Below are 144,179 nucleotides of genomic sequence, written 5' to 3'. Positions count from 1 at the left end.
CCCATGTAAACCAGCCCTCAGGGCAATGGAGTGAATAGTATTCAAAGAGTCTTATAAAGGTAAAACACACTGGACATCCTTTCTTCTCCTGTTGCCCCCCAAACCCCACAAAAATAAAAAAAAACCAAGTCCGGTAAATTGCTTCAGTTTCTATAAAATGCACAGATGTGCTGGAACTCAGCCGCCTCCGCAGGGAGCAATGAAGTGTTGCTCTGAAGTATCTAAAGACTGGAGCATCCCGGGCCTGGCACTGTGGCGGGACCCTAGGGAGGAGATAAAGCACAAATTGAAAAGCAGTATTACTTAGGAAATTGTATGGTAGTTTAACGCATGTGACAGGCAGTCTCTGTATGCTAAGATTTCTTCCTCATTGCTTTTAGAATACCTGGTGTCATGATACCAGGGGCATAGCTTTCCTTTTATGTTTGTTGAATCTCAACTCTTGTCCATGCTCAACCCTGGCCACTGTGTGTTGGTTAAAGACAAAGCAACACATGTTGGAGATTCCAAAGAAGAGAAAATCTCAGAAGCCCTCTGTCTTCCTGATTTTCCTTCTTAAGCCCTAAAGCCATGAATTTTTGCCATTACACTCCTTAAGCTTAATGAGTTGATTCTGCAATTGTCACTTGCAGAAATGGGGTTTATTTCTGTCTCACACACATCTGCAGAAACCACACAAGCCAAGAAAAATGTTGCAGATTGTGAAACGGAGATATGGATTTGTTAGCGATAAGCGGAAGGGCAGCCTGACCGCGTGTTCTGTCTCAGGAGGATGCAAAGTTGTTGGCGGAAGGTAGTAGAAAAATTGGAAGAGAGCACTTGTTACAAAGTTTCTCTATTTCAGATCTTTGTCTGTGATTAAGCCTTTGCAAAGACACAGGGAATTCAAAATAATTGGAACGATCATTTGTAATTGTTTAGTTGAATCTCTTTGTTTTCTGAGTAATAAGATTGAGTCAGAGAAAGATTCTGTGCGAACCCCAATTTCAGTGTAAGAAATAATCACAATCATGTACCAATAGCCAAAGCACTGGAACATTTTCAAATCATCGGGCCTGACTTTTTTTATGGATAACATTAGCCATAGTTTTTATATTTGTCATAGAAATTTTGAAAGACCTCTGGCAAAGACCTGTCAACTTACTTCTTCAGTTTCTGGTATTGATTCAACTTCTTTGCCAAATCTGAACACCAAGAGTCACGAACACCAAGGCTAGGCCACATCCATTTATGTTGCACTTTACAAAGATTTGCTTCATCCCACCTGTGCCCTGGCATTTTTTCAAAGGAGAAGGGAAAAATTGCCCTCCTCTACAGATGGACTTTTTCCCCATAAACTCCTCTCAGTCACTTTCATTCCCAAAATGTATTGACCCGTGAGATTCTTTGTCAGTGGCAAACTAAACCTGAGGCCTGGGTTTTTTGTCATAGAAGTGACCAAGAACTGGCCGATGCATAGTCTATTATCCAGGATTTACTGAGGTCTCACTGTGTGTTAGGTAATGACCCAAGAGGAGGCATAAAATCCTGGCTGATTCAGCGAAGCAATTTCTCTATTTCCCTGAAGCCAAAGGGGCTATGCTATGGGGCAAACAGAATCCCAAGCAATGCCATGTGGAGGTCAGTGGAGGGCGCAGTGCCCTGAATTTGGGAGTTCAGGGTAAGATGCACAGTCCTGATTTTGTCGACAATGTTCTGAAGAATATCAAAGTTTAAATCAGCAGAGTGGAGGAGAGGGCATGTCACGCGTGGGCGAGCCCGAAGGGACAAAGTGCAGGACGAGGCAAGTCAGAAAACTAGGTCAGTGAGAAGACAATTCTGGCCCGAATAGAGAGCTGTCTGGGAAGATGATAAAATATGAGGCAGAAAAACATTTTAGGATAAACTGTGGATCACCATCCCTGCCAAATGAGAAACCAAGATTTGTGTTGCTGTAGCGCTAATGTGTGAACAGAGAATGGGGTTTCGGAGCCTCATCCCAGAGCTGGAGACATTTGAGATTGACTTTTAAGATATACAACCGCCATTTGCAGAATTTGGGCAAGTCGCTTGATTTCTCTGGGCTTTCATTTCCTCGAATGCAAAATCTCCTAGGACTTTTATCCAAAGTAAAGTGATTCTGTATAATAAAGTAGCCATAGTGGGAACAAATTTTGGCTGTTGTTTTGCAGTATTAGTTTTATTTTTGATTTGTTTTGCCTAGCAGTATTGTAGATGTGTGACTGTTTTTCTTAGCTTCTTAGTAATTATCGAAGTCAGAAGATTCCTTAAAACAAAACATCTTTCTCTACTGACCCTAATCAGTCTGTTGGTTTTCAGAGCCAACATATTCCCCCTGATTATGGGCTCTTAAACTTTGAATTTCGATTTATCTCTTGTCAGCACTCTTTACATTTTGGGAATTACAGCCTTCTGTCATCATCAGACCTTGTGGCATTTTTAAAAATTAAAAGCCAAAGAACAGAACTTTATAATAAAAAATGAAAAGAAACATGTAAATAATTTCATTTTTATACTTAAAGAGAAAGGCAGATTTGATGATTAGATGAAATGGGTAACTTTAAAAGAGTTTTCCCCTTCAACAGAAGTATCCCCCTCATTGACCTCCCATGGTGCCTGAAATTCCACCATATGCTCCTCCCCTTAAGGAGCCATGGACCCAGCAGGAGCAGATTGATACAATGATCATTCTCATGGCATTATGCTCTCTGGGAGGGGTAACGCATTAACCAGCCAGCCCACCAAAAGGCTATGTATTATCTCCTCTCATGTTGGTCACACTCTCTGTTATTCTCCTTTAACAGAGGGATGCCTCTCAAAAGTGGCCAGTGCCAAAATAAGAGCAGTAGCAAGTTGTACATATAGTACTTGCTATATGCCAGGTAGGTAAAATTCTCATAGCAGTTTTTAGGGATGGGTACTATCACTACCCCCACTTTTCATTTGAAGGAACTGGAGGAGACAGAGATGTCTAAAGTCCAAAAAGTAAGTTACGGAGTTGGGATTTGAAATGAGACCCTTAGGCTCCAAATTTAATGCTTAACCGTTATACTACACTCTCTTGCCCTATATAGTGGTTGCTTATTTCCTGTTCCATGACCAGTGGTGAGATCTCCGGGGGAGATACGAGGGAAATCCAAATAGATTCAGTGACAGAGATGATTTTGACATCTATAGTGAAAGGTTTGGGTTGTGGACATGGGTGTCCCCTCCCCACCCAAGTGCAGGGATGGGAGTTGGGACCAGGGGCCTCCTCCCCTCTGCAGTCTTTGTAAGACTGTCAGGGCAGGAGCCCAATCAGGGGAAATTAAAGTTGGCTTCTTAGGCCTGGCCTAATTCCAAACTTTTAAACTGAATGGAAAGTTTTTACACTACACATCCAAGCTCTTCACAGCCCTCTATAGCCTGAAGCTTACCAGCAATAAAAGGTATGCATTCTGCTGAAGCAATTAAACAAGGGAGACCATTAGACTGATGTGGCTCTAATACCTTAGCAGGAAACATAAGCAAACCAAAAACTAAGCCAGACTCAATTCCTGTGAATGCCTCAAGGTTAATAAGTTAAGAACAACTAATCACAAACAGCCAACTAGACTGTCTCAAATAAAGCAACAGCGTAAGCTATAGCCAATCAAAGAACTTCCTTGCTTTGTGTCCACATCTGTTCTATAAAAGACATTCCCTCAGCTCCTGCTGGTGGAGCTGTTAACCATCTTTGGTTTGGCACTGTCTAACTTGAATAGAAGTTTGCTCAAATAAACTTATCAAAATGTTAATGCACTTCAGTTTATATTTTAGCAGCCAAAATACACCAAATCTCCTGGGATATAATTTTGTCAGTAAACACCTCAACAAGAGTAGCTATACACAAGAGGGAAGTCAAACATCCCATATCACTCACAATTCCCCAGCAGAGAGGGTGACCCTAAGGGAATCAAAATATAAGATAGGAGAGCTCTGATAGGAAAAGAGGCTGAAAGACTGATACTTGAGAGAACATAAGAGTCCAGAATGTTTATGGTGTAAAGTACTCAAAACAGAAAGCATTTCAAAAGACAGCTGGGTGCCTCTAATATACAGAGGATTTGGCTAGTCTGGGCACATGCATCTGGAAGCTCAGAGAACTATATTTTCCAAAGATGACCACAACAGTATTTCTGTTTGTCTCTTTGTTCTGCAGTACGACCTTGTTGTTCTTCCATCAGGAGATAGAGTCTGCTTCTCCATCCCGTTGAACCTGGGTGAGATGAGGCTAGTGACTATTGTCCAAAAGAATATGCTGGTAGTGACACGGGGAACCCAGGGACCATGCTGGAAAGCCCAGTGTGCATGAACAGCTAACAGACAGTGTCAAGTGGAACTATGTAAGTAATCTATCTGGGTTCTCTAGACCAGTCCTTCCTTCCAATGACTCCAGCCTCAGTTGTTGTCTGACTGCACCCATATGAGTTCCTGAGCAAGAATTGTCTAGTTGAGCTCACTCAACCCACAGAATAATAAAGATAATAACAAAGTATTTTTTAATGCTGAGTTTTGAGATGTTACACAGAACTAGATAACCAAAACAATAATGCAACTGGAGGGGGCAGAATATAATGCTACCCAGAGTTCTTAACATCTACAAGCTAAGCAGAGGGAATGCTGTGGCAGTATCACATATCAGCATGCATTTATGGAAACTGTGCTAGACATATTATACCTTCCCTTTGATTGAGGTCTGGTGGTCCTTCACTTAGCAAAATTCGCCATTCTCACCGATGTTCACACAAGAATTTTAACTTCTTCCAAAGGTCTTGGGCCCTGCTCCTCTGACTTTAAAGCAGAAGTATTGATGACTCAAGCTGGACATCTTCTATCTCTAGGTCCCAATATAGCTCCTGTGAGAAGTACTTCCTCCCACTTAGTAATGAAGACCTGTCAGGAGATGGGGAGTGATAGACAGGAGAGCAGATGGAACTCAACAAACAGGCTGAGAATTCCACTTCCATATTTCATTTTTCAAGGATCAGTGACCACTTTTTCACGAAGAAGATAAAAAAGTGAATACAACATGGACAAAAAGAATGCCTCCTGGCATTGATCCAGTGAACAATCTGGTAAATTCTCTATTTCCATCTTCATTTTAGTTTTTTTAAAACTTCTTCTGCAGGTGTGCCATAAAAATTCAGACTAGGAGTGAGACACAGTGGCCAGTTGCTCTTGCATGTGGGCTTCTAGTTGTTATCCATAAAGCTTCACTTCTTCCACTCCATTTCTATTGTCCTGCAGTTTTGATGTGGCTGATCACAGCTTGATGTGTTCTTATCTCCCAGTCACTTTCAGAGCACATCTGATCATTTCATTTGTTTAGTTCAATTTATATGTTTTTGATCTTGTCCTTCTTTGAGTAAATGTCAGCAATGGTTCAGTTGGTAGCACAAACACATTAGTGCTACCTGTAAGTCGAGGCCAAAACACAGGGTTTTTTTCAGCTTCTTAAACTTTCATATCTAAGCATTATTTTGGAGATTGCAGCATAGTTCTAACCGTGCCTTTCTTGTTAAAATTAAGGTAAAAAAGTGACATGTGAAAAGCACCAATAGATCCTTCCTGTGTTTATTTAAGGAATTCAGAGTGCCCCTGCTTACCAGCTCCCAAGATGACTAAATAAATGACATCACTTAGATAGCTTAGACACTTTAAAAGTTATCTGCTTGAGTATAGCCTGTTTTGACAAGTACTTTGGCCCCACGGGATAGAAATCCCTAAGAAGAGCCTTATTTAGCACAGTAATTCAAAGTAGACACGGGCAATGGCAATCAAAGACAAAGGGATGGCTACAGCGGTCGATGGGAACTAGAGCAAATCCAGGTCCAGAGTAAAGGCAGAGAGCTGGCTGGATGCCTTTCCAGCAGACAAGGCAGGCTTGGGGAGAGTGAGTGGAGTGGGCTGGGACAGGAGAAATTCAACAGTAGTACAATTGATAGTTCTTTGCTGTCTCCGAGCTTTGGCGAAGAAATGAACCTGTGTCCAGAGAGTATCTGTTCCATGTAGCTGAGGGGGCACATGGGGTTTTTGTGTCTTGGTGTAACTTGCCAGATTTAATTTTTTTTTAAAACATCTCTTCATGTGACTATTTTCTTTCTAAATAAGCTGCTCAAAAACCAAAATAAGACCCTGAAGAAAGATTATTTCATAAAATCCATACAGATCTTTTACCCCCAAAGCTAAATTAGAAAATCAGACTGCCTGTCAGTGAGTTGCTTTCCCCACTGCCTAACAGTGTTTGTTCTGTTTTCTTTGTTACATGCAGGGTGAAGGGGTAGATCATCAATTACTATTTTTTTATTTCACTCATCAATTTATTTATTCTTTTAATTTCTTTAACAAATGGTTATAAGGTAACTACTATATCCCATGCACTCTTTTATACACTGGGACACAAAACTGAAACACACAAGTCTCATCTGAACTCATCAGCGCCTCAGGCCTGTGAGGGAGCCTGGGCTGTGCATTGTGGGAGCACCACAGAGGGGTGCCTAACTCTTCCTCAAAGAGTCAGGAAGCCTCTGCCAGAGTGGCCACTGAAGAGAATATTAAGGAATTTCTCAGGTTAAGAGCCATATGCCAAAAACGTGGTATGTTTTGGAGAAACAAATGGAAAAATAAAGTACATAGTACATTTGGGGTTTAGTATGCAAGGGGCAAAGCCCCATGGTGAAGATTGCAGACTCCACGTAGACTTGATTCCTGGTCTACCGACTTGCTTGTTGTGGAAACTTAAATAAGCCTCTGAGCATCATTTTCCTCATCTAGAAGTAACATCTGGCAGTGATAATGGTATCAGCCTCCTAAGGTTGTTCAGCAGATTAAAGAAGATAGTTCATGTCAAGTGCTTTGAAAAGTGCATGACTCCATAAATGTTAGCTATTTTTATAACTGAAATTAAGAGTCTGATTGGGAAAGAGACAGGGAATTGAAAGTTAGGAAGGAGTAGAACATAAACTTTGAAGACTATGATACGAAGTTTGAATTTTATTTATATCCAATAGCCTGCCTTGGAAATGCTTTTAAATAGGATGTTGGCCTAATTAAACACCCATATAATCTGTAAAAATGTTTTTGATCATGATATCTAGGTAGAAAAACCAATTATGAGATTCACCCAGTAATGCACATTAAACTAGTACTTGAACTAGAGACAAGGGAAGTGAAGGAGGAAGAAAAATAGGTGGGAAATTCAGACTAAAAAGACAATCTACAGCACTGGGGGGCTACATTTTGGCTAATAAATTGCATAAAGTAATTGGTGTTCTTTGTCTGCATAACTAGGTAATGACATTTATAGAAATAGGAAATTCAGGGAAAGAGCAAGTTGAAAATAGTATGAAGAGTTGGGTTTTTGCACGTACTAATTATGGGACAAAAAGGGTGTGTGCTATAAGCAGATGTCAGGGGTTGAATATTTATTCAACATGCATCTTAAAATGTAAAATTAGATTTCCTGAGCTTAAGCATAGTTAAGCCATGGGAAGTGGGAAATAATACTAAACCTAGAATTTACTTTCTATAAGGTGCAACATAAATTAATTCCTTTGCCGGGATAATCTGACATATTATGCACAACCCTGAGACAGGTTCTACATGGTTCCTATTCCACACATAAGAGAACTTTCTTTCAAAATTTAACTTGCCAAAGGTCACACAGCTAATAAGTGGGGCATAGGAATTCATCGGTCACTATTAGATTCTTGTGAGTGACAGACCCCTCAGCATACTATTGGATTAAATAAAGATGATGTATTTCTTCTTCATCTCAAATAAATGTAGAGGAACCTACTTTCCTTCTAATTTATTTCTCTGCAATACTTAACATTTGCCTTCCTTCTCAAAATTCCATAATGTATGTATTCCAATCAGCAGAAGAAAATGAAAGAAGGAACTCGACTATGCCACCCTCATTGGTGGACTCGGCATGGAAGTGTCAGGCACAGTGCTTCTGCCTACGTTCCATTGGTAGTGCTTGGTCACAAGGCATGCCTCATTGAAAGGAAGGTGGGAAATTCTGTGGTTTCCTTCCACTGGGAGGCTATTGCCTTGACAAAAAATTGGAGGTTTTATTATTAAGTAGGAGTTGGAGGGTAGATACCGAGGCAATACTGGCAGAATCTGCTGTGGGGATCCACCAGGAAAAAACGCAGAGTTTAGAAAACTTAATTGAAGACATTTATTGGATTCCTGGAGAACTTCAGCATTGAATGAGGCAGTTGGACGAAATGAGTCAAGAGGGATATTGACTTGGATAGGTCATCATAAGAATCCATGAATTGCATAGATATCTAGGAATAGCAGTGGATAGAGCACATTGAAAAAATATTTCTGGTATTCACTTGGTGCCCATAAAACAGGCAGCTCTGTTGAAGAGAAGCATGGAGAAATATGGAGAAGAGTTAGAACTAGGTACAGTTCAAAGCATCAATTTAGGTGAACTCATACTTTAAGGATAGACTGCTTATTAGTTCCAGCAAAATGAAAAGGTGATTATTTCTTTATCAAAGGTTTGTTTAAACAATAATGTTTACCTTTCTATGAATAGAAACCCTGTGAACTGAAGTTCACTTCCCCAGTGGACTTAAAATAAAATTCAGCTTTAAGACATTAAATACACAGGCAATTGTTATAAATACATTTATGGGGTAAGGAATACCCATAAATCCTGGGCATAGAAAGAAATGGAATCAGTGCAAAGAGAACCACTGCAGGTAAATATTTAGATTTGAGGGGATGTAAAAAGTGTTCACTTGCTGAGGATGTTTCTTTAGAGAGATAGGTTTTCATATAAGGCACTTACCCTGAATAGTGTCTCTCAAGAATGCCTCACCAGAATCCTCACATAGAACTCTCCCAGATGCAATTGGTTCTTTGCTGAAACTACTTGCCAAGAGCCTCTATATAATTTTGAAAATAAGTTTAGAAATGATGAAGAAGGGTTATCAATTGCCTTACAGACCTGAGAAATATGTGAAAATAAAGGAGAATGTCCTACCATTTTACTATCTTAACCTATGCATTTCACAGTTTGTCAGATATATGTGTGTGTGTGTGTATGTGTATATATATACATATATATACACACATATATGTATACACATACATATATACCACTCACCCAGAAACATTTACAGATTCAATTGAATCAGGGATTCAATAACAGGCTTTGAATCCTTGAGATGCATATACCCACCCTTGCTTTACAAGTCAAACACACTCCAGCATCTTTCTAGTGTGTTTTGCTTCAAAGGTGACCTGGTCTGATCTTTGGTCTGATTCTGTGATTAGAATTTTGCTAAAATCTAGGCAAAATTGTTTACGACAGAAGATTCTTTCCTCCTCCAAACCCTATTCCTCATCTCTGATTTTTTTTTAATTTGGCAAAGCCTGAACTTTTTTCATTAGAAAATAATTACATTAGCTTAAGCTCAATATAACATTTTTAACTTTGTTGTACAAAGGTTGCTTTTAATAGAATACAGAAATCCTGTCCCCTATTAGTATCTCAAGTACCAAAGCAAGGACCAACACACCTGAAGCTGGTGGGTAAAGAATATAGAAATGCAAACTGTGAGTAAGTTCGACCTCCCTGTGTCCAGACTGCACCTGATATTCAAAGAACAAACCCCAAATTGTTTAATAGCCTCCTCAACAGAGCTTCCTCTGGGCAATGTCTGAGCAGGGAAATGAAATAGTTGTTTAAATAGCCGTGTCATTTTTTCCGCCCGAGTAATGATGAAAGTTGCAAACATTTGGCTTCCAACTATTCTCCTGTTTCTGAATAAGGCGGGTATTCCTTGGCCTCTTTGTCTTTGCTAATGCTGTTTCCTACCTGGGTGGCTCTCGATGTTTCCTTCGTTCTTTTCTGTGTTCGCTATGCTTTTATAGAAGTGAATGGAACATCAGGTCACCTGCAGACAGCTCCATGCATTTTCACTAAATGATCACACGTGTGTGACCACTTCCCAGGTAAAGCATAGATTGTTAAGTACTATAGAAATTCCTTGTGTGTTCTTGTAGGGAATGGAAAACAAAACAAAACAAAACCTTTTACCTTCGTAGGTTCTATGACCAGATGTACAAATTAAACTGACAGAAATCAGATTAACTGTTTGCCCTCCTGCCTGTTTTAAACAGTACCCAAGGCAACTGTCAAAAGAGTGTGGGGCCAACCACTAAGGTTCTCAGCCACGAAGGGCTTGGCAAATATATTAATTAGACTGGCCTTCTCCCTGAAAGTGAGGGGTCTAATATGCCTTGCTTTGTGTGGATACTACTACATCTGGCCTAACCCAAACTTTTTCCTGTCCCCATGCAAACCAGGCCTCAGCCATTCAGGGAACTAGAAGAACTCAGTGTCATGTACACATTACCTTCATCATACAGGCAGTGATTGGGGGTCATATTTTAAGGATCAAAATGTGCAAGGCGGGGCAAAAGCACATTGAATAGAAGTCCCATTTCTCCTATGACCTGCAGGGCTGGTAGAAAAAAAAAAAGAATGGAATTTTAAAGTAGGAGATTAAATTACTAGCAAGTAAAACCACTTTGGCCGGGAGGACTAAAGTACTCTTCCAGGTTTTAATATATTTAAATGACAACCCTCTATACAAGTTCCTACCCAATATCTGTCCTTTTGACCTTAAACTTCTGTTGCTCTTGTGGTATCTGGTTATGGGACAGCATCTGATGGAAACACCTTTCTCCAGAGGGACCACTTACTTTCCAGGCAAAGGTCTCTCATCCAAGTACTAACCAGGCCCAACCCTGCTTAGCTTCCGAGATCAGACAAGATCAGGCGCGTTCAGGGTGGTATGGCCATAGACAGGCAAAGGAATCAGTGTGACTCTGAGGTATGTGGGCAACGGCCCCTCCCTAGCTCTCAGATTGCCATGTGGGTATCACCACTCCGTGCAGGAGTTATAAAGTCCCAAGGGGCACATTTAAAAATCTAGGATTAGTGCTTTTTTCCTCTGAATTCTAGGCTTTTTTAAATTATTAAGCTTACTGGGGTGACATTGGTTAACAAAATTATATGTTTCAAGTGTCCAATTCTGTGATTCCTCATCTGTGTACTGCATTGGGTATTTACCACTCAAAGTCAAATTTTCTTCTGTTACCATATATTTGACCGCTTTTACTCTATGACCCCTCTTCTCTCTGGTAACCACTTCACTAACCATTAGGGAAATACGAATCAAAACTACAGTGGGATACCACCTCACACCTGTTAGAATGTCTGCTATCAATAAGACAAGTGATGAATGTTGGAGAGGTTGTGGAGATAAGGAGGCCTCATTTAATTTACTGCTGGTGGGGATGTAAACTGGTACAGCCACTATGGAAATCACTATAGAGGATTTTCAAAAAAGTGAGAATAGACTTGCCACGTGAACCAGGAACTTTTCTTCTGGGTATCTATCAGAAAATTTTTTTTTAATTGCAGATATATGTACCCCTATGTTCATTGCAGCATTATTCACTGTGGCCATAGCAAGGACTAGTACTTCTAATTCATTCATTCAGTACATTCATTCATCTATTATTACCAATAATATTAGGACTAGTACTTCTAATTCACTCATTCAGTACATTCATTCATCTATTATTACCAATAATGATCCAAAAACCTGGCCTGTGGCACATACTGTCAAATACAATGGACAGGGATATTCTTTTTTTTTTGCCAATCACACTACATAAAAAGCCTATCAAACTGCTGGCTGAAATGATCCTAAAAACACCCACCATCAGAGCTGTGGGTGGCTACACTTAGATTTGGGGTGGGTTTCTGTGGCTAACTCCAGATTATAGATATTTTACCACTCATGCACCACTATGATGGGAACAGAAAAGTCCCCCAGTCGAACCAGGGATAGGAGATGGATATCAGCAGAACTACGCAGTTATTCTGTCACACTAAGAATTAGTGACTGGTTTGGCCCTGGCTAGTCGAGCCACCTGGGTATGTATAGGCTACCAGGATGACCCTGCTCCTAATCTCAGCCCATCACTTCACCAGGACACTTGATCTTGTACCTTCTCTTACTTAGGGGTTTGCTCTCAAATTTATTCTTCTCCTGGATCATCAAATTTTTCTACTCTACTGGATTCTTTCCATCATGAAAAGAACATGCATTACCCTATATCTCCCTTCAGCTGGGATCTCAATGACAAAAAACCTAGTAGAGCACTATGTATAATAGCAGTCTCCTCCACACACCTTCCATTCTCCCCCCAACCAACTCCAGAAAGAGTCATCCTTCAGTTACGCTGGATCTTTTTTGTCAAAGGCAAGAAGTCCAGCTTTTTCGGGTGAGGGCGTACGAGAGACAGTGCAGGAAGTAAAGGCTCATCCTTTGGTTCCAAATTTTTCCTGTACAGCCTCCTAAACAAACTGAGGTAGCTAAAGCAATATTGAAGTTAATTTTAGTAAGAAGTATACTCTCTGAAATAGCATGATTAAAAAAAATTCACAAAAGCAAGCAAATAAAGTTACCACAATACTACAATCTAAGAGATCACACAGCTTCAAAAAAGTTTAAGCATAAATAATTTAATAAAATGTAGGAAATCTCTCTATGATTTGTTATAACATGAATTTTTTTATTTTCTGTCTCATGAAATAATCTCATTAATTGATACAACTATACAATAACATGTTGTTGAGGTTACTACATTCTTAGTTTCTCAATGTATCAATTTATTTAAATAATTATTTTTTACTGGTTTCCTAAATGACTATACTGTTTTATCTAGATTTTGATTTAAAAAAACAACAAAATATCTATTTTTTATATTTATTTATTTTTAGAGAAAGGGAGGGAGAAAGAGAGGGAGAGAAATATCAATGTGTGGTTGCTTCTCACGTGCCCCAAGCTGGGTACCTGGCAGCAACCCAGGCATGTGCCCTGACTGGGAATTGAACTGGTGACCCTTTGGTTCACAGGCCCATGCTCAATCCACTGAGCCACATCAGTCGGGGCTACAGTATATGTATTTTTAAAAAAACACACATCTATTTCAGGACCCATTCCATTCACTGGTTTGTTTCTTATTTGAAATAATGAAGGCCAATAGATTAATTAAATAAAAAATTATGCTGATTAACAAAAATATCTATTTATATGGTTACTTTTGTTACTTTTATGAGTGCCTTAAAAATCAATATTTTGAACAGCACGGCAAGCTGGCACAGTAGATGTTCTAGGTGCTTCTCCTTCCCTCAGTCACCATAGACTTCACCCAGCAGTGAACCAGTCTGATTTTGTGTGAGACTGTCACTAATGGGGTCTCTCTTTTAAAAACAATTGATTTATAATATCGTGTTTTCATACATATCTTTTATAACAAAGTAGCTAAATAGATTTCAAAGATAGCATAGAGCTATCTTTGAAAGCATAGGCTGGTAACCTACAGTGTGTGGGTAGTCTATAATTAAAGTATTTTGGAACACAGCTACAACCATTGGTTCTCAATGTCTTTGACTGCTTTCACACTACAATGGCAGAGGTCAGTAGTTTCCACCAAGACTATCTGGCCCACAAAGCCCGAAATATTTACTACCTAGCTCTTGCAAAATAAGTAACACACTGGTCTAGGGTAATGACTTGAGTCTCACAAAACCAGCTGAAAAAGTAATTTCAGTCAAGCAGTTTGCGTGTCTGCATCAATCAATAAATATGCATCTATTGAGTCCCTACTATGGTTTCAACATTCTTAAAGATAAAAATTGAGGTATCATATACATGATTTGTATTCATGAGAAATTTATAATAAAGTCAGGAATACAAAATATCCACACAAATAAAATGATATGGAGTATATAATTGAGTGCATAGTACAAAAGTGCATTAAAAAAAAGTCTTGTAATTAATATATGGCACTGCATCTTTTCCAAACCCCCTAAAAAACACCTCCTTAGAGCATGTAGTCTGACTGATTGAGGCCATCTACAAGCATTTTAGGGTGACTACTTCAGTCCCACTTAAAATGTCTTCTCATTACTGATTTGTGAAGAAGTTCATAAACTAGTTTCCTTAAACCAGGAAGTTTTTGATAAATGACACCCACTGAATCGTGTCAATAACGATGTTTCTGACAGAGCAAATGTTTCTACAGAGGATGTTTCTACAGAGCCATGAGCTCTGCTACCTCTGAACAATGGAGAAATGGCTCATCTAGCTTGTGTGAATGAACTGTGTGGTGTTATCTGCACATAATAATTTACTGGAGGAAATTGGATTTTGCTGGCCTATACTTCCTGCTTTGTTCACTTTGTGCTTCTTTCCTCTTTTATTCCGACTTGTGAGTCAATCTTACTTCAACATGAAGCTTTTAAAGTCTCGTACTTTCTGAGAAACTTTAAAAAATGATACTCATAAAATTAAAATGAACAACTTGCTGTTGAAAATATACTCAGAAGACTATTAAAATTAGGACAGATAAAATGTTAAGAAAATATTTTTAGAAATATTCCAGAATTCAGAAGAGTTACTCTCATATAATTGCACTTCTCATGGATATACTCTCATCTTAGAACACTCAGTAAAGTGAAATGCATGGGTGTGAACACTGAGAGCATTTGTATTTCAGGTAAACAAAGCCTCACTTGCCATGAAAGCCAGTACAAACATTTATGTTAACTTGCTGCCTGTTGTCATCCAAGATGTGAACAAAAGCGGCTCTTCCAATCAAAGTCTGACATTGAACTTAATGAAACAATCAATCAACTAACCAAGAAGTATGTGCTGAGCATCTACTTAATGCTCTGCATTGTTCTTGGCACCAAAATAATTCTGACTTTTAAGGAAATAACAATGCATTTTGGAAAACAAGATATATATATATATATATATATATATATATGTGGAAAAACAGTAAAATGTTTAAGGACATAATCTCCCAAGAGTTTATTCCACCAGTTAAAACATATGAAAAGTTAAATACATTACTTGTAAAAGAAGTTATTAGTAAATACAAATTTGTGACTCATAATCTCCCAGTGTAGCTAAACTAGAATTTGTTCATTGGGTTTTGAGACCCAATGAACAAACCCTAAATGAGAAATTTGGGGTTTAAAAAACCCTAAATGAGGTTATAGATTTTCAGCTTACCCTTTCAGAAGGGGAAGATGTCGATAAGCATAGTATTGAGGTAAACATTCCAGAAACTGAGAAAAACATGACCAAAGCCATAGAAATAGAAATGGACACAGCACATGAGAGTCAGGTGATCTGCCTATAAATCAGTAGAAAAATTGAGGCCAGATTTTTGTGGATACTTGAAAACCAAGAAAAAAATGAAATTAACATAATGAGTGACAATTAGTTTCTGTAGATTCTTAAAGATGTTGGCTCACTATGAAGTGAGTATATAATGAAAATGAAAACACACATTTAAAAAGATATATGCACCCCATGTTTTTGCAGCATTATTTATAATAACCAAGATATGAAAAACAACCTGAGTGCCCATCAGTAGATGAATGGATAAAGAAGATGTAAGATATATAATAGGTTACTATTCAGACATAAAAAATGGAATCTCGACATTTGTGACATGGACCTCAAGGACAGTATGTTAAGTGAAACAGTCAGAAAGAAATGACAATTACCATATGATCTCTCTTATATGTGAGGGATAATGGAGAGTTGTGCTATTTATAATCATGATATTTATTTCCAGCTAAATAGTTTTTAACATATCTTTTAATAAAATTTACAATTTACTAGTAGAGGAAGTGTGAATTCTGTATTAAATTTATTTCTGAAGTGTTGATCTTTTCTGATATTCTTATAAGTAGTAATTTCTCTTTAATCATGTTTTCTGTCTGGCTCTTTATTGCTGATGTTTAAACATGCACTTGGCTTTTGTGTGCTAAAAACAAAGCAGCTTTCTTGACAAACTCTTGTTATTTTTACCAATGTAACTATAAATTTGTGTTTTCTATTTTTTGTAAATATTGAGGGTTCTATGTCCTTCTTCCCAATTATCATGGCTAATTTCTTTTATTTTTTGTTTTATTACACAGGATAGCACATTTAATAGAATATGAAATAGAAGAAGTGGACATTCTTTACACATTTACAGTATGAAGGTAATATTTCTAGTGTTTCCTTGTTTACAATAATCTTTGCTCTAAAATTACAAATATTCTTTATCAGATTACAAAAGGTACCTTCTCTTCCTAATCTTCTAAAAGCTGTTATTATAAATGGTTGTTAAAATTTTTCAAGATCTTATGTATCAGTTAAGGTGGCCACTTATTTCCCTCTTAGTTTTCTGTCATTGTGATGAATTTTATTTATCAATTTTCTAATATTCAACAATCTTCTCATGTCTTAGTTCAATGTGTTTTTTTATCATGGTATATTATATTTTATACAGTATTAGATTTTTTTGGTAATGTTATGTTTAGGATTTTTCTTCATTCATGAGTGAAATGAACTTGCATTTTTTTGGTAAAGTTCTGGTGATGTGTTTGGTTCTAATTTTTTTCTTTTTCTATTGTTCAATTATAGTTGTCCCCATTTTTTCCCCATTATTCTCCGACGCCCTGCCCACCCCTCACCTCCCACATTCAGTCCTCCCTGTACTTTGCCATTGTCCATGGGTTTATCTGGTTTTAATATCAGAGTTTTGATAACTTCTAGAATAAGTTGGAAAGTATTTATTCTTTTTTCTATTTACTGAAAGAGTTTGTACAAAATTAGAATGGTATATATTTTAAAGTTCGGTCATGCTTTCTGTAAACAAAATTTCAGTGTCTTTGTTGGAGATATATATGTCTTTTATCTACCTGAAACTCATTCTTGTTAACTTACAGTTTTTGTAGAAATTCATTTGACTTACAGTATTTCCAAAACTGTTAGCATATATTTGTTAATTTTATTATAGCATTTTGTTTAATGTTTAGTTCACTTTGTATTCATATTCTCTCTTTTAGTTATACTATACTATTTTTTATTTTTATTATTTATTTATTTATTTTTAAAATTTTAATTCTTGTTCTAGTTTTCTGTCTTATATTTCCAGCCCTGCCCCCGCCCCATGCTCCCCACGTCCCTCCCATTTCCACCCCCCACCTTAGTTATTGTCCATGTGTCCTTTATACTTGTTCATGTGAGTCCTTCCCCTTTTCCCCTGTGATTCTCTCCCCTCTCCCCTCTGGACCCTGTCAGCCTGTTCCGTATTTGAGTATTATTGGTCATATTTTGCTTGCTTGTTTGTTTTGTTGTTTAGATTCCTGTTAACAGTGATATCATATGGTATTTATCTTTCACCGCCTGGCTTATTTTGCTCAGCATAATGCTTTCCAGTTCCATCCATGATGTTGCAAAGGGTAGGAGCTCCTTCTTCGTTTCTGCAGCATAGAATTCCATTGTGTAAATGTACCATAGCTTATACTATTATTTAGCTGTGACTTTGCTCTATTTTTGTCTTAATTGGTCTATGGAATAAATTTTATTAGCATTGTGCCTGGCTGCAGAGCCAGATTAGGAAGTAGCCACCGTGGTAGGATTCATCACAGTTTGCTGAAATAAATATCCATTCATTTACTGAATATTTTGTGAGCATATATTATGTGCAAAGCAAGGTGAGGTATATACTTTCTGACTACCAAAGTAGCTGAGGTTGACCTCATTTTAAACTATAAAGTATTATCTGGTATGTATCTTGAAAAAAAGGGGGACCATTTTTCTATTATTTAAGTCTATAAGGTTAATGCTGCTCAAATTTTATTGTGTATAACAATCACCTGGGAATCTCGTTAAGTGCAGATTTTGATTCAGTAGATGTAGGGGGTGAGAACATTCTGCATTTCCCAGGTAGTCCTTTTGTAACAGGTTCAAAAACGTGGTTAGTGGCAAGTCATTAGATGGCCTATATGCAGCCTGACTGACACAGAGATGTGGAAAGATAAGCAGCAGAGTGTAGAGAAATCCTCCGAGAGAGTAAGGCTAGATTGGGGCTTTTGGGGATCAATTTGCAGGATCCCAAACTGGGGAAGACATATTTTTAAAAACAAGACAACTGAGAACAAAAACGAATGAGAAATTTAACATTAAATTTTGTCCGGTTTCCATTTTTCTCTGTGTCAGGCCTGAAGTACTATTTTTAGACTGGTAAATAGTGACAGCTGCCCTGGGGCTACACCCGAGAGGCCTCTGTCCCCAGCCACGCCTCCTCCTTTAGGGTCAGGGTGACCTTGCCCTCCTGGAGCCCCTGCCGCCTTTCTTAGACCATGTGCATTCTTCTCTTCCCCAAATTCTGCCCACCTCCAGGACCGACATGAACATCATTCTCAGAATGCACTCTGCAGGGTAAATATGCCTCCAGGTGAAACAATCAAAGGTAAATTGTTTAGCTTTGGCGGGGAATTAATGAAGAGCAAGAAAGTGCTTCGTGCATCCTCCAGGCTGAAACTCCTTGCAGGGTGGGACAAAGGGGCCTTGGAGGGAAAAGAAGGGAAGTGGGCAATAGACCTTCACATGCACTCTTGCCTTGGCCCCACAAATGTTAAAGACAGGCCTGGGTTCATGTGGGAATTTCAGTGTTTCTGATTGCTTTAATCCGTTTAGTATCTGTGGGGTTGCTGTTGAAGCACCTGAAACCCAGACAGACTTTCATTTTCCTTTGTCCCTAAATGTGTCCTCTATTATGTCTGAAACAACTTAGTGTAAATCAGTATCTATACATTCAAGGGTGAGCATTAGAAACAGTTGTGGTGGAGAGGGTCAAGGTCTCTGAAAGTGGAGGACTACCCCACAAAGACTTTGTTTGGTGCACAGGAAGAATAAAGGCAATGGACTTGTTTGCTCTGAATGCTGAATGTCAAAGACAGAGTCTGAAAAACAGTTCACAGTCAGTCAACACTGCTGATCTTTTGAGGAATGAATGAACTGATGACAACAGAACTCCTAAACCACAGTTCACGGCTTTCCTCTCATCTGTCTACCCTCCCCATCCCAATTCAAACGACAGCTTGGCTTTGACTATACCAGGTGATGAGGAAGCCCTTCTGTTATGTGTTTTGGGCTGGGAAAGTAAGTGTAAGATCCCCTAGTCTGGTAATTAGAGTGAGAGAAAACACGTGTTTCGAAGACAATGGGACTAAAACAAGGTAATAGGTTCTAGCCCTGGCTCTGCTGCAAACTAGGTTTGATGGGCGACTCATTGGACTTCACTTTCTTTAGTTACGAAATAGGAGCCACAGTGATGGATCTCTGTGCTTAGATAAAATGACTAGAAAAAAAGTGCTTTAAGACAATACAATACCATAAAATACTTGATTTGATTTTAATTGTATTTGGTATGTATTTTAATTGTATTTAGTGTCTCTGTGCCTATATTTGAACAGAATATTTCAGATAAAAATTAATCCTGAAATAATGTTGTACATAGTGCCTCACAGACACAAGTAAGAGTTATAAATGCCTTTAAATTCTGTCTGATGTGATGTCTTTAATGGAGGGCCATACAAAAAAATGTGAACATGGCCTGCGCATTTCCTAACTTGTGGACCAGTTTGGGGGTGGACAGTAAGCTGGGAAAGCATCTCGGTGTGAATGAAGTTCAGTCTACCCAGCCCTAGGGGGTTGACCATCATAGAAGGACACTCAGTGTCTGATCCCTTATAAACTCAATATGAGTTTATAAATTTCATGATGTGCTTCTACTTTAGGATAGGTTGAGTTTCTACCAAATTGATCAAATCACACTATTGTGGTTTTCAAAGAAAACTGCTCAAAATATCAGGGACTGGAATGCAAATCCTGACTATTCCTTTTACCAGTTTCTCGATCTTAGCTAAAGCAAATTACTTTTTGTATTTTCATTTTTCCTTCAGCAATACAAAAATTATAATTAACCCTGCCATATTTTTCCCATAAGGCCATTGCAAGAAAAAAAGAGGAAAGAGAGAGGGATTTGGGGGGTGGGGTAGGGGTCGGAGACAGAGAAGCAGAGTGACAGAAAGAGATTACAAATATGCCTTTGAAAGTGCAAGTTCCTGCACAAAGCCTAGCCAACAGGATTATTAACTGTCTTCTAAGTCCAGGGGTAGTGACCATTTTGCTGTATATGCTTCTGTCCATCTTCTCTTAGGGCTAGTGGCCCAGAAGGACCAAATAGTTGGCTAAGGTTGGGAGTGGCCCTGGAAAAAAGTAAGGATGGCCTTCGTGTAGAGAGTTGATCCTATTATTATTATTACCTGGCTGTATTTACTGAATAGACTGGGGTTCCATGAGCCAGGTGAACTTGATCTTGGGAAATCAGCATGTCACTTTAACCCATGTGGATTCTTTCATAGCCTTGTCTTACCTAGAAAAGAGTGCCAGCTGAGACTGTGGTTTGCATAGTAATGGTAGCCAGATTTAAGCATTTCATCATTTTGAGTGAAACATTTCATAAATTTGATCAGCAACAGTACCATCTGAAACTAACAAATGCCAAAACTATGAATAGGTACAAACTTTTCACTGGAAAGCCTGCTATTGATTCTGCTTCTCTGATGCAACTACAAATATTTAATTATCTACAGTCTTGAACAGCATTTGGGATAGAAATGTGAATGTTTGTGTGATGTATTTCCAACAGTCATACCCAGAAATAAATATCTGAGTGAGCTAAATTAATGTCTTTTTGTGCATACACACACAGAGATAAACACATGGCTGGCTATAATTAGACAGCAAGCTCTCATATGTTTATGTTTAAATATTTACATATACCTTAGACAATTACATCTTCTCCTATCATTATAATTTTCTCCTTGAAAAGCCATCTTTCCAAAAAGATTTGGGTTTCTACAGTAACACAATTATAAAGAGTGACAGATTCTAAAATCTCTAACTTTTTGTTCGCTGCCCCCGGCCTGCCAGTATAGCCAGGGAACACAACCCACCCACAACAGTGACCCGAGATCCAAAGAAAGACCCCCTGGTTATTCTCTTTCCTTTGTATCTTGCACGCTAACTGTGCTCTTTTTCTGTGATTGGATGGATGCTTTGGGAGCTCAGATTTAGGGGTGAATATTATCATGACTGCATTAAGGCTAGGCTCTTACATTTCACTGTCTTTGTACTTTAATGGTCATTTAAAAGACATTTGTACAGTTTGACAATGCATTGACGACTCTCAATAAGAATGATGTGCACATTCTAGGGAGCCCAGCTTCCCGATAAATCTGAATGCAGGCTGTCTGCGTGTGTCTGAGTGCTTCCCCTGAATTTGCTGCAGAGCACTGCCATCAAGTGAGAAGCTGAAGAGTTGGTTTCTGGAGGGAGTTTCGATATATAGATGGCGGGCTACAGGAGTCTTATGAAAGCTGATCCCCAGAGTTGACTTTCAGTTTTGTGACAACTTCTCAGCACATGTCAAATGCCTTTTAAAACTTTTCAGAGACTCTCTCACCTACAGCTCCTTTAACCTTTACAGCAGAGGAGAAATATGCAACATTAATGGCAGGGAAGACTTGTGGGATAGGACTCTGGTGGGTTTTTTTTTTTCAGGCTTTGAAACAAGGAATGAATAGACATGAATGTCCACCTAGTGCCTTTGGGAAATGTCCCAAATTATTCTGCTCAGCTTTGTATCATGAAAACAAAGACAAAAACTTCTGCTTCCTGGTTTCTCAGCTAAACTTGAAATGATTAAAAAGTAAACAAGCAAACAAACTTCTCTGTTGTTTTTAAGTGAGTAATGCATGTATATAAATGAATTTGCATTATCTTCCAAAATGTGCTGAGTACACTACTGGGCACAGAATACTCACTAAATATTGAATGGAAGGTTAGGTAATAAAAATGATCCTGTCTTTCAAAATGCAGCAAGGTAACCCTTCCAACACAGCATCTTCACACCAGACATACCGCACTCTCCTCACAGAAGAAAGCTTGTACTTCAAACGATTTTGAAAGATTGACAATAACATCATGTTTTCTTATTTCTCTGAATTTAAAAAAAATGTCATTTCCTTTACCTACTATGTTCTATAGTTCTAAGGTTACCAGAAAATCTTCCTTAAAAATATGCATTAGAATTCTATTCATTTGCTCAAACCCAACAATCTTTTTATATTGAATCTAAGTTAATAATTTTTATCTCTGATCACCGCCAGCACTGAATCTGCATCTCACATCTGCAAGGAATTTCCATCCTTATAAATGTCAATGAATATATCTCCTACTAGTTCAAAAGCTATTTGAGGACACAGTTTATGTTTTATATTTTAATTGCTGAAGGCCCAACATCTCTCATCGCCTATCCAAGAAAAGCGATGCCTGCCTGTGCCTTAGGCATGGGCAGCCCTGTCCAATTCAGCCAGTACACTAGTCCTGGCTTTCAATTCCTTTCAAAACATTCAAATTCTACTAATCTCATTCTAAGTAGGGTATCCCAGAAACCTAGGGGTATCATGGTAATTTGGAAAGGATAGTATGACTGAAATCAGCATCAGACCTCTCTCTGAACCTTCTTATATTACTAGGGTAGAGGTTACATCATGTAACATATTTCAAAAGTATAGAGAGATTTTGAGCTCAGCGAAAAGAATTCTAAGCAATTGGCATGAGTCATACTGAGGCACTCCTTAATAGCTAACATACCGTATGACTAGTCTGTCTTACTGATTGCATGTGGTTCCAAAGTTGGAAGTTTGCACAGTTTAGCTGATTTCCAGTCTTGGATTTTAAGCAACTTTAATGAAAGGAATAAAAAGTTTTACCTCCATCTCCAACAGACAGAAGTATGATATCTGCTTGGATATTGGTGGCATGGAACCATGAATAGAAGCTCTATGCTAAGTACTTCATATGCATTATTTCCCTATTTTCCCACAGTGTGAAATGTAGGTAAAATCATTCATAGGTTATAGATGAGCAAACTGAGGGCCAAAAGTTTTAGCCACTTGCTCAAGTACTAAGTTAAATGTCATAATAGTCATGATTTGAACACAGGCCTATCTGATTCTGCTCCCTATGAGTTAAACATTCTACATAAAATATAATAACATAATATAGAAATCAATAAGGTGATTGAATATATGTTGAGTTGTTGGGTTTGCTGTGGGTCAGGGTAACCATTACTGAAAACTGGGTCTAGATTTGGGAGAAAAAGTTGCTAACAGTTTCTTAAATGTTTTCTTCTATTGATGTGAAATCCATATACACACATATGACTCTAGAAACCCGAATCTGTTTTTTCTTTGAAATATGGGTTAAATATTTCTTTCTACAAATTATCTTTACTAATCTCATATCATTCTCACTGTTCTGGTGCTTCATATTTCATCCAGGTTTAGATTATCAATTTATATTTACATTTCCACATGCATTGTAAAATGTTCCTTGGTTGGTTCTAGATGTCAGCCTAATTCCATTGCAGGTTCCTTGGGTGATGAAAAAGAGACTCATTGAAATTTCCACCCACTATTCATTCCTACCTAGAGTACAACACACTGATTCATAGAGTTATTATTGGAAAGATCCCTGTATTAACTAGTCTTTAAGTCTAGATTACTGAGAATGTCTAGTGAATGAAAGAATTTATCTCAAAGTTGTGATTTCTAAGATATATCTCTCCTAATAAACTACATATAAATAAATACCAGAATTTTCTTATATCAAAAAGGAGTTTTCCAAGTAAGGATTATAAGAAAAATTTCTATATAAATGCTGTTGATTTGAAAGATAAAAAACTGTCAAAAACTGAAATCAGTATCTAAACAATGAATGTTGACTTCAATATATTTGGGAAAACTTAGCAAGCAGTGTTTTGCCATAAAAAAACAGTGGTTTTGAGAGTAAGAATTTTTGGGTTGTGTCTTCTGTTTTGTTACTATCCAGGTGAAATACGGAGTATATTTTTAAATCTCTTGACCCAGGCCTCTTTACATGTAAAATAAAGATGTTACATATGCCCAACCCACTTCACGGATGATGAAGATCAAATGCAATAAAAGAGAAAGAGAATTATAAGTTTAGTACCAACATAAAGGATCAATAACATTGAAAAGCACACATTTGAGAGAAAGAATAGCAGGCTTTGTTCTCCTTCTGGGTTATGCATGCAGTCTTGTCACTCGGTGGTTGGTCTGGGCCGTGGCTTAGCTATTTTAAAGGAATCTCAGTGCACAGCACTGCCAATGCACTCTTCACTGATTAAGTGGCTCTCGAGCTCTGCGGGCTAAGAATTGCTGTTCCATTGTACTCCATCAGTTGTCTGGCAGGCATCTAAAAAAATGTTGGCAGCACAGATCTCCATAGATAAGCTAAGTGGAAAAGGATTGGAAAATGACAAGGCTCATTTGGGGGATGTCTTAGGTATGTCATTTTGCCCATTACAAGCGCTGCCATCATTCATTTTCAATGTAAATGTATGTGTGTTGTGTGTGCATTTCCTTAGCATAGTCTTTAGAAAAAAATTGTTGTTCAGGTCCAGTTGTCTCCATTTTTCCCCACTACTCCCCGCTGCCCCACCTCTCCCTACCTCCCACCCTCTATCCTACCCCATTTGGAGAGGCCCATGTGTCCTTTATATATGTTCCTTGAAGACCCTTCCCCTATTTTGCCCATTATCCCTCTTCCCTCTGCCCTCTGCTTACTGTCAGTTTGTTCTTTATTTCAATATCTCTGGTTATATTTTGCTTGCTTATTTGTTTTGTTGACTAGGTTCCACTTATAGCATGGCTAAAGAAAACATGAGCAGAATGAAAAGAGAACTAACTGTATGGAAAATACATTTGCAAGTGATACCTCGGACAAGCATAGTCTTTTACAATGTGCTCATAAAATTGAATTCTGCTGGTAGAACTAATACCTAAAATTGACATTTCTCCTATAGAATCCATATGATTTTGGAAATGAGATCTAAAACTTGATGGTAACGGTGCCTTTGACTAGCTGTAAGGCTATGTGAGCCATAAACTAAACAGCCTTTTTTTGCTTCTGGTCAAGATGGTGGAGTAGGTAAATGCAGTAGTGGCTTTTTCCCATGGCCATGTCGAGATTAAACTCCAGAAAAATGGTCATTGAGGACTGCCTGAAATCTAGCTGAACAGAAGTCCTACGACTAAGGTTATACAGAAGGAGCCATGTGGAGACTAGTGGGAGGGGAGGAGTCATGGAGGGAGCTGGCCCCACACCCACATGTGACTGTTAAAAATCAGTGGCTTTTCCATACAGATGGCCTGTCTTGGCTCATGCTGTAGATTTTCCTTAAACCTCTCAAGGTTTACAAACCCTAAACAAGCAGCATCTGGCCTCAGCATGCTCTGTACCCCTTGCTAAGTCGTCCCAGGCCCAGCATTAACAGCATTCAGGCTCAGTTCATAGTTTTGCCTCTCCTTGGCACCTCTGAGCCCAGTACAAGTAGCAGCTATCTGCAGGTAGCTTTGTATCTCATCCAGGTGGTCCTTGGTAGCAGATAGGTGTCAGCTGACCTTGGCCTTCATTTCTTGGGAGGCCCCAAAGCCAGAGTAAATGGTGACTAACTGGACACCACACCATTCCACCACCCAACCATCTCCACAAGTGAAACAATCAAGGAGAAGACACAGCAAGCACCAGGGCCCTGCTGAAACAAGTTCTGCTTCATGGGGTTGACCCCTGAATAGCAGCTTCTTTGACATAGTTGCAGCCAATTCTTGTACCCTGTCATTGTCAGTCCTTCTCATTGACATGCCAATACCAATTGATGCTCTACTACAACATGAGGGTGCACACAATTACACAGAAAGTATGGGGGTCACACTTGGATGAACAAAGTGTGGTCACTTGGATGAACACACTTGGTCACACTTTGAACACTCTGGGGTGAACAAAGAGGTTGTGCCACTGAGCCCTATAGGAACCCTACTACGTAAGGCCACTTTGCCAGGACTGGAAGACATAGAAGACTTCCCTAATGCATAGAGACAAACATAGTATCCAAAATGAGGAGACTAAGAAACATGTCCCAAATAAAAGAACAGGTGAAATCTCCAGAAAAAGAACTAAATGTAAAGGAGGCAAGCAAAGTACCAGGTAGAGTTCAGAACAGTGGTTATAAGGATGCTCAAGGAACTTAGTGAGAACTTCAACAGCATAAAAAAGAATGTAGAAGTCATAAGAAAGAACCAGTCATAAATGAAGAATATAACAACTGAAATGAAGACCACAGTAGACAAAATCAACAGCAGATTGGAGGAAGCAGAGAATCAAATCAGTGATTTGAAAGACAAGGTAGCAGAAAACACCCAATAGGATGGAAAAAACAAAAATGAACTGAAGAAAGCAATTAGTTAGCTACAAGGGAACACCCATAAGACTGTCAGCTGATTTCTCAACAGAAACTTTGCAGACAAAAAGGGATTGGCATGAAATATTCAAAGTGATGAAAATTAAGAAAATCAAAATTACTCTACCCAGCAAAAGTATCATTTGGAACTGAATGACAGACAAACAGCTTCCCAAACAAAAAAAAAGCTAAGTGAATTTATCTCCATCAAACCAATTTTATAAGAAATGTTAATGAATCTTCTTTAAGAAGAAAGAAAAAGATAAAAATATGAATAATAAAATGGCAATAACGTATCTATCAACAACTACTTTAAATGCAAGTGAATCGACTGCTCCAATGAAAAGAAATAGGGTGGCTGAATGGACACACATACAATGCCTTGGTTGCTGTGGCTCAGTGGATTGAGTGCTGGCGTGCAAACTGAAAGGCTGCTGGTTCAATTCTCAGTCAGGACACATGCCTGGGTTTTGGAACAGGTACCTGGTTGGGGGTGTCTGAGAGGCAACCAATTGACATATCTCTCGCACATCAGTATTTCTCTCCCTCTCTATCTCCCTCTCTTCCCCTCTCTCTAAATATAAATAAACAAAATCTTAAAAAGAAAACAAGACTTTATTATATATGCTATCTAAACAGACTCACTTCAGATTGAAATACACATACAGACTAGGGATTAAAAAAGGTATTTCATAAAAAGGAAACAAACAAACAAAAAAACCAACTTGGGTAACAATACTTATACCAGACACAGTATCTTTTAAAACAAAGGCTTTAACATGAGACAAAGAAGTAACTAGCAATTCCACTTCTGAGTATTTATCTGAAGAAACCCAAAGGATTAATTTGAAAAGACATATCCATCCATATGTTTATTGAAGCATTATTTACAATAGCCAAGATATGGAAGCAACTTAAGGGTCCATCAGTCGATAAGTGGATAACAAAGTGGTGCATTTGTACAATGGGATCTGACTCAGTCATTAAAAAGGATAAAATCTTGCCATCTGAAACCATATAGATGGACCTAGAAGATATTCTGCTGAGTGACATGAGTCAGAGAAAGACAAATGCCACATGATTATATATCTATGTATTGAATCTAAAAAACAAAATAAATAGACAAGCATAATAGAAACTGATAGATACAGAGAACATTTTGATAATTGCCAAGTGGAAGAGGGGCTAGGGGGATGGGAGGAAAATGTGAAGGGATTAAGAAGCACAACTTGGTAGTTACAGAAAAATCCTGGGGATGTAAAGTACAGCATAGGGAATATAGTCAATAATATTGTAACAACTATGCATGGTGTCAGATGAGTACTAGATTTACAGGGGTGAACACTTCATAAATTATATAAATGTCTAATCACTGGATTATACACCTAAAACTAATATAATATTGTATGTCAACTGTAATTGAATAATAAGGAATTATTTTTTAAAATTACTTCTTATAGCAAAGGAGCAAAGTCTCCAATAGCCCTTCCCCACCTGCTACTGCTCCTAATGCTGGCTGGAGATTTCCGTGACAATTCACAATGACTGAGCAACAGCACCAAGTGGCGATACTTCTCTGTGGCAAGTCTGCTCTCCTGGACGTACAAAAAACAGTGAGTGGAAACCAGATCTGGCAACAGATTAGGGTCCCAGTCAGTACTGACTCTGGTCAGTGGGTTATTTACTATCCAGTACCATTAGAATGATATCCTATGCATATTCTAATGGCATCCTATTTATATTTTAATGGCATCTGTAGCATTATTTCAATCCCCCAAATTCTCTTAGCAACCAACCATCCGTATCATTCACTTGAGACATCACAAATACTCCATTTTGAATTCATCTTTGTGGTACATATGCTATTACCTTTATATTATAGGTTCTAAAGTGAAACTTCTATGCTTCATAATTCTTTTAGTATCACCCTGTGTTTTCCAATGTCTTGTTTATTTTATGTGTAATAAGTATGTCGATGATGGTGATGATGAGCATTGCACTTTTCTCTTAAAACTTAAATTCCGGTTCTACCCTCAGTGCTTACTAACATTACCCTAGTTCTTGTTTTGTCTATCACTTCATTTCTTCCCTGAAAACCATGTGGCTTGAATTGCATAATCTTAGTGAAAACTCAAATGACTAACAACATTGAAAATAGAAATGATTAGCATTTAATTTGGTTGGGTAAGATATTTTGATCATCCGATTGCCCAAATCAGATTGGCCATGTGACTAATCTCATCTTGACAACATCAGCCTTTAAAATGACTCATCTTGGACCGCTGACTTCCACGGCCCTGAATAAACAATCAAGCTGCTGGACTTGGGAATGGTATGAGCTCAGACGTTCTTTCGACATTTAGGTCAGGTGTATGCTAACAAAACCAAATAGGAAATTCGAGATAATGCAATGATTCTGTTTGGTAGGCTGGAGGGAGAAAGAGAGAAAGAAAAAAAAGGGGGGGGGATAATAATTTTAATTCCTTTTCATCTTTTCAAAGTAGCTTTTAAAAATATTGCAGGCTGACAGCTGCTGGAGGGTAGGGTGGTGATGAAATGAAAGATGGTGACGGGATTAGCCAAAGGACATGTACGTATAACCCATGAACATGGGCAACTCTATGGGGACTGACAGAGAGAGGGGAGAGGGTGGGACTGGGTATAGGTGAAGAAAGGGAGGAAAGTCAGGGAAAACGGTAATAGCAGAAACAATAAAAAATAAATTACGATTACCACAATCTACATCAGACATATGGAAAAACTAAAGCTCAGAAAAGATAAAGGGGTTATTTTCATTAATGTAGCTAATAATTAGAATGGTTGAGCCTAGAATTCCTGGCCTAGATGATTCCAGTTGCACCGTGCCACCTCTGACATGTCGATCATTAGGCCACAAGAATTAAAATAATTCTCCATCATTGCCGTGGGATTCCTGCCTTTGTAACCCCACTGCTGGTTTATTCCTGGCCTCAGTCTTTCTGTGCAGGGGTGAGAAAGAGAGTTGGGCTCGTTTCCTCTCCTCCAAAACAATTTCTTAAAATCTTGACATCTGCCAAAAGTTTGGACTCAGAAGGGACCTTTAAAAGCCTTTAAACTTTAATTTCAAATATTTATTTGGAACTTAGCTGTGACATGATTTCTCAGGAGTCCTAGCCACCTGCCAAGTTTGAAGTGTTTTTGTTAGCTGTTTTTAACTTACTGCTGAGAAAGTTCTTAATTTTAATAAGATGGAAAATTGTACTTTTTCCATTGGCCTATAACTTCAAAACCACAAACTGGGTGTGTTACAGAAAAAAAGCTTTAAAAAAAGCAAATGCAAAACACAGCATGATTATTGTTTAACTGTTTTGATAGATATTGTGCATTAGGAAAAGTGTCAATGCTGATGTCAGGTAAAAGACAAAGACCACTGTCCCTTAATCAATCCCAAATTATTTACTGGGTCCCAAGAATATATATAACCCCACATTTGGTAGGAAGATATGGTCCATGTTTTAGGGGGAAACAATCAGTCTGATCATTAATATAGTTATATCTTTGAGTAAGAAGTTTTAGATAAAAATAAACAAAATATTCACATAGCTGTATCATTTAAAACATTATTTCATATATGGACATTATCTATGTGTATTATGAAGTAAGAAGGAAAGAAAATAGGCACAAATTCAATTTATTATTGTCTATTAAATGGCCTCAATCATTGGAACCATTATTTGTGAACCTACTTACCCCATCTGGCTGCTGAGAAGGACAATTTAATAAACAATTTTTCTCCTTATTCTCAGCTTTTTAAAATTTTCTGAGTGAATAGACAATTTCAGTTTTGCTGATTAGATTGACATTGTTAAGACAGCAAAATTATTTCACATAATCCTGTAGATATGGTCTTAGTGAAAACCACAGGCTATGAAGGTACTGAAGGTTGTCAAAATACCCAGAGAGAGCACGATTCTCGAGTAAGCATGTTGCATCCCTGTCCCATCCCTCAACACACTGGAGCCATTTGGTACATGAAGCTACTGACATAGTGTTAGACAATTGAGTAATGCTGCTTGATGCTTTTTGGAACATTCTCTTATCCTCCCCCCCCCAAAAAAAAATAAAAAATATAGTTTTCTGGAGTCATAAGTAACCTTTTTGCTGCTTATCCTCTGAAAATGTGTTCATGTCCCACCTCTGACTCAATGGAATAGAATGTTGTCACATGACTGACTGATTTGTACAGTATCACAAATAAGCTGCAAATCACAGACACTTCTCCAGAAAACGAGAGACATTTATTTTACAATAATGTGGTGATTTTTGTCTCTATTATGCAAGATGATTGATGTAGATATAATCATTCTGTCTCTTAGATATTGGTAAAATAAAGTGACAGTTGTTGGCTGTGCGAAATGGGGCCATCTGCACCACAGTGTTTGCAGAAATGGAAGGGTTGGCACTTTCGCAGCGTGAGATAAAGGATCCCAATTATTCGATTACTTTTTACAGGCTGTGTCTAAATCAGAAAATTTGGATCTAATATTTTATTTCAAATCTTGAATTACACAGATTGTTGCAAAAATGGAAAAAAAAAGTTCAATTTCGACAAAAAAAATTCAAGTGACATATTTGTGAGATTTCAAGGGTTTTCAGCTCCATGTGTACCTAGAATATCCAGACTAGAATTACCCAATGTCTCTGCCCTCAGGTCTTTGCATCTAATTGCTATGCCATGCTTTTAGGCCTGGGTTGAAGCCTACCTTCTCCAGAAATCCCTGATCTAGGATTGGAACAGCCTATAATACTCTTTCTGTCTTATCCCCTTATTCAACAAAGAAACATGTAATAGATACATATTTTATACCAAGGACTATGCTGTGTAATTAGAATCAAACATGAGGTAAAACGTGACCATGCTTTATAGAAAAGCATACTACTACTGGTGATGATGATGGTGGAGGTGTTAAATCCATGTGAAAGTGATTGTGGAGTGAACACTTTGTTTTTCCTTGACTTCTTCCCCGAGTTCAAACAATGGGAATTTTTACCAATACTCCTTCCCTCTCAGTAAATATTAGAGGAGGACACGCCTTCCTCTTATCCACTTCACTTCCTGCCCACAGGGAGAAGTCACTAATCTGGATGGGAAGCTTCCACGCTTAAATTCTTGATCAACGCCACTTGAGGTGTCAAATAATGCATCTCATGCTTGATCTGTGCTCTCTCTCTCTCTCTCTCTCTTTTCCTTTGCCTTCTGCTATTAAGCTTATTTCCATCTCTGCCATTTGATTTTGAAAGTTGATGACTTGATTTTTAAATTTACATTCTAACAATAGAAGGTTAAGATCAGACAACACTTTAGCTGGAGAGAGGCAATATTTTCCAGTGATAACATTTTACTTTCAAGAAAGTTGTAGTATTATTTAGAAAGTTATCTTTTGCATTTATTAAACTAATACAAAATAGCTCACCAGTTCCACGTACATTTGAGAAGCAGTATGAAGCAAACATCATTTAGCAGACATAAGATGTAAGGCTGGCCTGAAATAAGAGGTAGACTTTGAATAGGTAGAAAGATAAATTCAGGACAAGATTAATGAAGAACACAGTTATAAATTCAGGGGGAAAAGTAAATTGTATTCTTTATTAATGTGAATAGCTATACTGCCTTGGGGTAATTGTTTTTATCATTCTTATTTCACATTAATCATCATAACATATTTCCAATTTAAGAAAATGGTAGCATCAAGGGAAACTCCCTTCATTAGTTCATATTTTTGGCTCTCTCACAAAAGCAAGTTCTTGAATAGGGTCATATACTTGTCAGTCCTTCCTTCTGTGACCCTCCTTCGTTCGAAAGAGATATTCAGGTCATTGAAACCTCAGACCTGCAATTTGTTGTCTTCCCCTTACACTGAAGTCTGAAACCCCACCCTAAGAAAAAGATTAATTTGTTCACCTAAACAAAAGAACTTCCTCTTCTACTCACTTAAATTTTAGACATTTTCACATTTTGTGGCCCCTTTTAAATGTAATTTTAGAATGTGTCTTTTTAAAATGGAATTTAATAATAAAAAACCTTTTATCTTTTTTTAATATCCCTTTTCCCCTTTTCCTTGGTGTTAAGAACATTTTTAATGTGTTTAAAGCCAGGATCTGAGGGGTACCAGTTACTATCCTAACATTTAGAAATATCAGGGCAAGGTTTCCCTGGAAACCACATGCACATAAAAACCATGCAGAGCAAACTCAGTTTCATCTCTGGTTATATTTTCTATTGAAGAGAGAAATCACCCTAGCTTATATTTTGTTTTGGAGGTGAGATTCAGGGCAGAAATCTGTGGAGGTCATTTTACTGTGTTTTAACATTTAGCAAACGATCAAGGAGTTACAATTTGGGGATGAAAAATTAAAACTAAATATGGGTTAAAACCACATAAAAGCCTGAAGATAAATTAAAATCCCAGTCTTACCTTCTTGTGGGGAGAATGACAGGTGACATTCTGACACACATTTTTTCTTACCTTCTTGTGGGGAGAATGACAGCATGGAAGGTGTCCTGGGTGGCCTCCCTATCCATGGAGAAGGAGGAGGGAATAGTGAATTCCAAAGGGGAGAACAAAAGGTTAATTATCTGCAGTGCATACCAAGGTGGTTAGTTTGCAGTAAGGTGCTCTCCAAGCATCTTTTAATGCTGAGAGAATGAAAGAAGCACACTTTATATCATATTGATTTTCCATGAAGGTACTATAATAATCAGAAGATAATAATGTCTTTCCATTAATGTCTTTCCTCATGTATATTATAAGTATAGGCATATTGCCCTATAAGTTCTTAGATTTGCTATGTGATGACAAGTCTTTAAACAGGTTCATCTCGTCTTGTCTGAATTTCCCATCACAGTCTAGAATTCTGTATTATACGTTATACAGATATTTAGTACAGTTTGTCAGTTACCATGTGCTTTCACTTAAAAGTGAAACCAATTTTTCTCTTCCATGAATAAAAGTCTTGGACCTAATTCAAACGGATATTTTATAAAAATGAAGCTGGTCACATGGTAATGGATTAAATTATGAGGTGTATACAGTTGCTTTTCAAAACCTGAGAATTTATACCCCTTCCTCTAGAGTAAAACAATAATTTCAAAAAAGCAAGCAGAATATCTGTCTTTACCTCTAGGGAATCCCAAGTTCTTGGCAAAGGGAAAATGTACATTAAAAACCCCAGGGATAAGGGTCATCTTCAGTCTGAAAGTAGCCAGTATTCATGCTTTCCCCAAATTCCCGAAGCCTCACTCTGTAAAGGGACTGTGGGGAAGACAGAGAAGGGCCAAGTACTCTCATCTTCTGTAGACTAATTCACAGAGCAGATGCCAGCTCCCATTTCAAGTTCCTGCTTCTGCTGGCCCAAAATATGGCTGTTTACTTGCAATCTTGAAAGGAGAGATTAAAGGTCGGATGACAGATGAACCCTACTCAGGATGGCCCATCATTAGAGTTATTGTGCATTACAAGGATTAGGTTATCCTTGTTTCCACTCAGGCTAACTGATTTAATCTCATTATCTACTAAATAGTTTCTAGGTCTTTGGTTCAACCATCTGTTGACCACATACTTTTAATTTTTTTTTACCTCCCAAGCTATTTTTTACTTATGATACTAATCAAAATGAGACCATGGCAATTATTTATGAAGCCTTCTTAAAAGATATGGCGTTAAGTAGTGGAAGCTAGAAATGCCCTGCTTTTTTTCTACTTTTATAAATGGGGAGAGAGGCACTAGGGCTTTAAATAATTTACCCTAGAGTCCCATAGTCATTTAGGGGTGATCTGAGTCAAAGTAGGAAAGAAGTCTCCTGATTGTCATGAAAAAAATGAAAATAATGAGTAATGGAAATTTGAGATCTTAAATACTCTTATTTAATAGTAAGTTATTTATAGACAATGTATTGGGTAGTGGATCAGCCTGTCAGCCTTTATTGAAAGTGTGCTTACTTAACTGTCCAAACGTGGTTATTCATGCCTTCATGGCAAATCAGCCAAAGGTTAGAGATTTGAGTGAGAAGGAAACAGCATTATGATGTGGTAACTGAGGAAGTCAACACTGATTTTCTACTCATTTTTTCTTCTGCATGGCAGTTTGGGGGAAAAAATGAGAAAACCCCATATAATGTAAAATTGAACATCTATAGTGCAATTGTATTTTTCATATATCATTGGGGTTTATTTCTCAGAGTGACCTACAGTTTCTATAGAGGAAGCTAAAAAGCATAATGGGCTGCAAATATAGAACTATGAATCACTGAAACTTCCATTGTGGGAGATTCTATTGTATTAACATGAGGGAAGGCTATGCGGTTTTACAAAGGCATTTGAGGTGAGAAGACAACAGATAACAATGAGCTTCCTGATGGACATTTGTCTTGCTTTCTGCTTGTTTATCACTTCACAAGCACTCTCCAGATGTTTGGGAATTAAGTGGACATGCCGGACAAAAGAAGCCTTAAAACTCACTTGCCACCTTCCTTTAAAACTGCAGTGCACTATTTGGTCTCTGCTAATGGGATATCTCATGCAAGACCTTGCTTAGTGACTGAGTAATTAAAAAAAAAAAAACATACACCACAGATCCAAGGTGGTGGCAGAGTAAGTGGGTGTTACACTCCCTTCTCCCAGAATGAAACTACACCTGAAATTTAGAGCAAGCAGCCTGAATAACCAACTGGGGAGAAGTCCTACAACCAAGAATTTACAGAAGAAGCCATATTGGGGTGCATTGGTAGGGTGGAGATGGGACGAAGGCTGGGCCCTCTCCCATGGGTGGTGGCTGAGATTCGGGAGGGATATTTCAGCTGCAAAGATTCCTCCTGAGGAGCACAGGGTCTCAACCTCGAGCCAAGCTCCCCAGTCTAGAGCACCTGAGCCAGAAAAAGGTGACCACGTGACATCTGGCTGTGAAAATCAGTGTCAGGGAGAGACTGGAGTCTGCTAGAGACACAGGTGCCCTCCTAAAGGGCCAACACACAAAATTCCATGCATAGCCACTAACTCTGGGCCCCAGAAGAGGGAGAATAGAGCGGACTGGAGTCCTGTGAGGAGAAACTGGGGTTTGCGGCTCTGGGAAGAAAGCTGAGAGGACCGCTCCAGAACCCCTCCGCATCTCAAATGCCATCTTTCTTGAGTAGCACACTCTCCTTCACACAACATGAGCCTGGGAGACAGCAGTAGGCCCTTCCCCTGGACTCCCTGTTGCCCCACCCTGAGGAGCTAACACCCTGCTGAGGAGTTAGCTGTCTGGGCCGGGGTGAAGAGATCTAGGCAGACTCAGGAGGTGTCAGTAACTGAGTGGTGCAGCTTTAGGGTGTAAGTCACACCCCCCACTTTCCTATGAACATGCCTGGCGCCTCCCTCTCATGGGAGATTGTCTAGCCCCACCCTCAGGACTCCAGGTGGCCCTACCTTCTTGACTCCTGGAGATCTGGTCCTGCCAAGGTCTATGCAGAATCTGGGAGAGACTAAGTTTTGTGGCATTGAGGTGGAGGCCACTCCTCCCACCTTCTGCCAAGCCTGAGCTGTGCCTCCTCCAAATTGGAAGATTCACTAGCCTATTAACCAACACCATCCAAATAAACTCAATAAATTGAAAAATAACATGCACCAAGCAGAACCAGTTTTTTGGCTGGGGCAGGTGTAGAGACCTGGTGTTTTCCAGGCCAGCAGTAACAGGTGATCTGCTGGCACATTCACCATTGTTACCTTGGGGTCCTTTGAGGTCCGTGCCCACCAGCAATAATGGCAATATCTTTGCTTAGCCTGTAGTGAAGCTAAGTGCTCTTCCTAGCTGTGTGGATTCCAAGTGTGGCATTTTGACCTTTACAGGCTAACAAATATCCCTAATAATGTTTTCTCTGATTAAACCAAAGTGGGTTTTGTGATTTCTCAGTTAAGAACCCTGCCTGACTCAGCCCCTAACTACACACCAGGCATTTTGCCAGTTATTTCACACATTCAACCTGATTTTATTCATCACAAGCGTCCTGTTATGTAGAAATGTTACCCAACAAAGCTCAGAGGTTAAGCACTTTTTCCAAGATGGTTCAAAGATTAAGGAGCCGAGACTCGTTCCAGAAGTCTCTTTCTAACTTACAAAGTGGGAGGCTGAGTTTTCATTTAAAAAGGAAAAAATGGGTGATATACACTGGCATTCAAAATCCAAAAGTATTTATCAGCTCAAGAATTTGAACCCACGTGCCTCTTTAACTCATATCTCATTGCTGCCTAATATAAGTTGTTTATACTTACGAAGAGGTATTTTCCATTTCATATAGATTCCCACCTCTGTTTGAAAAAAAAGGTCTTCTCTCTTACTTTATACTTATTTAAATTCTTATAGTTCTTGTAGTTTGGACCTTTCCTGCATAGTTTCTGTTTCACTCCTCTCTTCCTTCCTTAACTCCTATGACACATATTACCTACACATGACAGTCAGCTGGCATATAGCTTGTGCTACCTTGTTCCCTGCTTTTGGATTCTACAGCTCAGGGGTCAAGAAACTTGTTTTGTAAAGGACCAAAGAATAACAACGTTATGCTTTGCAGGTCATACAGACTCTGTTGCCACTATTCAATTCTCCAGTTACATTGAAAGCAGTCACAGACAAGCAGCAAATGAACGAGTATGGCTGTGTTTCAATAAAACTTACTTACAAAAGCAGGCAGTCACTGGTATTAGTTTGAGGAACCCCACTATAGCCCAGTGATCCTCACAGGTTAGCATGCCCCAGAATCTCCCAAAAGCCTGTCAACTCACATCTCCCTGGATGCCACCCCAGAGGTGTGGTGGGGCTGGAGAATTGACATTTCTAACAAGTTCTCCTTCTCTCTGCAGTAAACATGTGTCCTGAGCCTATGTTGGGGAGTAGAGACAGTAGATAAATGTTTAATACTGTGTTCTTTAAGAAACGTTTTATCAGGCTTGTCAAAACATCTCACTGCAATGAGTAGACAGTTACCCTCAGTGTTAGCCAACTTGATCACACATTTTTGCATTGACTTTGCCTCTTTTCTGTTTTGTTCCCTCTGTCCACTTACTCCTGCTCCATCAAATTGCATCCAAAAATAGTATATTCATTCATAGGTCTTTGTTTCATACCTGTTTGGGGAAGAAACCAAACTAATAACATTAGTACCAAGAGTTGGGTTAGAGATTAATTTGTAGCACACACTATCAATTTTGCTGACTTACCTTTGCCTAATTATGATAATAGGCATGTGGGGCATTGGATTAAATAATATCTGGGGCACTTAGACAGCGTGAGGAAAACCTCAATTGTACAAATTATGCGTAAACTACCCAGGGATGCAGCTATCAGGAAGGCAGTTGCAAGGATAGAGAAGGGATCTCAGGTCGATCGCAGCATCTCCCATTGCCTAGTTGACCTTTGGAGGGCAGCTAGCACTGAGCTTTTCATAGATACCAGTAAGGACCACAAGTGTGCACTCTTTACCACCTAAATGAGAGGAGAGTCCTGGAACCCCACAATGCACAGTTGTATCTTATGGGACAGCTTTTGGATTATGGAGGAGAGGAGGTAGTGAATAAATGCTTCCTTCTTTGTTCCCCAGGAAGGAAAAAATCTCAGATGTTTTCTTAGGTTTTCTTTGTTGGTTTTTGATCCTGTGAGATGGGGCACCTGCCATTCATAGAGGTGGCTAACTCAACAATGCACCCTCACACTGTTTTTTCTTTCCCCTGCCCGACTCTACCATTTATAATTTCTGCTTTCTCAATATAAAATTGTATCTTTATACCTGCTCCAAGAGGAATTGAGGCTGTGCCATTTAGAAAGAGGAGTACTCACATTTTATCCTAGTATTACCATGAATGAATGAATGAATGATGGCTTAGCCTAACAATCATCAGATTTGGTGGAGACCAGGAAGCTCCAATCTTTTGAATTCTTTAAAACTCCGAAGATACCTTATTCAACAGAACTGCTTGCTATGAAAAAAAATTGCCACAGACTGAAACTACTAGAAAAGTCCTGTATTGTATTTCTATATCATACATAATGAGTCATACATTCAGATGTAGGTGTGATGGTCACACAAACTGGATATTCAATGATAGACTCAAAGAGAGGGTTTAGACATTTAAATTTGTTAAAGCAAAGCTGACTTTGCTTGAATACTTTGGTGCCTTTCCAATTAACAGCCAAATATAGAGCTTGATGGAATCATAATATCTCATATTAGTAACTCTAATTATTATTCTAAACATAGTTTGCTTTTTGTCAATTATAGCTCATTAGAGGGCAATCCAAACTGCTGTGTAAAGAAGGCTCAGAAGAACAGTACGATTTAAAGTAGTACTAGAGTGGCTATTACGTTGATTGAGTTTTTCATTTTAGATTTTTTTGAAACATAAACAATTTTGACAACATTAGCTCCCTTTTTAATTTTTCAAAATTAAAGTATATAGTATTCTAGGGACTCTCTGCAAATATATATATATAACTGACTTGATTACCAAGATTAACAAGTAATAAAATGGCTTAGAGTCAAAGAATATTAGGACTGAACTAGAATTTTGACCTAAATGTATCTTATATTGGCAGCTGAGTTGAGTACAGGAAAAATGAGTTAATTTGTCAGTCCTGAGACCAGGACCCTGGTCTCTTGAATGAAAGCCAGTCTCTTTCATCACTGAGGATTTGTTGGAAAATTGTGTTTATCTTCTTATTTTCTTAGCACTTCTGTTAGTTTTCTCTGCCTGTGCCTTGCAGTAGAAGCTACTGAAATAAATAAAATATCACAAAGTGGGGAGACGAAAGAGGACTGTCAGGATCCTCAGTGTGTTTCATGGGGGAATATATTCCAGATACCTTCCCATTGGCTGTTAATGACTCAGAGAAGCACCAGTTTCTGGCGGACATCCTCTGGAGGTAACCTTCCTCAGGAACACCCTAGATCTGCTCACGAAGGTGGGAGTGGCCACCCCACTGCCATTTCGCGTCTGTTTGACTTCTCCCACCTAAATGAGCCTATTTGACCTCATTCATTCAGCCCCCAATTCCTCTTCACATTCTTGCTTACCAGGTCCTGGTGAACAGATCTGAATGAGCAATTACAGTACATAGGGAAACGTGCTTCCAGATGAGCTTCAAGAATGCCTCGTTCTTCTTTAGCTTTGAAAAGAATTTGAACATGCAAGTTCAATATCAATCAAGATAGGGTAGTACATTGAGATAGCCAAAAACCCTGGAACCTGAAACAACGAAAGTTTATTTCTTCTCTGCGCTACCTGTCCAAGACAAGTTTTCAGATGGGGACAGAGGAAGGGAAGACACGCTCATGTTAGCCTTTCAAGCCGACAGGCTCCCAATCCGCATATGCTCTGTGATCAAAGAGGCCGTAAATGGGCACATGAACTGCATTCAGCCTGTTAAACTGTTTTCTAAGAAGTAATATTCTGCTTACTTTTAAGGGAGCATGAGGGGGAGGTAGAAATATTTTGTAAAGAGAGGAAGTTCCACCCCCTATGATTCCTCCACCACCACCACTCATAGGACACGCTGTGTAGACCTTTTTTATGTTCATGTTCCACCTTTTGCTCTTGTTCCACCTTTTATGACCGTTTATCCTGAACCTGCTGTCTCTTTTCTAACTTCTGTCTTCTCTCCGCCTTCTGTTCCTTCTGGAATAATTTTCACTAGCACCCATATATTTGGCATGTCTCAAGTATTCATTCAGTGTGCACTGGTTTGGTTGAATTTCCAGATGCTCCCTCTAGGAGGGCAGCTATATGCAGCTCACAGGCCAATACCACACCTCCCTTGAACTCACCCCAGAGCTCACCCAGAATTCCAGCTTAGGTTGTAGCATCCCAGGCTCAGGATTGTACCACTGGGTCATTCTGAGATAAACCGAGAAGATGAGTAAAATGAGACTGATCTGAAAAGAAGAAAAAAAAAGACTTGAAATATAGCAATGAAATGAAGGAAATGACTGACTGAACTGATATGGACTAGGTTAAAGTAGTTGGAGAGGAACCAGAGACACTAAGAAGAAACAAATATTTAAAGTTTAGATTTATTGTCTTCCTCCTTATGTGAGGAATAAATATGTATAAAATGTAGATATCAAGAAGGCCTTATTTGAAAAAAAGATTTCTGAAAGTTAATTAACTTACGTACATTTAAAAAAAAACATGTTATGCAATGGGTCATGGATTCATAGGAAGAGATTAAAGGGTAACATTATAATTGGAACAGTTAGGAATTTGTTGTAAAATACCAATCATAAGTAAATTCCTTCCAGGCCTCACTATATTGGTGGGTAGGAAAAACACTGAAACCTGAGAGTTTGGTTCCAGGCTCTGTTTCATGTCTAATTAGTGGGATAAACTTGGAAAAGTTAAGTTTTCCCTTCTGGGCCTCATATTCCTCATCGTGGAAGTGAGAACATTGGACCAAATGATCTGAACGTTCCCTTTCAGATCTAAATTAAAGAAGCCATATCTTCTCAAAAGTAAATCTGCTTAAATGGGCCTACGAAGAAATAACCCAGTAGAATTCTCCTCTAAGTATTTTATTAACATTTGGGGTATGGCTCCCCATCCTTCCTCCTAAGCAACAGACAGTTTTGCTCAGACATCCTAATTGTTTGCAAAAGAGCCTGCACTGTTTTTTTGTTTTGTTTTTGTTTTTGTTTTATTGGTGGTAGCATGTTCGTAGTTCACAACAGTGTAGACTGTTCTTTTTCCCACAGGAATTCCAAGGCCAGCTGCAACCTATTTGAGTCACCACACTGAACTCCACACAAAGAAATAGATATCCTGAAAAAATTGGCTTGTAAAAATATTTATTAGTTCATACCAATGAGGGACACTGATTCCCATGGTAGTCGTCTGTCAGGCTTTGGCCCAGCCCTACAGAGGTATTCTAAGGGTGATCAGCCAAGATTACACCTTGCAGTCTGTTACTCAAGGATTCTCAGGTGGCTTGGATATCTGTTTGAAAACCATCAGAGGACCACATTCTTGGGCCACACAGAGCTGTCCATTTACAGAGTGAGATGATTCTCTGATCTTGGTCTCCTAATCCAGCAAATGAAGGGGTTAGATCTTCAAACCAGTTTTTAAGCTATGGCACTCCCAATTTACAAACTGGGTGAAAATAAAATTTTATTACCATGATCCATGTATGGAACACTGGGATGGCTTTAAATAGACACCCCAAATTACTGTTAGTGTTTCCTTTGTCTCAAAAAACATAGATGTATTTCTAGGGCCATGTCTAAGTTAGAGTAATCTAGGCTCTTTATGTACAGTCTTATAAGTTCTCAGGTTTTAGAAAGGATTTCTCTGACTGCTCTAATGGAGAACATGCAAAGAAACAAGAATTTCAGCTGAGAGCAGTTTTGAGGTTCATATAGGAGCCAGGAGAGGATGACAATAGTGGCAGTACTAGATCCTGAAAATATGTTGAATTCAGTGACGACAATATTTTTTAATAGTTAGAAGGTCAGGAAAAAGAAAGAGAGCAGAGGAAAGGTTGCCTTCAAGTATTTTTGGCCTAAAAACTTGGAGGACAGAATTGACATTAACTTAGATGGGAAGACTGTGGGAAAGTGAATTATATATTTATATACTTTATATATTACACCACATGTTATTTTTAATAATATGGATTATATGCTTTTTACATAATTATTTGTATCTATCTATGTTTGTGTGTGTGTATATATATATATATAGAGAGAGAGAGAGAGAATTTACAAAAATGTATATTTAGATATTTTGAGATAACTTGTGTGTTCATGAATCTGCTAGTGTATTTTCTCATCCATATACAATATTATGAATACATTTGTAACCATACTTTACACAACATTTTATAACCTGCTTTTTCCTTTGAACCCAGATGAGTAGAGAAAATTTGTGTGACACTCTAAAGAACTGAGTCTCTACCTCACTTGTAAGAGGAATCTAATGAACAAAATTAAGTAATGAGCAGAACAGAACCAGAGACATGGAAACGTGGAGCAGACTGACAGCCGTCAGAGGAAACAGGGGAGAAGGGAATGGTGGAAAGAAGGGGCAGGGACTAGTCAAAGAGCACGTAGGAATGACCCACGGACATGGCCAAGGGTGTGGGGAGGGACTGTGGGAACAGAGGGTGGGCTGGATAGAGGAGGGCAAGCAGGGACAATTGGTACAACTGTAATAGAATAAACAAGCATTTTTAAGAAGAGGAAAAAAGAATGAGTTTCTGATGGTTCTTATATCGACTATATTCTCCAAGTTCTCTCAATGGAGGTAGGAGACTTGGCCTCTAATAAATAACCCAAGGTTATTCTTCATGCAACATACCTTAAGGAACCACACTTTTTATTTTTCTGAAGCAGGCAAGCAAACGTGGTATATCTGGACAGACCAGACCTTTCAGGCTAGGATGATGGCATATGCTGAGCTTTAGTGCAAGAATAGGAAAGTCTCTGATGATGTCACAGGGAAAATATATGGAGAGATTTTTCCACCAGTTGCCACATTCACTTGTATTTTACAAAGCCTAGCCTCAGAGAAAAATTTGGTCTCTTGATAGTTTCCTGAATTTTGTCACCACAAAATATGCCTGGTATTAACCCTTGGCCAATTGACCACAAGATTCTGAGGCAGAATGCTTTAGACCCATGATTCAATTTGAGAGTGGTTCTCTTCATTTCATTACGGAGTTTCCTAGTGAGAGCTCTGCCCCACTCTGCCTAGTGAGAGCTCTGCCCCATACACAGAGAGGTTTATGCTCTGCCAACACCAGGCTCCCTGCATATTAGAAGACATTGATTTCCCCTGGAGATAACACAGGACGGTTCTTTGTGGAAGAAATAATGTTTGCATTATTTGCAAAGTTATTTCTTTGTCTTTTAGGAACAATAGGCTAATTCCTGAACTTCCCTCCACTGCTTTCCCCACTGTGGTACAGATACTCTTGGCTTTTTTTCTGCCCACAGAAGACCTGCCTACAGTTTCAGCATAAACCCCTCCGAAATAGATACGTTTGCCCTTTGCAACCCAGACTTTGCAGTGTGAGGTCCTTTGCGTTCTATTCTCTTTCAAAGAGAGATAAGGGAAAGAATTACTAATTTGTCCCACTCATAGCGTGTGGTTAACAATCATTTATTATTCATATTTGTACCTTTGGATTCTAGGTACAAAGCATTGTAATAAATTAAGTGGAATTCGCATCATAGAGAAAAGCAGAAAGTGCAAAGTCCAGAATATTTGTGAGAGAATTTGGCACAAATGAAACTATGATAAAGAAAATGGATACCTTGGGGAAAAAGTAGCTCCACAACAAAAGACAAGTGTGCAAAGGCGAAAGTACGAGGTAACCAAAGAAAAGCTAAATGTCCAGGTTTGCCTCCAGCTGACTGCATGTCCAGCATAGCCAGCAAGTGTCCTTTGGAATACAGAAAAATCCTGCAATGACCAGAGTTGCAGGGTGTTCTGAACTTCAACCCAATACAAATCATCTTTCCACAGCTCCCAGTCTCCAGTTCTTGGGCCACAAGCAAAGTGATGTTTGATCCAGAAGCCTCACAGCTGTCAGTTCCAACAGGGGTCAGGGTGACTTTGTCCACTGGTATGAAATGTTCCGTGAAGTAACCAAAAGATACACACTCTAGACTCTAGCTGACCCCAAGTCTCACAGTGGACATCAGCAGAAGAGAAAATGTGCTTGCAAACAAGAATCTGCTTTTGAACAATGTTCTATGCTTGGGGGGCTTTCTATAAAGTAGCAGCTGCAGATGGGAAACCTGTCCAGAACAAGTAATTGAATTTTGTCCGTGTCCTGGAGAAAATGATCCACCTTCGCTGATTACCCACAGAAGTGATTCTAATAGTGTTCTTCCTGCACATAGCACATTACTATAAATATTTAATGCATTTGGCAATGAACAGTTTTTAGTTCATTCTCTCAAGTCATGTTCCTTGGTAGCTGTAGGTGGGATGATATAACTGGTCTTACATTTTTGAAATAATTTAATTATTCTTGGTAAAAGAATTAATGTGATATGAGTTGCTCTATCATAATCAGATGATCTCACTATGTTTTTCCTTTTAAATTTGAGCTCTTACTGAAGTAGAATTTTCTGACATAGGTCAGGTTCCTAAGATTCTAAGACTTGTGTGGGGGTGGCTTGTTGGGATATCCTTTTAGGGGTGGATCCTTTGGGATATATTCCCCGAGAATGAGCTAAATGGGATCTCTTAGTGGGAGAAGTTGAACTGTGATACAGTCGTCAGAGCGGGGCCAGTCAATCCCATGGGGTTGACACTAGAGATGACCTGAGGTGACCTATCCACCTATCCATCAACCAGTCACAGGGTATAAGCTGCCCCATTTGAAAGGGTACAAACTTAGGAAAAGTGAGCCCATTTGGCTGAAGACAATTTCCAGAGAGCAACACAGCTGTGAGTCTTAGCAGCAACCTCTCCGGAAGGTGAGGAGAAGTGACTCAGTCCGGAGAAAGGGCCTGGTCAGCCCTTGGTGACCCTCCACTGTGATGACTACAATATACCTCTTACATTCTAATCCACTTTTTGGATGGTGCACATTTATCTTTCTTGGAAACAACTGTAGTAGGCTTCTGGCTGGTTTGGTCCCTGAGATAATTTACCAAAAAAGGGTCACCAGTTCCTGTCACTGTATCTGGGTCTTGAGGCTCTGATGGGTACTTCTCTCCTTCCTCTGCTAGGCATTGTAGATTTCTCTCCTCCTGTCTAGTGTCTCTTCTGGTCTGGGTGGCTTATTGAGTAGGATGGTTCAGACCCTATTTACTGAGGCACCCAAGTGACTGGGCACATGAGCCTTCAAACAAAACCATACAAGATTTGGGGGATGAAACTATAGCAGTAAGAAAGAGAAAAATTCAGAGCTTTACGTGTTTGCAATTAGACAAGAAGAAAGATATAAAATAAATGCTCTAAGATTCCACTGTAATGAAACATTAAAAAAGAAGAAACCAAATCCCAAATAATTAGAGATAATAAAATAATAGAAATGGAACTTACTGAAATAAATATAGATATAAAATAGAGAAAATCAGTGTAAGCAAAGATGGTTGTTTGGAAAGATGAACAGATATACTTCTGTTGCTAAGATAATCAAACAATAGAATTATATAGATATAAGTATTCTTTTCCAAGATAAGTTAAGTTGCATCTTTAAGAAAGCAAATCAAAATACCTCAAAATCATTAAAAACTCTTCTTGGAACTATTCTTGAAACTTAGGAAAACTAGAATGCTAACATCACATTTTTATAGCCCAAACCATTGGTTTTTCTGCCTCTTCAAATGACCTTTTACATGTGGGAGGTGTTTGGAATTTTGGGTTGCTCTTTCCAAAACTATTTTATTATTAGGACTTCCTGTTAGAATTAGACATGTAGGCAGAACCACTTTTTTAACACCTTTCCTTTTTCATTTAATGTCTTGTTCACTCTAGTTTTAAGTGCCATTCTCAAAGTTGTGACTTTTACTTCAAAATAATGTGGGAATATATAGATTTAGTTTAGATTAACAATGAAAATAACGAGTTTGGAAGAAGTGCCAAAAAAACCTCAATTGACATTTTCCCAAAACTTCAACAGTCTTTGAAATTCTATCATATATAATTCTCTTTTTTTCTTAAGCTTCTACATACAGGATGGGGCAAATTTACAGGTGCTTGTACGGAAAAAGATATAATAATAATAATAATATAAACACAGACTTTGCATTTTGTGTACTCACAACTGTGAACCTGCTTTTGCCCCATGCTGTACACATAAAATGTCTCCAATGCCATTTTTAAATGATTAAACTAAGACATAATTAATGTTTTTTAAGTCCCGACCTATAGGAAGGTTTTAAAAAGTAAGCTTTACATTTTAGAACAGTTGTAGGTTTCCAGAAAAATTGAGCAGATGGTGCACAATTGCCCTGCCCTAGCCTGCACGCTATTTCTCCTATTAGTGACAGCTTATCTTGGTATGGTACACTTCTTACAACTCATAAACCAATATCCATTCATTTTTCTGGACTAAGGTCCATACTTCACTCAGATTTCTTCTGTTGTAATGTAATGTCCTTTTTCTGTTCCCGGATACCATATTACGCACGTTTAGGTACCAGACCTTTTCAGAGTCTTGCTGACTGACAGTTTCTTGGGTTTTATTGTTTTGGTGACATTGACAGTTTTGAGACATTTGGACCAGGTGCACTTTAGGGTGTCCCTTTACTGGAGTTTTATAATGGTTTTATCTTTATTAGACTGGGGTATGGTTGGGGAGGAAGATCATGGAGGTGAAATGACATGCCCAGCACATTACATGATGTTGACCTTGATCACCGGGTGGAAGTAGTGCTTGTCAGGTTTCCCCGCTGTGGAGTGACGCTCTCTCCTTTCTATACTGTGCTCTTTAGAAGGAGCTCACTCTGCTCAGCTCACATCTAACCAGTGGGGAGTTACGTTACCACCTCTTTAGGGCAGAATATATACAAACATTACTTGGAAGTTTTCTGCATGGGCAATTTGGCTCTTCTCCCCTATTTATTGACATATTCAATCATTTGCTTTATTAGTGTAAAGTTATACCTATTTATTTTAGACTTTAGATTATAATCCAATATTATTTTATTCTGTGGCTCAAACTGTTCCAGCTTTGGACATTGGGAGCTTTCACATTTGGCTCTCTTGTCATTTTTGCATGACCTCACCATTGTTCATTGTTGTTGTAGTTGTTGGAACACTTCCTTACTTTCGGGCACTCTAATTGCTCCAGACTCATCTCGTATATTTCTTCTTCCAAGGCAGAGTATGTGACTAATAAACCGCTGCCAGTCTCATCTTGGGTGTCATGTGTTCAGCTATCTTCCCTATTTTGGGTGGAAGATCCCTCTTTTGCCAATGAGGTGAATCCTGGGCAATCAGAACATGCAGTTTCTAAAAGGAAAGAGAAAGAAGCAGAAACAGAAAAGGGATATTAAAGGAGAACTATAGACAGGCTACATTAAAAAATACCTACTCTTTTTAACTACGATAGAATTAATTTTACAACTTTTTTTTTTAAATTAAAGAACTGACCCGGCTGAAAAAGACTCTTTTCTCTAAATTGCATGCCTTCATTATAAACCTAGCCTACAAAGAAGTTTGTTGATAATGTTAATAAGACTCTTGTCTTTAAATGAAATAATGTAAAAAATGGAAGAAATGAACATATGCTGATTTGGATAGGGACAAGATGGATTTTCCAAAGATGTTTGTTTTTTGGGATTAACCCTTTTATCATGACACAGTGAATCAGAACCCTGAGCAGTTGTCCTAAGGTTCTGTTGAATTCCCCTTAAGCCAGCTATCACTAAGGTATGCCAAAGTGAATAGAAGTACTTCTCTCGTTAAATAAAACCAATGGCCGGGGTGGGGGGTGGGGGGTGGGGGTTGATCCAAGGCATGATTGGATGTGTAAGTGGGCTAACCCTGCTGAGAAGCCTTTCAGAGGCACCCTGTTAGGATTTCTTTTTATTTATTTATTTTTGTTTTGTTTTTGTTTTTCTTTTCAGAAAACAGTGCCTCTAAAGTCCAGGCTTGTGATAATCATTCTGTCCCTCCCAAAATCACAGTTGCTTTACCCAGAGGCACTGTCTTTGTAGAACTGAAAAATCTTTGGATTGATCCACTTAGTGTAAATTCCTTCCTCTGATCAAAAAATGAAAGAAATGATATTAAAATTCCTCCTTTTAGTTGACAAAAAATAAAAGGAAATGACACCAATGAAAAGATTCCACAGTCTATTCTTTTTCATAAAGCTCACCCTCTTTTAACATAAGATTTTGGCAAATAGCTTTCTTCTTTTTCTCTTTAATAAAAGAAGAGGAAAAATAATGGTGAGACATCTAAGCGATAACGGTACGCTTAAGGAAATGAGAGCTAAACAACTCTTCCAAAACCCTCTTCTACCCATCCCCACTCTTCAGAAGTAACCCGTTCTTTTGTCCTCCTGTGACGTTTTATGTACATCTCCCCTGAAAAGATATATTCAACAAACTGAGTGAGTTATTCATTTGTCAGCTCTTTTGACTTTATGCTTACTCATCTGGGATGGTGGCAGGCTCTAGGAAGACATTCAAAAATATTTATCTGATTGAATTTAGTGTTCTACTTGCATTGTTAGTTACTTACTGCCAGTGAGGTTCAGGGACTCATGTGGTCCTCAATCTCCAAGAGTTACAGTGATCTGAATCTTCAGCTACAGCATCACTCAGAGATTGTAGGACCAAAAGGGATAGTACCTGAGAAAAAAACTTCAAGGTCATTGGGCTTCAAAGGAAGCCATTTCACCTCTAATCCAAAGTAGAGAGAGCAAAAGGGCCTTTGTTCCTGCAAATTACTATGATGCTCACTGCTTCATGCCTCAGGCCCCTCTTCCATTTAGAACATTCTCTCAACTTGGCCCTTGACTTGTACATGGCTTTTAGAACATCTGGATACAAACTGAGGTTATTGTCAGCAGTGAAGTGTCATCAGGTGTTAGACCAGTGGCAGCAGAAGCGACCTCAGTTCAGCAGCCTCTCTACCTGAGCTCTGGCTAAGCAGGAATTCAGAGTCGAGACTCAAACAAGCAACCAGAACATAACCAGAGATACTGAAATTAAAAACAAACTGACAGTAACCAGAAGGAAGGTGGGAGGGGATAATGTGGGGGAAAGAGGGAAGGGTTTTCAGGAACATGTTTAAAGGACACATGGAAAAAATCAAAGGGTATCCTATCCGGATTAAGGGTGGGAAGTGGGGATGGCTTGAGTGGGGTGGGAGTGGTGGGGAGAAAGTGGAGACAACTGTACTTACACTGCAATTTTTTTATTGAACAACAGTACAAAAAAGTTAGACAAAGACTCAAACTATAAGAAAGTTTATTTAGAAAGTCACAGAGGTAGAAGGCCTGAGCAGCAGAAGAAATGGGCTTAGGAAACAAGTTACAGAGGCAGAAAAAAAAATGGCCCTTGGAGTTTAGGAGAGAGAAGGTAAAAGTAAGCACTGGGAGAGAAGAAGAGGCAGAGGGGAAGGCGCAGGCTTGCTCTGGAGAGGGAGAGTATGCCTGGGTCCTCTGCCCTCGGGGCTTTAAAGGATGCGTATTAGGGGAGGTCCCAGGAGAGGATCTCAATGGAATATTCATCAGTTTTCTGGGTGGACCCTTTCTGCGCTGTAGTCTCCACTCTTTGGTCAGCAGGGCAGGGGGTCATTAGTCAATGAGCTCGTCCTGGTGTCAGCCATGGTTTTGCTTGCCTAGTTCTGCTGCTTTTCTGGGCCTGGCGCTGAAACACCACTGAGGTCTAGACGTCATCACTAGGGGTTAATACTTAAGGGAGCGGTCATGCAAGGATCCGTGCGGGAGTTGCATGAGGCCACTCTTCTCCTGAAATGGGATCTACCAGGAAACTAGAGGAGGAAAGGTCAGGGGAGGGTCTGAACCACATGATCAGCAGCATGCAAGGTCAGGGGGTCTAAACTGCGAGCCAGCCATATAGCAGAGGAGGGAAGGTTACCATGGCGGTGAATGTCTTATTTTCCCAGTTTTGCCCTTTGCTAGGCAACTGGGGCTTTCTGCCCTGGTGGCCTTCTGTACCTGGCTCAGCACCCTTGCACTCCTCATGTCTGTCTAACTGCCTACCGCATTATCACCTGCCCTTCTTTGTGTCCCACTCGCCGTGTGAGTCCAGTTGGATAAGTTTCTCCTTGCTAAGTCACTCTCTGGGCTGTAGCTGGGGATTTCAAATCAATTGAAGTAGAATTGGTTGGTTGAATTCAGTCATTTTTGCGAAATCCCACAGCTAAGTAACTTCCCAGAAGTTTCCCTTTTCAATTTCCTTCCTCCTGCTTCTTTGAACTATATCAGTAGACAGTAATGTTGTGGTGAGTCCTAGTACCGTTTTGCTTTATTTTCCAGTTTCTCCCCCCTAATCGTGCCTAGACACGCTTTGCATCCAATTACTCTTTAGTTCCTTCAGTTCTTGAGACCTTATAACCAGAGAGTTTTTTCAATCTGTAAACTTGCCTTGAGGGGACTGCGATGGTTGAACTCACTTACTCCATTCAAATTTCAAATGAGCCTCTTAGGAACAGAGAAGGGAGGGAGCCCGACTTGGAGGAAAAGCTAACATATAAATGCTAGTGGGATTTCAGATACAGGTACCACAAACCAGTCCCACCTAATGGTTCCCATCTGAAACCCTTCATTAAAGCTCCATTCCTCAACCTTACAAAGCTTTTTCACTTGTGGAAACACTGTTTGCACCAGTTGTGATCAGTTACACCTCAATGTGAATGTCTTTAGTACACCATTTCCCCAAAGCACGTTTTAGTAGTGAAGAGGGACGATTTCTTACAGGTAGCTGTGTACCTGAGGCATTTGGGGAAGGTTCCCAAGAGATGAGATAAGTAGAGCAGAAAGGAGTAGCTGGAAAGTCTGAAAAATAAAACCCCAGGTTTTCAGGAAGAAGGGCCATGTGTCTTCATGTTGTTTAACTTCTCTATCCTGACCTCCACAGGGACAACAACAATGCATAAGATGAAATTAAGATTAAGGTGAAATTAAGATTAAGATTAAATTAAGATGCATAAGATTAATTCTCACTTAGTCCATCATATTTAAGGGTGAACCTGCCTTTTTGCAAATTATCTTGGAATTCAGAACTCTAGAATTTTCTCCTGAAAACAACTCACGTGAGGAAGCATATTCTAGGCATTTTGAATTTCAAGCAACGAATGCTTTCCAAAAGGCACGGAATGTCTCTTAGTTGTATAGAGCACTGTACAGACAACTCGCTTAGTCCGCTTTCTCTTTTCCTCCTTGCAATCACTTTACGCAGTGGCTGCCCTTTAGCAAGGTCAGTCTTTCTCAGTCTATCCAAATGTTGTAATTCTTTACTTGAGAGATTAGCAATTATTTGATTTACTAAACCTTTATACAGATTTTTGACCCAAATCTATTAACCCTAGAAAAACAAGCATTTATGTTTTTTAATCCAATTTAAAAAGTCCCCTAAATCAATATCTAAATGACTCAAAGATTGGTTGCCATCATTAGTCACTGACGTTTTTTGTGTTTCCCCTTATAAGATTTAACTGATTCATATTCTTTGACATTTTCGAAGCAAGAACAGCCCTTTTGAATTCATTAGTAGGGTCCTTAGCTGGATACTTTCCTCCTGTGAATTCTGACCCTTCACGGTTCAACTTTCTCTAGCACATAATTGCAAGCTCTACATGGCTCCCCTCTGATTGTGACTTTAAAAAATTGCCTCTGTTCATTTTCCTGCCTTTTTTCAATAAGACCCTGTGAGAGTCCTCTAATTTTTGAAGCTTTGTTGGATTTCACTCTACCATCAGGATAAGCAGAAAATGAGAAAATTTTTGTCCCCAGCCATGAGGAAATAACTTAGAGCAACCTTTTTCCAAATGTCCTTTTACTTCTCATTTCTCACCTCCACCTGAACACTTAGGCACCAGTAGATCCAGGGCTCTACGCAGGAGCAACTGACAAGGTTCAGCTTATCCTCAGCACTTCTCCCAGCCTCTGCAGCCTGCAGGGCACGTGGAGAGCACGGAAGAGGTTGCCAAACTCGAAGAACCTCTCCCCTGTGAGTAAAACATTTAATGCATTTTATTTGAAAATAGTTCACTGGTTATAATCCAGGTTTGCCTAGTATGCTGAATCACTCTCCTTTTCACCGTCTAAGAAATAACACCTGATTGGGACTTTATCTGTAAACCCCTTTGGGAGGGAATATATTTTAGGCCCCAGCTGAGTAAGGGTGAATTCCTTAGAGATAAATTTGGGGAATTGTAAAAGTTCAGTCTTATTTTTGATAAAAGAACATTTTAATGACATAATTAGTCTTGTTTATTTATTCAAAAACTGTGTTTGAGCACCAATTATTCACAGATGCATTTGCCAAGCAGGGTCCTCTAGTTAGTGCAGATTACCATCTACAAAGGGGAACTAAGGGATTGAGAATGGGATGCCATAACTCCTTCTGAGACATTCATAGCAGCAGCCTCCAAACTAAAAGGAAGTGTGTATCACTGGCAACTGGCAGCTAGAAGATGAGCTCTAGGCTGGCACGTTCCCCACTGAACACAGACAAAACAAACACAACAAAAACTTTCACAGACTATAAACAAGACTTAGATGAAGCCATGTGTAACCCTGGAGGAACATGACAGTGACAGAGACACTCAGTGATGAAACTCAATGGAAAGGACACTATTCACCACAAAAAATAACTAACCATCCAGAATGACAATGGTGACCAGAATTTCTTCACCAGGAACAACTCTGATTACACACTAATTCTCCCACTTACCACTCAAAGCTGCCAAGATACCCAATCACAGAATTGCCCCTGCTGCCACCCAATCCAAACCTGACCACTGCATCTTGTAAATTGTCCCACAATCAAATTGCATGTATTCAAGTCTAATAACAAGCCCCTCCTACTCCTTTTTATGAGGATGCTCTTTGAATCCTATGTGCACTTCTGCTTGCTGCTGTAAAGCCAAATAAACCTCCCTTTGAGTAAGAGTCTGTTCCTAGTGGTTACTGACTGGTATGCTTTAATGTATATTACTTTTCATGAATGATTAACTTAAGAGAATTTGTCTAAAGAGTCTTACAATGAATGCATTTTAAAACAGCATTCATTGACACTTTTCTGACAAGGGAAGTCAGGCATGGCTGTTGTAGGAAATTCAGAAAACACATAAACACACAACTTTATAGAGCACCGTTCATGACTACGCTACCACCAACTGTACTACTACTGTTACCGCTAGAATGCCACCAGCAGCACTTACGATTTATAGAGCGTCAGGGACATCAAGAAACAATTTACATACAGCATTGTAGGGAGATGAGGTTTGGAAACTCAATTAAAAATTAGAAATTGGAAACAGAGAAGGCTCATAAACCTAGTAAGTGGCAGAACTGGCACTGAAGCCAATTTGTCTTTTAACAAATCCATTTGTGTTTGCGTTACCACGCTATAGAATCATTAACTATTCATTTTCTAGGGCTGTCCTAAGAAAGAACCACAGCCCGGGTGGCATAGAAACAGAAATTTATTTCCTAACAATTTTAGAAGCTAAATTTCCAGATCAGGGTGTCCGTAGGGTAGCAGTTAGAGGCCTCTCTCCTGGCTTTGTAGGTGGCCATCATTTTCCTGTATCTTTGTGGTCTTCTCTCTGGGTGTCTCTGGTCTAATCTTCTCTTATAAGGACAGCAGTCATATTTGATTAGGGCATTCCTAAAAGACCGAAATTTACATTAAGTACCTCTTTAAAGATGCTATTTTCAAATATAGCCACATTCTGAGGTACGGGCTTTAGGACTTCAACATGTGGATTCAAGATAAACATAATTTAGCTCTTCACATTAAAGTATGATTACATTTTCTTCTTCTCTTTTATTCAAAATTTATTTCCGTTTTTAATAGTCACCATGTTGTATATTACATCCCCATCAGTTATTTTTTTATGACTAGAAGTTTGTACCTTTTGAAAACTGTCACCATTTCCGCCATCATTGTGTCTGGCAACCAGCAATCTGTTCTCTGTTTCTGTGAGTTTGGTTCTTTCAGATTCCAAATATAGCTGAGATCACACAGTGTTTGTCTGTCTCTGTCTGACTCATTTCACACTTAACATATTGCCTTCAAGGTCTATCCATGTTGTTGCAAGTGCCAGGGTTTCCTTCTTCTTATGACTGAATAATATACCACTCTATATTGTATATTTTATATATGTGTATGTGTGTGTATCTCACATTTTCTTTATTCAGTCATATGTTCATGGATATTAGGTTGTATCCATGTCTTGGCTATTGTAAATAATGCTGCAACAAACATGGGGGTACAGGTATAGTGAAAACATTTATAGGCTAATATCTTAGTTTGCTGCTGCCTGATGCAATAGATATTTAATAAGAAAAAAAAGCTTGAGAGGAAAGGCTGATATAGTTCAGATTTTGGAAAGAGCCAGCAAATACCTGAGAGTCTAGAAGGCCACACATACATTCAGAGTTTTAGGCATACTCAGGGAAGAAAAGAGAAGGCCCTAAGATCTCACTTTCTACGGACCTTGAGGCTCCGTGGAAACAGGAAGTGAAAACTGAGGCAGAGTCATCTTCAGTGAGGTCCTCCTCGTTGAAGACATTTTGCAACATAAACATACAGCTTATTGGCAAAGACTGGAAGATTTTTTGGTTCTGGTCATTTAAAGAAATCTCTGTCCAATTGTTAGCTTACCACCAAGGAAACAGAACAGAAAACTTCAGGGGCCACATAAAACAACGGGCACAGAATTTATAGAATGCTGTCAGGGGCTTCACCAAACGAACAACAACTATAATAAGCAGAAACAATAAATCATAGGAAGGAGAAAAACTCTAATTTCCAATGTTTTGATATTATAATAATCAAAATGTCCCATTTTTAACAAAAAAATTACAAGTCTTGCTAAGAAATCAAAAGTATGGTCATATAAATAAAACAACATAAATAAAAAGAAGCTGTATCTCAGAAAGTTAGACTCATTGACCTAGGATCTCTGGAACTGACATTCAAGAGCCAATATTCTTAATAACTTTCACAGATGATTCTGAGTTATTTGAAAACAATGGCAATTTGATTTACATTCTTCTAACTTTTACTGATTTTCTTGTTATATTACATTGGCTACAAAATTACATACTTAATACAATCAATAATGATGCTGATAGGCATATTTTAATATGTCTAATTTGAAAGAAAATACTTTTAATGGCCTATCAGGAATACAATTTTATCTTGTTTTTTGACAATGTTTAAAACTTTAAGTTCTTTGTATTCCTAATGGCAGCTGTTTTTCACATGAAGTCCACACCCATAAGTTTAACTTAAAATATATTACTAAAAATATCTATGATTAATATATATTCCTTAAAGTATCTATTACTAATATATTCAAGAACACACATGCATAATTAATAATAAGTAAATCAACACAGTATATACATGTGTGAACTAAAAGTCCTAAAGGAAATCTATCTTTTGAATGTTATCAATATGAAAACAGAAAAATTACAAGATTTATTCATTGTTTACAACTGGTCAAGCATTTTGATAAGAAATTTTGATTCCCAGTTACTTAGTTGAGAATAACTAAATGCTTAGTCAGTATGTGCCAGGCATTGCTCTAAGCATTCTAACCAGTTAAGAATAGGTCACTAGAATAGAGGCAATGGCAGAAGCTCCTTGTGAAGGTGACGTATTAGTTGTTGCAGTGAAGAACAGCGAGTAATGCAGTTTTACTGATAACAAAGGTAGAGTGGGAAATATATTTTACAGATATGTTTTATCTAATTTTTAAGATCTTGATTTTAACTAGAAAAGCTTGTTTTATTTCTGAATTGACGTATTAGAAGGAAGTATCCTTACATTATTTTGGGATAGAATTAAGGAACTAAAGAGTGGTGATAAAAAACAAGCAAAGAGCGCATGCACGTGAAAGTGAAGTGCACTGATTCTGGTAACTACAGTCTGGGCACTACACATTTGTACGCTACTCATACTGTGCACCATCCAAATCCGTGTCCAGCCCAGAGATTTCTCACATAATAAAGATCTTTATTTTTAATTATTCATTATATAGTCATACAGGCACTTCAATTTTAATAAGCCCCAAACTACACTGATAATTTTCCTATTCAAATCTCTGTTTCCAGTTGTATCCCTAGTCTTGTGAATGACCTCACAAGCTATTCAGTTGGTTGAACAGAAATTTGAAACTCGTTGTAGATTCCTTTTCCTCCCTCTAGCTCAGCATATAATCAATCACTTATAAAGGCCTACAGGTTTCAGCTCATGTCTTTTTAATATGTTCTTTTTTCTTCATCTCCCTGTGACTGTCCTTTCGAACTTTCACTTGAATTAGTTAAGAAATATGCTTGCCTCCCATTTTACCTGTCCTCAATCCATATTCCTAATTGCTATCAAAGCTCTATTATAAAAGTTAATGTTGGGACTTCCCTGCTTAAATTGCCATGCTGGCTTTTCATTTCTTCCAGGAAGAATGTCAAACTTCTTTATGTGACATTTCCAGCTCATTCTTGATAATAATAATGATATCCAGTTCCAATGATGATGACGAAGATGGTGATATTGAAAGTAACTACCATGGCCATAACGAAATGCCTAGTCAGGATGTGCCAGGCACTGTTCTGAGCATCCTACTCAGAATAATTTCTTTTATTCCTCCCCAGAGTCCTTTAATAGGTGAAGTTGTTACCATCTAATGTTATAGATGAGGAAAGTAAAGCAAAGAGCGTTGAAGTAGCATGCCCAAGATATTGAAGCAAGAAAGTGGTGGAGCTGAAATTAAGACCCAGATAATGGATTTCTTCCCATTATGTCCTTAGAAGCTTTTTCTAAGTTCACATCCCTCCAGCCACTTTCCCACTTGGCTCCAACTACTCAGCAATGCCAACAGTTCGTAAAGCATAGCGTGATGTGGTGTAATTGTCTCTCTCCTCCTGGCATATATATATATATATATTTTTTTTACCAGATTGTGAGCCCCTTGAAGGCAGAGACTATATTTTATGTTCCCTTTATCCTCTAAGCTCAGCAGGCTGCCTAAACACATTAGGGATGCTTGATCTGCCACAGTTGCGTTGAGGTATGCTGAGGTACAGTCCGTTCTACTATAACACTTGTTTTAAAAACAAATGTGTTCTCACATGATTGATATATCAAGGAGCAAATTAAGCATAACAAAACTTTCATGCTTGCTTCTGTGCAATTTTGTCTTTGAGAACCTCTAGGCAAACATAGAAAAGTACACCTAAAAGAAGGAAGTGGCTTTGGAATACACAAACTGCACGCAGCTGACACGTCTCCCAGCTGCTTTGATTCTCTGCGTTGTGTCCCATATGACTCTGCATCTGATGTTACTATTCCCCATGTAACTGCAGATCACTACGCCTCCATCGCTTCAGAGCAACTCACAAGCTGCGACCCTTCCAATGCCCGTTTCCACAAACACCTCTGGGTGTTTTTCAAAGTGAAGTATTTATTGAAGTATTTATGTGTATCCTAAATATTTAAAATGTGTAAAACTGTCCTACCATTTTTATTAGATTCCTATCTCTTTTTTATTAGTGTGTTACTGATAAAGATTTTGAGTGTTACCATGAAGGGAAGCAGAATACATGTTCAGTGCCTAATAACTGAGAGAGAAAGAAAATAACTACCGTGATACAACCTTAGTAATTATATACAGATAAGGATTATGACCGTAATATTAAAAACATTTAACATTTATTGACAAGTTACTTTGTGCAGAGTGCTTACCTTCCTGAATAGTAAAGCATTTAAATTTTTTAAGAGTCAAAAACCCTAAGAGGTAGGAGTCATCATTCTATTTTACCAACAAGAAAGGTGAGGGCTAATTAACTTGCCCTAGGGACCATCGCTGTGCCAATTAGGATGCAAAATCTGCCTGTGCTGATTTTTTTTCTGTGTTTACTGTTGCTATTTGAAAACTCTCTAGACTATCTTTTACTTGATCTTTCTTCAGTCCTCGAAACTCTTTTCTTTTCTATTCACTTTCTGTTTTCTCATTTCATCCGACCACTGTTTCCTACTCTGCCACTCCAGCTCACCGTCATTGCCGTCCACAAATACCTGTGAGCTTTACTTACTGTCCCACCCATTTCCCAGCTTTCATGCTCTGTTTTGTCCCTTCTTGGTCAATTTGTAAATTCCTTATAGTTATACATTCTAGCTGCTTTTTAAAAAACCCTTTGTACCTGCTAATAAAAATTGCACTTAAGAACACATTTTTGCATTGATGGATTCTAGAATAATTTAGCACTGTTAACACAATGAGATAATCTACTACGTGCCAGATACCATGTTGTATAGTGAATTTTTCTTATGTCTTTTCCCAAACCCCTATAGATAGTTATTACATTGTGTGTGTGTATTTGTATATAATGGATTATAATATAAAATATATTTTCCTTGTGAGTCATGGTCAAGAAGTTTGACATATTACTGGGGATAATTACAAACCTACATTATATACTTTTATTCAAAAGCAAACATTTCAAAACATTTCAAATTTCTCAAGTCCTATTATTTTGCCAATTTTGGGGGTCACATAGATGTATCTTTTTTTCAAAGCAGCATTGCTTGAATTACCTTGATAACGCAAACAAAATGTCAGTTGGGCTACGTTCATTTTCTCTCACCTGGCTCAGCTCCAGCAGTTCATTGATTTTTGTAATTAAATGAGTTGGAGGTAAATCCCAGACCTTCGCTTCCCGTTAGTCATTGGTACTGATGCCGGAATCTTAATAAGCTGTTGAGTGTGATCTTGGGCCGGAGAGGCAAGGTGTTAACAGTCTTCCTGACGCTCCCAGGCCATGTGGCAATCTGAGGTTGTAATTGCCTCATCCAGGACAAAAGAGGGAGAAGGCGAAATAGCATTAGATTCAAAGGAAACGGCACACTTCACAAAGTGGTTACACGAATGAATACGAAATTTGTCTTTTTATTTTTTTAAATAAATTTGACTTCGTGCATGCAATTTTCTTTAGCTTTTCTAATGGAACGCAGCAGCACAGGCTCTCAGTTTGGTTAGGGGAGTAGTCAGCATTTAAATGAAGAGAAGCCGACCTTAAGCATTTTAATTAATTTTCAAAGGTGACGAAGTCCATGCTAAGTCAACAAATGCCAAGGTCATTTTTGTTTGATTTCCTTGAGGCAGGTCTGAAAATTACACAGTTTCCAAATTCATTTAAAGAAGCAAAATGGGGACACACTAGACTCCCGGGAATATATGTGAGCTAGGATATAATCTAATTCAGTTTTGAAAAGAAATTAGTTCCAATTTTATTCAATCAATAAAAAATGACAAATGTGGAAAATTCAAAAATGTTCTTTGGAAGGAACAGAGCTCAACATCTAAATATATTTTAGGAAGAACTTGATTAAGAATGAGATTAATTCTGAATTTTTACATGTGAGTGGTAAAATCCTACATCTCTAGAATTTTCTAACTGCTGATAAGAATGAAAGTGAATTTAAAATTCTGTTGATGCTTTACCAATACTCTTATCATTTAACCTGGAAATTTGAAGTTAGTTAGTTATAATTCTTTTAGAATTATATTCTAAAAGAATAATAATAATATTCTTCAAAAGAGAATATATATAAAATTGAGGTTTATTATAACTTTCATGAGACTAAAGAAAATTAGAACTTAAAATCTAACAACTGATCTATTACGTACTTACAATATATCTATAAAATAAAATACCATGCAAACATTAAAAATGAAAATACATTGTTACTAACATATAAATATTTTAATATACATCATGGAATAAAAACATATTAGATGAATATTATATGAGTAATAATTTTAGATACACACATATGTATGTTTTATTTGTATATTTATGCATATGATCATGTCTGGAAAATACTTGGGAATTTATATCATAAAATATTGACACTAGTTATCTTTAGTAGTGGGATTTTAGATGGTTTTCTTTTGCTTGGCTCCATTTTTCAATTTCTTCAAAATCGGTAATTGCATCCTGTGTTATTAAAAACAGCTTAAATAATGCCATTTAATAGAAAACTGAATATAGTGATTTCTTCACCAAAAAGGATGGATAGCAAATCAAACAGAATTTTTAAAATACTGTATGATTATAACATATTTTCTGATAATGATTCAAGTATGTTAAAATATACTAAATTATTACATTCCCTCTATAAATAGAACTTTGTAATAGAAAATAATGAGTATACATACTATATTATATATACTACATATTATGATATATACTATATACCATATATATAGTAACAAGTATATCATATATGTGTGTGTATGTGTATATGATACATGCTCCTGACCTCAAAGAGCTGTCACTCAGATTGAGCAAATTTAGGGGATGCACTGATATTGGGCTAAAAGGAGTGGAAAGTGGTTGCCTTTGTTTATAATACCTATACTGGAAAGGCTGCATAAATGGGGATCGAACTTAGGGTTTGCCCACTTACCCCTGCCCTCACTCTTAGATTGTTTTTTAGAGTAGTTCCTAGGGTATTCATTTTAGAAAAAACATATCCACCACTTTTTTTGTTTCTATTATCCTGTTAAAAAGTAGGCCGTTGGTGTCAAGTTATTTCTCACTGAAGTCTTCAAGATCCTCTCTGTAACTTTATTGTTCTGTTCTGGTGGGTTTAAATCTCTCATATTTTCCAGCTCCCAGTGTTGTGCTGTGGGTGATTTTCTAATATATCTTGCAAACCCTAAATGTTTATTTACCTCTGTTCGATTTCCTGCTTAGCTACAACTGAGTTTTTAATTTTAGAAACTGCATTGATCATTTCTAAAAATTCTCCGTGATGTTCATTCAAATCCAGCTGTTTTTGTTGTTGGTTACAGTTGTTAGTACAATATGTTGTTTTGTGCCTTCATTTTCTTCTCTGATAATTTAAGCATATATAAGTTAATGTTGGTAGCTGATAATTGTACCATCTTGAATGCTCTAGTAAGGGTTTCCAACCTGTGGCCCCTGGGCCATATTCATCCCGGGATGGCTGTGAATGTGGCCCGACACAAAAGTGTAAATCTACTCAAAACATTATGAGATTTTTGTGATTACATGTCCCAGTGTATTTAATGTGTGGCCTAAGACAACTCTTCTTCTTCCTGTGTGGCCCAGAGATGCCAAAAGATTATACATTCCTGGTAGGGCCTGATTTTGCTATTTATTTAGTCTGTACATCCTCGGATATGGTAGATTATTTTCTAGCATGTTTTATAATTTAATATTTTAGGTTTAGCTTCACTGGTGTGTAACTGTCCCAGTTGTGATTTTTGCATTCATTTATCAGTTAAGTAGACATGTAAGAACTATAAAATTGGGCCTTCAACCTACAGGACAGCAAGCTTATGAATTGTCAGGGTAGGGTTTTAGGGTTTTTTTTTCTTTCTCATCTAGATCCTAGTTTGAAGCACACAATTTTTTTGTCATTTCTTTCTGCATGGGTTTTTTCCTATTTATTCATTCTCTTAATGTTTACATCTTTGACATTTCAGCTTTATTCATGGACAACACCAATTTCACCTTGCTCAGCTGAGTATGTACACAATCTTTTTAAAACAAACCTCTTGGTTTTCACATCCTGCCACCTCTTCCCTCTTATTCCTCTCTCTTCCCATTCAGTCAAGGCAGTAAAATCATCAGTACCAACTCATCTCTCTCATGTTCAATTCCCTCTCTCTGTCTCACACACACGTGTGTATGTATATACACATACGTATATACACACACATAATTTATACATATGTAAAACTGAATACTTAAATACAAAGTTTTACATTGTATCTAATCTATACCTCAATAAAGTATGTGAAAAACAGGAGACATTAACTCTACTCATCCTTTTATAATAGAAGCCTGGAAATAAATATGACAGTATATGAATAGTTTTAACCAAAAAGAAAAGGCTGTATAACCTCTTAACCATATTTGTCTCTTTCTTCCTCTTTTCCCCTCTCACCATATAGTTATACTTCATATATAGATATGCACACATATATTTACTATGTGTGTACTGCTTATTGCAAAATAATGGAAATTAAAGAACAAAATTGTTTAGAAATACATTAATAGTTTATGGTAATTTGGTTAAACTTCACAATAAATCCAGTTGTACTATGCTATAAACTAAGTATAATGTCCTATATAATTTAAGAAAAATAATATTGAAGAAAATATTAATTGAACATAAAACAAGCACAAGTTTGAATTTTAAGTACAAGCATTGACTAAAGATTTCAATCAGCAAAATTCATATGTAAAGGTTAATCCAAAAATTCATTAGAACCTGCCTAGGAATAAATTAATTTACTTGAAATGTATCACTAAAATTATTTTTCGATCTAATGGAGTGATAATTGAATTCTTCGTTTCTGATCCGAGGCTGGGGAGATACCAGCGCCGCAGCATAATTACTTATCCAGTTAAATACATCGTCCTTTTCTTGTGGAAATAATTTGCTTTTAAATTCATGCTGAGAAGCAACCAGCTTCTCTTTATCATAATATAATTTAACAAAATGTAGCATTCCTTCTCCATCAAATTAAAGCAATTTAGAAAATTGAAGAGTCTTTGGGTCTTGGCTCTTCAATCATCTCTCATTGTTGCTCTCTGCTGAAAAAAATAACTGTAAAAAATATCTAATGGCTTAATTTTCCTTCATATAACTAAGCCAAGGGAAATGATGCCCCTGACGATGGTAATGACCCAGAGGTTCACACCAGCGATATTCCTCACATCACCTTTGCTGGGTCAGACGCGACCCTTTCAGGCTCTCACTGAGCAGATCACTGAGCGCAGCTAGAGATGATAATAGCAAATAAAACATTTCAACAGAATAGAATTTATACATCTGTAATATTAACCAAGATATCTCTCTTATTAATTCCTCTCTTTCTTTCTTTTTCTCTCTCTTGCTCCTGTTCAACTGCCCTCTCTTTATCTCTCCCTACCCCTCATACTCATAAGCACAGGCCACCAGTCAGTGGCATCATTGGATAAGAACAGACTCACTTCCTTATTTGACCTTAACCCAGTGAGGAGGCAGGTGCTCCGCTGTTCCAGGATGAACAATAGTGTCTATTCTTCTTAAGTCCCTGGTTTTAAGTGCATAAAAATGTATTTGATAAGGTGTACATCCATTTGAAACATTAAAACAATCCGCATGCTCTATGATAGCAGTTAAGAGGGCATTTGGAAAAGGAAGTTATAAAGATATTAGAGGAAACAAAATAAACTGATTTGGGTTATAAAAATAATTTCAACATATTTTTCCTGAAGTATTTTGGGACTATCATTGTTGGATGATTATGGAAGCATGAAAACTCTCATGTTATTTATATTTTAATGTAAAAATAACAAAATCACAAAAATTTTGAAGACACACACCAAAAATGATTTCTTGTATGGTATGACTGTGGAGGTACCACTATTGTGAGAGGTCGGGTCTTTTCCTTTCCTTGGTATATGCTTATGGCTCTTCATAGTTGTAGGAAAATGTTCACAATATATTATATTCAATTTTCACTTATAATGTAGTCTGGATAATCATTTTACAAAGTCATATGTCATTAAGTATAAACTATCTTAACTCATAATTTCAGTGCTCTGAATCTTTGTAGTACAATCATTTTTCTGTATCATAAATTTTATGTAACATTATGTTCTATAAAACTGTTCACCTTTTTATCTTTTTACTTATAAAAAATTTTCAAACACAAATAAAATTTGAGAAAATAAGCTCCAATATAGCTGATACCCATTTATAGTATTTATCACTTTGCTTTATCTCTGCTTCTAACCAATTCCCATCACAGTACAGATTATTTTGAAGTAAATATTATATCATTTCTCAACATTATATAATTTCATGTCTAATTATTTTTTTCATGATCTCTAAAAGATAATGACTCAAACATAACCACAATACCTGCAATATTTATCCCTGTACTTAAGTGTATTTGTATTGATACATACAGATACATTGATTTAACTACTTAAAGTACTGCTAAAAACCAACACACCGTAACTTTTTAATAAATTTCTAATAATAGTTTTCCTTAATGTTTACACCAGTACAAACAAAGCTTTAGTGATGAGTAGAAATCTTCGTATTTCAGTAGGCATTTCCAAATTATGGCTCCAAACACCTTCCTGGTCCATGTGCTTACGAGTAGTGAATGAAAGAACCCATTAGTCCTGATGTTTTCTAGTACTGAGGGTGATAGATGTTTTCATTCCTGGAAACTGAAGGGATCTAAAATGGCATTATAGCTTTTATTTGCATTTGCATTCTTGCTATTGAAATAAATCACATTTCCCAATCGGTCATTTTGGTTTTCTAATCATTGAATTGCCTATTCATATTTCTTATTTTTGTCCTACTATGGCATTTGTCTCTATCATTTTATTTATGATGTATCCTAGTTAAAACAACTGCAATAATTTTTCCAGTTTGTAGTTTGTCTTTTCACTATGTTTGTTGTTATGTGTTGAATAACAAGCACAACATATATTACCTTCAAGTCTTTCAAAGTTGCCTATCTTTTCATTTATGGTTAGATTTTTTTTCTTATAACCTGTGTTTATGTATAAAGTTTTTAACCTACCACAGTGACATAGAACTTTTCTAAATAACTGTTTTGTAATTATTTCTTCTTTCAAATTTATTTTTATTTATTTTTAGAAATTTTGCATTTTAATTTTTTGTATATTTTTGAAATGAGTCCAGTATTTTCCTATATAGATGGCCAAAAACTCCAGCACCATCTTTTGTTCAATTCCTTCTTTTGTTCTGTTATATTAGTGTATAATTTACCACATTGTCACTGTGCATGGGACTGTCAGAAGTTTGGTCTGGTCCATTGGTTCGTGTACTGTGTCTTTTCTTAAGTACCACAGTAGTTAATGGTGTGTGTGAAGTCTTGACTCTTGTAAGGCAAATCTTTCTATATCTTCTTCGTTCTTTTCAATCAAAACTTTTGCTATTTAGTGTCCATTACATTAACATATACATTTTAATATCAGTTTTTTAACTTCTAGGAAAAACTTTTTCTTATGCTTCCATATTTGTTTTTTGTTCTTTTTTAAAATTTATTTTATTGAGTATGCTATTACAGTTGCCCTATTATTTTCTCCTTTTTATTCCCCTCTGCACTGTAGCCCCCTCCCACCAGTATTTCCCCACCTTAGGTTATGTCCTTAGGTCATACATATAAGTTCTTTGGCTTCTTCATTTCCCATACTGTTCTTAACCTCCCCTGTCTATTTTGTACCTACCATTTATGCTTTTTATTCCCTATACTTTTCCTTCCATTCTCCCCACTCCTCCTCCCCAATAATAACCCTCCAGGTGGTCTCTGTTTCTGTGAATCTTTTCCTGTTCTTGTTGTTGCTTAGTTCGTTTTTGTTATTTTTTTAGGTTTGGTGGTCGATAGTTGTAGGTCTGTTGTCATTATACTTTCATATTTTTGATCATCTTCTTCTTAGATAAGTCCCTTCAACATTTCACATAATAAGGGCTTGGTGATGATGAATTCCTTTAACTTGACCTTATCTGGGAAGCACTTTATCTGCCTTACCATTCTAAATGATAGCTTTGCTGGATAGAATAATCTTGGATATAGGCCCTTGCCCTTCATGAATTTGAATATTTCTTTCCAACCCCTTTTTGTCTGCAAGGATTCTTTTGAGAAATCAGCTGACAGTCTGATGGGAACTCCTTAATTTTTGGTAATGTAATTATGATGTGCCTTGGTGTGTGCTTCCTTGGGTCCAACCTCTTTGGGATCTCTGAGCTTCCTGGACTTCTTGGAAGACTTTTCCTTTGTCAGACTAGGGAAGTTCTTCTTCACTGTTTGTTCAAATAAGTTTTCAATTTCTTGCTCTGCTTCTCCTTCTGGCACCCCTATGATTCAGATGTTGGAACATTTAAAGTTGTCCTGGAGGTTCCTAGCCTCTCCTCATTTTTTGGAATTCTTGTTTCTTCATTCTGTTCTAGTTGAATGCTTATTTCTTCCTTCTGCTTCAAACCATAGATTTGAGTCCCAGTTTTCTTCCTTTCACTTTTGGTTCTCTGTATATTTTCCTTTATTTCACTTGTCATAGCCTTCACTTTTTCCTCTATTTCTTGACCACACTCAACCATTTCTGTGACCATCCTAATTACCAGTGTTTTGAACTCTGCATCTGATAGGTTGGCTATCTCTTCATTGCTTAGATGTATTTTTTTCTGAAGCTTTGATCTGTTCTTTCATTTGGGCCATATTTTTTGTCTTAGCATGTCTTTTATGTACTTTTATGTACTAAGGGGTGGAGCCTTAGGTGTTCACCAGGGCAGGGCAATACAGGTCACTGCTGTATAGTGCTGTAAGTGTGGGAAAGGTCAGAGAGGGAACAATGCCACTTGCTCAGCTCTTTGTCAGCTTTTAGCCACTCCCCCAGCCACCCAAGAAAATTGGTCCCTTCTGGGGCTGATTCTCGGGTGGGTGAGTTTGTGTACTTTGTAGGGCCCACTGGGTCTCTCCAAGGAACTCTCCTGTGAGACTGGGAGTTTCTTCTGCTGCCCTAACCCCCACAGGTTTTTTCAATGAGAGGCTTTGAGGTTTTATTTTCCTGAGTTGGAGCCCTGGGTTGCACATGTGTCTTGCTTCCCAGTTGTTCTTCCTGGTTTATCTGCAGGCAAATGTGGGACTGACTGGTCCACCAACCACTGCCTCCCCTGGTCCACCAGCTGCAGCCTTATTGTGAGTCCTCTCTTTCTGGCTGTCAGTCTCCACCCCTCCTACCCGTCTGGATAAATGTTTCTTCTTTCTTCCATACAGTTAGATTTTCTGGCAGTTCTGCTAATTTTTTTTTATTTTAAATTTGTTGTTTTTCTTTTCTTAGTTCTGAGAGGAGACAAAGTATATCTACCTATGCCTCCTCTTGGCCAGAAGTCCGTATTTATTTTTAAAACCTTCTTTACTGACTCCTACATTCTAGCAATATTCTAGATGCCTAGTGTTTACCAAATTAAGCTGTATAATATTTGAAACAACAATAGGAGGCAAAGAGATAATAATAGTAATAATCCACATCCTCAAGATGGTAAATGTAGTACATAAATCCACATACACAAATGGTAAATGTGGTACAAGAAAAGTTGAATCATAAATCCAATGAGAATAGAATAAAGACAGATTGTAACACACATCCTTGTATTTATGGATTTTAAAGAAAATACTTCTAACCATGTTTCATTGTCCAGTATATTTGGTATGTATTTTGATAGATAACACTTACCATATTGGTTTGTTGAAATACTTTGTTTAATATCAGCAACTCATTTTTTCAACTCTACTGAATTTATACCATATTATCTTTTTATTTGTTCATACTATAATGAAGAAATTCCCTATTTTCAAACTTCCTTTATATGCACATTATAAACATTACATGTCCAAGGTTTTTATTTAATTTTTTCATTGTTTTCAGTTATAGTTGTCCTATTTTTCTCCATTACTGTTAGATTGCTTAGTGTCTATATGCACATACATGTAAGCATTTTATATTTTTTGCATATACATTCTCAGGTGAAGTTTGTAATACTTTTTTTCCTTACAGTGTCATTGTCTGGTGTTACTACCATAGTTCTAGCATCATAGAAATACTCAGGGTAAGACATGCCTTGAAATTCTCCTGAATTTCTTTTGAATACCAATTCAATTTTATTTAAATATCATGATTCTCTTCTTTTTTAAAAAATATGTTAGTGACCAGAGGGAAGAGGGGAGGGAATTTCAGGGGAAATAGGGGAGGGATTTAGAGGAACATATATAAAGGATACATGGACAACAACTGAGAAGGGTGGAAATGGGAGGGGGGGAGCACGGGGGTGGGATGGGATGGGAGTAATAGATAGAAAACTGTACTTGAAAAATCATTAAATAAATTTAAAAAAGAAAACAAAACATATATTAGTTAAAAAATTTTTAGAACACATTCCTTTCATCTGAGTTCTCAAAGATGTTGACATAAATTGTGTATATATTTTTGTTTTTGTAAAAAGCACCCCTTTTTTTCATTATGTCCCTATTCCTCCTTCTCATTTCTAATATTGTTAGTGTGTACCTTTTTCTGTCAACTGTGTTAGAATTTAGTATATTTCACTGTACTTTTGCAAGAACTAACATTACATTCTTTTGATCTTCCCAGTCTGTGTACATTTTATTTTATAAAAAATAATATTTATACTATTATTCACCTTACCTGCTCACTTAAAATCTACTGAAGATCTCTAAATGTCAATTATTATTAACCATATCATTATAATTCTAATTGAAGATGCACAGTATGTTATTTAATAAGTGTACTAGAAACAACACTCTTACTGTTTACAAATGTTATTACATTATATCTTCACATTCATAGTCTCGAAGCTTCTTCATTTCAATTATTATACTGCTTAATTATTTTTCTATCTAGTTATATTCTTTAACCTTCTACAAAATAGCCCCAAATGGGAGTAGTATTGGATATCATAGAATTGTTTCTTTCATGGCTATCCTTCTAGCTTTTCCCCATGCAGAGAGATCTTGGCATTAGGAATGTGACAACCTGATTTCTGCATAAGAATCATCTGAATAAGAACAGAAGCATATCTGGAGGCTATTGCAGTGATCCCTACCACAGGCAGCGGTGACTCAGACAAGGACACTGGGAGTGAGAATCATGAGAGGTGCTCAGTACAATTTGCTTCAAGTACCTCAAAGAACGGAATCATCATTAATTGAGATGGCATATGCCATAGAAAGTACATGAAGAATGATAGGTCAGAAATATCAGGAACAGGGTTCTTGACATGCATTACAGAAATAACAATATACATTGTTATGTGGAGAGGAATCTACCATATTAGTAGGTCAAAGGAAAATATTATTAGCTTTGATCTGATGTAGAAACTTTTTAATAGAACTCAGTATCTTTCTTACAAAAGACCTTAGCAAACAATAAATAAAACTGTAATTAGTTTTATAATGGTAAAAATACATAATATTAAGTATGCCATCTTAAACATTTTTAAGTGGATAGTTCAGCAGTGTTAAGTATATTTACGTTATTGAGAAACAGATTTCTAGAACTTTCTCACCTGTAACATTGAAATTCTATACCCATTAAACACTAATTTTTCCTTCTTCCTTTTCCCCAGTGCTTGTCAATCACCTTTTTACTTTCTCTTTATCATATAGACTAATTTAGGTGCTTCACGTGCGTGGAATCACAGAGTATTTTTGACCTTTTATAAGTGGCTTATTTCTCTTATCATAATGTCCTCAAGGTTTATCCATGTTATAGCATGTGACAGTATTTCCCTCGTTTTGAATGCTGTGGTTTTTTTATGTGTATACACCACTGTTTAAAATCAGTTTATATGTTGATGAATATTTGGATAGCTTCTACTTCTTGAACAGTGTGAATAATGCTTCAGTGAACGTGGGGGCTGCAAATGTCTTCATGATTCTGCTCTGAATTCTCTCAAATGTATACCCAGAAGTAGGGTTGCTGGATCTTTATTTATTTTTTTTTAATCTACTTTAAAGATTTTATTTATTTATTTTTAGAGAGGGGAAGGGAGAAAGAGAGAAAGCAAAACACCAATGTGTGGTTGCTTCTTGCATGTCTCCTACTGGGAACCTGGCCCACAAACTCAGGCATGTGCCCTAGACTGGGAATTGAATGAGTGACCCTTTGATTTGCCGGCCAGCACCCAATCCACTGAACCACACCAGCCAGGGTGGATCTTAAATTTTTAAGAAACCTCTGTAATATTTTCTATCACAACCATGCTACTTTATCTTCCCACCAGCACAGCCTGCTGACAACCTCCAGTAAGGGCATAATTAAATACCCCAATATATAATAGCTTTTCCACTCCTTTGTCTGACTTTGAGTCTATTCCAAATGCAAGCAATGATAGCTAATTGCCTTGCTATAGCAAGCTCTAAATAAGTTGTCATTGTTTTCATGCTGAACCCAAAATTTGAAAAAAAAATGTTCCTTTACAAAAATATTAATTTGGTGTAATCTAGCTCATAAGCTCATTATTTTTTTCTTTGTAACATGATTAAGTTACTTTAATTTTATCTAAACATGAAAGATAAGCAGAAACATTATGAAGAAAAGATAATATAAAAGGTAGACATTGGGGAGTTTGGGGTGGAGATATTGAGCACGAAAGAAAAAGGGCTTATGGACACAGACGTGTGGAGATTGTTGGGGTGGGTAGAGGTGGAAAACGGTATAAGGGGAATAAATTGGAATGAAAAAATGAGAGAAAATTAAAATAAAAAGATAAAATAAAAATTGAAAACACTTTTAAAAGGTTGACATGACTTACCAAATACAAAAATATATATTAAAGGTATAGTATCCCAAGTGGCAGGACACTGATCTACAGTAGGCAGTAAAATCAACAGAATTAGAAATGAGAGCCACTGAACTGTTAGTAGTGTACATGAGATGCACAGGGCAAAAAATATTTCAAATAATTGCTGAACTGAGATTTTTTTCAATTATTTGGACTATATATGTATATACATATCCTCATAGGACAATAGATTTGAGTTTAAAAGGTTAACTACTTATATAAAAATAAGGTATATACATAATATAGCTATGTATTAATATAAGTATAGTACATGTATCAAAATAATGATATATATCATTGAAGTTTCATGTAACAGATTATTGCATCAAACCTGTAAAGCACTAACTTCTTGAAAGAAATGAAAACTTTGACAGAAAAGGCTAGGAGGGGCAGGTGAATGTATTTGTCTCAGATTCAAAAAGGTCCAAGCAGATAAACAGTAGTAGAAACAGAGAGGAAATAAATAATATAAAGAATAGTATTAGTTAATCAGCAAGGAAAAAATTTACCCTCTTCTCAAATGTCCATAACATACTTAAAATGTACAAATAAAAACAAGAACAATTAAACCACAAGGAAAAAGTGAAATGAATTCCAAACCATAGAGGTAGCTTAATCTCTGGGTCCAAAGCGTAAACCTATTAACTAAATGCAAACGTAGATGACAATAACAATGACAAACATCTCTGAAATATTTGAAAATTTTATACCACACTTCTAAATGTTTTTGATGAAAAAAAATAGTTAAGACCGACTTCAATTAAATGAAAGGACTATATGTCATAACAAATGGTTGTAGATCCAAATGGTACTGGAAAGAAAATTTAGTTTTGAGTACTTTCACAGTCATTGTAAGAAAATAAATGACTTAAGGATCTAGCTTAATATGTTACATAAACAGCAGTATATCACAGTGTAAGGACAGCAAACTTATGGGACTCCCAGCGATGTAATACTGGTCTCCTTTTTTTTTTTTGCTGCTTCTTATTTTGCATTTCACTCTGCACACAATCCTCTCAATTTTTCTGCCGCATCTGATGGAATTACCTAAAGTGTCCTCCACTCTCTTTCCATTTCTTCCTTCCTGTCATCCTTCAAAGTCCAACTAAATCTGCCTTCTTTTGTGAATTCTTCTTCAACAACAATCAGGTTATAGTAAAAAATAGTACAGAATTTACAGCATGGACTAATCCCAAAGTATATTTAAAAATCAATACTTCATTATGTGCACTGTTATATGTATGGCATCTCTAACTGGGTTAGTAGCTCTTCCACAGTCTATCCTGGTTGCTTGTTCCTACACGGGTTATAAAGTGATCGGCATAGTCCTTTTAGAGAAGCACCAATACACTTGTGACACATCAATGATAATATTTTTCCAGATATGAAAGAAGAGGAGGGGAAATATACCAAAGGTCAGAGATAAAGCCATGTTATTGTCCAAAGTCCAGAGAATTTATGATATTTCCAGATAAGGAATAGAGTTTTGGTTCCATTACTTGAACTGATTTTGTTGTCATTTGGTGTTTCTTTGGGCCCTTCTTTTATCACACTGGCTGTGACCCACTGTATTTATTTTGCCACGTTATCGGATTTCATCTGTCAATTTCATCTGTCAATGATTTCATCTGATCTTGTGCTAAAGGATTTTTAGTTATGCTTTAAAACAAGGGCTAGAATAGCCACCATTTGCAATTGTAAACTTTCCTCTCCCTCCTCTGCAATGCCTCCTCAGTTCTTCCTGCCGTTTCCCTCTCTCCTAATGATTAATAAAGCATTCCAAATCCACAGCAAATTCTAAAATATATTTTCCAAAACAGATTTTGGGGAGAGCTGCATCCCCTACCTACACAAAAGATGCTCTGGAGAGCAAAGCAAACACGCATTCAGGAAAAATCAAGAGGAAAGTTCATGTGACAGAGAAGCACTTGCATTTAACAGTGCTGCTTGCCTGAACTGGTGGGAAGTCACAGTCAGATAGCACATGTGATAGACTGCCTACTTGTCAAATCAAAAGCTCTTAGTTTTATAATCAAGATAAGGGAACAATGCAGATTTTCCCTGTGATAGAGTCAAATTAAGCCACCACATGGATTGTTAAACAGCAAAGTGTCAAATAAAAAAAACAAATGTGGATTTAGGTAGGAAGGAACAATACAAGTAGGTTATGGCAAGGAAAGGGGTTTGCAATTGTAAGAGATGGTCTATTTCAATAGGCAGGGTTCTTTGACGGTAAGACCCACCATCATCTCAAAGGTTCAGCAGAGGGAGAGCAGGGACAAGTGAAGGAATCTATAAAGAGTGGGATGTGGGAAAGTGGGATGAAAGGAATGATCCATAGTTGTTCAAAAATGCTTTTCTGTGAAGTTGGTTTATGCTGGACGGGATGCTGGGTTAGAGTCAGGATGAAAGAATTTCAGGTGTATGGAAACAAAATAAGCTGAACTGAAGTTTGGTCAAATCAAGGTAGCAGGTATTTTGTCTGGGTTGGTCACAATTCAACTTACTGCTTATGAAGCAAAAAAAAAAGGTGGGGGGACTGGGAGAGTCTTTGGCTTTCTCATGGGCAAATAAAGGTGGCCTCAATATGTCTTATGTGAGACATATGGAAAATATCATTCCTTGCTTTAAATTGTTTCTAGAATACAAAGAGGTGGGGGAGTTCTTTTAAGCCTTCATTGTACTTTAGGATGGTAGGTCTTGGGCAAAGTTCAATATTGTCAATTGCTTTGATCTGGGAATTACTTGACAATTCTAAGAGACTGAATATAGAAATGACCAGTCCATTAATGACAATGTAACTGGCTGGTGATCGCTATAGCAACCAGGCAGGAAGATAGACCACAGAGTGTAACAAGTGGCCCAGAATGATAAACGTTTGGTCAGTGACTGCCAGTTCTCTTATCATTTGCTCCTGGTCTCAACTCAGGACCTACCAGAGAAAGCCAGTCAATTCCCCAAACCAATTACCTAGGATACTATATGTCCAGCTTCTCCAAAGCAACAATCTTTAATTAGAGCATTCCTGAACACTTTGTATTTACTGTAAATTTTTCTCACTCTCCTGCCCACCTTTGAAATACCTGTGAGAAACTGATGCCCTTGGTATCTCAAACTCTGGGTAAATTGCCAGATCATTCTTATCTGGGTCATCTTTGCTCATTTCCACAGTTTTGGAGGAGGCCCCACTGAGACACGACCTACACTGCCTGTCACGCAGACTCTAGCCTTCTCTGCTGGACTGGGCTTCTCTGCTCACACCTTCCAGGGTCTACACGGTGTGGTAAGTCAATGCCAACTCTGAACTCAGTGCTGCTTTGAGTTTCTCTGCTATTTAGTCTCAGCTTGCTTCCCCAGTTTTGTTGTTGGTTCCCACTGGTTGTTATCTTTGGTAGAAACGGACATTCCTTTTGATCCCTAGTTGTTTTCTTGTGTGTTTCTGTTCTGTGTTGAGCTGGCTCCGCCTGCTGATTGCCACAGGAGAATCACAGGATAGAACACAGGCATAGGCACTCTAAGCCTGTGGTTCAAGCTGGCCTCAGAGAGCGGATGGTTTAAAAGAGGTTGTTTGTTAGCTGTTCACTTTTCTTTCAGAATTTTCAAGTTTAAAAGGAACAATTCTGAATAATTAGACACGAAGATAAATGATTAGGTATGTGTTTATAACACAGTTTCATAGGTTATAAAATTCTTCAAAATAAGTAGAATTGAAACAAAAGAATCTCCCCGAATTGTTTTTATTCTTTCTTACAGACATAGAGGGGTGTTTATTTTAAATCTTTCATGTCATCTCCACAAAAAAGTCTTGAAGATTACGTGGGCAATTCCTTATTTAATTTGAGGCAAGAAACTGTCAGCAGCCTTATGATCTGCTAAATGCCCTTTAGAATAGCCCAGTCTGCTCTTCTGTCTTATGTCGTAGAACTTGACCCCACACACCACAACAGCCTTGATTTCCACCTTTACTGCTTCATTTCTCTCAGTGCAACTGAGGTTTTGGCTATGTCCCAGTTAAAATGGAACTACTACCTCTAGAAGGAATCAGACATAGTTAGGGTTAAAGCACAGGAAGAAGCTTAAGTCTTGGTAGATTTAACCACATTATTTGTTATCTTCCCTTAATGGGAAGAAGTGGTCAAATTACACAACGGACTACTACTCAGCCATAAGAAAGAGGCAAATCTTACCCTTTGTGGCAGCATGGATGGACCTGGATATTATTATGTTGAGTGAAATAAGCCAGTCAGAGAAAGACAAATACCATATGATTTCACTTATGTGTGAAAGGTAATGAGCAAAGTAAACTAATAAAACACAACAGAAACAGACCCATAGATACAGAGAACAGACTGACAGCTGTCAAAGGGAAGTGAAGTGGAGGGATAGGTGAAAAAGGTAGAGATTAAGCAAAAAAAAAAAAACCTTACAGATGCAGACAACAGCGTGGAGAGAGGAAGCAGGTGAAAGCGGTAAAAACAGGTAAAGGAAAGATAAATGGTAGAAAGTAAAAAGATAAAAAGACAGAAGGAGACTTGACTCGGCATGAGGAACACACAATATAATGCACAAATAAGATCATATAAAATTCTGTACTTGAAACCTATATAATTTTATTAACCAATGTCACCCCAATAAATTCAATATGAATAACACTATTTTTTAATAGCAAAATAAAACAGTGGGGCTGGGATGACTTTTCTTACACTTTCAGGGTTGAGTGAAATTGCTAAAGTTATCTTCCCACTACCAAGTTCCTCTGGGTCAGGGGCCACCCAAGGTTTACCACTCAGTGGCATTTTCTCTGTGCCTCTGGACTCCTGTGCATTGTGGGTTTTGTTGTTGCCGTTGTGCTGTTGTTGTTGTTGTCATATTATTTCATTTCAGCTTGTCTCTCACTATCCTTATCCAGATGCCTGGAATTCTTTCTCAGTCATAACCCATTAGGTTCTGGTATCCTTCAAGGTCCCATTTAAGTTGGCAAACAGACAATGACGCTTTCATCATTAACACATAAAACATGCTGGTGCTTGGAAGAGGGGCCAGTAACAAATGAGTGTTTGATGCTTGAGAAATTTGAGCAGGAACAGTTCATTTACACTAATAAATGACAGCCTCCCAAGTTCTAATTCAGCACAACCAGGGCTAAGGCAATCAGAAAAGGAAGGAGAGAAGTAGCTTGGGGGAGAGTAATGAGAAAGGCTTCATTCAGTGGGAAGTTAAGCGGGGCCTGAATTAGTAATGTTAAACACACTGGATAATTATGCATTAAAGGTAAATCAATAAAGTGGCAGAAAGCAAATAACATGGTGAGCGCTGGCGGGATAATAGTTATTTTTCTGGACCATTTACGTGCAGTGCAGGTTGAGGGAGGGGATCTTTGCGAACTGAAAAGAGTTTTTGGTTTTGGGATTATTTTTAAGAAAGTCTTTTTGTCTTCTCAAAACTAAGTGATAAGTTCCATTTCACAAGTGAAATTGGGTGAAATCATGAGGAGTTAGTTGGTTCCTATACAAACCTAAGACCTTCCTCTCATTCAAGGAGAGTGTGAAAATCCTTTCTCCAACATAAAAACTCACCTTCACTCTATACATTTTTATGTGTAAACTATATATCTAGAGAGTCATAAAAGTGACTGATAAAAGAATGAATTATATCCTATGCTCAGAGACTCACCTCTTACTTAAAACAATCTAGGGAAGTAGGTATTACTTTTATCCTTATTTTAGAGATGTGAAGCTTAAGGCATACAAAGACTAAGTATTATCCACAGTCTCAAAAAACTGTAAGAGGTTGAGTCAGAATTGACCACCTGTTCATTCTGTTCTCAATAAATACTTCTTGAGAGAATTAAGGCTCACTGGCCGGATATGAACTGGGCACTGGGAGGTGATGGTGGGGTGAAGGGTTGATTCCAGTCTGCTAACTCTATCTGAGCGCACGTTCGTCTCTCCATGCTGACAGAGAGAATAGATGTTGAGAGTATGAAGTCTGGAGCTAGACTGGTTATAAGAAATATTCAGCTCTTTGCACACTAGCTCTGTAAGTCAGGGGAAGTTTGCTTGATCTCTCGGTATCTCAGTTTTCTGACCTGTAAAATGAGATAATTTTGGTGACCAACTCATAGAGTTGTTCTGAAGATTAAATTTGTTAGTTTATAAGGTCTGTCTGAAAAAGTCCAGCCATTGTTAATATAAGGAGAGTGGTTTGCACAATATCAGTGTGACCTGGCAGGCAAGGAAAGAGGACTGAAATACACATGTATGAACAATGACAACTTCACTATAATAGTCAGTGGGGGTGGTACACACCTTTGAGTGAGTGTGGCTGCTGTGTGGCCATCACATTCTAAACGAGGGAGCAGAGCAACAAATTTGCATCAGATTTTGTGTTAAGCTTGAACGCTCTTTCGTGGAAACTATTTGGGTGATTCAGAAGGCCACATCCATGGAAAACTGGAGATTGGCAGCTTCATTATACATATGTGCCTTGTCATGCATCGTGTCTCATGGGGTGTTTTTCGGCAAATCATCAAATCACCCAGGTGACTCAGCCCTGCTACAGCCCAGATTTGGTGCCCTGTGTCTTCTGGCTTTTCAGAAAACTAAAATCACCTTTGAGAGGGAAGAGATTTCAGACCATTAATGAGGAAAATACAATGGGACAGCTCACGACACTTGGGAGAACATAGGACAACAGTGCCTACTTTGAAGGAGACAGAGGCACCATTGTCCTATGCACAATGTATCTTGTATCTCGCATCTTTCTCAACAAATGTCTCTATTTTTCATACTGCACAGCTGGATACTCCTGGACAGACCTTGTATAGATATAATTATAAACAAATATCTATATGCATCTGTTATTATTATTCCTTTTTCATAGACAGCTACTAATAGAAAACACATTTGCAACCGATCACCCATATTCTGCCATGTATGATGCACATCTTTTTGACCAAATTTTTGAGGGAAAAGTAAGAATACGTATTATACATGGGTATAATGATTACATACCACGGATATAGGAATGAGTATAGTAATCCATATACAATGCTCATAAAACATGGGTGCACATTATATATGGGGAAATATGGCAGATACTTTACTGTGTATCTTAATTAAATTAATATTTATATTACTTTTATGCACACAAGCCTTGTATAATATCGAAGACCTTTAAGGGCTGTAAGAAACAGGTTGAGTCTTCTATTTCTCAGTTTTCAAAAATATGACCATGGAGAAGTTGGTAGGCACCATTAAAATATAACTGGCTATGTGCACTCTCTATTTATAAACACTAATAACTGATGTGTTTTATGGCATGTGTACCAAACAGAAAAGAGTTTGGCATGAAGAGATTAAGACGAAGTGACGGGCAGCATGATCCAAACTATCTGCATTGGACTTTTACTGTGATACATGTATCAGTTTTACTTTTAGTTTTCATGTTTGCCTTATGCTTTAAGAGTGTGAAATTAATAGGGCGATTGTAAATGTTGAATGAATTTTGTACATAGGCAGTGATCTCAATAAATAGTAGCTATTATTTTTGCTGTGGCTTTGTCCTCTCTTAAATTTCCACAGATTAGACAGTGGCATGGTTGACAGGAGTAAAAAAAAAAATTCCCTCTGCCTTTCTGAGTTCTTAGCTGAGACTCCTGTAACAAAAGACTGATTAACAGGAGGAAAACACACAGAAGCTGTACCTCATGTATCCGTGCAGGATACCCAGGGCAGAATGAGTAACAAACTGAAGTGGCTTAGCATTCAGGCTTTAATACTATCTTAATTGGGAAAAGGGTGGAGGGATGTAGATTCCGTAAGGGAGAGTAAATAATTACTAGGAAAAATGAATGGGCCCTAAGAAATTGGATGGGCAATGTGATTGTTTCTGAGAAGGTCTGTCTGGGTATCATATCACAGCTTCTACACTCCTCTCTTATGACGAGTCAATCTTCCATGGCTGACACACCTAGGTTCCAGCGGGGGGATTTATGACAATTGATTTTCTGCTGGAGGCCTATGTTTAAGCAGACAAGGGGAGTTCAGAGACATCCCCTCTCTGCCTTTGCTCTTTTTCAAGTGCCTGCAGCTCAACACACCAAAGCTGCATCATTTGTGGTGGCATGTTCTGCTACCCTTCAACTACGTAAGCCCTTTTTCTAGTTTTCTTGAAATTCATGTCACTTACATCCTTTGTGAATTCCATTTGAACATGTTTATGCTCCTAGGGGAAACCACTAAGAGTAAGTACTCATGTACAGCAATACACCCTCAAGCATGACTTTTTCTAGGTCATGTTAGGAGTCAATGACCCATGCACTTTGCATGTCTATAGCTTTATATTGAATTAAACTGATCTTTTTCATTTTGTTCACTTTAGCTATCTCTCTTTCCTAGAGGGAAATTGTTTCTGTAACAGTGAACAATAAGATGATACCTGAAGGATAAGTCACAGACAACTAGTTAAAATTACAATGAAAAAATACTCAAGGTAGAGAAATCAAAAGCCTTTGGTTTAAGACAAAATTATAAGAGGACCTGAAAGTTGATCAAGGGGGCTGAAAAAAAATAAATGACACAATGGCTCAAGGTGAGACTGCTTGGATGACATCAAAGTTTTGAATTTTGTATGATACAGTGATACAAAATGGTAAAATGAATAAGAAACAAAAACCTAAAAGTATTTTCAACCATTATGAAAGATGAAGTGTTATTTTTTTTTTTACTATTGACCGAGCTCTTCCAAGAACACATTATATTTTTTCATTAATTCTATTTTTTAATTATTTTATGCCTTTTAAAAAGGCCTTATATTTTATTCATCTGGGTTCTGTATCTCTTCTTTATAATATACTATTAAGGATGTTATAACTTTTGTAGCTACTTCTAACTAACATTTTTTTTCTTTTCTGGAGCTGTGATTTCCAAGTGGTTAATTTGTACTAGAATAGCAATAAAATATTAATATTTGTGCATTCATATTATATTTAATCTCATTAGCCTGAGAAATTCTAATATTTTTAAATTATCAGTCTTTACAGGTATATAATTTTAAACTCAAAGTAGTATTTATGAACATATATGTGCTAATATTTGTATCATTTATTTCTTTTTCTTATCTTATTGCACTTACTCTTTGAATACTACCTAAATAATAAATGCTAACAAAAGCCAAATAATAGCCAAGCTATATATATTATAAATAAGAATTCCAAGGGCAGTTTTATTATGCTGGGTATTAGTAGAGGCACTATAGTGAAGTCAATTTAGCATTGGTTAGGAATATAACAATGCCATAATAAGTAATATAGAATGTATAGATTTCACATTTCTGGTAGTAAATGAGGTCATTAAACCAAAACTTCCATTAATATTAAGTAAAATATATATTCAACATGTTAAATATATATCACTGAAATTATTAAGTAAAGATGATGCAATGACGGATAGAAATCAACGTCCAGAAGGCAACGCAGAGAAGATAGTCTGGCATTTGAGACCAGTTTTCCTCCAGAAGCCTTCTACTACACAGTAAAGATTAGGGTAAAAGGCTGAGATGATTCAGAACTTTAAGAAATTTCTTAGAGTTAAGGTGACAAAAGGGAATTCATGGCCCGTTGAGGAAGACAGCAGTCAGTTAAAACAAAATATTTTGTGTTCACTCCTTAAAGAGTTCAACTTACCGAAACATGTAAACCAGAGAGCACTGCCAGGCAAGGCCTGAAGACTCGATCGGAATCATTTTGAAATCCGTAAAATTGAATTACAGTACATTTGGCTTCTTGTCCAAAACAAACATATTTTCTGGAGTTAGGTTGCATCTTAATATTTTCCTATATTTCTATATTTTTATTCCTATGTTGTTTTCATATACGCTGTTTACTACATGAGAAAATAACCAGACTCATTAACAAAAAACACAATTTAAAAGCAAGAGCAACAGATAGATATTTAGGGGATCTTGAAAATGTAGTTATCAGATACATGTCTAATGTCTTTAGTTAGATAAAAGACAAGAAGGATTTTGGTAGAAAACTCAAAAATATAAGAACTAGATCGAAATTACTTCACTGAAAAACATAGAAACTAAAGTTACAAACTAATTGGATGTATCTAATAACTCATCTAACTCCAGTTGGTTAGGTATTCTGCCATTCTTCCATAACTCCCTGCAATTTTTCTGATATTGGGCTAGGTATTTTGACTTCTCTGAGTATTACTTCTTCTTTTCAGAAAGAGTCTTCCTGGAATTTTATTTTAGAGCTCAGTAAGGCATTCACTCTCTTTATTCCTTCTTCCTTCCACCCCCAAACAATATATGTACTACTGTCACATCTAGTTTAGGTGACTTTAAATTCTAGATCAACTTCTTGTGCCTTTACATATGAAGGTGATATTGCTGTGAGCTCACCAAACACTTCAGTACAGCAAGATTGGACCCAGTACTAATAAAATTATCATATATGTATTTATTCCTAATTCTAGGAAATTACTGTAGCATCATCTCTTCTATTGCTTGATCTTCCTATCTGACACAAGGAAGCAGTGATGACAAGGAGGAATTGGGGAGTTATGTCTGGATTTGGACCACCTATGACGACTGTTAGAAATACTATTCAAGAATATACTAGATTAACATATTACCCTAATACTCTTCTGAATTTCTACCACTAATAACATGTTCACATTGTGGTCATTTTTCTACATTATCCACAGTGATTCCCATTTATCATAAAATTACTAAAGGCAGAGTGACTATCTCACTATTAACATTAGTCATAGACTGTTTCTAATATATATATATTTTCTGCCAGAAATGAATAATCTACACACTCTTTATTTACTAAATTAATTAAGCTGAAAATTTCAGTTTCATCAGAAGGATACTTGCTCCCGTGTTAATTGACTTACTAAATTTCAGTTGTTAATGACCCAGGGAAAATTTCTTTGATGTATTGAAATTTCTGCATAATTAAATAGCAAATAGATTTTTTAAATGCCATATGAGACGTAGCATTTTAAATAATCCTGAGTAGTAAAATTAAGACTGTAGTGTAGCTTCATAAATGGAAACATGATTATGTGTGCACACATTGCTTGTCCATGTTTGTATTGATTTCTGTGTCTATGTGTGTATTCCCTTCTTTGGAACAGAGGGTAAAATTGTGAACAGAGCACATTTTACCTTCTCCCAAGTCCGGGCTCTTCTCCCAAGACTTTTTCAGAGACTTATGTTCTTCTGTGTTCTCTGGAGAAATTCTGATAACCATCAGAGAGACAATCATTCACAGGTTCTTTTCTCTGGGGAATTTTTACTTTCATTCTTAATCCCTGTTGGTTAAATGAAAATTAGTATCTCTCCCCAGCTGAAGAAGACTAAAGCAGATGCCTAAATCATCATAGTCAGAGTGGTAGATAACACATATCAGTTACATCCGGACTAATCCAAGAAATAGGTAAAAATGACCACAAAATGATCCCGGAACCCATTACACACTCATTTTAATACATCTGCATACTAAATGACACACCTGGCAATCTAATGGGTATTTTGTTGAGATCCTCCCCTAAAAATCCTGCCTATTGATAACAGAGAAGAGCCCTCAGGTCCAAGACACCAGTGTGTGCTTTCTCTGAGCATGCCCATACCCCTTTCCTCCGTGACGTGCTATTGCTTTCTTTATCCTAAATTCGAAGGGCTTAGAGGAGAGCTGCAACCAGGGGAGCAGTGGGCAGTGGCAGCTCTGCCCAGGTTACCCTCTGAGCCTATCTCAGGGGCCCTTTGTAGCCTCATTGTCCTAAGCTTTAATAAACCTACTTTCACTTAATAAAAAGAAAAGAAAGAAAATTACTCTTGTTGAGTGGTGTTTTAGAGATGAGAAGAAGGGTAAAAGAGGAGTGGTGTGGGGGGGGCATGGGAGGAGGAGGAAAGAGGTGGAAAGGAATGAGCAATGAAAGGAGGCTGTCTCATGGAGTATAATGGGGGAGACCTGGAAAGAAAGAAATAAGAAGGTATCTGAGAAACACCTGGCAGCTTGATCAAGGAAGCAAATTTGTGGTAAAGGCAGTGACCAGTTGCTATACAAACATAAATTTCCTCTTTCTTTCTTCACCAATAAATAAACAGACAATAAATAAATATATAGATAAACAAAATGAAGGCAAAGAAAGGCACAAAATGAATATCTTTGAAAGAATAAATGCTTTACAAATGATTGTAAAGATTTATTCAATTAACTAAGATTCTGAAAAATGAATCCTTAAGCAGAATATTATGTCATCTTATGTTTATTCTTCATTGCAAAAATCATTCAGCTTTACCTCACACATTTTAAATTGTTTCACTCAACAGCAAATAAATGTGATAGTTATGCTTTATTAAATACATTTTATAAAGGAGAATTTATTTTTTTAATGTTAATACACTTTATTTTTGGAGCAATGTTATTTTTACTGAAAAGTTGAGCATAATCAACAGCGTTCTCCATTTCTCTTATTAACATATTTCATGGGAGTGGTACATTTGTTACCATTAGTGGGCCAATATTAATATATTATTATTATTAATAGCTAAAGTCCATTGTTTGCATCAGGGTTTATTCTTTTTGTTGTACATTCCATGGTTTTGACATACATAATGACATGTACCGACTGTATGGTATCATATTACAATAGTTCCACTACCTGTCTCCTCCATCCTTTTGAATCCCTGACAAGCTCTAATCTTTCTGTCTCTTTAGTTTTGCCTTTTTTGCTGATGTTATATACAGTAAATACATACCATGCAGTATGCAGCTTTTTCTTTACTTAGCAATATTTATTTCATATTAATCCATGTCTTTTCACTGCTTGGTAACTCCTCTCTTTTTGCCATCAATTCACATTGTATACTTCATTTTATGAATGTACAACACTTCGCTCTTCTCCCTATTGAGAGACACTGTATTAGTTCATTAGGGCTGCGGTAACAAAATATTACAGGCTGAGGGACTCAAGCCGCAGAAACTTATTTTCTTCCAGTTCTGGAGGTTAGAAGTCCAAGATCTAGGTGTTGGCAGGTTTAGTTTCTCCTTGTAAATGTCTACCTTCTCACTGTATCCTCACTTGGTCTTTCTCTGTGCATGCACATCCCTGTTGTCTCTCTGTGAATCCAAAGTTTATCTTTTTATAAGGACATCATTCAGATTAGATTAGGGCACGCCCTAACAACCTCTTTTTAATTATCACCTACTTAAAGGTCCTACATCCAAATATGGTCACTTTCTGAGGTTCTGCAAGTTATGGCTTCCACATATCAGTTTTGGGGAAACACAATTTGCCCTGTGATAGGCATCTTACTTACTTCAAAGTTTTGGCATTTATGAGTTAAGTTGCTATAAATATTTTTGTACAAATAAATATATATGTTAAACTAATTCGGGTAAATCACTAGGAACACAACTGTTGATCATATGACAAGGGTATGTTTAGTTTTAGAGAAAATTGCCAAAAAAATGCCAGTTTTTGCACAAATGTATATATACAAACCCCACAGTTAGGCATCTATTGATAGCGTGGGCCTCCAACTGTATGCTTGTCTTTTAAACAACGGGCTCACTCCAAGCTCTACAGTGAAGTCTGAGATATACATTAGAACACATCCCCCTTGTCAAATTCACTAATTTCTACACTTATCTTTGTTTTCTTCTTTCCACTTATCTTGGGTTTCTTTTTTTCTTTTTTCCATTTTCTTAAGGTGAGACAGTGATTATTTAATCAGGACTACTAGTTTTAAGTTTTCCTTTTATGTCTCTGTTACATCTTGGATTCTATTTCTATTTCTAATTCCAATTTCACAGTGGTGAAAGAACGTGCTCTGTATATTTCAATTCTTTTAATGTTCTGGGGTTTGTTTTGTGGCCCTGGATGTGGTCTACATAAGTCAAATTCTGTGGCACTTGAAAGTAATGGGTATTGTGGACTGGTTAGGTGAAGTGTTCTGTAAATGTAGATTCTTTTCTTGGTCATATTGTTGACTTATTCTATATTCTTGATTATCTTCTGTCTAGTCATTCCCTCAATTATTGAGAAGATGTTTAAATTTTCAGTTTATTTGTGGATTTTTGTAGTTTTCTTTTCAGGCACCTCAGTTTTTGCTTCATGTAATACATAGTTCTGCTATTTGGTCCAAACACACTGAGGATTGCTTTGCGTTCTTTTTTGATTAAACCTTCCATCATTAATGTAATAGCGATTATGCAATAGCAATCATTATGTAATGATCACATCATTAATGTGATCATTAAATACATTATGATCACATCATTAATTCTGTTAATCTTCTTTCTTTCAACTCTGCATCCTTCGACATTATTGTAGCCAACTCCTGCTTTCTTTTAATTCATATTTTGTAAGGTACATTCTTCCTGTTCTTCATATATGTACACACACACACACACATATCTATATCTATATCCATATCTATATCTATATCTATCTCTCTCTATATATATATATATGTATGTATATACACACATACACATAGTCTTTATTATGCCTGTCCAAAAGGTATCCAGTCATGCAATATGAAAAAGAGACATTTATTGAAGAAGATACAAGACACAACAAACATTGTACATAAGATAATGATACCTCAGTCCTCTTCAAAGTAGGTACCTTGGGGCCTCACACAGTTCTCCCAGCATCATTAGCAACTGCAACACTATGTTCCTTCTGCTCTGGTAGCAGAAGCCGCAGAATGAATTTTGCCATGACGTGTTTCATGTCAAGAACTGGCCTCAAAACCTCAGACACCGTAGTTTTTGGAATCCCTGAATCAGCATCTAGTTCTTGCACTGTCAGTCACTGATCTTGGTTGTTTGCAGCCTGGACACGTTCAACACTCTCAGGTGTTCTGCTTGTTGCAGGCCTTCCAGATCGTGGATCGCTTTCAACAGATTCTCAACCATCTTTGAAGTGTTTGGGCCACACTTTTATTTGCATTGCGCTCATTGCTTGTTTCTGAAAGCCTTCTGAATCATCCACATAGTTTCTGTGAAGGAATGTTCAAGCTCAACACAAAATTTGATGTAGATTCATTGCTCTACTCAGTCATTTTGAATGTGATGGCCACACAGTGCACATGCTCACTCAATGGTATCTACTGCCCCCACCGACTAGTACAGTGAAATCATCGTTGTTCACACATGCACATTCTAGTCCACTCTCCTTGACTTCCAGGTTACATCAATGATGCACCTACCATTCTCATTATATTACCAATGGTTGGGCTTTTTCCCATATAGAATATATATATTAGAACTTCAAATGAATATATATATTCATATAGAAATCATATAGAAATATATTCATATAGAAATCCTAGTCACAGTTTGAATGCCCAAGAACCAGGAATGCCAATATCTGAGGGCTGAAGAAGATGGATGTCCTATTCAAGTAATGTAACTATAACATCCAATATGTTAAGACCCCAAATAGTTCATATATATTTCTATTTCCATATAGAATATATATATTAGAACTTCAAATGAAACGATTCAGCTACCCTGCTTCTCTAGCTTGCAGATGGCAGGTGGTGGGACTTCTTAGCCTCCATAATTGTCTTAGCCAACTCCTATAATAATTCTCCTGTTACATATTTCTTTCTATATATTCTGTTGGTTTTGTTTCTCTGGACAATTCTGACCAATATGGAGAATGAGGGTGATGATCAGAATCATTTAATATGCAGATATATTTGGAAACCACTATTTGATCAGGATGTTACTGGGAACAAACAGAAGAGCAGTCCACTAAGGTTCTCTTTGATGTTTAGGTTTCTAACTTATTTTTCAAACCTGAATCAGTTCACAATTTCTGAGCTCCTGGAGGGAAATGAGTCCCATACTTAAAAAAAAAAAGTAACACCACATAAATTCAAACTCAAACGTTTTCCCACCCTTTAACAAAGTGTCTAGTCTAAAAAGAATATGAGACAAATTAAATTATATAAAACTTCAGCACTTTGGTGTTCTGGCTCTGAGAACACTTGTTCCTGTGTATATACTACAATTAGTAGGCTTACTAAACTGAGTTGTTGACTTCATGGAGTGAGTGCTTGTAGAAATGGATAAACAGACACCACTGTAAATCCATTCCAACCAAAACAGTAAATCCTAAGCACGCTGAGGTGTCCCAGAAGTGAATGTAACTGTTAGGACTTATAAGATCTAGGGGAGATGATTCCCACACATTCTCATTACCTCTTTATGTGGCCAAATACAAAAGACACATGTGGCGTTGAGAAATAGCATCAGATTACATGATAAACACCAATAACAAAAGTAGATTTGTTACAAGAGCAAAATTGCATTGCCCCTAGCATCTGGTGACAAATGTTTTGCCATTAGTCTGATAAATAGAAAACAAAAGAAGCAGTTAACTTGCACCTGGCAAGGATAATATTTCACTCTTACCAACACAGTCTACTGTTCCTCAAACAACCAGGCAAAAAGATTGAAAAAGAAGGGCATTGTGTCAATTGGGGTGATTGATTTTGACTGTGGAGAAAAAGATGGGTTTCTGCAAAACGGCATTGCTGGGGAGAAGTTGCAGTGGAACTTGGGGGATCTGCAGCAGTGGCACAAGTTAATGGAGGACTAAGAAGCAAAGCTAATCTACACTGTTACTTGGTAGGTGTGAGGGCATGTTCGAAGGTAGTAAGGACTAGCAGGCAACTCAAAGAAGACTTCTGGCAAGTAAGAGTCTGATTCTCAACCTCAGTGTTGGTTCACAGGTTTGATTAGTTTGCAAAAAGCTATTGAAATGCACATTAATGCACATTTCCCCTGTGCATTGTACTTCAATAAAAAGGTTGTATTTAAGTAAATAGAGAAGTCAGCAACTGAATAGAGGCAACACCCTGTCACCCAGGAGTAAGTGTTTTTGTCTCATTCTTGGTTAACTGGTCCTGATCAGCAGAGGTGCTGAAGGAAGAGTCATTAAATAGGAGTGAAGGGCAAATGCCAAGTGACGCCATTGCTATAGAGTTGTAGAAACACTGCAGTGTCCTTTGCAGCCCCCTTTTGTCCTTGTGTTCATTCATTCATTCATTCATTCATTCATTCATTCATAGTGATTTTGCTTTGCTCTCCTATCATTTTGGTCACTATATTTTTATAAAGTGTTGTGTTATTGGTTACATAGATTCTTTAATTTATGTTTTACAAAATACCAAGAGAGAATTAAGATGGATGACTGTCCTTACCCCCAAAACCTGGATTTAAGAGTTGATGGGGTATCATGTCCTTTGAATTAATCCCTTTGAGGAGGTGTTTAGTATGGCTTTGGACAGAAGAGGGATAGTGAACAGAAGGAGGGAGTGATCTTGTGTACAAAAGGGAAGAGTACCTGTGGGTGGCAGGCAGGCAAATTGATTATAATAGCTGTTTGCTATTTCTCTTTCACTAGACTTTAATCTCTTCCTTTTTGGGGGGAAAAGTCCTCATTATTTGTGCTATTGGTTGGAAAAAAAAGTCCAGCCAACTACTAGCCAACTGTAGAAAATAATTATTTCTCCTATTCTGAGAAAAATGGTGAGAAAAGATGATTAGGTCCTCAAATTTTTGATATTCCTACCCAAGATGTTGAATCTGGGGTTAGTAACAGAAAACCTAAAGAAAGACTAACCTTCATACCAAGTAAATGACCAGGTAGAGGAGTGCTAGGTGTATTGTCCACAGTGTGGGTATTCCAGTCCCACAGTTTCTAGTGGTTTTTATGCTTTTTCCTTCTTGCCCTTCCAACATTTGCCTTAATATGGTTTTCAAAGTCTGCTAATACAGGTATTAGGCCCAGGCTGGTGTGGCTCAGTGGTTGAGTGCCAGCTTGTGAATCAAAGCATCACTGGTTCAATTCCTAGTCTAGGGCACATGCCTGGATTACAGGCCAGGTCCCCAGTAAGGGGCACACGAGAGGCAACTGTATATCGATGTTTCTCTCCCTCTCTTCCTCTCTCCCCTACCCTCTCTAAAAGATAAATAAAATATTTAAAAAATACAGGTGTTAGTTATTGCTATGAGTATCTTATATTTTTCCAATCTGTTCATTGTATCACTTACACCTACAGTCAGTTTCTGAGGCTTATAACCAAAAACCTTCATCAATCCTTGAGCCTTATCTAAACTAATGAAAATCAGTGATTATAATAAATTTGGGAGGAAATATTGCTAACCAAAATTTACAGATAGGGAAATCAAGTATTGGAGGTTTTAATAGACTCAATATTATATTTCTTGTAAGAGGCAGACAAGGAATTTTAGCCTTTATCTTTCTAACTTCAGTTTCCCATTTTAACCATTTTTGTTAGACTGTCTTAAGAGTAGGAAATCCTGTCTAGTGTTTTTTCCAAGAAAATCAAAAAGCTGGGAGGAATTCAAGTGACCCTCCTTTCTAAGTGTCTGGAATATAATATGCAACTTCAAGTTGCAATACGATATCACCATCCGTGTTTTCTGCCAAGGCCTGCGGTAGAAACTCGAATGCTAAATTAAAACAGTTTCCTTCTCCCTCTGGATGCTGCCTCTCCTCTATTCTCATTCAAGAGTAATTTACACATACTGAGAAGGGGCTGAACTAGGATAGGGCTCTCAAGCAAAATAAGCTGCCAACATGATCAAATCAAGCAAAAATAGCCAGTTCTTCAGTCCCTGCTTTGTGCCCTACAGCTGTCCAGTATAGCTGTTCTGACTTTGCTGCATAAATTCTTGATCCTCTAGTGATACCATTTAACTAATATGCACCAAACTGTGTGTTTAGTCTTGGAAAAATAAAAGCAAATATTACATTCTGCCCATTTTTAAGAGCTGAAGAAGTATTAAGAAGAGGTGCCTAGGAACATATTATTTTTTGTAATAGTCTAAGTCAGGGGTCACAAAAGTATGCAATGAGAATACAAAGGAACAACACTTAGGCAAGCAGTGGAAGAGGACGGGATCCAGGAAGGGTTTTCTAGAGGAGTTGCTTCCGAAGGCAATTTTGAAGAATGACGAAGTCACTACACAGGCGAAGGAGATAAAACTGGGGAGTATGTTCCGAGCAGTACAATCCTGAAGAAGTACAACAGGGTGGATCAATACTGGATCACTATGCCAGTCTGAAATCACAATGTAAAGTATGAGAAGTGAGGGTAAGCAATATTACTGGAAAGCAGAAAGGGCCTTATAGAACATGTGTTGTGGACTGAATGTTTTTCTCTCTAAAATTCATGCGTTGCAACCCTGCTCTCCAGTGGGATAGTTTTTTGAGGTGCAGCCTTTGAGAGGCAATGGAGTTTAGATGAGGTCATGAGGGTGGGGGCCCTATGTTGATATTAACATTGTTACAAGAAAGGAAAGAGAGAGGCCAGAGCTGTCTCTTACTTTCTCATGTGAGAACACAGTGAGAAGGCTGCAAGCCAGGAATAGAGAGTCCTTACCGGGAATTAAGTTGGCCAGAAACTTGATCTTGGTCTTCTCAGCCTCCAGAACTATGACAAGTGACTATCTGTTTTTAAACAACACAGTCTATGGTATTTTGTTATAACAGCTTGAACTGGCTAAGACACCGTACTGAAAAGTTAGACAGAAATTCCAAAATGGTAATTGAACATAAATCTAAGGAAAAAATTGGATCATGAAATTAGTGGGATTTGTTAATAGGTTGGCTACAACAGTAAGGCTGGAGGAAAGGTGTAAGCTGATCTTTGGGGTTTTTTCCTTAATTAGTTTAGAGAATATAGAAAGAGAAGAGTTATGATTGAGTTGCGATTGAGACCAGGTATTAATGTCTTTAGTTTTAGACATGCTGATATTCACAGAACATTTATATGTGAATGAATATCTAAAGCTCAGGGGAGGAAACTGCATTAGAGATGGCTAAAATTACAGATTTGAATATATATCCAAGCCATGTGACATGCTATACACATGTGAAATATTATTAATAACTCAAGGTTCTGAACATCAACAAAGTATTTCCAGACTTCAAAGACATCACTAAATCTTGCCTTTGGCACCATGCTACTTCACTTGAATTCTTGAAATTCCAGTGGTCTACAGGGACTTATGTGGCTTTCAATGCATTGGAATTGTCATATGATCAATCCCTTGTTTCCCCACATGTATTAAGCACCTCAACATTGGAGTTGGCTGTCTGTTTTTTTTTCTTAGTGAAGAGCAAGGAGATCCTTTCTGGTATTTTTGCTAGGAAAACTTAGAATGCCAACTATAATTTTCATTAACATCCTGAGAGCATAACACTGGTGGTTTCAAAATCAAATCAAATTGGGGTTTTTTTTGCTATGTAAATTGAAAATTGTTTTCCTGGTCTATTTTTCTAGCTCTATTCCTGAAGGACGTCTAGTGGCCAAATCAGAACTCCAAATGGGTTCTCCTGGATTCCAGGGCTTTGTGCATCTAATAAAACATGCTACCTCTGTACTTAAAAAATTTAGACTAAAATCCAGTTCTTTGTGGTCAGAATTGTCTCCCTTTTTTCTCTTTCCTTGTCCAAGGTAATCTACCCTTCAAGGTTCACTCTGAGTCCCATGTATGTGAAGTTACTCCCATGACCCAGCTCCCCATGGTCCTTCCACTTCTGTAGAAACCACTCAGTTTTAGGATTTAATTACGATCTAGTTTGCAGCATGCATGTGCATACATCTCCCACAGAAGGATGCAGACCCTTTGATCAGAGAGATGATATCCTTCCATGCCGCTGTAAAGTCTGCAACATGTGGCGTGGGGTAAACCTAGAATGATTTCTGTATGAAAACTTGCTAATAGAAAGAAGCATATGCATATTAAGGCCATCCATATTTAGAACTAACACATGTGTATCCAAGAAAATATATGATGAAATTAAAAAACATATGTCGTCCACACAATATACATATGATGAGATGACGTATTTATAGAAGAGAATTTTTTGAGAGTTAATTTATGTGTACTATATTTTAAGCCACTCGTTTCTTAGAAGGTTTTCCCCTCTCCTTCCCCAATAGATATCTCATTAGTATGCTTTAAATTTAGAAAGCCTGAATTAATTGCTGAAGCTATGCCTTTGGAGAATTAGTACTAAAAAAAAGTCTGCCTGAAACAATAAAGTTTGTAGATGAGTTGTGAAGATGCTCAGCAAGCCCCTTTGCTCATTGTCCTTACAAATAGAACGTTGTACATTATTTTGTTATTGATTCCCTTTTAGTAAAGGATTTTAAAAATAATAATGTGAAGAAACAAAAGCTGGGAAATACAGCAACTCCTATGGCATTTTTCCCTTCTGTGCCTCAGGGGCCTCACCCACTCTGAAAGATGCCCCCTGACGGCTTGCCGCTTCTGAGAACCAAATGGCTTTTTTCCTGGTGCCTCGTATCTAAGCCGCTTCCTTATACTCTGGTAAAGCAGAAGTGTTGCCACAGTCTTCTCTATGTCCATAGGCACCACTGTAGTCTAGTAATATCTGAATTTTGTATCAAAAATATAATGTAAACATCGTTTCATGTGCCTTCATTAATTTTTGAATTCTTCCATTATTCATCCATTTACTCATTATTCATCAAATAACTCAGTGCCTCTTGAGGGCACTTTAGGTATTGGGAATACTGTAGTAAATACAACATTCCTCATGGGGATCTTATCTCATGGGGATCATGGGGGAGACAGACATTAAACAGATAATCACATAGATAAACATATGTAGTGGGACAGTGGGATTTCCTCATCTACCACATGAATGTGAAAAGACAATGTAATTTCTTGATTTTATCTATAACCATTATGATTTTTTCACCTACATCCCCACACCCACAGTCTTGGGGTGAAATTAAATGTTCATCTTTATCTGAAGCTTATTATGATTCACTAAAATAATATCTTCTGTTGGGTCAAATTTTCCATTTCTCAGATAATCTCCACCCGGTGGTCTTTCTAAGGTGTAGTCTATAGGAATGAGGGGGGAAATGTTTAGTTCAGGCACCTCATCTCCTTTGAAGTGGAGTTAAAGAGATTCTTGGGTATGTGTTGGTTCTTGGGGTGCCTCTTACCCACCTGGATGTTGTGCACCCATCTGGGTTCCAAGTCTATGACTGGTGAACCATGGTCCATTCTTGTGCCCACATCTGTGCTCTAGGAAAGCATCACCATCTGCTCCCTTGCTAATTCTGCCTGTCCTCACTCCTCACTGACTAGGGCCCCTGAGCCTTGGGTTCCTTCTATCATCTAGTTGTCTGTCCTCAACTGAGTAGGCACTTGGCCCTAACATACCAGGCACCATAAGAGGGCAACTGTCTTTCAATTGTACATTTGTGCCACAGAGGAAATAAAATAAGCTGTGGTAATAAATGTCAAGCCCTCTCTCTGCCTGGTTATGACAGGTTGTCAGGTTCACTTGGATGTGGCATCTCTCCAGATCTCGATGTGATCGCCTCCTCCCAGAGCCACACCCTAGTACTGGGACCAGTCCCCAGCACATTCCTGACTTTGCTATCCATTTCCAAATCCCCAAAGCTTAGAAAGAGTAGGCTACCTTCACTTCTCCTATGAGATACTCTCCAGATACATATCGATGGTCCAGCTACCTGAGCCTCCAGTACAGGGGGTTCTGCTCTCCAGAGTGAGCTGAACTCCAAGCCTGTCCCTTTATATGAAAAATGCAGGAAATTAAAGACCCCACGACAGTTCCCTTTCAAGTGACACTCTCCTGCTTTACTATTTGTTATGTGAGAAGCTGGATATTACCTTCAAGAGACCAAGCTATTGAGTTGATATTATTATAATTTCCATTTCTTCAGGAGTAAAACTGTTACAAAATGAACCCATCATGGGGGATGATATACTATTGCTGAATGGACCCCCTTCTCCTAGGGCCCCCTGTACTGTGTTCGCCTTGCCCACCACCAGAGAATTACAGCTCTCAATGTCATAGACTGGTGAAAAGGAGAGAAATTATTTATTCAAAAGTTATACAGACTTAAAAGTGATGACTTAATGTCTTCAATAAATTCCCCAAATTCCTTAAAACACCCACAAACACACACAGTCCTTCCTTCCCCCTTTTGCCCAGTCCAAGATACCGTATCTCTGGAGAAGAGATAGAAGTCTGTGGCTCAGGTGCCCCAGACTTTAGTTCCTTCTTTGTTTAATGAATTATTCCTGGTGAAATCTACTTTTTCTCTTTCCTGCATTATTTGTCAAACCTGAATATATATCATTGATTATAGTTAATGTTATGTAATTTTTGTTTGTCCTGTGATTACTATAATCTTCTAAGAAAGGTCCTGTGTCTTATGGTGTTCTCAGTAACAAATGTTCAGATTATTAACACATTGTATATTTAAAAATATCTCTGCCATCATAAATCATTATATATACATTAATCAAATACTAGATCAAAAACTAACACATAAAAGCTTGCTTTTAATCATAGAAGATATTACGAAATAAGAACGTTGAAAGGCAATTTTATTCTTTGAATAAATCCGTTGTTCTGAAACAAGAAGACCTGTGGATACACTAATGTGTCTCCATTGAGTTGTCTTCTGCTCAGGTTCACTAAAACCTGGATGGCATAACTCTCTGCATGCTGAAATGGTAACAAGAATTGAAAAGACTGGCAGGCTTAATAGAATCTAGATTAATGAGTCTGAAATTTCTGGCATTATTCAGTAGCATTTAACGTTTTAACCTGGGATAATGCAATTCATTATAAATGGAACACTGGGTTTCACCAGTATGTAAAAAGTAGGAAAGCTAAACTAGGTAATGCAAATATAAATTCATTAAAAAATGAATTACCTTCAGACAGTAGATTTGATTCAAGAAGACAGAATGACAAAATATCTGGTATATTTTGAAAATGTTTGAGATAAATAGAAAATAAATCTCATAATCCTAGAGTTGAAGTATATCATGAATAGTAACTGTGAGTCCGACTGTATAAGTTGAATTGTGACTTTCAATGATTTATATGTTAAATTTCTAATTGCCACTACCAAAGACTGTGACTGTGCAGTTAGGACAAGTAAGAGTTCATTAAATTAGATAGGACAGAGTGGACCCTCATCCAACCCGATTGTTATTCTTATAAAAAGAGACAGTTTGGACGCACATAGAGGCACTGGAAATGTGTGCGTGCACAGGAAGGCCATGTGAGAACTTCACAGAAAGGCAACCATGTACCAGGCAGGGCAGAGGCTTCAGAAGGACCCGAACCTGCCAACACTTTGACAGTGGACTTACAACCTCCCAAACTATGGAACAATAATTTTTGTTGTTTAAGCCACCCTATTTGCGGTATTCTGTATGGCAGCCCCAAAAGACACCTGCTTTTTATGAAATTCAAGTAACTTTGTTGAAATGTCAAATGCTGGCCAGGTATTTGTTCCACTTTCCCTCTGTTTCCAGGACATCCTTGTGCCTGCAAAGGTAAGTTGTCTGTCCCAAGGCCTGACTTACTGTCCATCAGTCACACACACACACACACACTTCCTTCCATATCTCCAAAGCATCCTGAGTGAGTAAGAATAAGGTTCCTGGAAGCCAAGGGTCATTTACTTCAGAAAGCTCAAATTTCAAAGTTGACAATTCACTATTACAGAAAATTTACTCACTGTACTGACTGTGGTTCAAAGCTCATAACTTTTTAAAGATCTGTGCTTGTGTTCTTATTGCTTTAACCAGCAGCTAGGCAAACTGGGAGATAATTAATCAGCGGGTTATAGCATAAGTGTTGCCAAATCACTGCCCTTTATTTATAATCTACTTTCAATTGATGCTAAAGGATCATAGTAAATATAGTACAGTAAGGATAGTAAGCTGTTCTTACATATGCCATTCATTTATTCATTTGACAAACAAATGCTCACTGAGAGCTACTAGGTCCAGGCACTGTTCTTGGCAGAGAAACAACAGTGAGGAACTTAGCAATGTTCCTGGAGAAGTTGGAGGAGACCGAGGAAAATAACTGATTTTAACAACTGTACAACCAAGGAGTACCCAGTTATATTCACACGCACTGTATGACAAGTCTAATATGCATCTAATCTCTCTGATGTAAGAATAATGTTTTACAATAAAGGATCTCTTAAATTTGATGTACTTAAGAGTTTGAAGAGAAAGAAACTAAAGCAAAGTAAGAAACAGGGTTGGCGGCAGGCTATTATTTTGAATAGGAAGCCCAGGGAAGGCCCCACCAATGAGGTAAGAATTAGAAAAATCTAAGAAGACTTTGCATGTGAAATGCGTACCTTGTAGAATCCTTGTGCTATAGACATAGGAAAAGAGAGAGATAGAACTGAGAAAAATTCATCCATCATGCAATTCACCCATTTGAAGTGTACATTCAATTTAGTGTTTTCAGAGCTGTGCAATCTCACACAATCAATTTAGAAATAGTACTGCCCCCTCAAAGAAACCTCATACACATTAGCAGTCATTGCCTATGTTTTTTCAGATCAGCTATCCCTAGACAACCACTAATCTACCTTCTGTCTCTCTAGATTTGCCTACTCTAGACAGTTCATATATAAACAGGATCATAGAACATGTAGTCTTCGTTTCTTTATCTTAGCATAATGTCCTTAGGGTTTAGTCATGTTACAGCATGTATGAGTACTTCATTCCTTTTTATTCTTTACTATTATTCCATTGTGTAGATAAACCAAATTCTGTTTATCTTTTTATTAGTTGATGGACATTTGAGTTGCTTCTAACTTTTGGCTCTTGTGAATACTTCTTCTATAAACATTCATGTACAAGTTTTTATGTACATGTGTTTTGAATTCTCTTGGGTATATACCTACGAATGTAATTGCTGGACCATATGCTAAGTCCACTTTTAACCTTTTGACCTGCCAGACTGTTTTCCAAAGTGACCTCAACTTTTTACATTCCCACCAGCTGTGTATGAGTTCCAATTTTTCCATATCTTCACCAGCACCTGTTGTAGTCTATCTTTTTAATTGTTATAGATAGAATCCCAGTGGGTAAGAAGTGGTATCTCATTGTGGTTTGGATTTGCATTTCCCCCATAGCTAATTATATTGAGCATCTTTTATGTGCTTATTGACCATTTGTCTATCCTCTTTACAGAAATGTGTATTCAAATTATTTGCCTATTTTGAGTTGGGTTATTAGATTTTTTTATTATCAAATAGTACGAATTCTCTATATATTCTAGGTAAAAGTTCTTTATGTGTGATTTGAAAATGTATTTTCTAAGAATTGAGTTGATACATGACTTGTGAGGCTATAGATAGGATGTAAAAGATTTCCCATTTTCCAAATTTAGGTGTAACATGTCAGTGATTTTCTTTTTCGCTAAGCATGCCATTTTAGGGTTTGAACAGTTTTTTTTAAATATCCAGTTGCAATCACTCTAAAAGAATTGCTCAAATTAACAGTTATAACTAGAATTTCTCTTGGCTTTTCTTTACTTTTAGGGGCAAATGCTTGAGTTTTTGTCTCACTGTGGGAAGTGTCTGCATATTTCCAAAAGCAGAGCTCAAGTTCGGCTCAGCTCACCTGAGTTCAGAATCGATCCTGTGGATCTTGGCTAGTCCTTAAAATAAACTCAAACCTCGGGGGTCATTGTTCAGCTGGGTCAGCAGCAGGAGGCTCTCTTAAGGAGGGCCTGATGATTAGTGAAGGGGTCAGTGCGTTTGCCTCGGTGAAAACATAAATCCAGTCTTGAATAATTAATTCAATTATTTATAATGCATGGTAAAAGGGTGAAGCTCCAGGAAGGTACAGGGGTTTCCAGGCAGCAATCCCCAGCCAGTGCTGATGTCAGTAAGATGAGGACGAAATGCCAGCACTCATGAGCTCATGTAAACAAAACAAAAATCCTTAACAAAACAGCGCTGTCTACTTAGGATCAGTGTGCTTGTAACAATCAGTCTGTTCTTAGAATGTCGTATTTGGGATGTCATAGTTCTAAAGTGGAAAATCAGTAGTAAAATATATATGCCTTGTTGAAAAATAAAAGAGTGTCTTTTAAAAGTGTTATAACTTTAGTAAAATACCAAAATATGATTAAAAGAAGAAGAGTGATCACAGTAATGAATGGACAGAGGCCTTTGGCCTCGTTTCTCCTTTTTCGGGAGAAATAAGGAGTATGGTGTTCTGTGTCTCTCTATCTCTCTCCCAAACCCTTATCATTAGTTTTAAAATATGTCAGTCTTGGTTGAATACCCAGTATGGGAATTTATACATTGTGTGTTATTTTTCAGACAAGAGATGGACAGAAAAAAGAAAATAGATATTGATATTTGGATGAAAATAATAATAAAACACTGTAGGAGTCTATATTTGTTCCCTCTTTGTTAACTGACATAAAATTCTTAGAAAAAGTCAAAAGAGGAAATGAATAAAACCTGGGAGGGAAGGAGATAGTGTTGAGAGGAAGAAAAGGGAGTGAAAATCAGTAAGGAAGACGATTTTGAAAAGAGTCAATGAGGGAGAAACCAATAATACTGAGAAATGATATTTGCAGAAATGATATCTCTTTGAAGCTCTACAACCATTTTGTTTTGTTTAATCTTACTGACACATTTTAGAGAAAGCTCAAGTTTAGAGGGGTTAAGTAACTTATTCAAGTTCATGATTAATAAGTACCTGGATCTCAAGGTCCCATGAGGGATACTCAGGATAGATTAACTGTAAAGACCAATCCAGGTGGAATGCAGCAAGCATTGATTTTTCTAAGTGCTACATGCCCAGTGGCCTTTAGTACTTGCTGAGGTTTCACATTGAGACAATCAGAAATTCACCCCCAAGGACCTCTTCTGTATAGTAAACATGTTTTATCTGTTCTTTTCAATATATATATTTTAAGCCATACTGATTTCCATATTCCCCTGTCCCAGAAGATATAATCTGTAATTTCAAACTATCTGATGGAACATTTGAGTGTGATACATTAGAGTGTATGAATATATGTTAATCTCTTCTTACGTACACACCCTCACACACTTTGTATATGTGTGTATGGGTGTTGCTGATATAGGGAAATCCCTTCAGTATCAACATTACTGGTTGTTCTGCCAAATTTTCCAGAAGAAACAAAGCACAGATGTTAAGAGTGTGGACTCCATAGTGACCGCCAGTGTGTGAACCTGTCCTCTCCCACTCATTGATGATGAGATCTGGAAAGTTACTTAAACTTTCTCAGTATTTAGCTTGCTCATTTGTAAAATGCAGGAATATGAATGCATACAAGTAAATCTCTTAGAATAATTCCTGACAAAAAAACAAGTACTGTATATTATTCCCTAGTTCTTTTGCTTGCTCAGTTGCAATGGGTCACTGATTTATCTATTCAACTCCAATCTGGCCTTCTAAAATCTCTTGTCCACCTCACAGCCAACAAAAACCCCCCTTAAGGTAACATCATTATTCAGGTTTAAGTACAAATCCCTTTAAATGGTTTCTAAAGCTCCGCATTGTCATGGTGAGGATCAAGATACATCTTTGGCTCATTTTAAACCTCATCTTTCATTCATCCTATCTTAGCCCCTATGTCTTTTTTTAGTTATTTAGTGGTGATTTATACATGCTCTTTGTTCTGCCCAGAAAGTCCTCTCTCCCTTTACTGAGCTGTAATGTTCTACAGGTCTTTGAGAGCTCAGCAGTTCAAGAGTCCCTTCCCTGAGAAAGCCTGCACTGACTTTTTAACTACATGGAATTTCTCCCTCCTGGTTTTCATAGAACGTTATATTTATTCTATAAGGAATTTTTCACAGTGGAACTTTTTTACTCAACTTTTTGCATAATGGCTATACCCTCTCATTAAAGTAAATGCTCTATGAAGGCAAGGGCTACATTTGTTTTTGCTCATTAATGTATCCTGGATGCCTAATGATATACTTTTAGTAAGTTGTTTGTTTGCCCCTGGAATTATGTTGAAACCTAACCTCCAATGCAATTGTGTTTGCAAGTGGAGCCTTTGGGAAGTGATTAGGTCATTAGAACAGAACCCTCATGAATGAGACTAATGCACTTATTAAAGAGGCCCCAGGGAGATTCCTCTCTCCTTCCTCCAAAACAGTAATTGGTGATTAAATGGGTGAATGAATGAATAAATGAATGAATGAAGTTGAGGTATGTCTGGTAAGAGAAATTTGACTTTGTAGTTGAGACATTCACAGTTCCTTGCAGGACTGAATAAGGAACTTCACGTACGGCAGATATGGTTGCCATTCAGAATACAGCATAAGAGTATCAGGTACTGGGGCTTCAGGAGGAGAGGAAAGCTGAGTAAGGAGAAGTCAGGGTGAGAGTAGAGAGTCCAAAAATAAAATTCTCTGACCTCAGAGTTTGAGCTGATTAGGCCTGTCCAGAAAGTATCCATCCATGTACTATTAACAACAGACATTTACTGAAGAAGATAGGAGTACAAGAAACATTGTACATAGGACAATGATGCCTCAGTCCCTTTCAAAGTAGGTACTTTAGGACCTCACACAGATCTCCCAGAGTCTCTTCCACTGTTCAGGACACTCTGCAAAATCCTTTGTTGGAATCTCCATCAGCTGCCCCATTGTATTTTCCTGAATCTCATCAATGGTTTGAAATCTCTTCCCTTTCAAAGGTGATTTTAGTTTGGGGAAAAGCCAGAAGTCACAGGGTGCCAAATCTGGGCTATAGTGGGGCCGAGTCACCTGAGTGATTTGATATTTTGCCAAAAAACTCTGCACACGACATGATACGTGAGTGGCACATTGTTGTGATGAACAATAATGAAAAATATTAAAGTAGTACTCCTTATTAATTTTTTGATTTGGAGGGGCATACTTGTGATAGACAACACCTCCCCAATCAAAAAGCACAGTTAAGTAGTCTTGATCTTGCTGCAACTTTGTTGTGTCTTCTTTGGGCATGGAGAACCACACAACTTCCATTGGGAGGACTGGGCCTTCACTTTTGGATCATGACTGTAGACCCATGATTCATATCCAATCATGACCTCCTTGAGGAAGTCTGGTACATTAGTAGCAGTTTGAATGCAGTCATTAGCAACTGCAGAACAATGTTCCTTCTGCTCTGGTAGCAAAAGCTGTGGAACAAATTTTGCCACAACACATTTCATGCCAAGATTCTGCATCAAAATGTTGGACACAGTAGTTTGTGGAATCCACAGATCAGCTTCTACAAGTGGTTCTTCCGCGGTCCGTTGCCGATCTTTGTTGATTGCCACCTATATACCTTCCATGTTCTCAGGTGCTCTGCTCATTGCAGGCCTTCCAGAACATGAATCACTTTCAACAGATTCCTGACCATCTTTGAAGCATTTGGGCCACACTCTCATTTGTGCTGTATGCGTTGCATCATCCTTGAAAGCCTTCAGAATCATCCAAATAGTTTCCATAGAGGAATATTCAAGCTTAATACAAGATTTGATGCAGATTTCTTGCTCTACTCACTCAGTCATTTTGAATGAGAGGGCCACACAGTACACATGCTCATTCAATGGCATCTACTATCCCCCCACTAGTACAGTGAAGTCGTCATTGTTCACGCATGCACATTCCAATCCACTCCTCTCAGCTGCCAAGTTACTTCAATGTCGTGCAAACCATTCTTGTCATAATAACAATGGTTGGACTTTTTCCAGACAGACCTTGTATGGTTGGATTTTTTCATCTAATCCGCTACTCCATGCCATTTTTCATGAATTCAGTGTATTACATTTAAGGTAATTATTGATGTATGAGGATCTTCTATTGTCTTTTTATATTTTTGTTTTCTAGTAGCTCTCTGCCTCCAGTGAGTCTTTTTCATTGTGTTGCTGCCTGTTTTATTTTGAGGGGGGGTGGTATTCCATACTTCTTTTCTGTTTCCTCTTTTTTGTTATGTTTTATGGTTTTAGGCTTTTATTGTGTGGTTACCGTTCAGTTTATAAAAAAGAAAGTTTCTTACATACAAAATAGTCCTTTTTTCTTTTGAATGCATCTAATCTCCATCTTCCTTTGCAAATTCAGACCTTTACCCCCTCCTCTTTTATGTTTTTGTTGTCACAAATTATCCCTGTTTATGCTGGTTGTTGGTGCTCTTACTCATACATTTGTAACCCTTTATTCTTTGTTTCAGGTGAAATGGCCCCCTCAAGTATTTTGTGTGATGGAAGTCTTCTGTTGATAAATTCCCTCAGCTTCTTTATGTCTAGAAAAATATTTCTCCTTCGTAACTAAATAATAACTTTGCTGGATATATTATTCTTGGCTGGTAACTTCTCTTTTTCAATAGTTTCAGTATTTGGTTTCACTCTCTTTTAGCCTGTAGTGTTTCTGCTGAGAAGCCCAATGGTAACCTAATGGGCTTTCCTTTATAGGTCACGCTCTTCTTTTCCCTGACTGCCTTGAGAATTCTTTCTTTGTCATTAATTTTTGACAGTTTTAATACAATGTGACTAGAGAAGGCCTTTTTGGATTGAGATAATTCGGTGTTATGTTTGCTTCTAGAATTCAAGGATCTAGCTCTTTCCATAGGTTTAGGAAGTTCTCAACAACTATTTGTTTGAATAGGCTCTCTATTCCCTTCTCCCTCTCTTCTTCTCCTGATGTGCCTATCATCCTTATATTGCTTTTTCTGGTGGAGTCAGATAGTTTTCATAGAGCTCTTCCGTTTTTTTGTATGCTCAAGTCTCTCTCTTCTACCCTCCCTCTCATTTCTAGATTTCTATCTTTGATATTACCAATTCTTCCCTCCATCTGTCAGCGGTATTTCCTCCATCTTTCAGATCTAGTTCTAGATTGCAGCTTCTATTTCTATGCTCACTAGTTCCTTCTTGATCTCTTTATGAGTTCTTCATCTCCGGAATTTCTATTTGGTTTCTCTCTTAAAATTTCAGTCTCTTTGGTAGCATACTCATTGTGCTCAATAATTTGGTTTCCGAGTTAATTAAACTGCTTATTTGCGTTTTCTTGCATCTCATTGAGTTTTTCCAGAACTGCAGTCTTGAGTTCTATGCCATTGAAGTTATATATTAACATGTCTTTAAGTTTATTTTTTGGACCTTTTTCATTTTCTTTCTGAACCGCCACATTACCTTGGTTATTTATGCTATTTGATGAGTTCCTTCTCTGTCTAGGCCTCTATGTTAATAGNTTTTTGTATGCTCAAGTCTCTCTCTTCTACCCTCCCTCTCATTTCTAGATTTCTATCTTTGATATTACCAATTCTTCCCTCCCTCTGTCAGCGGTATTTCCTCCATCTTTCAGATCTAGTTCTAGATTGCAGCTTCTATTTCTATGCTCACTAGTTCCTTCTTGATCTCTTTATGAGTTCTTCATCTCCGGAATTTCTATTTGGTTTCTCTCTTAAAATTTCAGTCTCTTTGGTAGCATACTCATTGTGCTCAATAATTTGGTTTCTGAGTTAATTAAACTGCTTATTTGTGTTTTCTTGCATCTCATTGAGTTTTTCCAGAACTGCAATCTTGAGTTCTATGCCATTGAAGTTATATATTAACATGTCTTTAAGTTTATTTTTTGAACCTTTTTCATTTTCTTTCTGAACTGCCACATTACCTTGGTTATTTATGCTATTTGATGAGTTCCTTCTTTGTCTAGGCCTCTATGTTGATAGTAAGAAACTGTTCTATTGTTTGCTAGTAGGTGACACTGAATCACAAGTTTTTTTCTTTCTTTTTTTTTTTTTAGCTATCTACATTTCTGTGGTTTTTCAGATCTCTAGGTAGAATGGCAGAAAATGGCCTGTGTTCCCTGGGAAAGTGGCAGCTTCCCCTGTGACCCTGTCTTTCCAGTCCTAGGGGACCAGCCCTGCAGGGGAACTTGGTAGGCAATGGGGCTCCTAACCCATGAAATCCCAGTGCTGCCCCCCACACCCAGATGCCACTGGCAGTGCATCCTCGATGTGTAGGGTGGGGTGAGCTGGGGGAACCCAGATGCCTCCTTTGTGGTTTTGCCCTCCTAGTAATGGAAACCAGAAGACCTCATCACATCTCCCTTGTGCCTCCACCCAACACTGGGGAAAGTTTCACAGTGCACCTTTTGCTGAGGGAAAAAAGAGTGTTTTTGTAGTACCAGTTCTCAGGTTTGCAGGTAATGTGCTCTGCAACCCAACATGAAGGGTAAGAAGAGGTGAGCTCTGCTAGGCTAAGGGAAGGTGACCAGGTTTCATGGTTTTGTTTCTCTGTCTGGAATGCCAATTGCCAGACAACTATGGCTGCCCTTCTTTGCTTCATCCCTGCCCAGGTAACTAACTGGGCTCAGTTTCAGCTCTTACTGCTTACTCCAGCAGGAATGCTCACTAAATCTCATTATTTCTTCCACTCCCAACTAAATGAAGTGCCAACCTCATCCTGATTCCTCCCCAGTCCACACTGAACTCTAGGCTGCAGAGCTGAGTCCATGGATCCTTTGAGCTCCTCTCCCTTCTCACCCCACTAGTTTGCCCCCAGTTGCCCACCTTTAGATGTTTCAATGCATGGATCTCTCAGATGTATTTGCTCATTGAGCAAGGGATCCTTTGTTGGATTATAGCTCTTCAAAGTGTTGAAAATTTAAGGGGAGAGACCAAGGGGATCTCTCACACCACCATTCCTCTGATGTCACTCCAAGATTTTTAAAATTCATATGAGAAAAACAGACAAATATTACAACCAATTTAAATAAAATTAAGGAATAGACATATTTATATATCAAGAATATTGAAATAAATGTGCAAATGGAAAAAAAAAAAACAAGTTTTCCACAGGAGGGAAGGAGGGTTGTCCCACCACTGTACAAAATTTAGTTGCATGTCTACACAAACAAATTATTTTTGCTTTGCTCTCAGCTACCTATAACCTACCGAGTTGTAAAACAGTTCCCATAGAATCCAGGATCAGAAATATGTGCTATAGACAGTACCTTGGTTTCCACACGCAGGTGGAGGACTAGAGGCCCTGTTTGTTGTCCCCTGCCTTAGATGAACTGAAGGGAAGTCAATAAAGACAACATCGTTTCTCACCTAAAAATCTGCAAGGGAAGCAAGGAGTACAGATCTACCAGTTGACATCATAGGAGGTCAAACATAATCGAAATCTTTGGAGTGACTAGATGGAGGATTCAGTCATGGACATCTGTGATGACTGCTGCGACCTTCCTACACTGCGTCACTTCAAAGTCTGGAATCCCAGCCTTTCCATGCATGGGACAGGAAAAGCAAAAACGAGCTTTTCTAATCCACTCAAGTTTCCTGGGGATTCAACAAGATAGTGGATATGAAAATCTTGGAATTAAATAAAGCACCAGAATAAGTATACAAAGGAACCATGCACAAAAAAACTCTGATTTACATTGCTGGGCTGATGACTGGTGCTTCAAGCTTCTTATTGTAGCTTCAGTTCAATTTGTTCCTCCTCAGTGCTTGCTACCTAGGTAATTCGGGAGCAGATGGCAAGAGGAGCGGAGCATGTTCCATTTAGAGCTGCCACCTACCTTCCTCTCACTCTAGGCCATCAGAGCCTCCCTGTGTGCTGTCTAATCCCTCATCACTGGCCCAGCAAAGTGATCTTTATTGCTCATGATATAGTCCTTATTGCCTAATTAGAGGCACTGGGAAGAAGTGGAAGATGACTTCACTTGAGTTCATTAGGAAATAATATATCAGGTCTTGTTTAATTACAACTGAATTACTACACCTATTATGGAGCAGAACCTTGCTGGAATGACAGAGGGTGGCAGAAGTCTGCCTTCCATTATTCCAAGACCTGCATCAGCTCGGTGGAGAAAGGGAGGATAACTCATCTGGGCTGGAGTTGCAACACACGCACTGGCAAAAAGTTTTATTTAATTGTGACCCCTTATCACCAGATAATATAATCAGTGTCACATGCCATTCAGTGAGTCACTCTTTGCAGCTGCTGAGGGCTCCAGTGGAAGGAAAATGCTAATTTCTATTGGCAATTGCTTCTGAAAGGCACAGAAAAACATCTCACTTATTGCCTCTAACTGCTTAATTGCTGGACATAATGTCTTGCACTAAAAGGGAGGACAGAATGGATTAAATAAGAACATAATGTCTTTTTAAATATCGGGCAAAAGGAGGAGACTCCCTTCTGTAGTCCTTTTCCTATTGAGTAGAACAACGTGTTTGCTGTTGTTATATTCTCAGATTGGAGACTTATTTGTTGCATACATGCTACATAGTCAGCTCCATGTTAAACTTTGCACGGGGTCACAGAGTTGAATGAGACCCAGTCCCTGTGCACCAGGAGCTTACACTCCAAAAAAAAAAAAAGAAAAAAAGGAGATAGTACCTTATATGCACATATTACAATATGATGCTTAGAGAAATATTTCAGATGAAGAAAGTTTTCATCAAAAAGGTGGAATTTAGGGTAAACATTAAAGAATGAATAGAAGTTAGACATAAAATCACTGAGGAAAGTGCATTGCAAATAAAATGGATATTACGGGCAAAAATATACAGATCTGATCATAAGGATCATGTACCAGAAATGATTTGGGTGCAGTTTAGAAATACTGAAAGTGTATCTTATCATCTATAAGATAGAAGGCTATGTAAAGTATGAATATTTTAATAGACTTTGGTTTTTATTTTTGGTTCTCCAGTATCTCTTAACCTGTTCCAACCACATACTATTTTCCTTTGGAGAATTACCCACTGTACATAAGTTACTGGGGCTTTATGCAAACAATGGGGCATTATGCCCTCACCAAGGTATTACTATTTAATCCAGGTTGGTTAAAAATTTTTTATAAGATCTTTAAATCTTGAGCAGACTGATAAAGGATTCAAGTGGTGCCCACATATGATGGTTTATAGGCCCTGGTTCCTAATTCATTTATCCTCTTTCTAAAGTTGGATTTCCTGGGGACTACTTATTCTTTGACCAGCCTTTATCTTGATTTACTAAATTATCTTTTAAAATAAATTATCCATACATCACTTATAACCAATCTATGGACTATTATAATCATGGAGATCCTGAAAGCTATACTATGGAAGATAGATATTATTCTACTTTCAAACTATCAAAGACTGTTATGATTTGCTCTTCTTAGATGTATGCAAAGTATCAATTTGAGGAGATTATGATGATGTTAGAGACATACTCCCTGGACTTGAGTAATCAGAATTAGATACAAGCGGGTAATGGTGGCTGAGTTTGAAAAAAAAAGTTCAAAGACTAAAGCCTGGATGACTTGGAGATGGGTGATACAGCAGGAAAAAAAAAAAAAACCCTAGTAAATGTTATTTCTAAGGGAAAATTTCCATTTCCTTTTGATTTTAGTAATTGTTGAGATGTTGCAAAATGAATCATTCTGACTTGCTATAGGACAATTTTTAATGAGGTAAAATTATGACTTTCAGAGGAAATATATAATGACAGATGTCAAAGTTTTGATTTAACTCATTAATTAAAAGTGAGAAACAGAAAAAAAAGGTTTCAACCAATTTAAAGAATAATCCAACAAAGAATCCATTATAGGTCGGGAACACAGAAGTACATTTTCATACTTGTACAACTGGCTCCTTCCACTGTGGGTAGGGGATCGTACTGAACCCCACCTACACAAATTTCACCTCCTTTCTGTATCTCTTGTCTCTACATGACTGGCTGCTATTTCTCATTTTCTGTCCTTAGATGAACAAAAAGTTTTGTTGTAATTTATCTTCTCACGATAGTTTCTCTCCTGATTCTTTCACATATGTCCTGATGCCACATGCCTTCAATTATTCTTTTATGTATTGATTACTCTCAAATTTAAACCTCTAGTCCAGCAATTCTCCTTGTATTTCTAGATGCATTTTGCAAACGGCCTTCTAGGAATTGCCACTAGGATGGTTATTTGAGCCTGTGAATATTCTGGGTCATGATTTTTTTTTCCTAACAACCTGGTCTGCATCTATGTCTTCCTGTATCAGCCAGTAGTGCCATCATTCCAATGAACTTCACGTGTTTTCTTTGTATGCAATGGGTTTAAACCATATTTATTTTAAAATCCCAAATATTTTAATGTCTACATTTCTCTACATTGCACTGAAGTAGAGCAAGTCGTCAGAATTCTCCGTGTAATCATCAGGATGACATCTTCCCTCGCCACCCAATCTTTACATAGCTACAATGCCTCATGCTAAGTTCCTACCAAAGACACGGAACTCATGGCTTCTAGATTGAAACCCAAAGTTTCAGATGTGGATTTTCAGTTATTGATGAAGCATGCATCAGTGATTAACAGGGTCGGATTTCGACATATCCTTCCTGAGTTCAGTCTCTGAGCAAGTGTCTTCCCAATCTGGGCCCTTCCTTTCCTTGCTTCCAAGAGAAAAATTTCTCTACCTAAGTAAAAAGTCTACAGTCTTGATGTGATAGATTGCTAGAAAAAAGGAAGGAGTGTATTACAGACCAAAGAATTTTTAAGAAATCTGATTCTATGTTTGAGAATCAGTGAGAGAGGAAAAACTAACCTGATCTCAGCCTGCCGGGAGTGACTGATTAAAAAAAAAAAGCGGCTTCACTGGTGGCTCTGAGACATCAACAAAGAACATGGTTAGGTGTTGGTTAGTACTGTCACTTGTACACTCCTTTTTCTAAAATCAGGCTAGTGCTATCGGCTTTAGTAGCTCCCTCAGGAAGTCCATAAATTTGGTTAGCTGCCAGTGATGGCCCTCAATACACATTCCCAACTCCTTCTCTTCTCTAAGTTTTTTCTTTTCTTCTGTAATGCTTCCCTATCCTTGCAATTTAAATGTTTTGAACAATTGTATTAAGGTATAATTATAATTTGCATATTATAAAGCCAGCCATTAGGATTTTACAAAGTAAATTTACCAAGTTGTGCAACTATCACCACGATCAATTTTAGAACATTTTAATCATCCCAATAAGATTGCCCATTTCCATTAGCAGTTGATCCTCACTCCCATCCGAGCCCCATATAACCACTAATCTACCTTTTGTCTCTATTGGTTTGTTGATTTTGTACATTTTAGATAAATGAAACTGTATAGTGTGTGGTTTTGTGCCTGAGGTCTTTCACTTGACACAATGTTTTTGAGGTTTGTCTTGGTAGTAGCATGTATCAATAGTTCATACTTTTTTATGCTGAGTAGCATCCCACCATATGCAGGAGGCATCACACGTTCTGTAATCATTCCCTGCATTTTAGCAATTCTGAACAATGATACCATGAACATTAACATGCAGGTTTTTCATGTGAACTTACGTTTTTATTTGGGTAAATATTGAGGGGTGGAATTGCTGGGTTGCATGGTAGATTTGCATTAAACTTTCTAAGTAATGACAAAACCCTCTTCCAAAGTGGTTGAAATATTTTATACCAGTTGAATTTTATCCTAAAAACAAACAAACAAGCAAATAACAACAAAACAAAGCCTCTTTTCTCCAAGGCATTAATGGAGGGAGAGAGAACATCCATTTTTCCTTTTTATTCTATTCTTCATTAAATGCATTGGGGTAACACTGGTTGGTAGGGTCATGTAAGTTTCAAGTATACATTTCTGTGAGTGTTCTATTCAATGTACGTGGCCTGTATATTGCATCGTGTGCCCACCACTCAAAGTCAAATCATCTCCTGTCACTGTATATTTAGCCCCCTTTGTTAATCTACCAGCCTCCACCACTTTCCCTCTGGTAACCACCATAATGTGGCTTGTTCATGTCTCTTGAGTTTCAGTTTTACATCTCACATATGGCTGAAGTCATATGGTTCTTAGCTTTTCCTGACGGACTTACTTTGCTTAGTGTAATATTCTCAAGGTCCATTCATGTTGTTGCAAATGGCAGTATTTCGTCTTTTCTTCTTCATTAGTTTTGTAACATAAGCTCTGATATTAATAAAGGTTTGGATAAATGAAGGTGGAATGATATAGTGGGGGGAGATTGGAAAAGCACTGCATAAATCAATTTAATGTTATTACTCAATTTCAGAAACTGGAATTTTTGAAAAATTAACATTTCTTTAAATTAAGAATGAGTTATAAGCCTTATCATATTGTCTCCATCTGCCAGTGGCTCCTGCTGCCTGCTTTTCTGTGTTGAGAGGGATTCTTCATCTAGATCTTTGTGCAGGCTCAGAGGGAAAAAGGGCATGATTGACTGACGAAAGCTCTCCGATCCGGTGAGAGATGGGCGTCTTATCCTTTAGGCCATTCACTTCTTCCTATATTTGGGATTACTGTGTTTCCCCTCAGAGGAAAAAGATGCATCAAACAAAAAAACGATTCCCCCCAAAATAATCTTTAACAAATAATACCTTGATTCACGGGAATGAATTGCTTGGGGTCTGATTTCAGATAGAGTCCTAGTGATGTTGGGGGCAGAGGCTCCTTTAAAAAGACGCTTTCCATCAAATCCTGTAAGGCAGCGTTTCTCTAATTTTAGGTATTAGTCTTGACCAATGTAGTCTGTTACGCTTGGTCCAGAAATAGGTTCCTGCTTGCTTTCCACTTGGATTTGCAGCATCCCCTGCCTGCTCATTTCTGCTTAACCTCTTTATAGCAACAGTGAGTGAAGAAGGGTGGATGGGGGCACAATGCGCATATGAATTTCTCTGTGGTGGGGAGTCAGCCCAAACCACAAATTCCCAGCCTTGCACAATAGGAGATTTGCAATTTGCCCACCCCTCCCCACCCACACTGGGGTGAGTGCTCTTTTTTTCACAGCCATCAGCATTCTCAAGGCAGCTGAATATGAGTCTGTAATTACAACGGCAACACTGGCTGCAGGGCAGGAAATGTGCATGAAACATAATACAGATGAGAGCCGCATTATGCCCAAAGTGCTCTAATGGTCTCAGGACCTCGCCAGGTGGTGAGCCATCTCCCTCGATGTTCATTTCCACCCACCATTTGCCAGTTAACCTTTGCCGGGTCACTTACCTTCCCAGGGTGCTGTCCTCAAAATGGATGATACGATTGGTCCTCTGCTGGCCTGGCAGGCAGATGTCCCAGCTGGATGAGGTCGTGGAGACAAAGCTCACGGAAAGTGGTATTTCAGTATGTGGGCAGACCCAGCACTGGAGTGGGAGAAAGGTGGTGTATAAAATCCAGGACCACATGGAGGGAGAGGCGATGATTAGACCTGTGGTCGTTCTCGGTCACGTAGCAGGCAGGTCTAGAACAGTGATTTTTAACCTTTTTGATCTCATGGCACACATAAACTAATTACCAAAGTTCTATGGCACACCAAAATATTTTTTACCAATTTGACAAAAAAACATAATTTTGTTTTATTTACACTGGATGGCTATTTCTGTGTGGGCTGCTGTCATTTTTAAAAAAATTAGACAATCTAAGAAAAAAAGGTCAGTGCCCCTGATGAAACAGCCAGGTATGGCACATGGTAAACATTCTTGTGGCACGTGGCTGGGTGTCCCTTGCAGCGCGCTGGTTGAAAACCAGTGTTCTAGAATGATCTGAAGATGGCTCCCATCTCTGATGTTCTATGATCCTCTAATGGATTTAAATATGCCAGACCTAGATGATGTAGTGTCTGGATGTTTATTCGTCCTCCTTTCTGACTCCAGGAAGTCCCATATCTTGGTGAAAGAGAAAAAAAATGCTTAGGGCAAGGCCAACACTTTTTAGAAACCTACACTGCTTGATTATGAGTTATTTCTTTCCTATATTTCCAAAAAAGGTGTGGTACAGGTGTCTGGGATAGATAGCAGTTAATGAAATTGAGTTTAAATTTCCAATAAGTATAGTTAAATAAAGGCTTGGGACATCGTGCATGAGTATTGGAATTGGTAAATGGTATCCATGCACTGCATATTTTCATTCTACATTACTCTTAAAATGCACATCATAAAAATGCCCTTCTTAAGATATACCACATTTTCATACTTCTGTCTATAATTCTAGCTAGGATGCAGTTGGCTGAGAAAATTGTTAATTCTTCCAGAACATGTAGGCAAGTGTATTCCTTGTACTTTATAAAAGGTATGTCTCCTATGCTTGAGTTATCATTTACGCAGGCAGCAGTTTTTTTCCCTCAGTAGAAGAGGAAAGTTACCCAAATCGAATCATATCAACATGTTTTCATTTCATTCTATTATTCTCCTGTTTTTAATGCCTGGTTTAGTTAACAAGATTCGAAAGTTTTATAATGAGAGCAGTTGAAACAGACTTCATTAACAAGCAGAGATTTTCTACCATATTCAGAAAATTACACGCTAATATAATGGGAATATGATTTGAAAAATTTCTAACACAAATTGATTTCACATTAATGATTTTAGTATCTAATCCTCAGAAAGAGGAAAGGATGGTTCAGTATCTACATTAAATATGAATCCAAAAAAGTATTTACTGAGATGCTGGTCCACATGCAACCCCAGATTAGGCATTTTGGGGTCACAATAGTGTGACACATGATTCCTGCCCGTTCAATGTTCATTGTGTAGTCAGAGAGATGACTGACATGTTTGCACCAATTAAAGAGCAACATGAAACAAAATAGAATTAAATTGGTGCTATATTATTTTAGACTGCAAGTGGTAGCTTCATTTGAAGACTTGATAGAACATTAGACCAAAAAAAGTTTTAATGAGAGCAAGATAGTAATGTGAACCCCTACTAAAACAGAGAAGGGTGGAGCAATTCATGAATATCCAGATTCCTCTAACTGTAGAAGGTGTGTTTGTGTCTCTTTTTTTAAACATATGCTATCTATGAGCATTACCAGTACACAGAAAAATAAACTAAGAATCCAAACGCCTTTATTCAAGCCCAAGTTATTGCTATGCAGAAAATTTGCACTTAGCTTTGCATCTGAGATAACAATCATTCTGAAGGAAATAGGAGCAAATAATAGAAAACTCACCTCCCATGAAATACACAAATTTGTTCTTTTGGTTGACAAAGAGGAGTCACATTTTTTCCCTGTCCAGATCCCAGCTCGATTTAGATCTAACTACTGTCTTGAATAGAGAGTCTGAAAGTCAAAATTAAAGAGCTGTTCCATTTCTGAACGTCTGTAAGATGAGCAACGCTACTTCAGTGTATTTCATACGAATGTTCCTGTTGAAAGAGAAAGCATTCAGCTTTTCATCTCCTGGACCCCTCGCTACTCTGGGCTCTGGCAGAAGAAGGCAATTCCAGGATGACACAGGGGCATCTGGAAAACATGTGGAGACTCCAGTCCCCGCTAGAAGGCAAGAAAGTCCAGTGGACCTCCCGTCCACAGCAGGAAACTAGGAAGGGAAAGAAACCGCTAATGCCACACAGTAACTAACTGGACAGCTCACTAGACCCGTGGTTTGGTACAAATGCACATGAGAAACCCCTAGCAGGGGGGTCCAACCTTTTGGCGTCTCTGGGCCACACTGGAAGAAGACGATTTGTCTTGGGCCACACATTAAATACACAAAAACTGCTGAGGGAAGTGACTTTACGATTTGTGTTGGGCCACATTCATAGCCATCCTGGGCCACCTGCAGCTGGCAGGCCATGGGTTGGATACCCTGCAGGGAGTCACAGGCGAATCGAAGTGGAGACTTCTTGTAATGAGGTTGGGGCGAGAGGCAGATGAAGGAAGACAGTCAAATTTGGGTTATTATTTGGCACCTCAGATCCATAAATGAAGCCTAGAACAACTCTGCATGGGTGTGGCATCACATTTTCTTACAGTTTCCTACATTTTGAGAAAAGAGTTATTTTTGATCTACTATCTGTGTGTAGATATATTTACTTCTTTCAAATATTAAATGCACTTTATTATTCATTACATTTAGTAAGTAGCTAGTACAAAGGACTACTTATTTTATTACTTATTAAACTCATAGTTTTCTATTTAAATATCATATGTATGTGACTATAAAACATACATATTTTTTATTTCATTTTTATTAAATTTATTGAGGTAACATGGGTTAATAAAAGCCTATAAGACTCAGGAGTACACTTTGTAACACATCGTCTGCATACTGTGCTGTGTGTTCACCACCCCAAGCCATGTCTCCTTCCATCACCATTCATTACCCATTTACCTTCTCTAATCTCCCTCACCCCCCTTTCCCTTTATTTACAGTAAAGTATATTTATTTATTGATTCTTATTTACTTCTATTTTCATGGGAGGTTTTCATTCCTTTCTTTTTGTCCAACACAGCATCCCTTCAGTTCAAGCTGAGGGTTGAAACTTGCCTTTCACTCCTAGAATCACACATTGTCTATTGCATGGCTTTGTTTTCAAGTCCATTCCCATCATTTTTTGATTTGGACTTTCCATAATGACCTCTGCACCACTTTTTGGAAAACTTACCCTTGTCTGAAGGACAGGAGGGTGTATCTCATTTTTGAATTGCTAAATAACCCAAGGGAGACTTTCAAAATTCTTCCATCAACTTGTTCTAACACCAGTTTGTGGGAAAAAAAAAAAAACCTATTACCTTTCAGGTCACAAATCTACATGTCAAAAAACCTACACCTTTCTGTGGCTGTTTTGGTCACATGGTGAATGAAACCAGAGAGAGAGACAGAGAGAGAGATAAAGGAACCATCAAGTACACACGTTCTGCCTTTGTGGTCCAACATCCTGATTCTTTTATGTCTTGTCATTTCTGTTGAACTTCTTCAGAATTCATTGAATAAAAAAATCCTCATGTTTAATCTTCGAGTTGAATTTTCGTCACTTGCTATTAAAGGAGTTCTACTAATACATCACTCAAAAGTAATTGAGATATAATTCTGTCATTTTCCTAATGTCATTCTCTTACATTTTCCAGGCATGTGATATGTAGAATGTTACTAATTCAAAATGAATGTGCTTACATTTCCTATTCTTATAATAATAATTTCAAGAGAACATTTGAAGCAAAAACTTCCCTCTCATTATAGGTTTAGTCTACTTCACAAAGTCTGTTCTCATTTTCATTATTCTCTACTCCAAATGCTGTGATTACTCTTGTTTTTATTTAGATTTTAGCTTGAAGTTTCATTGCAACTTAAATGACATGACTCTTAGATTTTTTAACACATACCGTCTATGGATTGTTTAAAAAATGTATATTCTCTGGTTGTAGAGTGATAATTTTATTGTAGATCAATTAGCTATATTTTTAACTTGTTAGTATTCCCCCGGTGGTTGGGCCACTTCTTTGAGGAACTTTGGATAGAATATTGGTTAAGTACCCATTATCATTCTTTTTCGAACACTTCCCTTTTGTATGACAGTGTTGATATGTAGTTGGTAAGAATATAAACATCAATTTTCTTTTCAAATCTTAAAAATGAACATATATTACTTTTATGATCAGAAAATAAAATATCACTACAAAGATAAAGAGTTTCCCTTTGTTATTTTTTATGCCATCCATAGAAGTAGACTTAATAACAACATTTCACTCTTTTTGTCTCACAGTTGCTCCTGCTGCCTGACATTTATTAGCTCCGTAGGTACAAGTCACTTAACCTCTCTGGATTTCAATTTCCTCATCTGTAAATTATGAATATTAATATGAACTTCCTTTGAGCTATTTAGGAGTATGAAATGAGAATGTTTCCATCTGAATATAAGGTCAACAGAAGGTATAGGAAAGCTTTACATGTACAGAAACAAATTTCTGGTTTTTTTTAATATAGTCCTTCTGAAACACTATGCTTTCTCAACCAAAAAATGCCCAAACATCAAAATAGAACAGAGAAAATTATTTTCTTGATTCAGCTGAATAGGCAACGGCTGAATAGGCAACGGCTCTGAACTTACGGCCAATAGTGTTCACATTCCTTCCAACCTGTTCTCTGACATTGGTTGCACGTACTCATCCCTTCCACGGGCTCAGTAGCTGCTCTGGGTTCTGATTGGGGTTGGAAACACTTCGTGTAAAGTAGTCCGTCTTTGTCTGACTCAGAGTGGGCATTTGGTGGACCCTGGAGGTTTCGGGGGTTTTGGTCTCTTCTCTGTTGTGGTGCAAGGATGCACCTTGGAGACAACCCTGGACATAGCCCTGATGTCCTGCTTCCCTTTCTAGGGCTGTGCCTAACAGAGCTTGGAAGAAGCCACTGATGTTTCCAAAAGTTTTCTCTTCCTCTAAGAATACTTATATGGTTTTATGAAGATCAAAGAATATAGTGGATATGACTGAGCTTCTTAATTGCTTCCTTATCACCCTGCAATAATGTCCTTCTTCATACTTCCAAATTCTTGAGCTTGGCATTAGATACCTTTCATGGTTTAGTCTCTTCTTATAATTCTGACTAAATTTCCTTTATATCCCACCTAAATCTTTGCTGCAAGCACAGCAAATTACCTAAAGTTCTTCTAAGTCACCATGCTATCCCTTGGCTTGGAAATGTTTACATAATGGGATTCGCCCTGCTGGGAATACTCCTCCCTCCTACCCCTTCCCAACTCCTTCGTTTGCCCTACTCTTTTTGAAATTTAGACTTCAATTCTCATGGCACCTCATGCAGAAAAGTATCTTTAACTCTCCAAAGATAGACTGGCATCATTTTATTATTTCCATTTCCATTGCCCTGATTAATCTCTGCACTTATTTAAATCCTTCCGAAGTGTGGTCTTCTCAGTCTGTCCTAGAACCCATCGCAGAAGCTTAAGAGCTACTGATTGAATAGATAGATAATTATATATATGATATATAATTATATACATATATATTACATTATATGTATATATTACATTATATAAATATAATATATACATATATGTGTGTGTGTAATTATTATTTTAATACACCTGCCCAGACCAAGTAACAGTACTAAGGAGGTAGATAGGTAGAGTAAGTAAATTCTTCAAGAAAAGTGGGATGATGCAATAATATATATATTTTTTTATTATAGTTTACATCGAATATTATATTATATTCATTTCAGGTGTACAGCATAGTTATTAAACAATTGTATACTTTACAAAGTGATCCATCAGATATTTCCAGTACCCACAAGGCACCATCCACAGTTACTACCATATTATTGACTACGTTCCCTACACTGTACTTTACATTCCCATGACTATTTTGTAACTACCAATGTGTACTTCTCTATGTGTTTTTAATAGAGCTCATAAAATTTTAAATTACTAAATAAATGCAAGGTAACATCAGGTAAAATAATAACAAGATATTGTTATAAATATGTAGGAAGAATTATGTTTGGAGCCAGCAAGCTTTCAGTGAAGCTTTTTATATTCATGCACATCCATGAAGAGGTCAAGGGTCAAAGATGCTTTCTGACAATTGCTGGAGCTGGGAAAAAAGCCTATCTTTATTTTGACGTCACTGCCATCTGCTGTTCAAAGAAGTAATTGCATCTCTGTACATTATTTTTCAGTGTGACCCCGTCACCAGTTTATGAAAAGTACTAACTCCTGGGCCCCACCCAGGAAATCCACCAGATCTGTTGGTGTGGGGCCTGTGATATTTTCCACAAACTAACTGGAGGGAGAGGAAAATAGTTGGCAGAGGGCTGAACGCATACATGCACAGTTAGTGGGTACCAAGCTCTGTGCCCAGTAGACGTTGACTCTCCTGCTTCTAAAATGAAAGAATTGTCATAGAATCGCTCTGGACTCCACTGTGCAGACCCTTTGTGTTCTCCTGAGCCGTCACCAACCCCAGACCTCACGTCCAAGACCCACCTTGGATGGAAAACCGTGATTTTAACCATCACATGACTTTCTGTTTTGTTTTTGCTGGGTTCATTCACGGGTTTATCCTTCAAATAAATCTATGAATGTTACTTTGATTTATCCAAATGTAACACAAAGTGCAGTAAGAGAAAATCAGTGTTCATTTCTTCAGCTGGCATCAGTTAACTTCAGATAATTCTTTCACTGCTTCTGAATTTCACCTCCAACAAAGACTTAATCTCAGGAATTGGTTCTGTTTTACCAACACAAAAAAACTATGCAAAAGAGTAGAAATATACTACGTGGTTATTATTAATTAAGACTTACTGTGAAGTGCTTTCTAATGGAACATCTCCATGGGGCTGGAAAATCTGTGTCTTGTAGTAAACAGCATGTAAGAATCGGAGAACACAGGTCAAGCAGCACAGTATTCCAAGGATCTCTGTAGTGTCCGTGATATCTATGTAGCCATGTTGGGCCACCAGCCATCAGGAGCTGGAGTGGAATCTGAGAGAGATTAGAAAACAGACATATGACAACATTCACAGTTAATAATTTCTTCCAAAGCTGGCTCTGCGTATCATGGGAATATATCTTATTCTCTGCCTCCCCTTGAGGGCTTTTCAAATTCTAGGTCCTACTTACTCATCCTCATACTGAGGTTCTTACTATATTTTTTTCTAAATCACTCTCTGATGACAAACCTTAAATATAAAGCTATGTCACTCTACCTCTTATAATACCTCTAGGTGTATTAACATTATTTTCTGGTTAATAGGAGATGTATAGGAAATTAGAGATTCTTTCTTCCTTTTTTCCTTTCTTTTTTTTTTAACCAGATAACTTATTTAATGTGGCATTGCAATGATAACTCAGCAAGAAAGAGAAATCCTACATTAAAGCACCAGGTAACTGTCTTAAAAATACTTCATAATGAATGTAGCCTATTAATTTATAAAGAAAAAAAGCATATCCATACTCCAGTGTAAAGTCTAATGTACCTAACTGTTCTAAAATAATTGGAGGTTTTTGTGTATTCATAAAGTTTCTCCACTCCCGATTGACCTGAATTTCTAGTTAAAAGAGCTCATCAGTTTATTCTCTTTGAATGTGGGCATCTTAAGGTCTTTCCTCAAGTGAGCTTTGACTATGACGTTACTATTGATTATGCTGGTATGCTATCAGTTTCTGGTCGACAGGTTTATGAAGCTAAGAGAGCTTTATTAAGAAACTTTATTGAATTTCACCAAGTGCTTTTATTTAGCACTTGCTGAAAGGATCACGTTTACTTCTCTTTTTAACAATTTCAGTAATACAAGTCACATCCAGACACTGCACCGCATCAAACTATTGGTACATATCTTGAATAGCACGTCTTTGGTTATGCTATCCTTCTCTTACTATTTGTGGACAATAGGATTGTTTCTACTTCAAATTTGTGTTTTTATACTGTGTTCAGAGTTGTAATTTTCCTATTTTTCCTGTGTTTGCGTGCACGACTGTGCAGAGACACATGCTTGTGCCCTTATAACATCTCGTTTTGTTTAGATGTCTCAGCTATCACAAACCTATAAAATGGTACCTGGAATTTTATTTTTCGTTATGATTTGGAACAGTTTATTTAACATGTGCATTATCTGTTCCTCAAATTACTGGTTCAATTTTTTATATTTCAATTCTTCTGTAATAATTGGACTCTTTAAGTTCTCTAAGTCTCCTGGAATTAATGTTGACAATATATTTACACAAAACATATATCCTATCTGTCTTTCAATATTTTTGTATAAAATTATGCATTACAAAGTGCATATATAATTTTATAATTTTAAGTGTTATTTTAATTAAAATTAAATTATAAGTGTCACTTTAATTTTAGTAAGTATGATTTAATTATATATTTAATAATATATAGCATATTATCTTAACTTGTCATAACCTACCTTCAAGTGGTATTTTACTCTTTCTTGTGTAATAAAAGCATCTTGCAATGACACCGCAACTCCAGTTTTACACTTTCAATGTTTGTGTTACAGGTGGCAAACATTTTAATCCTTTATATACAACTCACAACCCATTATCATTATTTTCAAATATCCACTTACTATTAAATAAACAAATAATAATTTAAAAGTTTCATCTATTTCCCTGCATAGGTACTATTTCTGGTGATCTTATATCTTTGTATATATTTTAGTTCCACATATTGTATAATATTCTTCTGTCTGAAGGACTCCTTTCAATCTATCATGTAGTATGTGGTCTACTGGAGATTATTTCTTTCTTCTTTAGTATTTCTCAAATGTCTTTTTCTTATCATCATTAATCTTCATCCATTCAGGCTGCTGTTACAAAATGACATAGACTGGCTGGCTGATAAACAACATAAATTTATTGCTCAGAGTTCTGGAGGCTGAAAATTCCCAAATCAAAATAAGGGCAGATCTGGGGTTTGGTAAGAACCTGCTTCCTTGATCATTGGACACCATCTTTCACCCCTGTGATCGCATAGCATAAGAGACAGGGCGCTCTCCGATGTTTCTTTTTTAAGTAAGGGCACTAAATCCATTCATGAGGCCCCTACCCTCATGATCTAAATGCCTCACCAAATGCCTCACCTTCCAATACCACCACATAAGGAATTAGTCTCCAAAATATGAATTTCAAGGGGACACAAACATTCAGTCGATAGCATTCCAGCCCTAGTCCTTCAAAATGCATCTCGTTCTCACATGCAAAATACATTCCCTGAATCCCATCAATCCCCAAAGTCTTAGCTCATTTCAGCATCAACTCTAACATCTAAGATGCAGTTCCATATAAATGTCATTTAGATCAGATACGGGTAAGACTCAGGGTACATTTCAGCCTCCAGCTGTGAAACTGTTATTCCAAACAAGTCAAGGGCTTTGAAAATACAATGATCCAACAAGCACTGGGCAGACATTTCCATTCCAAAGGGGAGACATTGGAAAAAATAAAAAACTAATAGGTCCCAAGTAAGTTCAAATTATAAGACAGACATGATAAGACATTAAGGCTCAGGAATATTCCTCTTGGCTCCATGCTCTGACCCACAGGCCCACTGTGTTGGAGGCCCAACCTTTGGGGCCCACTGAGATGGTCATCCTTCCCTTGTATACCTTTGTTGGTTAGGGTTATTCCCCCATGACTTCAGGAGGAGCCCATCTGTCCTGTTGAAAGTGGAGTGATAGTTCCCCCCTCTGAAACCAAAGAGACAGCCCTGATGATCTGTGAATAACATTCAGGGTTATTCTCCCCTGGGTCTTGAAGAGCAGCACCTGGTTTCACTGAGGTAGCTGATTAGGTCCACGATTTAGTCCCCTAATAAGCTCCTTATCAAAGAGCTACTTGGCCACATCCTCGACGTTTTCTTCTGAACAAGGCTTTTCTTTCTTTCTTCTTCTCTTCTTTTCTTTCTTTCCTTTTTTTTTCAAAATGGATAGGCTGAGAATTTTCCAGATCTTTAGTTCCAGTTCCTTTCTGCTTCATCATTCTGTCTTTAAGTCTTTTTTTTCTTTCATCTTTTACTATAAGCAGGAAGAGCCAAGCCACACCTTCAACATGTTGCTTAGAAATGACTACAGCTAAATAACCCACGTATTGCTTACAAGTTATACTTCACACAAAACACTAGAACACAATCACAATTCAGCCCATTTTTCTTCCCTCTATAGTGAGGGTTACATTTCCTGCAGTTTCTAATAACCTGTTTCTCATTTCTGTCTGACACCATCGGAGTGGCTTTGACTGGTCTGTATTTCTACCAATATTCTGTTCACAGTTGTGTAGGTATTCTCGAAGGTGAGTGAGGCCTCCTCTGACGCTCTCTTCTTTTCTGTCTGAGCTCTGCCCAGACCTGGTTCAGTCAGGGCAACGCAGACTTTGCTGGGCAAGCACCTCAGCACTCTCCCAGCCTCTGCTGACCACTCAGTTCTAACACCGTGTCCTGGTTTTAGTACCTATGACAGCCGCACCGCTACTTCCCGGGCCATCTGGCTGCTATACCAGAACACGGGAGACTAGGGTGGCTTATAAACAGCAGAAATTCATTCGTCACAGTTCCGGAGGCTCGAAGTTGGACGTCAGGGTTCTAGCTGATTCAGTGGCTGGTAAGAGCCCACCTCTAGGTTTCAGACAGCATCTTTTTGCAGAGTTTTTACGTTGTGGAAAGAGTGAGAGAGCTCTCTGGGGCTTCTTTCATAAAAGCGCTAATCCCATTCACAAGGTCTTCATCCTCTTGGTCTAATCACCTCCCAAAGCTTTCCCCCCAATTCTATCACAGTAGGGGGGTGAGATAAGATTTCAACATGTGAATTTGAGGAGTATATATATGAACATTCAGTCTACGCAGCGGTGTCCAACTTTTTCCACACTGGAAGAAGAAGAGTTGTCTTGGGCCACCCATTAAGTAAGTGACATGTAATCACAAAAAAATCTCATCATGCTGTAAGTAAATTTACAATTTTGTGTTGGGTCGTATTCATAGCCATCCTCAGTCACATGCAGCCTATGGGCTTTGGGCTGGATGTCCCTGGCTATCGCGTCATTTTTGGAAGACACTTTTGCTAGATAGAGAATTCTAGGTTATCAGCTTTGTTCGCAGCACTTTATAGATACTGTTTCACTGTCTTCTTGTTTGCATTGTATCACATGAGAAATCTGCTATAATCTTTATCTTTGTTTTTCTGTCATTTTTTTTCTTATGCTGTATCTAAGATTTTATATTTATTACTAACTGAGCAATTTTATTATGATATACCTTTATGTAGTTTTGTTTATGTTTTCTGTTGGGGGGGGGCCTTCATTGAGCTTTCTGGATCTGTGAATTTGGAATTTTCACTAAATCTGAGAATATTTTGGCCATAATCTTTCAAAGTATTTTTATTCCCTTCATGGACTCCAATAACATGTATATTAAATCACACATATATTTGGAATTTTCCCCGCACTCATTGATCCTCTGCCAATATTTTTCCGTCTTTTTGCTTTCTAGGTCTTATTTTAAATAGCTTCTATTGCTGTGGAAGTTTCAAAACTGTCCCAAGCAGAAAACCAGTGCGAACGTGGAGCTCTGGTCTGTGCTTTTCTTTTTACATGACTCACAGTCCTGCGATGCCTATTGTGCAATTCCTGAACACAGTCGCTCCATATGTTTTGTCTCGTCTGGTTTTATCTTATTTTATTATATTTTTGTGGTGTTGGAGTAAGTTAAATACCTAAAACTCGGTTGTCACTGGAACTAGCTGTATTCCCAACATAGATTTTTAAATAAAAAACACGAGCTCCCTTAATAGATAAAAGCTTTCTAGAATTCGAAGCCATTCATTCAACATCCGTATATGTAAAATATACCATTTTAATAAAATAGCACTAAGTAAATGCCTTAATAATATAATGTATTTATTTTGTGCATAAATATAAAATAGATGGCCAAAGAAGGGACATAACTTGTAAGATAATTCAAACTATACAGTAATTGGCATTGTGCTTCTAAGAAGCTATTGTCCTCTCTTCAGAGTATACAAACAGATAAACACAGATTCTAGTTTCAATGCTTTTCAACAAAAAAGTCATTGGAGTCCTAAGACATTTTTCCAATTTAGAACATGTAAAGATGCCAAGGGAGAAACTACGCTTGCTTAGATAAAAGTTGCGTGTAGCTGAGAGTGTCTGTGTCCACTGACGAGCAACTAACAAGAGTAACTGACATGAAAGGGGAGGCAGAGGAATGCGATTAACAAGAGAAACAATGTTTGACCAGATGGATACACAGCTGCACACTTGAACACAGGAGCAGATGCATCTTGGTTTCACCAAGTCCAGAGAATTTTTCACTAATATGTTTCATCAAAGACATGTCTTAAAAATATTATATGATGATGGATCTATAACTTGTGTGTTGTTCTGGTAGGTTTTAGGCAATTGCAATTTTATTCTCTCTTCAGATATTAGACTTTTATAAGGGCATATACAACCCAGTAAAAATTCAATGTGATGTCTGTCCTAGGAGTTCCATTTTCTGATAGCATCGCTGTACCTTTTCCACTAGATGGCAACCTATCCCTACTTCATGTCTTGAAATACAAACCATTTCAGACGGGAAGCCACACATCTCTTAGAGGGTTGTGAGGCGGAGGGCCTCATCAGTCGCACATTCACTCATTCAGTACCTTCAGAGCATCTACGATAACCTTAGGGATACAAAAATTAATAAGATGCAGTTGCCCTGAAAGTTCTCACAGTATCCCGGTGGGGAGTGACAAATATGTAAACTACTAACTACAATTCCAATGATGAGTACAGAAAGTCCCTGACTTACACTGGTTAAACTTGCAATTTTTTTGTTTTATGATGATACAAAAGTGATACACATTCAGTAGAAATTTGAATCTTGAATTTTGATCTTCCCTATGATTTTCATATGTGGTATGACACTCCCGTGTCACTTGGCAGTGGCAGTGAACCACCACTCCTAGCCAAGCCCACGATCACCAGAGTAAATAGAAGATGCTCCACAGTGTGAGATGCTGCCAGCATTTGTTGTTTGTTTGTTTGGTTGTGGGGTTTTTTTGCGGGGGCGGGGGGCGGCTGGATATTGTGTACTGAGCACATTTAAGGTAGGCTACGCTGATCTGTAATATTCAGTAGGTTAGACATAGTAAACGTGTTTTCAACTTACCATATGTTCATCTGACAATGAGTTTGTCCAGCCATAACCCCACTGTTGGTCAAGGAGCCTCTGCAAAAGCTCTGAGAGCTCCTGACTTGCACAGCATCCTACCGGTCTATGAATTGCTTCCACTTCTCCCCGGTACTGCATTTTAAAAAACTGGGTAAGTTTTATATTAGGAGAGTTGATGCTTAAAATGTAATCTAATGCAATATATATGTATTGGACGTATAGTATGTAGATGTACAAACCAAGATATTAGGTGCTACTGTGGAAAACCTTGGACTCCTTTTCTTGAATTCATGCACTGCTCAAGAAATTTACCTCAGATGTGGGAACTGAAACAAATGCACAGATAACTACAACACGGGAAATGCTTTATGATAAAGCCTTAAAGTTTCTAAAATGAAAAGGTTAATTTCTAGCTAGGTACATCAAGAAGGTCTTCTTCTGAGACATTCTATGTAAGAAATTCTTTTAGAATAAATAAGGATACAGTTGGTAAAGACAACTGGGAATCTCATTCCAGCCAGAAGGCATCAGTGAGAGGAAACATGACCATTGGTACAAAGCCTCTGATGTCTTTCCAAGGCTTTTCTGATTCTGACAGTGCCACTGACCGACCGGCTCTCTGGTCTTCGGTAGCTCAATTAATTTTTCTTTTTAGGAAGCCCTAGATTTCCTCTCTATTAATGAGCTAACTAGACATGTACAAACCCCATCTCTCATCTCCGAGATAGTTCAAAGATGAGGTGGTAGGAAAATATGCATATTTTTTAAAAAATAAATGCATTTCTGGCTAAAGTGGAAGGTCTGGTTATAGGCTGTTACAGGCTGAATTGCATCCCTCTACCATCCCTATGTTGAAGTCCTAACCCCCAGGCCCTCAGGATGTAACTGTATTTGGAGACAAAGCCTTGAAAGAAGTGATTGAGCTAAATGAAGGCAATAATCTGACTGGTATCCTCAAAAGAACATCAGGAGGTGTTTGTGATGCAGACACCTGCTCGCAGTGTCCTGTCATTATGGTTGAAATGAGACATTCACATGGGACAGCGTGGCTTTTCTCTCAATGGGGGCAAAAGCCTCAGCCCTTGCCGTGACCAGCCTTTGTTTCTTTTCTGGGCTCATTAGAGGATGGTCCTCATTTACTATGCACAGGTTGCTTTAGGTGGTTACCTTTTACAGAAAACAACAGAACCAATGCTGCTAATCACATCACAGAAGAAGGATATTTGCAAATGAAAAGGGCGAAAGTGCTTGAGCCAGTTACCCTGGTCCTAGGAAGGTTTAGTGTGTTTTTTTAAATTTTTTATTATTTTTTTATTATTTAACTTTTGTTCAAGTACAGTTTTCTTTCTTGTATTCCCAGCCCTGCACCCCCACAGTGCTCCCCACCCCCCTCCCATCTCCGCCCCCCGTCTTAGTTATTGTCCATGTGTCCTTCATACTTATTCATGTGAGTCCATCCCCTTTTACTCTGTGCTTCTCTCCCCTCTACCCTCTGGACCCTGTCAGCACGTTCAGTGTGGTTTTTAAGAAGTTACTTTGCAGTAAATGTTTGCCACAGATTCGAGTGAGGGAGTTTTTAGCAAAAAGCAAGACTCAAAGCGGCCTAGGTACATAGCAGGCCTGATCCCCTACAGGAGAACCTATTCGTGGGCATGGGTCCTGTGCATCTCCCAGTGGGAGCTGGGCCCACACCACGCAGAATGGTCTTCTACCTGTTTGGACACAGAAAGAAACCCCAGGGATGCATATACACAAAGACCATGTAGAGACAAGGCAGTCATCTGCAAACCAAAGAAAGAGGTCTCAGGAGAAACAAACCTGACACCTTGAGCTTGGACTTCCAGCTTCCAGAACTGTGAGAAAATAAATTTCTGTTGTCTGCGCCACTCACTCTGTCATACTTTGTTATGGCATCCCAAACTGACTACCACCGAGGCTTTTGTAAATTAAGCCTGGAAAGGTAGCATGTGATCACTCTATACAATTCTCTGACACTGAGTTGGAAGTTACATGCTTGACTAGGTATTCAGAAAACACTGTGGCAGGTTTTGAGGTTGAGAAAGACACTCCTGTCAGCATCCAACCAACCAGCAGCAAAGATAGTATCTTTCCTTATCTTTGAAAGGAGAGATAAAAAGAAACAACACTGGCAAGAATTTTTAACACCACTTAAAAGGAAAAAATTAAATTAAAGTGGCAAGGTATAGCATAAGGCACACTTGATCAGAGGCCATAAGGTCACATTCGAGGTGGGCTTTCTGGCTCAGGACATCGATGACTGGCCTGGCTGGTGTGGCTCTGTGGATTGAGTGCTGGACTGGAAACCAAGGGGTCAGTTGGTTGGATTTCCAGTCAGGGCACACGCCTAGGGTGTGGTCTGGGTCCCCAGTAGGGGGAGCTCAAGAGACAACCACGCATTGATGTTTCTCTCCTGTTTCTCCCTTCCTTCCCTTCTTTCTAAAAATAAATAAATAACATCTTAAAAAAAAAACCCTTGATGACTTTTTAAAAAAGTTCTTGCCTTCATTGGGCTACTGTTTAATTGTCTACAGGGCAGAATTGTTAGTACTGATCATTTTCTTTTTATAGAATGTCTGTTGGGATCAAGTAAGAAAAGTATTAAGAAAGTGCTTTAAAAATTATATACAGCACTAGACTGACAGAGAATCTGCATATTCTCAGTGTTGGAAGAAGCCATAAAGTCACTGAATCCAGTCTCCTTACTTAAAAGTTGTTGAATGCAATTAGCCACCACATTCTGGAAATACTTTGAATCAAAATTTAGCCATCTGACATTAGGCAAATTACTTAATTGTGTGTGTGTGTGTGTGTGTGTGTGAGAGAGAGAGAGAGAGAGAGAGGAAATCTATNAATTGTTAGTACTGATCATTTTCTTTTTATAGAATGTCTGTTGGGATCAAGTAAGAAAAGTATTAAGAAAGTGCTTTAAAAATTATATACAGCACTAGACTGACAGAGAATCTGCATATTCTCAGTGTTGGAAGAAGCCATAAAGTCACTGAATCCAATCTCCTTACTTAAAAGTTGTTGAATGCAATTAGCCACCACATTCTGGAAATACTTTGAATCAAAATTTAGCCATATGACATTAGGCAAATTACTTAATTGTGTGTGTGTGTGTGTGAGAGAGAGAGAGAGAGAGAGAGAGAGGAAATCTATGCTAGAGACTGAATATTTATACCCTTCAAAAATTCATATGTAGAAATCTAATCCCAAATACAATGACATTTGGAGGCGGGGCCATGGGGGGATGACAAGGCCATGAGGGCAGAGCCTGTCCCCTTTCTGCCCTGTGAGGACACAGAGAGATGAGGCCCATCTTTGAACAAGAAAACAGGTGCTCACCAGTGACCGAATCTGCTGATTTCTTGATCTTGGACTTTACAGCCGGTACAATTACGAGAAATGTATTGCTGTGGTTTATAAGTCACCCATCCTATGGTATTGTGTTATAGCAGGCAGCCTGAACTAAGACAGTTTATACTGGAAATTGTTAGAAAAAGTTAAACCCTATATTTATAAAGGAATTCAAAAGATCAATAAGTAGATGATAGTTATTGTTATACTTCGTGATAATAATAACATTCTCTTCAAGTTAAATTCTAATACTATTTAAGATCTAAACCCTTGCATTTTGACTTTGGCTAATTATTAGGAAATCCATTCTTATATTTAGCTTACTCTTGCCCCTCCCCTGACTTCTCATCATATGTTCCTGTTTCCTTCTTTTTGTTTTTATTTGATTATTCAAAATATGTTTTCTTTCTTCTAAATTGATAGTTGGTTAGTTATTTGAGACTAGCTCTCATGCTTTTTTTAAGGCTATAATTTTTGGCTACAACATCTCATGTTCATTGACTTGAGCCATATGTATTTGATTAACTGTTTCATCATTGCCTTAGTTGCCATGCTCTGAATGTATTTTAACCCCATATTCTCCTCAATAAATTGTATCTGGAACTCAATACATACTTCAGCTATAGGTGTACTATTGCTAAACATTTTTGAAACACTTCATTCAGTCACTGCATTTTCTAATGACTAGTCCCCGGTACTGTGTTATTCACTAGGAGGTGCTCAATAAATAATTTTAGTTTTTAGTATGGCTTAGATTAAAATTTTAGGTAGCCATTTCCTCATTGGCTCCCTTGTGTTTTGCAGTGAACTCAAAGTTAAGTAAAAAAAAAATGTTTGCTAAGATAGTACAGAAATTATGCTCCCCCCATATGAGAAGTAGAAAGAGTTGGGTCTTGTCAGTCTCCTTTGATGGTCAATAAAATGATAAGGCCATTTGATAGGCCTGACTAAAGTTTTGTGACTTGGAGTATGTTTGTTTTATATCATTTACAGCGATGGAAAACATTTTCATGTGGCATACGACAAAGCCATGCTGACTTGAAGCACAGCTGTGAGAGATCAAGTGCTCTCTTCTTTGCATGCGTGTATTTTATACTCTTTTAGTGGTGATAATGGAATGTTCACAGACAAAAAAAAAAAGCAGGGAAAGACTCAAAGTCCAAAGAACACATCTCTCCCACACCTTCTTCTCAGCTTCTCAGAGATATCCCAGCTTAACTTCTTTGTATGGGAAGCTGTCAATCAAATGAGGTGCTCTTGGTGTGGAGATGCCACTCAAGATGGACATTGTGTGAGTGCAACTGCCACTCACAATGGCGGCCTGCAAATGGAGCTGTCAGTCATCACGAACAGTTCAGTCTGGTGTGTCGTCAGTGAGACGGCCTGGTGGGCACTGACAGCTGCCTCATCACATTGAAACGAACTTACAGTCTTGATTAACTCTCTCTCCCACAGTCCCCCAACCTGCTTTCCTTTCGATGGAAAGATATACAGAGATCAAAGATTTCAATGACCAACAAGTAAGACAGAAGGGGTTGGTGAAAATAATATATGTAATGTTCAACTTGCTAATAAAAGTGGGATAAAGAATTAGGTTGGCGGCCTACTCAAATTGTCCTCACCAGCCAAAGAGAATGGAGCATCATTTGTGATAAGCATTGCTGACATGTGTTCATTCGTTCATTCATTCATTCACTCCACATATCTGCCTACTGGGAACCAGTCAATATCCTTTAAAGTAAGACACTACATTTAGAAAAAAGTGGGATTCCAAGTGCCTCCATTTTTCAACAGGCTCTGAGTGAAATGGACTATGCTCTGATCCTCTCTTTGCCTACTCCTGATGCATGCACTGGCCTGCAGTACCCGCGACATCATGGATGAGACATGAGACAAATTCACACGGACTACTGAGTCCTGTGGAGGAAAAGGGATAGCACAGCTACTCAAGGTGGGGAGGGGGGGGCACCTCAGAGCAGCCTGGCCACTCTCTCGAGTGGAGAGTGCTCTGACCCTTGCCTAGACAGGCTTTTGTTGAGTTTAATTTGCACAGGGTTCAGGTGCAACTTATTAATCATTGTCAGGCAGTAAGGATCAAACAGTAGATAGCATACAAAGAACTCTTAGGGGTTCTTCTGAGTCAGGGCCTAGCAGCTAAAAGGCTACAAAACTTTGGGTAACAAACTCATTTCCTACTCCGACCTTTTTCATGTAACTAAAAGCATTCGTATCAAAGCAGGCCTCACAGGATTTTGCATATCCTTTCTCAGGCCTGATCACCCGGGGAGCCCACCCTTTCCAGCACAGGGCTGCACCACCCTCTGCCATTGTTTCAGGCTTAAGTCAGGCAGAGGAGGCAGATAGCCAAGGAAATTTTGGAGGCTTTTTGAGGACTCATGGGAGTCAGGCTTTGTCAAAGCCAAAGGGCGAGGGTCCATCACCCCCTTTCTCCATAGCCCCCCCCAAGTCCTTCCCTGGGGCCTCCACATGATCCTGCCTATTTTTTAGGTCATTCCCCCTTTGGGGAATCTTACCCGTCATTGGCTAACTGATCAAGCATTGGGGGCCAGTTATGAAAAGAGGAGCAGAAGCAGCGCTCCTGCCAGGGAGATAAGCTTTGTCTCCTTAGTGGCTTATGGTCTGAAGGTCGCTTACTCAGCCTTAGCCAGGTGGGGGGTTACAGCTCCTGAAACCAGGCAGGGCGGTTCCCAACATGCTCCTCCACCATTCTTGGATCAATTTCACTCATCGAAATCTGTTTGTTCTTTACCTGCTTCATTGCCAAGTGACGTTTTCTCCTTAATCATTCACTTAGTGTCTACAATTGGCAAAAGCGACTTTACTTTTAAAATATTATGGTAAAGGCATTGAATTTGGGGGTATTCATTGAATCTACTTCCACAAAATGTCAATTCTAAATAATTCAGGTTGACAGAGTTAATATATGACTTTCCAGACACACCTACTAGCAATCAGATATTCATCTGCACTTTCATCTAATTCACTTAGTTTATCCTGTAGCTGCATTGAGTTCCCAGTGAACTTCCAATTCCTTGTTGGCAGAAAATGCCTTAGTAGATTGTGTTAAATGAAGGAACCTTAGACAGTGAAATAGGAGATTTCTCTCTAATATGGGACAGCTAAAGGCAATCTTGCTAGCACACCTAAGCCTCGTATTCGGGATGAGAGAGCAAGTTCCCTCCCTCCTGTGGACTCAGTGTGACTCAGCCCGGTCCTAAGTACTCCTGTGTTGTCCTACACTAAACTACTGAACCACGGCCTTTGTTTCTTTCATCTGAAACTCACATTCTCTATTGTATCAATATAACTGAGAGTCTAATACAAGTCTGTCCCAATTCTTTGCGGCGGTCTCTCTCCCAGACAGAGGCAACTCTGCAATTCAAGCCGCAACTGGAAAGCCGATTGCTGCCTCTCCAGATTTACTTACCACCTCTAGTTCTGGTGGGGCTGCTTTTTCCAACAATATTGGAACTATTGACTATTTGGTAGTTCCAATATTCTTGGAAATAGCTACTAGCTATTTGGTAGTTTGCTAATTTACGGCATCTTTGAACCCTGCCTCTCTCCACAATCCTTTCCTCAGTCCCAGATCCTCCTCTGCCTGGTACTTTCCCCAAGTGATGCCGTGGCTGCTAGTCAAGTTCAATGAAGTCATATGACAACAATATCTGCCCTATTTTGTCTTGATCAACTATGTAAATAAACATATAATCCTATCAATATTCTTCATTTTAAGTGACATGCATTATGAAGAGTATGGCATATTCATTGGTAGATGTTAGAGTATTTCTTTCTCTTAACGCTTTTTCATTATTTGTCTTAGTTACTATGCCTTGGCTCCTTGATTAATTGTAAACTGTGAGGTAACGTATGGTTAACGAATGTGAGGAGCTTTCTTATTGGGAAGAAGGAGGCCTGTTTTCTTCTGGTGAACCTGCCACTACTTGGCTGAATTTCATGAGAAGTTATCATCAGATTATTTTTGAGGTCCCTTCCAGGTCTAGAATTTTTTCATCTCTGTCAACAGAGAAGTAAGGGGATAAAGAAAATACTTTTTTCTAGGAAATGGGCAATTAGGAAGTATAAATGAGGTTCAAGTGAGGGACAACGTGTCATCGTAGAAGGATGTGTCATGGGAGAATGTCATACAAACCCTCCGTAGACTGGGATACGCCACTTGGACTTGGTTGGAGAGTTTTAGTATCTCTGACTGTGTTTTCCCCGACAGACACTAGGTGGCATAAGGATTTGATTTTCTGAAGTGGAGACAAACCTGCAAAACACCCTGACGAAAACGTGAGGCAGCGCACCTCTTTCCGGCTCACATTAAGCAGTGAGGCTTTGTTTAGAGTTCTGTGGACCATTCGGTCGGTCCAATAAGGAGCGGAAAAGGGCTGCTCTGTATGGTACAGGAAGTTTAGAATGAACAACATGTCAATGCGAGTCATTAATAGGCAGAGACTGAAAAGACACTAGAGGACAGGGGAAAGTGAAGATTTTAGTGGGAAAGAGACAGAAGGAAGATGGGCAGAAACAAGAGAAGAGAAAGCAGATGTTTTACCAGAGCGGGAATGGTACAAGTAGATGTGGGTAAAAGTTTTTCGAACTGAAAACCGTTTTAGAGGTGAGTTACTCTAACTCCATCCAGAAAGGAAATGAAGTGCCCAAATGTGGTATAAATTTCTCAAGCGTGTGTGACAGAGTAAGAATAGAGGTCTTTATACATCTAGCCAAGCAGATGTACCCAGCGAGTTTCATCACTGCAATGGTCAATTTGTTTTTATTGACACTTCGAGTGAGCCGTTAAAGGAAAATAAATTGCTCCTGAGCAGTCAGTCATATCCGTTTCTAAGTCAATAAATTAAGTAAGGTTGATTTGGTAGCAGAACTCCCATTACAGCCATGAATTATGTGAGAGGTTCTTCTATGAGTTGTCTGCTAAAGACCCCTTTAGGTTTTGAAGATAAGCACAGTTTTGACTTGAGAACTTGAATGCCTCTGTGATGAAAAATGTTCTCCTTTCTAGTTTTTTCCCCATTTCTATCCATCTAATGATGTGAATTTTTGTTTTGGGGGTGCTACTGGAAAAGAAAAGCATTGCAATTCAACAAAAATCTCTTTGACGTATGCTAGGTGGAAAGACCATAACATTTAAGACTCAGAGACACTTTCAAATATCACCTTTTTGAAATTTAACTGACCTAATACACTCTACATATTGAAACCATAAAATCTGATATATGTTGACATAGATGTACACCCGTGAAACCATCACCATAGACAAGTGAGTGAACATATTACCCACAAAATTTCCTCATGCATCTTCATAATTCTAGCCCCTGCCTTCTCCCCCTCCAATCACCCCAGACATCCACTAATCTGTTTCTGTCACTATAAATTAGATTGCATTTTCTAGAGTTTTAGATGAGCGGAACAACAAAATATATATCCTTTTGTTTGATTTGTTTGATGTAGCATAATTATTCTAAGAGTCATCCAAGTTGGTATGTTTGCTAGTAGATGGCTACTTTTTATTACTGACCAATGCTTCGTTTTATGGGCAGACCATACTCTCATACTTTCTCTCCCGTTTGTGTGCATTTGTGCTGTTTCCTCCTTTTAGCTTTTACGTGTTAAGCCTTCTCCTCTCTCTTCCTCCTCCTCCTCCTCCTTCTTTTTCTTTTCTTCTTCTCCTCCCCCCCCCCTTCTCTCTCTCTCCAGTATATGTATAGGACTTTTGAGTGTCACTTTCAACATTTTCTCTTTCTCTCTTTCTTAATACCAATATTTCAGTAAGTCCAGGCTTTTACAAAATTTAAAAAAATTATGTTTTCAGCTCAGCCAAAATCCTTGAAAAAAGGAAATACTCAGGGTTCCTCCACCCCTGCAGTGCTGGCATTTGGGGTTGGGTAATTTCTCCAGGTGGTAGTCATGCAGGGCTGTCTGATGGGCCATATGATGTATCAACAATCTTGGATTCTACCCATTCGGTGCCCATAGCACCTCCCTTACAAGCTGTGACAACCACAAATGTTACCGAACACCAACTGTTCTCTTAGGGTCAAATTTACCCACTTTGAGAATTTTCTAACTATATAATGGCATAAAATGAGAGAAAGAGAAAATATGGGCTCAAAAAAAAGACAGATTTGAAAATTGAAATTGTGAGGTCCCCAAGTCATTTATAGAATGCGTATCATCGACTAAGTTAAAAATTCTATGTTGTCTCATCTTATCCCCACATAAAATTTATGAGGTAAAATATTGACTTTTTTCCTTATTTCACAGTTGAGACATGTGATAGTGGATCATTTAGGGTCCGATCAGGAGTGGGAAACCTCACAAGGTCTTTGAACAGAGAGCTTGAGTTAAAGCCACCTCACTCAAAGATGTGGCGTGCTGATACTGCGACATGGGTGTGGGAGTAACTCTGCTTTTTAGTGTTTGCTGATATTGCTGGTGTGTATGTGGTCACCCTGGCTGATGTCAAGCTACCAACAAGCCACTCTGAATGCAAAGTAGGGGAGAGAAGAGCATAAGGAATTTACTGAAGCTGGAACAAGAAACTCCAGCGTACCACACACAGCTTTTAGGAAGAAGTTACCCTGCCGAGGACTAGAAACAAGAGATGAGATTGGAATTATGAAAACTCAGAAGCTTGGAGGAGAACTCCAAGGAGCTGAAACTCCGATCTCCAAGGAAGAGGTGCTGGCTGACCAGAACTGGAGTGTTTGGTCCTGGAGGAAGGACCCTGTGGGACTAGGACCCAAATCTCTGAGAAGGAACACCAGCCCCCATTGGCTGGCTGGTGTCTAAAGCCCTACAAACACTGGAAAATCCACAGATTGGATTTGGCAGCGGGCACAGGAAGAATAGCGGCGGCTGGAGTGGAGAAGTGTTGCTATGGTGATGCTGAGAGGAAAAGCAAACAGAAGGAAGGAGGGCCCTTGCCTTCTCCAGCTGTGCGGTCTTCCTGAAGTGTGGAGCCCAGCAGGGAACCGCCAGCAAAGCAGGAATGGGGCTTGTGGAGTCCCAGGCCCAGCATCACAAGGCAAAACACAGAAGGACAGGCTTGGACGGAGAAATGATGTCGCTGATTACTAGTGAGATGCAAGGTCACTTATATAATTGTTAAAAATATCAAATATTTAAGGCTAGTTAATATCATACTGATTTTTGCTCGAGTAAATATGACTCTGTACCATATGTTCTTTACCACTCCATTCAGTATTAGTAAGTATTAGTAAAATTTCTTTTTTATCTCATGATGTTGAACCTTTAACTTGTGTATCAGAAACTGCACCATAATTTCTACCTACAATGATGAACATTTTAAAATTTCTAACATCTTTGCTTCTTGGAAGCAAGTGCACCAGCAATGAATGCAAATGCAGACTTGAGTTGATGAAAATAGATGGAATCTAGGTTCCAAAAGAGCATTCTTATCATGCCTTCATTATATGCACAAAACTGACTCAGTAGAGAAAAAAAAAATGCCTCATGGCATACAAACACTACAAATTCCTGACCACAATTTTGAGATTTTTCTCCCAGATACTGAGGAGAGAAATTGTATTGTATTAGAATGGCTAAGTGGAGCTAAAACATGGACTATTTCAAAAATATCCCTCTATTCCACAAATCACCAACTAAGTGCAGTTGGGGAAGATATAAAACTCCACAGTACTGGTTGGTTCAGGGCTCACACACACACACACACACACACACACAACAGAGAAACTGAATGGAGAGAAGAGACAGAACTTGACAGAACGCTGAGAAATGACTGTAATGTCCCCTATAATCTACTATTTACTTACCACTAAGATAAAAAGGATGCAACATAAATTGTGACACACTCATACTTGCAAATGCATCCCAACTCAAGAAAAGAGTATTAAAAAATTGCCTTAGAATATGTAAGATCTGGTAGAAATAAAGATACAATAAATTAGGTACATGGGTTAGTAATGAGAAGAAAAAATGTTTTCAAATACTGTAGTATAATCGTTCAGACACAGGAATATTTTTTCAGATATAGGAATATTTTTTCCTTCCATCTCCACTAAACCAACTGGAGGGGTAATTTTTTTTGCTTGTGTATAGAATTATAATTGAAACTAATAAAGGTTTTCTTTTTTTAATATTTTATTTATTTATCTTTAGAGGGGAAGGGAAGGAGAGAGGGAGAGAAATATCAATGTATGGTTGCCTCTGCCGAGGACACACAATGTATCGTGTGTCCCCTGCCGGGAACTGGCCTGCAGCCCAGGCATGTGCCCTAACTGGGAATCGAACCACGATCCTCTGATTCGCAGGCTAACGTGCTCAATCCACTGAGCTACACCAGTCAGGGCTGGTTTTCTTAATAGTAAGTTGTGCTAGTTCATGTCCTTCAAGAAGCAGACATGAAGATGGGATTAGAAATGACAAAGGTATATTGGGGGACAGAGTGGGGCAAAGGGACGGCCTTTAGATTGTGATACAGGCATGGACCTAAGGAAGGAGAGATGGAAGGGAGAAGGACTAGGGTAGGAAGAGGCTCTGAATGCAGCACAGTTGGAAGATGGGCTTGGCAAGGCTAACGGAAAGCCCCAAGTCCAAGTGACCTGTTGGGAGAGTAACACATCTTGCTGGAATGAGCTTGCATCCAGCGCCCCCCACCCCCAATGGTCAGGCATTGCCTGGGAGCAGTCTCGGACAGCATGACCTTGGTGAAAATGGGGTGCACCCAGAGGGCCAGCAGCTGGAGTGGTCGGTCAGTTATATTTCCTGCAATGGGAGAACCAAGCAGAACATTTTTATGTTTACAATAGAAGGCCCATCACGCACTAGAGAAAGACTGAACGTTTTGCTCAATAATGTGTGAAAATAAAATGAAATCTAATATTTGGAAATGAGATGCATTTTAAAGGCAGTGGACAAACTAGAAGAGATGTTTAAGTCTTCCTCAGAGCTGCATCTTTATTACTACACAAATCTATATTGTGATCTACCATTGAAGAAGCGTTAGGAGCAAAAATCACAGCTGGAAATGAAGGACATTTAAATTGCAGGAATGTGATTGAGTGTGTACCAGAGGATGCAGAAGCAATATTTAGAAGTCTACAGATGATGCCAAATTAAGTGGAATGATAGTAATGAGCACAGGGTATTCATATACAGAATGACTCCAGCCACTTAATTACTGTGCTGGGCTAACATGATAAATGTACCTGGACACAAATCCATGGTAAATGGTTCCCAGAACAAAGCGTTCGAGAAAGCCATGTATACTAAATAGAATCGTGTTTGTGATACAGAGCCCGAAATAATTCTGACATTACAGCCCAGAGTTGGAGCCGCAGAATTCTAATTACACATTGAAAGTGGCTCTGGTAGGTGAGTTGAGCTACTTTCTGTTCACAAATGTGTTTCTTGGCAGGTGCTGTTAGGCTCAGAAAAACGATCATTGCACAAAATGTCTCTCCATGTCTTGAAGGAGAAGAATAAATGCCTACTCTCTCCCTCTACTGAAGTCTGAGCTCAAACCCAACTGAACTCAAGCACTTAGAAATCCTAGCAGGTAAGCCATGTGTCTCTCTTGCTCAAGCTCTTTCCCAAGGAGAAGTATGCATGATAGCAGGAGGAAAAAGGTCATACGTACACTGAGGACACTACACAATGTCCATGGAATTCCCTATGAGCTTAATCAGGGACAACGTCACTTTTGTCACTATTCCTAAAATGGAGGCAGTGGGGAGGAGCTCAAGGACATTTTGAGTTTTGAAATAATTAAACAAAAATACAGCAGAGAGCTGAGAAACCTATATGATATCTAACACTTAAAATATATTAATAAATGAATAAAAATGACTTTGTTAAAATACCACTTTTGTGACAGATATAGACAGAGAAGGTACCTGTGTGCCTGTAGAATGCAATAAGAAGTCAATATAGAGTATATTTGTTGTGTTTTGAGCTATAAGCCATCCCATCAAACACTGTGAGAAACAGTCCGCATGTCTGTTTAGGACTCTTACCCATCCTCCCTACTCTGAGGATTGGAAAGTATAGGAAGCTGACTCTAGTCCGGACCCAGTCATAGAACATGTGAGCCATGCCTATAAACCAGTTAGCTCCTCCCATCCTCTAACAGGGGATGATGTGAGGATGCTTCTACCAGGCCAATCAGAGCTCCAAAGCTTCAATGCAAGTACTTCTGTTTGAGCCTTTGGGGGAGTAGGTTTCCTCTCTGCTGCTGAACATAAACTGGTTGTACGAACTGGACCTGTTCCCGTCATCTTGCTACCAGGTGGGACCGGAGGCTGAAGCCAAAGCAGCAGAAGGTGGAGCCTAAACTGAGCCCTGAAATCAGCATCTAACCCCCAGCACTAGAGAACCACAGCCAGTTTTCTCCCTAGACATTTCAGTAACGTGAGCCAATGATTCTCTGTGTTGAGTTTGGATCAGCTCTTTGTACGTCCAACCAGAAGTGTCCCGACTTTCAGACCACCCAGCAGTGGGTGGGGTTATGGGTATGGCGGCACAGAACACACTGAAATGACAGAGTAATGGGAAATGAACCTGAAACTTACTTTGTTCAATATCCTGCAATCCATCCTCAATAAGTATAATGACCAAATGAACTAGAAATGCTGACAGTAAGGTGTTTGACAAGAGTTGGGTGTGCCAAGCTTCTTCTCCTTAGTAAGTGTTCTGAGCATGCTCCCTGAGGGGCTCAGGATCCACGCTGGCATCCACAGGTGTTCACTGAGTGCCTACACCAGGTAGGCCCTGTGTGAATGAGAACCACGGAACTCGAAGCAACCAAACCCCTGCACGAAGAGACTTGACCAAACTGTAGCATGGTTTCTAGCTGCCCAAGGCCGCGTCTCCTAAGATGACCCCAGGCATTGAAATGCCTGCCCTGAGAAGGCTGAACACTACTAAGAAAATTTAATTGTTCATTCCAGCCAACACCTGACCCTGACCTTCTCTTTCTTAGAGCTTTACTAAAAAGGTTTTACAATTATGAATATGTATCTCTTCCAAGTACCTGAGAGCCACTCCTTTGAAATGTAATCATCAGGAAGTGGGTGGGCGCTCTGTCTCCCAGTCTCTGGGGGAGGCAGGACCCTCACTTCCACACTGCCAGCTAGCAACGCCCCGGGCTGATAACCTTGACACTGACAGCTGAGCCGGTGGCTGGCCCTTGTTCTTTCTCTAGAATGTCCGTCCAGTCACCTCTGCACAAATCAGAATGGAGTGGAGCCCTTCCCCCACTTTAAGTAGTTAATGAATAAAATCTCTTTCCACCACCTTAATATCAAACTGCGTTTATCTTTGACCTTACCTATGGGTGATAGTGTAGTAAACTCAAAATAACGGGCCCCTTTCTCAGAGAACTGACAGTCCACTGAGTATATAAATGGAGAAACAATTAATTAGACAGAATTATTTTTAAATGCATTAAAGTGTTCTACGGAGGATTATCACTAAAAACGTGGCGTTATCTGTAGGTCCAGCAAATACCCCCTAAGGGAAGTGGCATTTGAGTCAACCTCCACGTCAAAGCCAACCAGGTGGGGTGGGGACCAGGAAACACTTTGCATCCAGAGGGAGTAGCTCACGGAAACCCTGGAGCTGGAGGGAGAGTGGCGTGCTGGAGAAGCCGGAGGAGGGCCAGAGTGGCTGACCATCAAGGACTCCTGGAAGGAAGCACGAGGGGAGGTGGGAGGGGCAGGGGCCAGAGCACGCGAAGCCCGGCAGGCTCTTTGATGGATCTGGCTCTCTATTCTCAGAGCAATAGGAATTCATTGAGAGGTTTAATTAGAGGTGCCACCTGATCCGATCTGTAATTTTAAAATGTCATTCTGGTTACCCAGTGTGAAATGGTTGATGAAAGGACCACGTGATGTTGGGAGTGGGAAAGGACGGGAACTTATTTTAGGGCGTGGAAACGAGGGAAAGCCAAGTAATTAAACTCCAGAGGTATTCATAGAATAAATTAGAATTTTGTATTTTAATTAAATAAGGGCAGATAAAGACCAAGAGATGCTTAAAATGTTCCTTAGCCTTCTGGTTTGCACAGAAAGTAGTAGATTTCTTTTGCAAGATAGGAAGGCCAGAGTACAGACTTAGGGATGCCATAGAGCACAAGCCCGCTTTTGTCAGACCGTGAGAGAGCTGCACAATATATTAGGAAATTGAGTGGGCAGGGAGATACGGGGATCTAGACCTCAGGGGACTGATAGGAGTATGTGTATGTATAAATCTGAAAGTGATTTGCATATCAAGAGCAAATGAAAAAGCCATGGACATGCTGAAATAGCGTAGGAAGAGAAGAGTTTCCCTCTGATGTTCTCTGTGGTCTCATTCTCCCTCCCATGCCTTTAAATGTCGAAATCCCTTTACAGCTCTCTTTTAGAGCATAAGAGTAGGGGGAAAATGGGGTGGTGCAGGGAGCAGCAAGACGAGGAAGTATTTCAAGGAGGAAAGAGTGGTAACAGGAGATCAAGTAAGATCTAGACTGACCAGTGCCCATTTGCTTCTCTATGGGGTTCATTGGCATCTGTAGTAAGAACTGTGTCAATGTGTGTAACAAACATCAAAATCAAAGTGATATCTTAAAAATAGGGCCAGAATCTCTGTATTCATGCACCTGGTTCTTTTTTTTTTTTACCCTGACAATGAGCACATGCCAACATTACTCCTTGTGAACCCCAACGAAACCTGTGTAATTAAAATGTAAATACTGATTTTTCTGTTTTGAAATGATCCTTGAGTAGAAATGAGAGTTGAACAGAAGCTGTTTCTAAAGGCAGACAGCAATCTGATAATATTGTCATTGCCTAGCAAAAACTTTATTCTAATCCAACAGTCATAGCATTTTCAGCTAAAAATAAAGCAAGGTGGAGTGCCCTGGAAGCTGGGACAAACAAAGACTAAGCAGGCATAGATCACAGCATTTGGTCATGAGTTAGTCTATTGAGTTCTCTGATTCAGAGGGAAGCTTAACCAGACCAGCCTGAATAGCACCTCCTAAGTAAACAGGAGCTAGCTGAAGAATTGGGTTTAAGCTGCCTAGTTAAGGTGCCTCTTGAGATCATTTGCAGTTGGAGGCACATAGTCTGGAGAGACGCTATGACCCTTTATCCTCCACCACTTTCTCAGTCAGCAATTCCCTGAAAGCAGTCTGTTCAAGAAAATGTGGTATTTAGCAAAGCAGAGATGAGATCATTATTTGGTGAGATAGAATGTATTTAAATATGATTCCTTGTGAAAGTGAGAAATGAAGCAGGCCAAACCTTTAATATTCGCTGTCAGGTGCATCTGCACCCACACAAGCTGTTCTTGGAGACATCTGCACGCACAGGCAAGTGTCACTTTTCAGACCAAGTTTCTGTCTTCAGCATAGGGGACAGCTGCTTCTATTTGGGAAAAGGCAGAAAGAGTATAAATTTCAAAACATGTGCTACAAACCCCTTCCAAAGCTCAACAATTCCAACAGCAGGAGACACTGATTACTTTTTTTTTCCTTTCTTCCCCACAGATCCCTGCAAAATGGCTCATTCATTTAAAAATTTTTTAAAACACATTGAATACCTATTGTTGTTAAGTCAGTGTGAGGTACAAGGGTGTAAAGTGAAGACATGAGATAACCTCTACCTCAAGAAATGTACATTGTGTAGGACCAGGCTCACAATTAGGTATAGTGCAATTAGAAAACGATCATCAGTATAACAGAAGTATAAGAAAACCGATACAAAAATACCAAGCCCTACATAGAGTGAAATGAGATTGACTTTATAAGGTGCGCAACATATGGACCTGAACTTGAAGGGCAAGTACCTTCTAAATAAAGAGGGCCAGTGGATGGCTTATGGGTAGAGGGAACTGCCTGAGAAAAGAGTTAGAAAGATGAGAGGAGATCGCTCATTTAAAAAACGCTTGTCTGAGAGCCAAGAAAAGGAAAGGCAGAATGTAACGATTGTTCCTATTCTATCTGAAGGCCAACACATGGCAAAGGACTCGAAGCTTTGTATTTAATTCTTTACTGTTGATAAAATGCAAGATGGAGGAATGAGGGAGGAAAGAGAGATCCCTTTACTATGGATGGAGAAGGGTCTGAAGAAGCATTTGTATTCTGTTTGCAGGAGTGTGATTCTGGAGGCCACTCATTAGATTGAGCACCTATCTGTACGTCCAAGCTGTGTGACATTGGACAAGTTACTTCACGGTCCTGAACTTTGGCTTGCTCATCTATAAAATGGGCATAATAACTCTTAAAAAGGTGTTTGGTATATTGAGCCCACACATTAAAAACCTTTAGACCTGTGCATGGCAAATAATAATGTTGTATATATAATGTTTAGTCTTTATTTTTGTTCCCTAAACCTTATCCACTAGCTATTTGATAGTTTACAGCTCCACCTACTGGAATGTAGAAGTTGGTATTATTCTCAGTTTATTTAGGCTCATTGTTTCTATGTGTGTAGGCATCATTTGTTTTTTTCCTGTTTCTTCCTTCCCCTTGCTGTTCCCCTACTTCAGCAGATACACAGCCTTGTACTTGGTCTTAGAGAAAAGCAAATAGCAACATAGAAAGTTAAGGTCACTATTCTGGCCCTCCCAAGACATTAGGGAAAAACATAAAATCCCCAGATGTAGATAGACTGCCTTGAAATAACTTAAAGGGGTTATGTTTTCTAGAGCAGAAGGAGACATCTAGGGTTAATAGAGGGGCTCTTTATGGGGATTAGTCTATTACTTTCTTCCCGGCAGTTTTGCTGAGGAGGCAGAAATGCCCACAGGCATTTGGAGCTTAGGAAGCAAACCAAAGTCTAGAGCCTAAGGTTGGCCCAAGACTTGGGGTGGGGCTGGGGGCAGGCAGCTTGGGATGATGCTATCTTCACTGCCGGCTGTGTGACTCTAGGGCAGGAGAACCACCATCACTACTACTGAGATCACTACCATTGAGACTTGAGACCCCAGAAGTCCCTGAAATGATGGAGGTCCTGTTCGGCCTGCCAATCAATAGATAATTTATGCAGAATTTGCTATAGAGTTATGTAAAATAAAGAGAGGGTCTGACTTGCTCACATGGGCTTCTGACTGCCTACTAGCTATGCATGGCTATAAATGAAAATGAAGAATTTCCGACATATCCAGATAATTCTTTTTATTCCTCTGTTTTGCTGTCTTTAACTTGCTACAAGTTTAAAAAATAGGGCAGAACTGGGAGCACTAAGTCTTACAGGTTTTCAAACTAGTCTTCAACTCAGTTTAAAAAAATCTTAAAGGCTGCAACATCCACCAGAAGCCACCATAAATCTCTGCTTCGTTCATTCACTCAGTTTGTCTCCATTATTCCCCCGAGTCTCATTTGGAGATCCTTTTGTCATCTGTCTTTTTCTCTGGTTTCCAAGAAGCCAAACTTCTTTTTTTTTCAGTTTGTATCTTTATTTATTTATTTACAGTATTTTTTCATCACCATTTATTCCCCTATACCCTCTTCCAACTCTAACCACCCCCGCCCCACCACAACCTTTAAACATTCTGTAGGAGTTTGCTAGTGTTCAAAATTTTAGGCATTTATCAATTTCTGGCATTGCATTTATGTTATACACATATACATTGAATAATTTAGTTTGATTTTCAGCCAGTGTTCCACAGCATACATATGTGCTACAAATATTTTTAAAACATGCAACACTTGACTATTTAGTCAGTGTCCTGACCTCTTTTCCCTTAAATTATAAAATAAAAATAACAACTAGCACAATAGCCATCTGGTGTGAATGAATCAAAATTCTACTTATATTTTTGTCAGCATCAGCAAAAAATATATTTTTGGTGGGCTGCAGAATTTTATAAATTAGTTTATGTGTGCCATGATATGAAAAAGGTTGAAAATCACTGATTTAGTTGGCTATAACATGACTTAGATAACATACTAGACTAATTATAGAGTAATCCTTTAAGTTATGTATTTAAAGTTGTATTTTGGTCCATTGTGTGTGTCTGGAAGCTATACCTGGAATATCCAAGACAATGTCTCAAGGTTTAGTAAAAAGTACCTAGAAAGGAGTGAATCTAGAATTTAGGCAGGACTACTCTATTATTCAATTCATCTCTTCTTTCACTAAAAAAGAAATTTGAATTATTTATAGATTTAATCAATAAACACAAAGTTCCCTAATGAGGGTTATCTTTTATAGCTATTCATACCCTCTCCTAATAGTTCCTTTCACACAGGCAGAATTAAATATAGTAGAAAATGAAATTTAGGAGTTATATATGTGGGAGAAAGGGATATGAATGTCTTTTTTTAAATATATTTTATTGATTATACCATTACAGTTGTTCTATTCCCCCCCTTCATTCCCCTCCACCCACACACTCCCTCCCCCACCATTCTCCCCCCCTTAGTTTATAACCACGTGTCTCAAGTTCTTTAGATTCTATATTTCCCCCACTATTCTTGCCCTCCCCCTATCTATTTTCTACCTAGTGTCTATGCTATTTTCTGTGCCTTCTCCCCACTTCTCCTCCTCCCACCCCCCTGTTGCTAACCCTCCATGTGTTCTTCATTTCTATGGTTCCACTCCTGATCTGGCTGTCCTCTTGGTTTGCTTTTGTTTTAGGTGTGGTTGTTAATAACTGTGAGTTTGCTGTCCTTTCACTGTTCATATTTTTCATATTCTTTTTCTTATATAAGTCCCTTTAGCATTTCATATAATAAGGGCTTGGTGATGATGAACTCCTTGAACTTGACCTTATCTGAGAAGCACTTTATCTGTCCTTCCATTCTAAATGAAAGTTTTGCTGGATAAAGCAATCTTGGCTGTAGGTCTTTGGATTTCATGACTTGGAATACTTCTTTCCAGCCCCTTCTTGCCTGTAAGGTCTCTTTTGAGAAATCCGCTGACAGTCTGATGGGTACTCCTTTGTAGGTGACTGTCCCCTTATCCCTTGCTGCTTCTAGGATTCTCTCCTTCATTTTAGTCTTGGCTAATGTAATTATGATGTGCCTTGGTGTGTTCCTTCTTGGGTCCAACTTCTTTGGCACTCTCTGAGCTTCCTGGATTTCCTGGA

The sequence above is a fragment of the Sturnira hondurensis genome, unplaced genomic scaffold (assembly GCF_014824575.4).
Source record: "Sturnira hondurensis isolate 20B ecotype Veracruz unplaced genomic scaffold, ASM1482457v3 Scaffold0001872, whole genome shotgun sequence".
NCBI classification, from domain to species: domain Eukaryota; kingdom Metazoa; phylum Chordata; class Mammalia; order Chiroptera; family Phyllostomidae; genus Sturnira; species Sturnira hondurensis.
The sequence above is the reverse complement of the archived record's forward strand: the minus strand, read 5'-3'. Positions refer to the sequence as shown.